The 144179-nt window shown below is 42.3% G+C and overlaps 1 non-coding gene across 1 annotated transcript; it reads right to left on the bottom strand.

Moving 5' to 3' along the window:
- Positions 1-14491: 14491 nt before the first annotated feature.
- Positions 14492-14566, bottom strand: Trnat-ugu. The gene has a single exon. It is a non-coding gene; the product is annotated as a tRNA-Thr (tRNA).
- Positions 14567-144179: the final 129613 nt, after the last annotated feature.

The following is a 144179-nucleotide window of genomic DNA, read 5'->3' as shown; positions in this document are numbered from 1 at the left end:
AGCGTCCGATCCCACACGTCTGCTTTGACCCATGATGTCACAAATATGGCGGAAACAAAAACAAACACACACACTTTCCACAAGAAGCCTAATGACACTAACAGGACAAGTGCGGGAAATGGGGTGTTTTGTGTGGGGGGCAAACTAAATATAAACAAATTTAGACGCCTTGCGTAGCTACGTGTAAGTGAAGACAGCCATGCATGAATACCCACCCACCTCCCCAGGGGTCGTAATCCCTGCAACCCATAGAAGATAAAGATGCTTCAGTAGCTGATTAGTGTCTTTTGTCTTTAAAAAAAAAAATCTCACGGGATAGAACGAACAGATCAGAAAGATAAATATAATAAACTAAAACAGATAATTAAAATAAGTAATAAGTGTTTTTAAATTTAAAAAAAATCTCACGAGATAGAACAAACAGATCAGAAAAGAAGTAAATAAAATAAGATAAAACAGAACTGGAGACAGCCACACTCAAACCAAACTCCGCGCCGTCATGACGTCACACACGACAACACCCTTACGTCACGGGTCAAAGCCGACGCGTGGGATCGGACGCTTCTGTCGACCCTTCTTTTCATTACATATAAATTCAATTATCTTCTTGTAGGTTTTAATGTTGGCTTCTGATAGCAAGAACTTCACCGTCATTTTTTTGCTCGAGTATCATGTCATTTTTGGAAACCCAGAATCTGCTATGTAGGAATCAACGTGGATTCCGGAAACAGCGATCGTGTGAGACCCAACTCGCTTTATTTGTTCATGAGACCCAGAAGATATTAGATACAGGCTCCCAGGTAGATGCTATTTTTCTTGACTTCCGGAAGGTGTTCGATACAGTTCCGCACTGTCGCCTGATAAACAAAGTAAGAGCCTACGGAATATCAGACCAGCTGTGTGGCTGGATTGAAGAGTTTTTAGCAAACAGAACACAGCATGTTGTTACCAATGGAGAGACATCTACAGACATTAAAGTAACTTCTGGCGTGCCACAGGGGAGTGTTATGGGACCATTGATTTTCACAATATATATAAATGACCTAGTAGATAGTGTCGGAAGTTCCATGCGGCTTTTCGCGGATGATGCAGCATTAGAAAATTGTAGCAAAATGCAGGAAGATCTGCAGCGGATAGGCACTTGGTGCAGGGAGTGGCAACTGACCCTTAACATAGACAAATGTAATGTATTGCGAATACATAGAAAGAAGGATCCTTTATTGTATGATAGCGGAACAAACACTGGTAGCGGTTACTTCTGTAAAATGTCTGGGAGTATGCGTGCGGAACGATTTGAAGTGGAATGATCATATAAAATTAATTGTTGGTAAGGCGGGTACCGGGTTGAGATTCATTGGGAGAGTCCTTAGAAAATGTAGTCCATCAACAAAGGAGGTGGCTTACAAAACACTCGTTCGACCTATACTTGAGTATTGCTCATCAGTGTGGGATCCGTACCAGATCGGGTTGACGGAGGAGATAGAGAAGATCCAAAGAAGAGCGGCGCGTTTCGTTACAGGGTTATTTGGTGACCGTGATAGCATTACGGAGATGTTTAACAAACTCAAGTGGCTGACTCTGCAAGAGAGGCGCTCTGCATCGCGGTGTAGCTTGCTCGCCAGGTTTCGAGAGGGTGCGTTTCTGGATGAGGTATCGAATATATTGCCTCCCCCTACTTATACCTCCCGAGGAGGTCACGAATGTAAAATTAGAGAGATTAGAGCACCCACAGAGGCTTTCAGACAGTCGTTCTTCCCGTGAACCATACACGACTGGAACAGGAATGGGAGGTAATGACAGTGGCACGTAAAGTGCCCTCCGCCACACAGCGTTGGGTGGCTTGCGGAGTATAAATGTAGATGTAGATGTAGTTGTGGAATTTTATTTTTGATAGCAAGTGCTGAAAATTTGTTACTCGCCTCACTATATTTTCTGCATTAAAATAATATACGCCTTGTGTCTCCCTGTGTAGTACTGTCACAGTCACAGGCTGGTGTTTGGTTTATATGCAGTCAGTATAAATGGCCCGGAAATGTCCCATGATTAAGCCTTATTCTACTCAATATGGCTGTTGATTGTTGGGGTCCACAAATGTATTCAAACCAAGGTCTTTTCTGAATCCATGGTTGTATTTGTGCATAGTCGCCTCCTTTGTATCATAAGCAGCTTGTCATTCTCAATGGAGAGAAGTCTTCCGAAGTAAGAGTGATTTCAGGTGTGCCGCAGGGGAGTGTCGTAGGACCGTTGCTATTCACAATACATATAAATGACCTTGTGGATAACATCGGAAGTTCACTGAGGCTTTTTGTGGATGATGCTGCAGTATATCGAGAGGTAAAATTGGAAAATTGTACTGAAATGCAGGAAGATCTGCAACGAATTGACGCATGGTGCAGGGAATGGCAATTGAATCTCTATGTTGACAAGTGTAATGTGCTGCGAATACATAGAAAGAAAGATCCCTTATCATTTAGCTACAATATAGCAGGTCAGCAACTCTAAGCAGTTAATTACATAAATTATCCGGGAGTACACATTAGGAGTGATTTAAAATGGAATGATCGTATAAAGTTGATTGTCGGTAAAGCAGATGCCAGACTGAGATTCATTGGAAGAATCTTAAGGAAATACAATCCGAAAATAAAGGAAGTAGGTTACAGTACACTTGTTCGCACACTGCGTGAATATTGCTCACCAGTGTGGGATCCGTACCAGGTAGGTGAAGAAAAGATCCAACGGAGAGCAGCGGGCTTCATTACAGGATCATTTAGTAATCGTGAAAGCGTTACGGAGATGATAGGTAAACTCCAGTGGAAGACTCTGCAGCAGAGACACTCAGTAGCTCCGTACGGGCTCTTGTTGAAGTTTCGAGAACATACCATCTTCGAGGAGTCAAGCAATATGAAACGTATATCTTGCGAAGAGACCATGAGGATAAAATCAGGGAGATTAGAGCCCACACAGAGGCATACCGACAATCTTTCTTTCCACAAACAATACAAGACTGGAATAGAAGGGAGAACCGATAGAGATACTCAAAGTACCCTCTTCCACACACCGTCAGGTGGCTTGCGGTGTATGGAAGAGATGTAGATAAGCCCTGCGTCCATTCTTCCTGCCAAGATTGGAATGCCCTTGTCCATATTCCATATAGGGAAGCTGTATGTCGAGTGCTATCCCATTGCTCATACCCTGCTTCGGTAATTTATCTGCTTTTTCATTGCCTGGGATTCCACAGTGGTCTTTCACACACTTAAAGGCAATTCGTTTCTGCCTTCTGAGACATTCACAATACCAATAACAAACTTGTAGTAGGTACTCATTGGTAGTTTTAGAGATTTCTGTATTTGATATTGCTTGAAATACACTTTTCGAGTCTGATAATATTACATAGGAAGTGTATTTCTCATTCACAGACTGCTGTATCGCCTTTAACACTGTGATTGTTTCAGCCAGATAGCTAGAAGTAATTAGTAGTAATTTAAATGTTTGGGCTCTCTGCAGATGTGGACTAAATATCACATATCCTGTGATGTTCTGTCCTGCTGTCTTTGATTTGTATATATATGGTTACCCATTGTCTTGTTTCCTCCCATTTGTCTTTGGAATGCTGTAATTGTCTGCAAGAAGTCAGACTTTGCCTTTATCATTTGGATTGAGATGCGAACCCTGATTACAAAATAGTCTTACTGGTAAAGAGGGCACTGTGTACTTGTGGCAAGAGCTTTTGACTAGTCTGCCAAATAATTATATGCCACAATGAAATCAAAAGGTTTTCTACCCCAGTTCCTGGAGAAGGATGATACAGTTGCAAAATCTGATGGATTGAATGCTGTGAGCATGATAATTTCTCTGCTATGTATCGTTCCATGATCATCTTCTTGCTTACATGGAGTGGCATCTCTTGCACTCTCACCAGGAGTGCATTTCTTGGTGTGGATTTCATTGCTCCTAACCATGTGCATACACAGTGGTACTGCAATCTATCCAGTTTCTCTAACAGTTTGCATGTCATGTACTTATAGTAGATACATCCATAATCCAATCTACATCTAATGAGGGAGCAATATAGGAGCAGCAGTACTGAAGGATGTGCTCCCCACCATGTTGTAAATGATAGACTAATATTAAGCATTTGCTCACGGGTTTCTATTAAGGTTTTAATGTGTCGTGCAAGTAGGCTTGCTGTCCAGTATCTTTCCTATGAACTGAACTGAATAAGTGCTTTAACTTGTATTACTTTATCGTCTATGTGTGTTAAACAGTTTCTTGGCATATTACCATTACTGGTGAATATGACTACTGAAGATTTCTCAGGTACCATCATCAGGCCATTTCCATAAAGCCACCAACTCAGGTTCTTTATCGATGATGGAAGGTCGTTCATTGCCTCCTGTAATACAACATCGGAAGTAAATACACATATGTCATCTGCAAACTGTATAATTCAAACAGGTCGAGTTATTGCCCTTTCCATATCCATTAAAATGGAAGGAACACATAGAAAATGTTGTTGGGAAGGCTAACCAAAGACTGCATTTTATTGGCAGGACACTTAGAAATTGTAACAGACCTACTAAGGAGACTGCCTACACTATGCTTGTCCATCCTTTTTTAGAATACTGCTGCACGGTGTGGGATACTTACCAGATAGGACTGACAGAGTACATCCACCAAGTTCAAAGAAAGGCATCACGTTTTGTATTATCGTGAAATATGGGAGAGAGTGTCACAGAAACGATACAGGAATTGGGCTGGAAATCATTAAAAGAAAGGCGTTTTTCGTTGTGACAGAATCTTCTCACGAAATTCCAATCACCAACTTTCTCCTCCGAATGCAAAAATATTTTGTTGACACTGACCTACAAAGGAACGATCACAATGATAAAATAAGGGAAATCAGAGCTTGTACGGAAAGATATAGGTGTTCATTCTTTCCGCATGGTATACGAGGTTGGAATAATAGAAAACTGTGAAGATGGTTTGATGAATCCTCTGCAAGGCACTTAAATGTGATTTGCAGAGTATCTATGTAGAAGTAGATAGGTATACGTTGCATATAGTAGTGGCCTGAATACCGATCCTTGTGGTAGCCATTGTCCGCCAAGAACAGGCCCTTGAATTAATTATCCTTTCTAACATATACAGTTCATTCACTTATTAATGATGACATACTTTCTACAAACTGATGGGGAGTTCCTAAAAGTGGTAACTTATCTAATAATATACTTGTCATATGTTTTGCACTAAAAATAGTGCTGCTGTATATTTGCTCTCACCAAAGGCAGCTAACAGGGAGGTGACAAATATTGGAATGTTGTCTGTGCAGCTTCTACCTTTACTGGAACCTGATTGTGATCCAGCTAGTAAGGATGAAGATTCTACCCACCATTCCAGTCGCCTTTTTATTAGTTTTTCCAATATTTTAGCAATATACGATAATACAATCTGTCTGTAGGAAGCAGCTTTTACTTTGTTTATGTATAGGGACGATGATGTATTGCTTCCATTCTGGAACCAATTCCTGATGCATCCAAATTCTATTATAGATTTGAAGAAGTAATTCTACAGTACTGTCAGGCATGTTTTGTGTCATGGAATATGTGATGTGATCCATTCCTGGGGTAGTGTTAGGGCTCTCTCTGATGACTGATGTCAACTCATCAATACAGAATTGTGTAGTTGGCACATTTTGAGTTGCTGCAGTTTCCCTTTGTATCCTGATCAGCATATTACGAAGACTTGGTGGGGCAATAAGATTACAGAATTCTTCTATCCACTCATATTACTGTATGTTATTGACTGCAGGGGTAATATGCCTAAATCTGGTGACCTTCTGCCATATCTCTGATGATTTAGTATTCTTGGTCAAACTACAACAATACTTTATCCAACTGTTCTTCTTAATGGATTTCAGTATTTTCTTGGTTCTAGCTGCTGTTTGTTTGTAGAACAAAAACCTGATCGCATTAGGCTGTTTAACATATTCACATAACGCTGCCTTCTGTTGAGATTTATTGTAGTCTTCAGTTCACCACAGATTACCCAGTTGCCTTGCTTTTGGTGATAAAGGTTGTTTTGGGATGAATTCATTTGCTGCAAAGTATATGCTGTTCTGCAGCTGCCTATAGGTTCTGTGTGCAGGTTGTTTTTTTTCTATTGATTTTACTACTAATTCAAGAATTTGGTGATATTTATACCAATCCGCTTTGTTCATGTTCCAAGTTAATTTGTTTGCAATATGTGCTCAATTACTTTCTCACACTATGTATTTATAGTTACAGAGAAATGATCTGATCCCATGGTATCCTGCAGAACTGACCATGCTGTGGCATGGTACATACAGGGAGAAGCTTATGTTATACCCACTCAACCATGGTTCTTGGCTTAATGTTACAGATCCATCATTGTATATGATCATGTTATAATGATCATTGCAAGGCATTATGTATTTCCTGCCTTATCATTCATGTGACACCCCCATGCTACACAATGTGATCAAAAGTATCCAGACACCTCCAAAAACATATGTTTTTCATATTAGGTGCGTTTTGCTGTCACCTACTACCAGGTACTCCATATCAGTGATCTCAGTAATCATAAGACATCGTGAGAGAGCAGAATGGGTCGCTCTGTGGAACTCAGACTTCGAACGTGGTCAGGTAATTGGGTGTCACTTGTGTCCTACATCTGTACATGAGATTTCCACACTCCTAAACATCCCTAGGTCCACTGTTTCAAATCTGATAGCGTAGTGGAAATGTGAAGGGACACATACAGCTCAAAAGCCTACAGGCGACCTCATCTGTTGACAGACAGAGACTGCCGACAGTCGAAGAGGTTCATAATGTGTAATAGGCAGACAGCTATCCAGAGCATCACACAGGAAATCTCCATCAGGGTCCACTGCAAGTACTATGACAGTTAGGTGGGAGGTGAGTAAACTTGGGTTTCATGGTTGAGCAGCTGCTTATATGCAACACATCATGCTGGTAAATGACAGACGCCCCCTCGCTTGGTGTAAGGAGTGTAAACGGGGACTACTGAACAGTGGAAAAACGTTGTGTGCAGTGATTAATCACGGTACAGAGTGTGGCGACCTGATGGCAAAGTTTGGGTATGGCAAGTGCCCGATGAACGTCATCTGCCAGCGTGTGTTGTGCCAACAGTAAAATTCGGAGGCAGTGGTGTTATGGTGTGGTGGTGTTTTACATGGAGGGGGCTTGCACCCCTCATTGTTCTGTGTTGCACTGTTACAGCACAAGCCTACAATGATGTTTTAAGCACCTTCTTGCTTCCCACTGTTGAAGAGCAATTCAGGGATGGTGATTGCATCTTTCAACACGATCGAGCACCTGTTCATAATGCACAGCCTGTGGCAGTGTGGTTGCACAACAATAACATCCCTGTAATGGACTGGCCTGCATAGACCCTGACTTGAATCCTACAGAACACCTTTGGGATGTTTTGGAATGCTGACTTCGTGCCAGGCCTCACCGACCAACATCGATACCTCTCTCCAGTGCAGCACTCTGTGAGGAATGGGCTGCCATTCCCCAAGAAACCTTCCAGCACCTGATTGAACATATGCCTGTGAGAGTGGAAGCTGTCATCAAGGCTAAGGGTGGGCCAACAACATATTGAATTCCAGCATTACCTATGGAGGGCGCCACACACTTGTAAGTCATTTTCAGACAGTTGTTCGGATATTTTTGATCACATAGTGTATGTGGTGGGCATTGAAGTTCCCACATATTAGGAAGGGTTTTGGCATATATTGCAACATTGTGTGCATGTGTTATTCAAAATTCCTACATGTTGGGGGATGTTATACAGATGCGATGGAGAATCGTCATTTCAAGAGTAGGTAGTGACATGGTGATGGGTTTATAGCTGAGTTTTGTACTAGTCAATATAGCTACTCCACCGTTTCCACCCTCTTGATCCAATGTTATTACTTGATATCGTCGATGTCTAGTAGTCATATTTAGTTTAATCCAAGTTTCACTTATAACAACAATAATTATAAAGCTCGTGCATGAACGACTCTCTATTAGCATATAAGGATCTGGCATTCCACTGGAGAACTTTAATATCCATTATTCTGTTTATATGAGTAGAGTGTAAGTATAACATGTTTCTTTCCTAATCCTTATTTTTTTTTTTTTTAATACTGTTGAAGCAACCTTATTGTATATATTAGCCTGATCCAGACTATCTTTGTTTAATGACATAAACTGTATTATTAGATTTGTTATACCAGCCACCAACTGTTAGATTATTGCTGTATTCTTATCGTTATCTCCTGATATAATTGTCTGTTGTGGTTCGGCAGTATGTGGTCGAGGTGCATATGGGTTTCTCTTTAATAGGAGATATTGGTAAATTTATATTTGCAAAAAGAGGACTTGAAGTTGATGTAGTTCTTATTTGTTTTGGTGTACTGTGATGAACAGTTGTTGTGAATCTCTGCTAAATACTTTGTGTGGGGGAAACTCTTTCTCCCAATCCAGTTTACTCCTACTAAGGTTCACCACCACAGCAGCATAAGATCTTTGGTTTAAATATTATTCAGCTTCCTTAAAGGATATATTGTATGTAGCTGATACTTTCTTAATTTCTTGTTCTTTGCGATATACTGGCCAAGACTTATCTCTCGATGTGTGGTTCCCTTTACTAAGCTGTTTCATGATGCCCTCCACACTGATTGCATTGAGTCTGTGACTGACATTGATTACTAGATGGCTACACTGAAGGCATTTAAAGCACTGCCTCCCTAGGGATACGTAGATCTAACATTACATTTCATGCCATATATCATCACATATTCTGGTAGGAACTGTGATGCAAATTTGACCACACATGTTCGTTGGGGTACTTAGTTTGTTATTTCTAAATTGCTTATTCTCTCAATCACTCAGCTTACATGGGTGACTGTAATTGTAGACTATTTTTCATCTCTAACTCTGTTAATTTGGGCTCTACGTTTCTCACAACTCCTTCATTATGTGTTCTGTAGTTTGGTATGTATGCTACCATCTGTGGTGCAGTGGGTTGTCCTCCACAAACTTATTTACAGCCTCTCTTGTTGATAAATCAATCCTAATTCTGCTTTTCCCCACAACCTTGAGATTTGTGATTTTCTGCTTTTACTCAGAATCTGATGTAAATATTATTTTCCCCAAGTCCATGGTTTGGTATTTACCCACGTTACCATCACATTCCTCAGCAAATAGATAAAATGGGCCTCCTGCATCACAGCAATCTCTATTACCTTTGTGTTGATCATATATTAGCTGTACATTTGTTTGTGAAAGATTTTCCCTCGGGTTATTACTCTTTTCTTGTTTAAGTTGAGTGCTAAATGGGCTACCACCCAGTGCCGTCCTCAAAGTCCCCTTGCAGGGAAGGGAATTTGATCCTTCATTTAAATTAAAATTATCAGACAGTTGTTGAGCACTGTCAGATTCTTTATCTCCTGCGTTATTTGTTGCCACAGTTGTTGAATGATGACTGCCTGTCTCCTGTCAGATTCTTTATCTCCTGCGTTATTTGTTGCCACAGTTGTTGAATGGTGACTGCCTGTCTCTTCTCTTTTAAGTTTTTTTTCTTTCCTTTAAATGTTATATAGGTAGTTCATATAGAGGGCACCATACAACCAATCGATGTGTTCTCCAACACATCCTACCTTCTTTATACAGTAGTATTCAAAGAACTGTGACTGACGTCCGAACAACGGAACTAACACGCATCGAGATTAAAAAAATAGTGGCATGTAATCTAATATACATGGTGTCCACAATGAGACTACAACATTTGAACTCATAAAATCTGAGAGGAAACACAATTTATTGATGAACAAATACAGGGAAATCATACAGCAGCTCATCAAGTTTTCATACACAGGTGAACGGTCCAGTGTTCAGTACACTTGAACATGGGTGCCACGGGTAGCGCAAGAATATCAAGTCTATAATCGATTTCGTGCCATGTGTTGCGGAGCATCTGTTCTGTGACAAGTTGATGACAATTCTTATGCGCTGTTTCAAGTCTTGCATGTCCTTTGCTGGTCTAGCGTATACCCGGTCTTTCACATAACCCCACAAGAAAAAAATCGAGGGGAGGTTATGTCGGGCGAACGTGGCGGCCAAGGAATTGGACCTCCACGGCCAATCCATTGTTGCAGGAATGTGTCATTTAAAAATTTTCTCGGACATCAAGGCTCCAATGGGGTGGTGCACCGTCGTGTTGAAGAATCACATTTGGCTGCAGGTCTGTTATCTGTGGCAAGGCAAATTGTTCCAACATGTCCAGGTAGATGGCTCCATCCACAGTCGGCTCCTGAAAGAAAAACTGCCCAACAATGCGATTTATAATCAAACCACACCACACATTAACTTTCGGACTGTTGCGCATGTCTTTCCTAGGTGCATGTGGTTTTTCGGCCCCCCATATGTGCACATTGTGACAATTGACAACCCCTGGCACGTGAAAGGTTGCCTCGTCAGTAAACATCACGCGTGATAAAAATGTCTCGTCCGCAGCAATGCGATCTAAAATAACACATGCAAATTCTTCTCGCTTTGGTCAATCATCAGACTCGATTTCTTGCACAACCTGCACTTCATATGCGTACAAACGTAATCGCTGATGAAGCACTTTGTGCACTGTTGACTGTTTCATACAAAGTTCTCGTGTTGCTTGTCTCACTGACTTCTGTGGACTTTGTTCGAATGACCGCCGCACTTGTTCCACATGATGTTCGCTGATCCCAGACTTACCACCACCGTGCCCTTTCGCAACACTCCCAGTAGCCAAAAACTGATCACACCACATCTTTATAGTCTTGAATGATGGGGGCGCTTTGTTGTAAACTCGACGAAAGTTTCTTTGCACTTGGGTCGCCGATTTTGTCTCCACATACCTCCAGACTACCTCCAGACCACTTGCGCACTATCCTTCATATCCTCCATTTTGCTCAAACAATTGATTGCAGCTCCACTATGGCCACTCGGTGTATCAAATTTGCACACCACAAACTTGTTGAGTTGCTCTGTCTGCCCCTTCAGAATTCACAGGTCCACCATCTGAAATGAGAAAGATATAGGATATTAAAATGTTGGAGTCTAATTGTGGACACCCTGTATAAGCCATAAAGGTTGCGCCATGAGCTGTAAATTTTTATTGTATCACCTGACCATGTACTTCTTGACGTTTTAGCATTGACTATGGCCAGGCACCAGCTGAAATCAGGGTTTGCATAGTTAAAAAAAAAAAAAAAAAAAAAAAAAAAAAGAGCTGATTGCTGCGCTCTATCATTTATATATAAAAAAAAAAAAAAAAAAAAAAAAAAAAAAAAAAAAAGCTGATTGCTGCGCTCTATCATTTATAAATGCTAGTCGAATGTTTGGGATCCGCACCAGGTCATATTAAAGGAAGACGTAGAAGAAATTCCGAGGTGGGCTACTAGATTTGTTACCAGTAAGTTTGAATAACATGCATGTGTTTTGGAGATGCTTCAGGAACTCAAAGGTGAATCCTTGGAGGGACGGCGACGTCCTTATCGACGAACACTAGTGAGACAAATCAGAGAACCGGCATTTGAAGCCAGCTGCAGTATGATCCCACTGGCACCAACATATATCCCGCATAGGGCCCGCGGAGCTAAGATACGAGAAATTGGAGCTCGTATGGAGGAATATGAACAGTCGTTTTTTGCTCGATCTGTTTGCGTGTGGAACAGGAAAGGAAAACACTATTAGTGGTACCTCCGCCACACACCATACACTGGCTTGCGATGTATGTATGTGTTGATACCTCAAACTTCCAGTGGTACTGCAGTTCATCATAAACAGATCAGTCACATTTTCCTAGATATTTCATTAACCCTTCGGTGAGCGCAGCTTTCATACTTCCACGAGTGGACACGTTGCGGTGTTTGCACCGCAATTAGTTTTACATTTTTAACCTAAGGAAAAATAATCATCCTATCAGTAATCAGTAATAAATAGGTAAAATGTATCAATTTCTTTTTCCGTAATTTCAGCACTTGCTTTTGGACCTGGCAGAACTTTTAGGGTGCCCTTGGCCTTGGTTTTAGGAGAAGGAAGCAGTCCACTTATCCAAATAGTTTCTTTATCTCTTCCTACGTAAAATCGGTAATCCTGTTTGTTGTCTCCCCTCTTGAAATGGTTCAAATGGCTCTAAGCACTATAGGACTTAACAGCAGAGGTCATCAGTCCCCTAGAACTTAGAACTTCTTAAACCTAACTAACCTAAGGACATCACACACATCCATGCCCGAGACAGGATTCGAACCTGCGACCGTAGCGGTTGCGCGGTTCCAGACTGAAGCGCTTAGGACCGCTCGGTCTCCCCTCGTCAAGTAGGTGGTCTTCTGTTTCCTCTGTTGATTGATTGGAGTCACTGCTGTGGTTTTCTTCTTCAATAACTTCCTCTTCCGACTGAGATTCACATGAATCTGACAACTCTTGTAATTCTTCTTCTGACAGGTCTCGCAGTGCTTTCTCATAGTCTTCACGACGTACAATTAGACGGTGCCTGTCAAATGCCTTCTTTTTCTCCATTTCCACGCTTTTATGGGACCTAATGAAACACATGTTTTTGTAAAAGTGGTATATTGTGCAAATCAATATCCAAGACTGTAAAAAGTAATGAAAATTGTATATGGGAACTTTGATTCGATTCGAATATTCATTATATACTAATATAAAAGAAAGATTGCCTTGAGGCGAAAGAAAAACACAAGTATAGAGAATACTTACATCACAAGGCGCATAGCGGCAAACACACCGCAAGCGCAACACTCACGTTTCAAACAACAATAACTGCTGAAAGCATGAATAGCGCAGTTGTAGTAAGTGGTGACATCTGTTCAGAACAACAAATACATATCTGGAAGTGGACGCAACTGTAACGCTATCTGTGATACTAAACTACGGCTATCTGCTTCAGTTGCGCCCACCGAAGGGTTAAGTAATGCCAAAGCCCGGCTCCACTAAGTACCCTCTCAGCCCACTCGGTTGGCCATGCGGTCTAATGCACGGCTTTCCGGGCGGGAAGGATCGCCTGGTCCCCGGCACGAATCTGCCAGGCGGATTTGTGTCGAGGTCTGCTGAACCGGCCAGTCTGTGGAGGGTTTTTAGGTGATTTTCCATCTGCCTCGGCGAATGTGGGCTGGTTCCCCTTATTCCGCCTCAGTTACACTATGTCGGTGATTGCTGCGCAAACAAGTTCTCCACGTACGCGTACACCACCATTACTCTATCACGCAAACATAGGGGTTACACTCGTCTGGTGTGAGACGTTCCCTAGGGGGGGGGGGGGGGGCGGGGGGGGGGGGGTGTCCACTGCGTGCCGAACCACACAATAACCTTGGGTTCGGTGTGGGGTGGTGGAGGGGTGAAGTGGATTGCGGTAGTCGTCGTGGGGTAGTGGACCACTGCGGCTGCGGCGGGGGCGGAGCCTCTCCGTCATTTCTACGTCCCATACATACAATACAATACAAGTGCCCTCTCGCTAGAGGGAGGTGTACGTAGAATTTTTCGGGACAGTTGCAATAGTCTGGGAATAAATTGTTGCTCTCGATTTCCACCACTCCGGAAGTGACTGCCCCTGTGCGGTCTTTTCACCATCAGCAGACAAAAGGAAACTTCGAAAGTTTCCTCCTCCTGCGGCCATGATGCAAAACACTCTTCGCACGTTTTAAAGGCTTATATGCGGAAGCTCCCCATGTATGACATACTGCAAATAACACCATGCCCGCGTGGAGTACACACAGGGTGTTTCTATATGTAACAAGTCATAGAGAATGCCCCACTGAACAATTTGAGGTAGAGAACTTTGGGTCGGAGAAACCAGCTTAAGGAGATATGGAAGTAAACTCGTTAATGCTTTACAATGAAATCAATACCATTACCAGCTGATGGGCGTTGATATACCGGGTGATCAAAAAGTCAGTATAAATTTGATAACTGAATAAATCACGGAGTAATGTAGTTAGAGAGGTACAAATTGACACACGTTTGGAATGACATGGGGTTTTATTAGAACCAAAAAAAGTACAAACGTTCAGAAAATGTCCGACAGATGGCACTTCATCTGATCAGAATAGCAATAATTAGCATAACAAAGTAAGACAAAGCAAAGATGATGTTCTTTACAGGACGTGCTCAATATGTCCACCATCATTCCTCAACAATAGCTGTAGTCGAGGAATAATGTTGTGAACGGCACTGTAAAGCATGTCCGGAGTTATGGAGGCCAACCATGATGAAAGTGGCGGCTGAGCACACGATCATCACCAAATGACGCGCGCAAGAGGTCTTTCACGCGTCTAGCAATACTTTTTTTTTTTTGTTCTAATAAAACCCCATGTCATTCCAAGCATGTGTGTCAATTTTTACCTCTATTCAAATTTATACTGACTTTTTGATCACACAGTCCATCAACGGGGACAGTTGAAAATGTGTGCCCCGACTGTGACTCGAACCCAGGATCTCCTGCTTACATGGCAGACGCTCTATCCATCTGAGCCACCGAGGGCACAGAGGATAGTGCGACTGCAGGGATTTATCGCCGGTACGCTCCCCGTGGGACCCACATTCTCCACTTATAGTCCACACACTACATTCGCAGTGCCCCTGTCATTATACCCAATACTCGCGGCAGACAATCCACCGAGTCGTCCCGTAAAAGTTCAGGCAAATCGTGTGCATCGGACATGTCGGAAAGAACAGATGCCATCTTCATATCGTTTAAGGGTAACAGGCTGATGACCTCCTACAGTGCAGATGCACACTATTTGCCTAAACCCTTACGGGACTCGGTGGATTGTCTGCCGCGAGTAACGGGTATAACAGCAGGGGCACTACGATTGTAGTGTGTGGACTAGAAGTTGAGAATGTGGGTCTCACGGGGTGCGTGCCGGTGATAAATCCCTGCAGTCGCTCTATCCTCTGTGCCCTGGATGGCTCAGTGATAGAGTGTCTACCATGTAAGCAGGAGATCCCGATGTATATCAACACCCATCAGCAGCTAATGATATTGATTTCATTGTAATTTCATTCTAGAGAGCTGCACGGTCACCAATGGTGACACATGCCTCCTTCGTATCGTTACCGCTTTGTCTAACATGTTTTCCAGTTCATTTACAGCATGCGTACAAGTTTACACGTGCTGTGCTCTTTATTTACGTGTACATCCTTTATTTCCTGCAAGGAAACGAGGACGAGCCCAATTACTAGGAAGACATGATGCAAGTTTTGCTTACTCCACTTTGTCCACAAGGTGGCTCTGTTGTATCATGTTTACATTAACCCAAGACACAACGTGCTATGACTCACGACAGACCCCTTCAGTACTCTGTGCTATTCAGAGACGTACAATACAATACGATGGAGCAGCATCGACACTGCTTCGCAGATCTCACTGACGTGCTCGTTGTGTATGGGGAAGTACGTGCTATGAATCAAGGACAGACCCATTCGTTACTCAGTGCTATTCAGAGACGCACAGTACAGCTTAATGGAGCAGTACCAGTACAGTTTCGCAGAACTCACTGATGTGTACCTTGTGATGGGGAAGTACGTTGCAATGCTCTCGCTGCTGAAAGGCTGTACAGGGAACGATTTCCTAACAGGCATCATCTGTCAAAGACGAGTATTTCTCTCGATTGACGAACGCGGGAGAGTGATTGACTGGAAAGAAGAAATGAGGCACCTCCTAACGTGAGGACCACACCAGGGTGCGTCACAATCATGTTTGCATTGAGGTTGACGGCCGCCAGTTTCAGCACTTTTTGTAAGATGCAGTACAAATTGTACGTTCATTGTGTCACTGATGGCATTTGCAGATATCCGTATAAAAAAAGAACACAGTAGTGCGATTTTATTCCTATTATCTCCGTAAGCTCTCTTCTTCGACCTGAGATTCCCTACCTCAAATTGTTCAGTGGAGCTTCTACATATACATTTCTACTCCGCAAGACACCCAACGGTGTGTGGCGGAGGGCACTTTACGTGCCACTGTCATTAACCTCCCTTTCCTGTTCCAGTCGCGTATGGTACGCGGGAAGAACGACTGCCGGAAAGCCTCCGTGCGCGCTCGAATCTCTCAGATTTTACATTCGTGATCTCCTCGAGAGGTATAAGTAGGGGGGAAGCAATATATTCAATACCTCATCCAGAAACACACCCTCTCAAAACCTGGACAGCAAGCTACACCGCGATACAGAGCGCCTCTCTTGCACAGTCTGCCATTCGAGTTTGCTAAACATCTCCGTAATGCTATCATGCTTACCAAATAACCCTGTGACAAAATGCGCCGCTCTTCTTTGGATCTTCTCTATCTCCTCTGTCAACCCGACCTGGTACGGATCCCACCCTGATGAGCAATATTCAAGTATAGGTCGAACGATTGTTTTGTAAGCCACCTCCTTTGTTGATGGACTACATTTTCTAAGGACTCTCCCAATCAATTTCAACCTGTCACCCGCATTACCAACAATTAATTTTATATGATCATTCCACTTCAAATCATTCCTTACGCATACTCCCAGATATTTTACAGAAGTAACTGCTACCAGTATTTGTTCTGCTATCATATAATCATACAATAAAGGATCCTTCTTTCTATGTATTCGCAACACATTACATTTGTCTATGTTAAGGGTCAGTTGCCACTCCCTGCACCAAGTGCCTATCCGCTGCAGGTCTTCCTGCATTTCGCTGCAACTTTCTAATGCTGCAACATATCTGTATACTACGGCATCATCCGCGAAAAGCCGCATGGAACTTCCGACACTATCTACTAGGTCATTTATATATATATATTGTGAAAAGCAATGGTCCCGTAACACTCCCCTGTGGCACACCAGAGGTTACTTTCACGTCTGTAGACGTCTCTCCATTGATAACAACATGCTGTGTTCTGTTTGCTAAAAACTCTTCAATCCAGCCACACAGCTGGTCTGATATTCCGTAGGAGCGTACTTTATCAGGCGACGGTGCGGAACTGTATCGAACGCCTTCCGGAAGTCAAGGAAAGTGCCATCTACCTGTGAGCCTGTATCTGATATTTTCTGGGCCTAATGAACAAATAAAGCGAGTTGGGTCTCGCACCATCACTGTTTCCGGAATCCATGTTGATTCCTACAGAGTAGATTCTGGGTTTCCAGAAATGACATGATACGCGAGCAAAAAACATGTTCTAAAATTCAACAACAGATCGGTGTCAGAGATTTGCGCATCCTCTATGTCCTGTAAAATGTTTGCACGCCCGTACGGAAACACCGTGTATACGTTATCTCGCGTAGCTACTAATAAATCTGGCGCACTCTTGCCATCAGTTTACGCCTTTCCACTATTTCAAACATTGAAAACGCCACAACATTTACTTAGCATACCTACATAACATCACATTTACATTGAAGTGCAGCGCATCTGGATCATGCTGCGGCATAAACTTCCTCCTCTGTTATCGAGAGTAGCCTGTGGTTCTAAAAATAACGCAAGCTTTATCTGCATATTTTCGCATTAGAGATTTGGAGCGCTTGTTTCCGTCATTGCTGCTTCCTGCAAATGTTAGACAATATTGAGGCGCACGTCTTGTTTAAATACGATCTCTTATCCAGTTTCGAGTATTTAAACTATTTAACTAAAAACTTAAATTTTATTTGTTTATGATTGTATAACTGCATTGTTTTACGAATATCTACATCTACATCCACACTCGGCAAGCCACCTGACGGTGTGTGGTGGAGGTTACCTTGAGTACCTCTATCAGTTCTCCCTTCTATTCCAGTCTCGTACTGTTCGTGGACAGAAAGATTGTCGGTATGCCTCTGTGTGGGCCATAATCTCTCCAATTTTATCCTCATAGTCTCTTCGCGAGATATACGTAGGAGGGAGCAATATACTGCTTGACTCCTCGGTGAAGGTATGTTCTCGAAACTTCAACAAAAGCTCGTACCGAGCTACTGAGCGTCTCTCTTGCAGAGTCTTCCACTGGAGTTTATCTATCACCTCCATAACGCTTTCACGATTATTAAATGATCCTGTAACGAAGCGTGCTGCTCTCCGTTGGATCCTCTCTCTCTCTCTTCTATCAACCCTATCTGGTACGGATCCCACACCGGTGAGCAGTATTCAAGCAGTGGGCGAACAAGTGTACTGTAACCTACTTCCTTTGTCTTCGGACTGCATTTCCTTAGGATTCTTCCAATGAATCTGTCTGGAATCTGCTTTACTGATGATTAATTTTATATGGTCATTCCATTTTAAATCACTCCCAATGCCTACTCCCAGATAATTTATGGAATTAACTGCGTCCAGTTGCTGACCTGCTATATTGTAGCTAAATGATAAGGTATCTTTCTTTCTATGTATCCGCAGCACATCATCACACTTGTCTAAATTGAGATTCAATTGCCATTTCCTGCACCATGCGTCAATTCGTTGCAGATGCTCTGCATTTCAGCTCAATTTTCCACTGTTACAACCTCTCGATATACTACAGCATCATTTGCAAAAAGCCTCAGTGATCTTGCGATGTCATCCACAAGGTCGTTTGTATATGTTGTGAATAGCAACGGTCCTACGACACTCCCCTGCGGCACACCTGAAATCACTCTTACTTCGGAAGACTTCTCTCCATTGAGAATGACATCCTGCATTCTGTTATCTAGTAACTCTTCAATCCAATCACACAATTGGTCTGATAGTCCATATGCTCTTACTTTGTTCATTAAACGACTGTGGGGAACTGTATAGAACACCTTGCGGAAGTCAAGAAACATGGCATCTACCTGGGAACCCGTGTCTATGGCCATCTGAGTATTGCGGACGAATAGCGTGAGCCAGGTTTCACATGATTGTCTTTTCGAAACCTATGCTGATTCCTGCAGAGTAGATTTCTAGTCTCCATAGCAGTCATTACACTCGAACATAATACGTGTTCCAAACTTCTACGGCTGATCGATGTTAGAGTATAGGTCTATAGCTCTCTAACATCTATCAGTTGTAGAGTAGTTGCCTCACTGCTGCAGTATAGGCACCATTTTCCTGTACCTGCTACACCTATGGAACAAGCAACTACAGTGTCGGACCACTGAAAGTTCCACAGCCTCAACAACTACTTGAAATACTCAGAGAAACTGAATTTATTTTTGAGCTACCCGGTAATCCCAGGTCCCAAACAAGTGCGTGTTCCTGAATTTACATAAAACTTCAGTAATGTGTTCACGTTGCAAAACACGGATATTATGAGGGTGAGTCAACTGAAAACTATAAATTTGTAATAACAAATTGAAATTTCGCGCCGTCATCCTGTAAGTTGGTAATCTTGCTACAAACAACGTGCAGAATGGCCTGTAGGTGGAAGCATAGTGCAGATACACAGATACCGCCGCAGTATCAGCATAAAGCTGGCCACCCCACTTGCGACTTGCACTAGGGAAGACGAATGAAGGTTCAGTGCGGTGATGCATGTTTGTCACACCAGCAAGTCTACGAATGGAGTAGGAAGTTCGCAAATAGTGTGACTTCAGTGGAAGATGCTCCTCATCCACGTCAGGCACAATGAGTTGTGACTCCACAGAACATTGCACCAGTTGAAGCCATAGCGAAGGAAAACCGCCAAGTGACAGCATATTTACAGATTAGTCATGGGTCAGCACACCACACTGTGCATGATGTGCTCCAGTTTCACAAATTGTCTGCAAGATGGGTGCCACGGCAGTTGACTCCTGAAATGAGAGAACGACGTGTTGATGCTTGTGAAGAACTTCTTCAGTGCTTTGAACGAGAAGGTGATGGCTTCCTTGCAAGAATCGTTACTGGGGACGAAACCAGGGTTTACTTCCACCAACCGCAAACGAAGAGAGCGAGCGAGGAATGGCGCCATTCCTCATCACCAAAACCAAAGAAGTTTTGACCAGAACCATCAGCAGAGAAGGTTATGCTGACACTCTTTTGGGACGAAAAAGCCGTCATTTTGGAGCATTACATGCCTAGAGAGACCACTGTCAAAAATGCATCATACGCAGATGTCCTAAAAAATCATATGCAGCCTGCAATCAAACCAAAGAGACGTGGATTGCTGTCAGCGGGTGTCCTTTTGCAACATGACAATGCAAGGCCCCACACTGCCAGTACAGCAGTTGCAACAATCACAGACCTGCATTTTGAGTGTCTGCCTCATCCACCATACTCACCAGACCTTGCCCCAAGCGATTTCTGTATGTTTGGGCCACTCAGACGCAATGGGAGGAAAGAAGTTCCGTTCTGATGGAGAGGTACGCCACGCGGTGCGTGAGTGGTTGCGCGGACTACCAAAAGAATTTTTTTCTTAAGAAATTTATGCACTTTGTAAGTGCTGGAGGACTTGTATTGAGCGTGGGGGGAGATTATGTTGAAAAGTGATACAGCTTTGTACCACTTCTGCACAATAAATAATATTGAAAAAAATATTTAAGGTTTTCACTTGACACACCCTCGTATGTTATGGCATGTTTTTGAGAATTATTGTCGCTGTTTGCGACATATTTTCTGTGCTGTGTAGATGTAGAAATGTGTGTTTCACATTTGCCCCGTGTTCGGTAAAGAATGTGACCCTCGACAGATAGCTCGTAAATATCCCTAACTTGCTCGTGTTAGCTTCAGATTGCTCCCGTTTTTTTGTAGCACCTTTCTCTATGTCAGACAGTAACTCCCAAAAGCAAAAAAAGAGGGGGCGATTTTTCAACTACAACACTAGCAAGATTGAATACTTTCTAAGGAGTCATATGATGGAATTTAGTGTACATGTTTGTCCACGTGTAAGTTGTGCCTGTGCGTGCACCATCCTCCATATCCTGCAGAGCTTGGGGGCAACAGTAACATTGTATTTGTCTATTTCCTTTTCATTGCGCGATATTGATGACAGGTGAGGAAATGCGTCACTTGCGATTGCAATAAGGTAGTGTGCTCATATTTCTGGCAGTGTGTGCTCAAGATCTTGAAAGCCTTCTCCAGTAACTGTGCCGAACGGTCGCAGATCTCTTAGATACTTGTTACACATTTCTCCGCAGCACTCGATTCTGCAGACGTCAGAAGGCTGACAGAACTATTGATCTATTAGCTTTGCAGATACTATTTTCATTACTGGATTACATCACGGGGTCCCGGGTTCGATTCCCACCTGGTTGTGGATTTTCTCTGGGGACTGGGTGTTTGTGTTGTCCTTATCATTTCATCATCATCATCTGTGACAGGGATGTGTAAAAACTGCACTGCGTAAAAATTGGGACTTTGTATGGGCGCTGATGACTGCACAGTCGAGCGCCCCACAAACCCGTTGTTGTCGTTACTGTTATACATGTCCCTGTGTGACTCCATTATTTTACACTGCGAGTCATTTTTCTTTATGAAGGATCCAGAATGCCGTGTTCCCAGAATAGCATGTCTTGACGATTCTGAAAGGAGTGCAGTCGGTTCAGAAAGCAAATTCACCCGCACACTGTGTTGCCGGTACTGGTGACATGTGAGCTCGACAGTCCGTGGTGCGGCCATCAGAACTGAACGGAGCGACAGCCACAGGCAGCTCGGGAGACAAGGTGCATGTCTCAGGCGTCTGCCCTGTTGGTGACGAACTACAGTATATGGTATAGCGTAAAATATCTGAGAATAACGGAAGTGTCCAATCCCACCCATATGCTTTGATCTACCATCTGAGCTACCAAAGCACGACTCATGACCCATCCTCACAGCTTCAATTCTGCCAGTACCTCGTCTCCTTTTTTCCAAACTTCACAGAAGCTCTTCTGTGAACTTTACAGAGCTCACACTCCTTGAAGAAAAGATATTGCGGACACATGGCTTAGCCACAGCCTGGGGGATATTTCCAGAATGAGATTTTCACTGTACAGTGGAGTGTACGTTTTCTTCCAAGAGTGCAAGGTCGCAGAAGAGCTTCTGTGAAGTTTGGAAAGTAGGAGATGAGGTACTGGCAGAATTGAAGCTGTAAGGACGGGTTGTGAGCCGTGCTTGGGTAGCTCAGATGGTAGAGCACTTGCCCGTGAAAGGCAAAGGTCCTGAGTTCAAGTAAAGGCAAAGGTACCGAGTTTGAGTCTCGGTCCAGCACACAGTTTTAATCTGCCAGGAAGTTTCATATCAGCACACACTCCACAGTGGAGTGAAAATCTTATTCAAGAAATGAGATTCTCGGCAGAATTGGTGGAAAACAATTACGAGAAGGGACAGGATGGTAGGACATCTCTTAAAACTTAACAGAATAACTACTATGGTACTAATGGGAGCTGTAGAGGGGCAAAACCTGTAGAGGAAGACAGAGATTGGAATACATCCAGCAAATAATTGAGCATGTAGATTTCATGTGTGAGTCTGAGTTGAAGAGTTTGGCACAGGATAGGAATTCGTGGTGGGCCGTATCAAACTGGTTAGAAGACTGATGACCCAAAAAAAGAAAAAAAGAAAAGAAAAAATGGATAAATATTAAAAAATGAGCATAGCCAAAAATGTGCACCTATTTACAAGACGCCAACACATGTGTGGAAAAAATTCAAAGCAATTGACACTTCAATTTGCAGACAAAGTGTGTGTGTGTGTGTGTGTGTGTGTTTACTCTGTAGTTGTGAAGAAGGAAATGTCCAAAAGCTAAGCAGAATTCCCAGTCTTGTTCGCGTTACCTCTATTCCTTAAGTTATTTACTAATGCCAATTACAGCTACAATTGTGAGTGGAAGTCACAGAGAAAAGTGTCTGTACGAAAGGGGTTGTGGATTTAAGAAGTTCGAGAAGCCCTGCTGTAGAGTATACTTTGTGATGTAATGTTTCAAACTTTCAGTGTTGCCCCATTATTGATAATAAGAAATCTGTGATTGGAAAGCACGAATAACTTTGATTTCAGCAGCCAGCAGCACCTTCCTCGAGCCACAGCAAATTGCACACCACTGTCGGAACAGCCGTGCCGTACTGCAGAATGGCAGAAATCAAATATGGACGGGTCAAACCTTTTGAAAGTCTTCCAGATGAAATAGTTATCAATATATTTTCCTACTTCAACACTAATGAACTAACAGACATTTTACAAAATGTCTGTAGGCGATGGAAGCGACTGGCACACGACCCGGCACTATGGCGCGACAAAGAGTACGTCATCATAGGAAGGTGAGCAGTGGTGGTTGTTGATTAGATTAGATTAGATTAGATTTACTTTCATTCCAATTGATCCATAGTGAGGAGGTCCTCTAGGATGTAGAACATATCAGAGAAACAACAATACATGACAACTATTTACAACTCAAATAAATAAGCTAATGTACCATTCCACAGGTCCCAAGTGGAATGATCGTCATTTTTTGATGAACACTATATGAAAGGATCATTTTACAAATACTAATGCACTGAATTTAAAATAAAAAAAGTTTATTTATTTATTTATGAGGTAATAAACGTGTAATACAACAACTATAATACTTATTTACAGTGACCACATTACTGCACTGAAATGGTGCGCGCGCGCGCACACACACACACACACACACACACACACACACACACACACACACACACACTTATTTACAATGAACACATTACTGCACTGAAATTGTGCAGAAGTTATAAATTCGTCAATGGAGTGGAAGGAGTTGGCAAAAAAAAAAAAAAAAAATAATCCGTTAGGCTTCTCTTAAACTGAATTTCATTGGTTGTTAAGCTTTTTATGGCTGCTGGCAAGTTATTGAAAATGTGCGTTCCTGAATAATGCACACCTTTTTGTACAAGACTAAGTGACTTTAAATCCTTGTGAAGATTATTCTTATTTCTAGTATTGATTCCATGAATTGAGCTGTTGGTTTGAAAAAGTTATATATTTTTAATGAAAAATTTCATTAAAGAATAAATATATTGGGAAGCAGTAGTTAGTGTCCCTAGTTCCCTAAACAGGTTTCTGCAGGGTGTTCCTGAGTTCACACCACATATAACTCTTACTGCACGTTTTTGTGCCCAGAAAACTTTAGCTTGGCTTGATGAATTACCCCAAAAAATTATCCCATATGACATTATGGAATGGAAATATTCAACTGATAAATGACTGGTTACACAGATAGCTTAATATGTTACTTAACTCAGAATCACATTCTTTAATTAGCTTTGTTGCCATTCCAATTGACTTTAGTCTAAATACTGAAAATTCTTTTATTTTACTTAATTTAAATTTTTTCTCTGATGACTGGACAACCAGTGCCTTTTTAACTGTGTCAAATCTTGTATTTCTTCAGTTTTCATTCTAACAATGGAAAATCCAGGATGGTTTAATGACAATATTATGCAGAAGAGAGTTGCTGCTCACCATACAGCAGAGATGCTGCATCGTAGACAGGCACAACAAATAGACTGTCAGACAAAAGCTTTCGGCCAAACAGGCCTTTGTCAGAATTAAACACGTGGCACGTGCACACGCACGCAACTCACACACGTGACCACAGTCTCTGGTTGCCGAGCCCTTGCCAGCCAGAGACTGTGGTCACATGTGTGAGTTGCATGTGTGCGCATGTGCCTGTACTTAATTCTGACGAAGGCCTGTGTGGCCGAAAGCTTTTGCCTGACAGTCTATTTGTTGTTCCTGTCTAAGACACGGCATCTCCACTATATGGTGAGCAGCAACTATCCTTTTCATAATAATGGTTGTTTCCTGTTTGTGTTGTAACTGTTACATGTAATATAGCGTGTTCAAAACGTCTCTCCACAGTGCCGTATGATTGTTAGCCATGCATGCTGTATGCCCCAGAGAGTGCACCGAAATGAAACTCACTGCAGTATCATTGTGCATTTATTGTTTCATTGAAAAATATGGGACCCACAATCCGATGTCTAGAAATTGAATTCCAAACTCCTATTTTTACAGAATGAAGTGGTTCCTCATGAATACAAAACAGATTTGCAGTATTCCACATACGAGAATTTTCTGAGTTCGTGTACCCGGATAAATGAAACCACATCTCATCAGTGACAAATGTTTCATTAAGAATATCCCTTCCATTTTGTTGAATGAAATTTTTGGACCATTGACAATAATGCAGTCTCTTTCCATGATCAGTATTTTTCGGTTCTTGCATGACAGTCACATTGTACGAGAAAAGTTCTAATTTTCTCCTTACAGCTGTGTGGGTTGTTCCGACACTATCATCAATTTCCTGGGCGAGTTTTCTTACTGACTTCTTCGGACACGTGGACATTTTATCGGAAATATAGAGTAGTTTATCCTCAGACTAAACGCTAAGACGACCACTTCTCGGTGCATCTGTCACTCAACCTGTACTTCGAAATTTGTTAATCAAATCTCGCACAGTATCATGATGTGGGAGTGTTGTCTCTGGGAAAACTGAATTAAATGTTTGGCGAACTGAAACTGTGTATTTACCACCAGCTTTGAACACTTGTTCGACTAAAAACACACGTTCTTTAATGGTTAGCATTTTAACAGTGACAAAAACTAAACAAAGGAATTAAACTTAACCATGCTCATGTCAACACGTAACGACACACACCAACACTACTACTCAAGCTGGCTGAGATAAACGAAACAGTGGAATGTTGGGAGAGTCCACTTGAAGGGAAGTAACCCAGGCAAGCGAACAGTCATACGGAACACGGGGCTAACAATCGTACGGGACTGCAGAGAGACTTTTTGAACACCCCGTATGTATACTGCTGGGCATTGAAATTGGAATAATAGGAAGGATAACTAGTAATAAAATTTTACTACTTGTGCAGACACTGAGGGGACAAAAGTCATGGGATACATCCTAATATTATGTCGGATCTCCTTTTGCACATCGTAGTGCAGCAACTCGATGTGGCACGAACTCGACAATCTTCTGAAAGTCCTCTGTGGAAATATTGAGGCACACTGCCTCTGTTGCCATCTATAATTGTGGAAGTGTCTCTGGTGGAGGATTTTGTGCACGAACTGAGTTCTCAGTTATGTCCCGTACGTGTTTGATTGGACTCATGTCGGCCGATCTGGTTGGCCAAATCGTTCTGTCGAGCTGTCCAGAATGTTCTTCAAACTAACTGTGAAAGATTGTTGTCCGGTGACATGGTGTGTTGTCATCCATAAAAAAAATCCACTGTTTGACAACACAAAGACCTCGAGTGGCTGCAAACCATCTTCAAGTGGGCGAACATAACCATTTCCAGTCAATGATCAGTTCGGCTGGACCATAGAGCCCACCCAGTGTAATCCATTTAAATACAGCCCCCACTATTATGGAGCCACCAGCAGCTTGTATCTACATCTACATCCAAACTCCGCAATCCCCCTGACAGTGTGTGACATCTACATCTACATCATCCATACTCCCCAAGCCACCTGACGGTGTGTGGCGGAGGGAACCTTGAGTACCTCTATCGGTTCTCCCTTCTATTCCAGTCTCGTATTGCTCATGGTATGCCTCTGTGTGGGCTATAATCTCTCTGATTCTATCCTCATGGTCTCTTCATGAGATATACGTAGGAGGGAGCAATATACTGCTTGACTCCTCGGTGAAGGTATGTTCTCGAAACTTCAACAAAAGCCGTACCAAGCTACTGAGCGTCTATCTTGCAGAGTCTTCCACTGGAGTTTATCTATCATCTACGTAACGCTTTTGTGATTACTAAATGATCCTGTAACGAAGCCTAATGCTCTCCATTGGATCTTCTGTACCTCTTCTATCAACCCTATCTGGTACGGATCCCCCACCGGTGAGGAGTATTCAAGCAGTGGGTGAACAAGTGTTCCGTAACCTACTTCCTTTGTTTTCGGACTGCATTTCCTTAGGATTCTTCCAAGGAATCTGTCTGGCATCTGCTTTACCCACGATTAATTTTATATGGTCATTCCATTTTTAATCATTCCTAATGCCTACTCCCGGAAAATTTATGGAATTAACTGCTTCCAGTTGCTGACCTTCTATATTGTAGCTAAATGATAAAGGATCTGTCTTTCTACGAGATCTCACATCCTGCCACCCTCCTGGACTTAATCTCTGTTAACAACCATCACCCTCTCCTTTTCTCCTTCCAGCCATTTACTGTTGTTACTTGTTTGCTCTGATTCTTTCCTCTCTTATTATCTCTTTGGGCTTTCCCCACACCCATTCCTCTTTCACCTTATTTCTTAATTGCACTATTCATTTAAGTTTTCAGTTTTCTTCCTCTTAATCCATCTTTGCTTCTTAATGTATGTATTCACAGCACATTACACTTGTCTACATTGAGATTCAATTGCCATTCCCTGCACCATGCATCAATTCGTTGCAGATCCTCCTGCATTTCAGCACAATTTTCCATTGTTACAACCTCTCGATACTTAGTACAGTACGTTGTTGACAGCTTGGATCCAAAGCTTCATGAGATCAGCACTGCACGCGAACCCTACCATCACCTCTTACCAGCTGAAATTGGGACTTATCTAGTCAAGTTGTGGTTTTCCAATCTAGGGTTCAAGCGATATGGTCACGATCTCACGAGAGGCGATGTCGTGCCATTGGCAAAGGCACCCGTATTGGTTGTCTGCCGCAATAATCCATTAAAGCCAAATTTTGTTGCACTGTCCTAACAGATGTGTTCGTCATATGTCCCAGATTGATTACTGTGGTTATTTCACACAGTGTTGCTCGTCTGTCAGTACCGATAACTCTCAGCAAACGCTGCTGCTCTCAATCGTCGAGTGAAGGCCGTCGGCCACTGTGTTATCCGCGGTGAGAAGTAATGCCTAAACTGTCAAATTCTAGCGTCCGCTCGAGGGTTAAATGATCTTCATCAAACCTCGAAAGTGTTCCTGAATGTGGAGAGTCACTAATGTCCAAACGATCCTCCTTGCAACGAGAAAACCATTTGCTTGCCGTACCCTGTCCAATGCCATTATCCCCGTGCACGGTGCAAATGATTGTGGCTGCTTCCGTTGCTGTCACCTCTCTATTGAAGTCAAAGAGAAGAATACGTCAGGAATGTTCTGAAGTCTCCACTTGGCACTCCATTTTCTAGCGCCCACAGCTCCACTCACTATCCCTAAATGACAAAATGATGATGTGTAAACTCAAGTAGCAACAGGAAACTACAAATAAAACATGACAATTGATACGAGGGTCACTCCAAAAGAAATCCACACTATTTTTTTATTCTACATGTTTGAAAGTTTTACAGTATGTAGATACATCCTTTAGGAACAATATTTTCATTTCTACACATAATTTCCATCCCTCTCAACTGCATTACACCATCTTGGAACCAGTGCCTGTATACTCGCGCGGTAAAATTCCGAACCAACCTGTTGGAGCCACTGTTTGGCAGCGTGCACAAGGGAGTCATCATCTTCAAACCTTGTTCCACAGAGAGAGTCTTTCAGTTTCCCAAAGAGATGATAGTCACACGGAGCCAGGTCAGGACTGTAAGGCAGGTGTTTCAGTGTTGTCCATCCGAATTTTGTGATCACTTCCACAGTTTTTTGACTGACATGTGGCCATGCATCGTAATGCAATAGCAAAACACCCTGCTTTTGCCGATGTGGTTGAACACGACTCAGTCGAGCTTGAAGTTTCTTCATTGTAGTCACATATGCATCAGAATTTATGGTGGTTCCACTAGACACGATGTCCACAAGTCAGAGTCCTTTGGAATCGAAAAACACCGTAGCCATAACTTTTACAGCAGAAGGTGTGGTTTTGAATTTATTTTCCTTGAGTGAATTTGCATGATGCCACTCTATTGATTGATTGCCTCTTCATCTCTGGTGAAAAATGATGGAGCCATGTTTCATCACCTGTCACAATTCTTGAAATTCATCTCCACCATTCTCGTACTGTTCCAGAAGTTCGCTGCATACCGTTTTTCTTGTTTCTTTGTAAGCCACTGTCAACATCCTGGGAACCCACCTGGCACAAACATTTTTTAACGCCAACACTTTCAGTATTCTGGAAACACTTTCTTCCCCTATCCCAACGTAGCGTAACAATTCGTTCACTGTGATGCCTCTGTCAGCAGTCACCAATTCGTTAACTCTCTGCACATTGTCTGGAGTATGTGCAGTACGAGGCCTGCCGCTGCGAGGACAATCCTCAATATTGCCGTGCCCGCTTTCATCACGTAACCTGCTGCCCACCGACTAACTGTACTGCGATAGGCAGCAGCATCTCCGTACACCTTTTTCAACCTCTTGTGGATGTTTCCCACTGTCTCATTTTCACAGCACAGGAATTGTATGACACCACGTTGCTTCTGACGAATGTCATATTCTCGACACATTCTTGACACTGTGGGTTTCAGAATTTTGACAATCCAGTAATCTCTGAAATGGAATGGCCCACACTCAAGCTTGCAAATTAATACGTTTGCTTTTAATGTACTGTGTCAAATATTTACATTTTTGGCATGCACTACACATTTTAAGTGACTAATGCAATATGGTGGCTTAAACCATTTTAACCCTTCATGCGTAAAGATGGTCTGAGACTGAAACCGGTAGATGTACAGGTGTAAAATAAAAACAGCTGATGGTTGAAATACCGTATTTACTCGAATCTAAGCCGCACTTTTTTTCTGGTTTTTGTAATCCAAGAAACCGCCTGTGTCTTAGAATTGAGTGCAAAGCGGAAGTTCTGAAAAATATTGGTAGGTGCCGCCACAACTAACTTCTGTCGTCGAATATATGTAGCGTTTCACAGGCACAAAGATAAATACTGGCACCAAAACCTCTGCGTCAGTAAATAAATTTTTAAAAAAGGTGGAAGACGAGCTTTTTTTCTCCGCCCTGAGTTTCGAACACTGCATTTTCATACATTATCCAACGAAGTAAATACAAATTCCGTATTGTTCACCTTCGAATGTAGCAGCATTTCAATGCACTATGAAAATCTGACTGGCAAGACTGTTTGGGATGTTTATCAATATGGCCAACTCTGTGTTCTGAATTTTTTCCTACCTGTGAGAAGAGATGGTTGCTAATAGGAACTTTTATGAATAGTGAATCACATGCAGTATTCTCTTCACCATAATTATAATAATACGAATATGCCATGTATTCTTTTGTGTTTGCTGCTATCTCATTTAAATCCTGTCTGCCTAATAAACTACAAAACTAGAGTGAGACAACAGCAAACGCGGAAGAATATACATATCTTGTCATGTTTATATTCGTATTATTCTTATGCTGAATAGTGATACAGTCAGAAATGAAGCACGGCAATTGATTAGATTTTTAAATTTAAGATGACTCTAATTTCTGTGCAGAATGTAATGTACTAAAGAGGCGTCTGCAAAGTTTTTCAAACGGAGAAAAATTTTCGCTAAACTCTCGTTCAGAACATCTTCTATCATATGCAGTCTATTATTTGGCAGTAGCGCGCACCAAAGCAAGCCATGCCGCGAGCGGCTACAGGTCGTAAACACTCATTATCAGAATGCGACAAACAATGCACAACACAGTACAGTAATGCATTTTCAGCTGTGAGTGACGTAAACACCTATAACAAAGAGAACGGCACTTATCAGATCAAAGAAAAATAAGCAATCAATTCAAACCAGACGAAGCACGTGCAAAAAGAAGGGTACCCGTATAAATACGGACGGAGCGCCTGATGCTTAGCAACGGCTACCTGGTAAAGGTTAACTGCTAAGCTTACAACTCGAACCAAACTACTATAGCTGTATCGTCATTCATTTGACCTAAATTGTGTCTCATATTACAATGGACCAACTTTGTTTCGATTTAGAGGTGCGGCCTAAAACTTTTCTCTCCCATTGAATTTCGAGTATCAGATTTCAGGTGCGGCTTAGATTCGGGAAAATTTTTTTCCTCGATTTCGAGTGTCATTTTTCAAGTGCGGCTTAGATTCGAGTGCGGCTTAAATTTGAGTAAATACGGCATGCATTTTATCTACTAATAAAGCTTGTTCATTTATATTCAGAATTAGTATGAGATTTCACTTCCATTCAATGAAATTACCTATTTCCAGAGTTTGGCTATGGAATATCTAGAAAATCTCTTATCCTTATAATATTTTCAATCTTTATGTAGTGGCTGCCTGTGCACCATTACGACTAACGAAAGGCAGGTGGCTGAGAGAATCTCTTTACCAAATGTCTCATACTGTTAGCTTCTTAATTACTTCAAACGAAGGGATAAGAAATAAGCAAGCACACAGTTAGATTTAATACATATACAGTGTGTCCCACATACACCCCGTACAACTCGTGCCTGAGACCGGGACCGGGACCGGGACCGGGACCTTGTGTGCCCCCACTTCACGGACTGTAATTTTGTCTCGCAATTGATGTGTTTCACGCAAGTCTCGTCACTGGTTATGATTTGGTCCAGTAATGAATCGCCATGTTTGTGGTAGGCCTCCAGAAATGTCAATGTTGCCTCCATTCACTGTTCTTTATGAAGCTCTGTAAGCATTTTGGGCACCCATCGTGCACAAAATTTGTGGTAGCCTAGCTTTTTATTGACAATTTCGAACAACAAAGTCCATGAGTCTTATGGAAAAGAAAGTAAAAGCTCCATTATTGTGAAGTGATGGTTTTCACAAATTGTTTCATCAACTTTAGTGACAAGATCGTCAGTCACAGTGCTCGGGAGCCCACTCTTCTCTTGATAGTGAAAGTTGGTTTGCCCATTTTTAAACCGAATACACCATTTCTGGACGGAACATTCACGCATTACATTGTTTCCATACTCTTCGCACAGTTCACGATAAATTTCTGTAGGTTTTAGGTCTTTTGCCAACAGAAACTGAACCACAAACCGCACCTCACAACTGGTGGCATTTTTGATTGCAGCGCACATTCGAATATTGATAAAACCAGACGCACAGAGACGTTCCCACTGTCACAGACGGATGCCGACTGAGCTGTGGAGCATGCACGTACCAAAATACACGCGATTGGGGTGTGCCTAGCGGCGTCAGACGGAAACGTTCCCTACTTTCTGAGTAGCCCTCGTTCATTAGTGGATAATCGGCATTTTGAGATTAATATGCAGTTTTTCTTTCTCTTTTGTTGTTTCACTCATTTCGTGGGACACAGTTTATATAGAATTTTTCCAGCTGACTGACCCTCGATACCTGCAGAATTTTTCCGGACCGGTTCTGCTGCTCTCGCAACAGGATGTCAACAATCTGTTGCGAGGGGACGCTGTGAGAGGTCTGCCACGGCCTCCCGGGCCTGCACGGCCACCAGACTCGTCTCTAGAGGAGCACCTGTCAGGGGATAACAGGACGACAGGTGATTCACGATGTCTGTCCGCCCACAACTCTTACACAGCTAAGCGAGCAGAGGGAACGCGTGTGGAATAACGTATCCGGATACGGTCTGTCACCTTTATGACCGAGCAAATGCCAGAGTTAAGTGTCTTTATTGCTGTCTGTGGAGGATATACTGCATACTAATGTCAGTATTGCAGCATTGATCTGTTCTGGGTACCACATAACCACTTGAGCTATTAATCTGTAAATTTAATAATTTCACCAATACTCCATATGTATTCTTTTTATTAGGTTGGTGCACAAGTTCATAGCAGTTTTATTTTGCATTTGAATATTCCAGTTGCTATGGGTTTATTTGTGAGGGTCACTCCAAAAGAAATGCACACTATTTTTGTAAAAATACAGTTTTCATTCTGCATGTGTGAAAGTCTTACAGTGTGTAGATACATCCTTCCAGCTTGTTTCAAACTTAGTTCAACCTGTTCCCGTGAGTGACACCGTCACAGCATGTCTTTGAGATGGCGGCTACACTTGACATTCGTGAGAAGCAACGTGGTGTCATAGAATTCCTGTGCTGTAAAAAGGAGACAGCGGGAAACATCCACAAGAGGTTGAAAAAGGTGTACGGAGATGCTGCTGTCGATCGCAGTACAGTTAGTAGGTGGGCAAGCAGGTTACGTGATGAAAGCAGGCACGGCAGTATTGAGGATTGTCCTTGCAGCAGCAGGCCTCGTACACACACTCCAGACAGTGTGCAGAGAGTTAATGAATTAGCGACTGCTGACAGATGCATCACAGTGAATGAATTGTCACACCACGTTGGGATAGGGGAAGGAAGTGTTTGCAGAATACTGAAAGTTTTGGTGTTAAAAAGGTTTGTGCCAGGTGGGTTCCCAGGATGTTGACAGTAGCTCATAAAGAAACAAGAAAAATGGTATGCAGCAAACTTTTGGAACAGTACAAGAATGGTGGAGATGAACTTCCTGGAAGAATTGTGACAGGTGATGAAACATGGCCCCACAATTTTTCACTAGAGACGAAGAGGCAATCAATGGAGTGGCATCGTGCAAATTCACCCAAGAAAAAAAAATTCAAAACCATACCTTCTGCTGGAAAAGTTATGGCTACAGTGTTTTTCGATTCCGAAGGACTCTTGCTTGTGGACATCGTGTCAAGTGGAACCACCGTAAATTCTGATGCATATGTGACGACACTGAAGATACTTAAAGCTCGACTGAGTCCTGTTCGACCACATCGGCAAAAGCAGGATGTTTTGCAGTTGCACGACAATGCACGGCCACATGTCAGTCAAAAAACCGTGGAAGAGATTACAAAACTTGGATGTCCTGTTGTGTTGGCAGAAGAGCCAACACCGTGTTACTAGTGGAGGCCGAAATGCACACGTTTTAGCTCACGCAGGCTGGCGTGAGGAGGAAAGGACTATACAGACGTGAGGTCTGGAACATGACAAGGAATTAGAATTCAGAAAGCGGACATAATTAGTTTCATACTTAACTTTAATCCATTATGATGAACGTCACTCTTGATGGTACATGATTCATAATATTATCTGTTCAGAAGACGTAGTAACTGAATATGGCGCCTTGCTAGGTCGTAGCAAATGACATAGCTGAAGGCTATGCTAAACTGTCATCTCTGCAAATGAGAGCGTATGTAGACAGTGAACCATCGCTAGCAAAGTCAGCTGTACAACAGGGACCAGTGCTAGGGAGTCTCTAGACTAGACCTGCCGTGTGGCAGCGCTCGGTCTGCAATCACTGATAGTGACGACACGCGGGTCCGACGTATACCAGCGGACCGCGGTCGATGTAAAGGCTACCACCTAGCACGTGTGGTGTCTTGCGGTAACACCACATGGACAACACTGAAACACCCACCTTACAGTCCTGACCTGGCTCCGTGTGACTGTCATGTCTTTGGGAAACTGAAAGACTCTCTCCATGGAACAAGGTTTGAAGATGATGACTCCCTTGTGCATGCTGCCAAACAGTGGCTCCAACAGGTTGGTCCAGAATTTTACCGTGCAAGTATACAGGCGGTGGTTCCAAGATGGCGTAAGACAGTTGGGAGGGATGGAAATTATGTGGAGAAATGAAAATATTGTTCCTAAAGGATGTATCTACACACTGTAATACTTTCAAACATGTAGAATGAAAGATGGATTTTGAAAAAAAGTTTACATTTCTTTTGGAGTGACCCTCTTATCAATTGTCATTTTTTATTTGTAGTTTACTGTTCTACTTGAGTTTACACATCGTCATTTTGTCATTTGGAGATTGTGAGTAGAGCGCTCTAGAAAATGGAGTGCCAAGTGAAGATATCAGAACATTCCTGACTTATTCTTTTGAGTTCAATAGATAGGTGACAGCTATGGAGGCAGCCACAACCATTTGCACCGTGAACGGGGATAATGCCATTGGACAGGGTACAGCAAGCAAATGGTTTTCTTGTCGCAAGGAGGATAGTTTAGACATTATTGACTCTCCACATTCAGGAAGACTTTCGAGGTTTGATGAAAATTGTTTAACCCTCGAGCGGGCGTACCTGTGTATAAAGTGCGCCAACCAAAAATAAAATGATTTTGTGCGGTTCCGTTTTTGTTTCACAACTGCAAACATATACCTATTCCTTCAGTACTGCATAAGGTAACACAGCAATAAATTGTGTTGTCGTATGTCCAAGTGAGCAGCAGTAATATAAAATACAAAGCGAGCTAAATGAGAAAAATTTACGATCAGTTCCAAAAAATGACCTCAGTTACGAACTAACAACATAATCCCACATTGAGGCAGTGGTCTACGAGATAATTAGTGATCGAATAAGCAGCTGGCTGAGATCCGATGCAACTGCACTGCTTAATGCTTCAATTGCATCATTACTGTCGCTTTAACACCTGTCCGTGGCAACGGAGAGTTATAGTGAAAATTTATTTTGTTATTGTTTAATAAAACAGTTGTTTAGCTCATATCATATAAATTTATTTTCTCCTTGTTTAAATAAACTAAGATTAAACTGTGATTTTGATCATACATGACTTACCTTGGTAACATAAGGAAAGCTATTCTTTTCTTGTGTACAAATTGCACCGTGCGCCCGCTCGTGTAACGAAAAACGGTGCGCCCGCTCGAGGGTTAAATGCATTAATGCTCAATGGTCCGTGTCAGTCTACTCGAGCACTGGCAAATGTGATGGACTGTATTCATTCCACTATCGTGCGACATCTGCTTGTAATGGGAAAGTTTCAAAAATAGGGTGTACGGATACCACACATTATAAACCCAAACCACAAAAATGAGTGAGTGGCCATACGTGCATCTCTGGTTGCTCGTCATCAACTGGCTCGTGAACAACACCGACTGTACTTCTCCTGTGTTCTTACTGGTGATGAGAAATGGTGTCTTTATGCTAACACGAGGGAAAGAAAGGAATCGTCGAGCCCAAACGCAGCAGCAACTCTCCATACAAAGACATGCGCTTATCCTCAAAAGATGTTACACACCTCGTGGAATGGCGACGGAGTGATGCACTACGAATTGCTTCCCTGAGTTACAACCATCACTGCTGACATTTATTGTCAACAAGTGAGACTACGAAGTCTTTCGTGATGGAGTCCTTGCGTAAAAAAGCTCTCGGTTTACTTGCCGCGACAAATTTGGACAAAATCCCAAGCTTTCGATGACTACCTCTGTCATCTTCATCGGGGGTAAAACTGACTGTCGTGGACTGGTGAGACTTCCGCTTTTATAAGCAGTGGACGGCTTCTCATTGGCTGGATGACGTCACGGTGAAAATGGTGCGTACGAAGGTGGCGGCCTCTGTGTCCATAGATTTTGTTTACGCACTTTATCCAGCGTTGCTTGCAGCGCCATCCATCGCAACAGACGGAGAACTGCGAGGAATGTGAGAAGTCTCCCTCTGCACTCTTTCTTTATCAACTGCGCGCTTCCATGCATTGCTGAGTGCATAACTGGAGTCTCTGTTGAAATATTTTCACAGAGTCTAAGTTCAACTGCTTCCCTGATGACAGAGTCCCAGTAAATTGAAGCGTTAGCAAATACTCTTGTTTCATCCAATAAAATCGTATGTTTATTTAACAAACTGTGATCAGCCACCACTGATTTTTCTAGATACCTGTATTTCAGGTGACGCTGATATTCCACACAGCGATCGGCTACAGTTCTTATAGACTGGCCCGCATAATTTTTGCCACACTAGCAAGGAATGCTGTAAATTCCCGGTACTCTCAGGCCGAGATTATCTTTCACGGGTCGCAACATTTCCTTAATCATCCTGCGTGGCTGGAAGACTGGTCTGATCGGCAGAGTCCTGAGCCGGAGGGAATCAGTCCAGTCTTCTGGCCACCCAGGAAGATTAAGGAAATGTTGTGACGCGTGAAAGATAATCTTGGCCTGAGAGTGCCGGGAATTTACAGCATTCCTTGCGAGTGTGGCAAAAATTATGTGGGCCAGTCTATAAGAACTGTTGCTGATCGCTGTGTGGAACATCAGCGTCACCTGAAATAGAGGTATCTAGAAAAATCTGCGGTAGCTGAGTGAGCACAGTTTGTTAAATAAACATAAGATTTTATTCGATGAAACAAGAATACTGGCTCATGCTTCAAAGGACTGGGACTCTGTCATCAGGGAAGCACTTGAAATTAGACTCTGTGAAAATAATTTCAACAGAGACTCCGGCTATGCACTCAGCAATGCATGGAAGCGCGCAGTTGATAAAGAAAGAGTGCAGAGGGAGACTTCTTACATTCCTCGCAGTTCTCCGCCTGTTGTGATGGATGGCGCTGCAAGCAATGCTGGATAAAGAGCGTAAACAAAATCTGTGGACATAGAGGCCGCCACCTTCGTACGTGCCGTTTTCACCGTGACGTCATCCAGCCAATGAGAAGCCGTCCACTGCTTATAAAAGCGGAAGTCTCACCGGTCCACGACAGTCAGTTTTACCCCCAATGAAGATGACGGAGGCAGTCATCGAAAGCTTGGGATTTTATCCAAATTTGACATGGCGAGTAAACAGAGAACTTTTTATGCAACAAGTGAGATGTCTCGCATATACAATCTGAGAAGGAAGACTTTGTGAAGTGATGCTATTCTGTGATAACACCAACCCACAATCTGGTAGACTCACAGAAAACACTGTACAGGAGTTGGGTTAGGAAGTCCCTCCACACCCATTGTCTTCACTAGATCTCGATCAAGGAACGACCTTTCTGGATGAAAGTGTACACCAAACATTGCTTGCTGAGTTCTTCGCCTCAACACCGAGAGATTTCTACAGTTGTGGAACCAAAAAATTACCCCAGTGTTGACACACTGCTGTAAATAGTGAAGGAGAATATATTATTGATGACTAAAGCCTCAGTTATATTCATCTGTTGTGATTATTAAACTTACTGAAAAATGCTGTGAACATGTGCACCAACCTAATAAAATGCAGCATAGATTTTTAGATTATTTTAGACACTTAGCTCTGTTGTATGCAAGCTTCATAGTTCTTAAGTGACTTTTTTTTTACCGGATAGATGCCATGAAGTGAATTTCTATTACTGTGGAAAGCAGAGTGCTGTGTCGGCTTGCCTAGTCAGTACTTGTCGTGACGATGTTGTAAGTTTGAACCTTAGACTTCAGATGCCAAATAAATTAAACTGAACTACAGACATGTTGGAAACCTCGTGCATTGATTTTAAATTAACATTAAAATCTCTCTGCCACAGAAGTCATAACTAAATGGGGCAAGCCCACTGATTGAGTTGACAGACTGCCACATTTGGTTTTTGCTCACGTGGTGACGTGGCGTCATTGGTATCTGATTCTGTACTGGGTGTATTTCTACATATGAAAGATGATGTCTATTAAAATTTCGTGCCAGTCAAGATTGTCTTTAAGTTGACAGATGCCATTATTGGCACGTCACGGAATTTCAACGATGTCATGTAATAGGGCTACGAGAAGCTGGATATTCCTCTTGTGATACTGCAGAAAGTCTTGGCAGGAACATACCCATCGTATGTGATAGCTGGCAGTGGTGGTGATGAGAACGTACGGGGGCAAGAAGACTGCGCTCCACACGGCACTACCGAGAGGGGAGACCGTCGTGTTTGGGGTACGTCTCCTGTTATATCCGCAGATTAACACACTTGTGTGAACAAAAAATTTTTATTAGGTGGAGCAAGGCCACCACTGAATTTTACAAAAAGATAAACTTCCTTCAAAAAACTGAAGGCTTCTTCTCCTACCAAAATTTTATAACAAGCCAAAGAACTATGCCACCTTATTGAATTGAAATATTAGCAACTGAACTGAATTTACGTTCCTTTGTCGGGTTTTCTCTCGCCGCTTTCCGACGGATGACAAGGAAGTAGATGGGCGCAGAGTTCGGGGTCGTTGGCTGGCGTAGCGAAGACTTGGCACCTGGACGTTCCGGCTGCATCGACGTATCTTTGGGGCGGTAGTCCGTGGCGGGTCGAAAGACGCCTGCTTCCCTTTCTTCCGGCTCCAGTCTTCCTTCGCTGATTCTGGAGTGACGATTGGCGGCCGTTGGAGATCTCTGATTGGTGGATGGTGATATCGTAGTGTGACCATCCACACCGGAAAAAGGCTCGTGCACGTGCGTAGTTCACGGCTGATTGACTGTTTGGTGGGAACGCCTCTAGCGTCAGCTGGTGGGACGCGCCAGTACTACGTTGCAGGCGACACTTAACTCTGCCGCGGTAGCCGACCGTTGCGTTTGTGTGGCTGTGCGCACCACGGCAGCTCCGGTGCACCCGTAGTGCATCTGCGGAAGGAATTTGAGCAACAGTCAGCACCACAGTGACTCGACGAACTATTACAAATCGGTTACTTTGAGGACCAGCTGTGAGGCAGAAGCCCTGTAGTGTGCGTTCCACTGACCCCAAACTTTGCAACTTCAGTGGTGTCAAGCGAGAGCTCGCTGGGAGGCAGGATGGAGGTCTGCTGTGTTTTCCGACAAAAGCTGGGTCCGCCTCGGTGCCAGCGATGGCCGTGTTTCGGTTACGAGGAGGCCACCCTAGGACCTGGAACCGACCTGTGTGCATGCTAGATGCAATGGGCGTACACCTGGAGCTACGGTCTGAGATGCGATTTTGTACGACTGCAGGGGACCTCTTATGGTTATCTCGTGCACTGTGACAGCAAATTTGTATGTCAGTTTGATGATTTGACCTGTGCTGCCGGTCGTAAACAGCATTTCAGGGGCATTTTCCGACAGGGTAATGCTCACCCACATACCACTGTTGTAATCCGACACACTCGTAGTGTGTCGGCGCGTCCCTCGGCCTGCCAGATCACCAGATCTGTCTCCGATCGAGCACTTGTGGGACATTATCAGGTGACAAGTCTATCCACAAACAGGATTAACTGACTGACAGACCAATTGCAACAGGCACGGAAATCCGTCGCCCAGACTGACACCCGGCACATGCACGACAATACAATTTCAATGTTTGCATTTGACAGTCTGACGTTTACACTGGTTATTAATGTACCAGCATTTCCCATTTGCAATGGCTTATCTCGCACTTGAATTAACCTGTGAGCTTGCAACGTTAATCACATACATATATTTGCTAGAAAAATGCATTCCCGAAATTTCATTGCTCTACAAGGCGTGTTTTTTAAGTAAGTTCCGTTTTGAAATTTAAAAAAGTCATGATAAGATATCTCAATAGTTTTAGTTTTACATGAAAGCCTGTACCTTAATCTATTTTTCTACATAATTTCCGTCAATATTGAGGCACGTGTCATAATGTTGTACCAGTTTTGAATACCCTCCTCATAGAAGTCTGCCTCCTGACCTGTGAAGCACTGCATCACCACTGTTTTGACTTCGTCATCGTCTTGAAGACGTTGACTGCCCAGGTGTTTCTTCAAGTGCAGGAGCAGATGGGAGTCACTGGGCGCAAGATCGGGGCGCTCGTGAAACGAAGACATGACGACTCGTCTTCATGTTTCGAGCGTCCGAGGTCATTTACCCAGCGGGGCCCACAGGGTCAGTGTGGCGGCGGTCCCTTTCTCGCTGAGATAATTTGTCCTTTTAGGACAATTATCTGAGCAAGCACCCACACCAGCAAAAGGTTGGCACGTGTGAAAGTTTTCGTTTTGGAGTGACAAACATATGAGTATTGATAACTGAAGTTAGTTAGCAACCACTCCAGTATATAAGGGGCATGGTATTGTCGTCTGTACATTATGTCCTCTGAATCGACTCCGAGAACTTCTATTGTCGCTAACGAGCTGCCATAAATAGTAAGTACACTTCTATTACAATGGAAACTTTGTACAAACTTGCACGAATTTCTGTTTGTGGAGACTGCAAAATGCCTTGGATGTTCTTCAATTAGATTTAATACAAACTATACAGGAACATATTCTGTTGGAATTTCATGTTTCGAAATTCAATTTCATGTTAAATTCCTATAGGTTGCCAGAATGTTATATATTTAATAAAAGTGAGAATGTTCCACTGATTTGTGAGATCGTAAATGATGCATTAAAAGCATGTGGAAAAATAAGAGCAGGAATTCCAGTTCCATGGGAAACACTTGGTTTAATCACAATGTCTTCTTTTGACATTTGTACATTCTGGCAAAGTAGATTCAAAATCAAAGTATTTTTTTACGAAGTAACTTACAAGCATTTTGTATATACTATTTGTGAAAACTGTTTATGTAAATTATCCGATTCGTGGCAAAACGTGCTACTGCAACCACTTCTTATTGAAATGAAAATTAATATGGTAACTAAGACACCATAATTTTCGTATGGGGTAACTTGTCCACCACATGTTAAACAATATAGCCTTTGGTGCATGTTTTGTGCAAATACTCCATTGTTCAGAAGTGTACGTTGTGGTGGCTCGTTAAGCAGTGTATCGGATTCAGAGGAAGACAACGCTGATATAGCTGATTTGTTGCTTGCAGATTTGTAATGGAGAATCTGTTGGAAGCCGTCTAGATGATCTTCACTCTCCTGGAAGCAGAAATACCAACACCGTCCTTGAAGACAATGATATACTTAATGACGAGATTGAATTGCAAGCTGGCACAGGGAGATGGACTCTTAGATGAATACATCTTTGCCATTTTGAACTATTTGACTCAATTCAAAAGTTCTTCATTAGTCTCATCCTTTGGTTTCCAGAGCTTCTCCGAATATCTGAGATCTCTGAAAGATGGTATTACACTGACGTTATTGTCCTCAGAGGAGAGGACAAAGGTGATGAATTCTGTAGACAAATTAATATCATTGCACAAACCTACCCTGGCCAGATTATCATGTGGAAACATGATGGGGACCACATCCACCTCATACACGACTGTATCTACTCATCAAGATGGTGCCGCTGTAGGTTTCGAACTGATGGATTTATTGCCAGTCAAATTAAGAAAACATCAAGACGCGCTAGAGCAATCGCAGCCATGTCAGACATCGACTGGCTCAATGTTCTTTTATATCTCTACTTGCAAAAACCCCCAAGTAGGGGACAAGTTCGGCTTAGAGGAACCGATAAGCGATTGCCTGGTGAGCTTCAAATTATACAATGGAACAGTTTTGTCGAGCAATCCCTCACAGTATTGGAGGGGCAAGACACTGGAAATGTTAATCAATGTGGAAGCGAACTCGCCAGTGATGCAGCATGTAAATGGCCTCATAGCAAGCACCAGCCAATCGTTACAGGGAAAGGGTGCAATGCTGAAAAAACAGCGAAAAAGGTACTATCCCTTTTATTAAGTTATAATTGTATCCCTCCGGAAAATATAGTCAATGTAATACTATCTGCTCATCCATATTATATTAATTTGATTGACCCTAAGTTCAAACGATTTTTTGATATGGGCTTAGAATTGTATAAAAAAACTATAAATGAAATGGATTTACATGGTATAGAAAATTTATTGTGCTCTGGTTCTGAAGATAATATTTTTTATTCTCATTCGACATGTTTGGGAATATTATTATACTCTTCAAGATTCTCTTTCTTGGCTAAATAAAATTTTATTATTTCAATGTGAAGATGATACTGACGAAGCTACGAAATTTTTAACAAATCTTGTATCTTGGCTTAATAAGAAAGGATTGTATCAATGGCAAGAATTTGAAGGTAAAAATATATATGTACCAAATAAAAAGTTAAACACACTATGTTTTGTTGGTCCACCAAATAGTGGCAAAAATTGTTTTTTTTATTGTATAATTTCACTTGGTTTAAATGTTGGGCACATTGGGTGTTGTAATAATAGAATGAATCAGTTTGCATTGCAAGATGCTGTTAACAGACGTGTGATTGTTGGAAATGAAATTTCTTTAGAGGAGGGTGCAATTGAGGATTTTAAAAAAGTGTGTGAAGGAATTGCATGTAACATCAGAGTGAAGTACAAAGGAGACGCTATATTAAGACGTACTCCATTATTGTTAATTTCTAATTCACAACCAGTTATTTGTTCTCACCCAGATTTTAAAGATATTCGTGTACGTACAATTAGGTGGAGAAAGTTTGATGAATTAAAAAATGCTTGTAAAAAGCCGTATCCTTTGGTTTTCTTTCAATTACTTCAAATGTATAATATTGATTATTGAAATGAAACACTGTTCCAATGTAATAATTCATTTATTTAAAATTTGTACAATACAAATGTATTTTACAATAAATACAAGATATTATATTCAAGCTTGTTTAATTTCATATTGTCCCTTGTACACTGATGATTCCTGATTCCTTCTCACATTTGACATATAAATCATATCAGATACCTGAACATTTGGTACATTTGCTCTGGGATAATGAGTTTCCAAACCATCTGAATAAACAGAACATTCAGCAATAACTTCAAACAACATTTGAGTATCAGTATATTTAACAATATCATTATTTAAACTGCCAGTGCTTAAAGCATATGTAGGGTTTATGCCTACATGAAGACTAGGTTGGACATTTGTATCATGGAGTCTAATATTGTACCCAGCAGAAGCAATATCTGCCTTTTCTATTAAATCATCATATCCAGAGAAATCATCATTCGTTACTGGAGTACTTGTACTTGTACTAATTGTTCCTGAATTTGAGCTGGTTCCAAAGGTGTTTTTGAAAAATTGTCACATGCTATAAATGGATTACAGTGCTTATCACCAGTTATTGTATACCGTCAAGGTACTCCTGGTGCAGTAGCTGTAATAGGGAATATATCAACATTTGCAACTTTTGGTATTTTGATAAAACCTAATGTTGGTTTATAGTCATAGGTAACAATAACACTGCCAGTACGAGAATCTGCATCTACCTCAGAAACACACGGTTGAACACATTTCCATCCCCAATTATGCAGCCCTTTTGCATTTGTACTAGACACACAGGCATAATAATATTTCAAATTAATGGGTTGTCTGAATTGATGGGCAGGTACTGTAGTTAAAAACGATTCTTCATTGTTCTTATACCCATACCACGATTTCCAAATTGGATTAAAATTACGTTTATGACCTATACTACTTGTTTCCATAGGAGCTGATGAGCCAAATGCAGTAGGCGTAACATTAACACCAGGTATTTTTAAATTAATACCCACATAATCATACCCCATAATCATATTCTTATTTTGATTTAAAGTTGCAAGTTCAGAGTCACTTGAATTTGTTGGGAAAGCAATCCTGGGATTACGTGCAATCACTTGTGCAGAGCAATGAACAATTCTACTACCATGTGGTAAATCAAATTCAGAGGGGGTCATGTACAAAAATGGCCGATCAACAGGAATTTCTGCCAAAGGGGTAATCATAAATACAGCACTTTCATGCGTGAGTACTTTATATGCTAGACCATACGTAAAAAATCTGTGTACTTTTCTATACCTGGTAATGTTACCCGTATCTAATATTGACGGTGCAGGTAATGGCACATCACGTGTGTTGGCAGAATCACCCATTCCATTAGCTGAGGGAGCTGCTGTGCCAGGAAGTGTTTTTTTAGCCTCCTATGCACCCTGTGCTTCTTGGGCCGATGCTGTACGTTTAGCTGTTTCTTCGTTCAATGCACTGTTTTCTGTGTCAGAGTCAGAATAAGGAACTAATGGGGTTTGGATCCTCTCCGTTGTCGTCAGAATCTTCAACGTCCTCTTCAGAGTCGATTTCAGGAACACTTTCTGAGCTCGGTGCTAATGATGTACTGCCAGATGTTGATGGACGTTCGTGATCTATGGGCAAACCACGACGTACACGTGACATTAGCCACTGTTCATATGCATAATGTTTCTGGCCTTCATGCATTTCATTCCAATTTGGGTGTTCCCAAGGAGGCCAATCGTACTTCTGCTGAAGGTGAGAAATGTTATTATTAACATCAACATATAATTTATAATCAATTATTGAATATTCATATGCACGTAAATATACATACCTTCTGGTTTGGCATCTGGTTTTACTGGATATAAAACTTTTCCAATCTTCTGTTCGACAAACGATTTCAGTCCGTATTTTCCTGCAAACGAATGCCAAATGCGTGTATGGCTGCACTAGAGTTTCCCACCGAAAAGATGTGATGAGATCTTTGGTCTGGTTCGCCACATGCGGACGGGCATTGTCTTGCAGCAAAACAGTGCCCTTGCTCAACTTGCCACATCTTTTGTTCTGAATTGAATGGCGCAGATTGTCAATGTCTTACAGTAAGCTGTTGCATTGATTGTCTCATTATGAGGCAGAAATTCCACAAGCAATACTCCTTTCCTGTCCCAAAAAACTGTGCACATGATTTTCCGGGCAGAAATTGTTTGCTTAAACTTCACTTTTATTTGTGAATCTGAATACCGCCATTCCATAGACTATTGCTTTGATTCTGGTGTGACGTAGGCCATCCATGTTACATCGCCCATAACAATTTGGCTTAAGAAATGATCACCGCCTTTTTGGTACCGCTCAAGGAAAGTCGATGCACTGTCTAAACGTATGGTTTTGTGCACATCTGTCAACATTTTCGGTACCCAACGTGTGCACAATTTTCAGTAATTCAAGTGCTCGGTCACAATGCCATTCAAAACACTACGAGAAACATTAGGAAAGTCATCCCGCACGGAGGAAATCATAAAGCGTCTGTTTCCTCTCACCTTATTGTCCACTTCCTGCACCAAACTTTCATTAACTACCGAAGGACGCCCACTCCATTGTTCATCGTGCACATTTGTGCGGCCATCTTTAAATGCTCTCATCCACTTTCTTACCATTCCATCACTCGTAATGTTTTCTCCATAAACTGCACAGATCTCATGATGAATATCTATTGCTTTTAGGCCATTGTTGTTGTTGTTGTGGTCTTCAGTCCTGAGACTGGTTTGATGCAGCTCTCCATGCTACTCTATCCTGTGCAAGCTTTTTCATCTCCCAGTACCTACTGCAACCTACATCCTTCTGAATCTGCTTAGTGTATTCATCTCTTGGTCTCCCCCTACGATTTTTACCCTCCACGCTGCCCTCCAATACTAAATTGGTGATCCCTTGATGCCTCAGAACATGTCCTACCAACCGATCCCTTCTTCTGGTCAAGGCCATTAGCACTAAGAAATCTTATAACAGCCCATACTTCACAGTTGGCGAGACTCACGATTATCGGAGGCATCTTAAACACTCGGTACACAACATAAACAAGGAAAAATCAGACTGTAATGGCATCAGTGCGTAGACAACAGATGTAGGTACCCAGTGCGCATGCGCAGAACGCCGACCGCAGCGCTGCGGCCGTGGCGTGGCAAAACAGTACTTACTTAAAAAACACGCCTTGTACATTAATGATCTTTTGGTGTTGCAATTTTTTTTTCTATCTGTGTAATTAAAAGTATATGACTTCCCACTCTATAGCTTGTGAGAGTCATTACGTACAGAGAATTTATGAGAGTGGACCCATAAGTACACGGCCTGACCAAGAGATGGCAATTGTTATTGAAAAATATCTCTGGATTAGAAAGTAAACGATCTGTGAAGCATATGTTTCAAGTTGGAAGACACCACATTGTTTAGTATTTGTGTGGAAGCCATCAATACTGAATGTTATGAGTGAAATTGTGAAAATGGAGAAAATTGGTCATCCTTATGTGATACAACATTTTTTTTTTTTTTTTTTTTTTTTTTTGAAAGGCCTCAGTGCAACCAATATTAAAGCTGAGCTAGATTTTACTTTGGGAGCGTCTGCTCCTTCATTGGCAACAGTAAATATTGGGTAGTTCAGTATAAACAAGGCTGTACGAGCTGCCAAGACTTGCATCGCAACATTGACCAAATGAGGTGACAACTCCAGAAATGATCAAGAAAATCCACAAAGTGGTACTGGATAATCACCGACTGAAAGTGCGGGAGCTAGCAACATAGTAGGCATTTCAAAAAGTGCGGTACATCAGATATTATCTGAAAAACTGGACACAAGAAAACTGTGTGCAAGGTTTGTGCCGCGTTTGCTCACACTCAAGCAAAAACAGCATCGTGAAGGTATTTCAGTTGAGCATTTAGTGAAGTTTTGCAGCAACAGAGGTGATTTTTTTTTTTTTGCACCGTTTCATAACTATGAATGAAACATGGGACCACCACTTCACTCCCAAGACAAAAGAACAATCGAAGCAATGGATACAAATTGGAGAACTGACTCCAAAGAAGGTGAACACCGTTTCATCTGCAGGCAATGTCATGGCATCCGTTTTTTTGGGATGCGTGTGGGATAGTTTTCATTGACTACCTCAAAAAAGGAAAAACTGTAACACTGAGTATTATGCAAACTTATTGCAACATTTTGGTGAAGAAATCGAGCAAAAATGGCCACATTTGACCAAGAAGAAAACAAGTAGAAAATGTTGTTTCTTCAGGACAATGCACCAGCTCACAAATCCAAATTGCAATGGACAAAATTAATTAATTAAAGTTTGAATTGCTACCTCATGCACCCTATTCGCCAGATTTAGGCCCGTCAGAATATTTTCTGTTCTCAAACTTGAAAAAATGGCTCGATGGTTGAAGATTTTCAACAAATGAACACACGATGTTGGCAGTTAATGGCTATTTTGATAAGTTAGACAGTTGTCATTATAAAAAGGGTATCGAACTTATTGAACATCACTGAGAAGGAGATTTTGTTGAAAAACAAATACATCTTTTTCCAAACTTTTTGTGATTCCTTTGTTGGGTCAGGTACTTACGGGACCTCCCTCATATATCTCAGTATGAGAGTTTGAATAGTTATCAATTTTTTTCATTGCCTCTCTCTCACAGACGCGTGATGGAGCGAGGGAGGAACTGCTGCGGGGTCCATTTCTCAGAGTGCGTCCACTGCAGGTGCCAGCAAACGGATGAAGAGGTCCTGCGGTCAGTGGGCACGATGCCGCAGCTGCGCAGACTGACGATTATGCGTCCCATCAGAGGCCGTGTACTGCGCAAGCTCTGCATAAGCTGTCCAAACCTCACAAGACTACAGATTGAATCTAATCAGAATGTGAACTTTTTAGTAAGTTCAACTTTCCTTTAAAGTTTGATTGCAGTTGCTTCAGTGTACATCATGTGTTTTTAATAACTGCTCGCAACTGACGTGTACAGCCTATAAAAATCGGTGACATAATTTTTTGTTCGTTAAGCTATAGTTATTAGACAGAAGCTTACATTCTAATGAGAGACAGGTGGATTTGGCCTCTTTTGAGTGGTCAGCATATACACCTGTCAACTGATACGTATGTAATTTGGACCTGACATGCACTTTCTTGAATTATGTTCTGTTACTGTGCACCTGAAAATGGTCAGAAACCTTGAAGCCAACTGACTGTGAGATTTATGGACTTCACCCAACAATTACACCCTAGTAAAGGAAAATAATATGAGAGAAGGAAAGTTGCTACTCTCCATGTAGCACAGATGCCGAGCCGCGGTAGGTACAATAAAAAGATTCACACAATTGTAGCTTTCGGCCATTAAGGCCTTTGCCAGCAGTCGACACACACACACACACACACACACACACACACACACACACACACACACACACACACGCGCGCGCGCGCAAGCACAACTTGCACACACGTCTGCAGTCTCAGAGAGCTGAAACTACACTGCGAGCGGCAGCACCAGTGCATGATGGGAGTGGCGACTGGATGGGGGTAAGGAGGAGGCTGTGGCGGGGAGGGGAAGGGATAGTATGGTGGGAGTGGCGGACAGTGAAGTGTTGCAGTTTAGACGGAGCGTAGGAGAGAAGTTGCGGAGGGGGTAAGTAGCAGAAAGGAGAGAAATAAAAATAAAAGAAATTGAAAGACTGGGTGTGGTGGTGAAATGACAGCTGTGTAGTGCTGGAATGGGAACAGGGAGGGGGCTGGATGGGTGAGGACAGTGACTAACGAAGTTTGAGGACAGGAGGGTTACGGGAATGCAGGATGTATTGCAGGGAAAGTTCCCACCTGCGCAATTCAGAAAAGCTGGTGTCGGTGGGAAGGATCCAAATGGCACAGGCTGTGAAGCAGTCATTGAAATGAGGGGTATCATGTGTGGCAGCGTGTTCAACTACAGGGTGGTCCACTTGTTTTTTGGTCACAGTTTGTCAATGGCCGTTCATGTGGACAGACAGCTTGTTGGTTGTCATGTCTACATACAATGCAGCACAGTGGTTGCAGCTTAGCTTGTAGATCACATGACTGGTTTCACAGGTAGCCCTGCCTTCGATGGGATAGGTGATGTTAGTGACCGGACTGGAGTAGGTGGTGGTAGGAGGATGTATGGGACAGGTCTTGCATCAAGGTCTATTACAGGGGTATGAGCCATGAGGTAAGGGACTGGGAGCAGGGCTTGTGTAAGGGAGGACGAGTATATTGCGTAGGTTCGGTGGACGGCGGAATACCATGGTAGGAGTGGTGGGAAGGATAGTGGGTAGGACATTTCTCATCTCAGGGTATGACTAGAGGTAATTGAAACCCCGGGCGGAGAATTTAATTCAGTTGCTCCAGTCCCGAGTGGTACCGAGTTACAAGGGGAATGCTCCTCTGTGGCCAGACTGTTCGACTTTGGGAGGTGGTGAGAAACTGGCAAGATAAGGCATAAGAGATTTGTTTTTACACAAGGGTGGGAGGACAATTATGGTCAATATATGGTATATTTAGAGAGGGTCTGCTCGCCACTGCAGATGCGACGACCACGGGTGGCTACACTGTACGGAAGGGACTTCTTGGTATGAAACAGATGGCAGCTGTTGAAGTGGAGGTATTGCTGGTGGTTAGCAGGTTTGATATGGACGGAGGTACTGATGTAGCCATCTCTGAGGCAGAGGTCAACATCTAGGAAGGTGGCTTGTTGAGTTGAGTAGGACCAGGTCAAGCATATGGGGGAGAAGTTGTTGAGGTTTGCTTCCCTTCCTAGTAACACAGGCAACTTGAATAGTGGCAACTATTTATTTACGCCTGGTACAAAATATGTACATGTTTCAAAGTTTTACTGACCTTCAAAGTGCTGACCAGCATTGTGTATAACCCGTTGCCAGTGATGTGGAAGTTGTAGGATACTCTTGGCAGTGCCAGTTGTGTTGACAGTTTGTGCAGCGCGGCCTATTGCCCGACGAATTTGTAGCAGTTCCGAAGCAAATGCCATGAAGTGTTTCTTTCAGTTTAGAAATTGAGTTGAACTTAGAAAGGCTTAAGCCAGGTGAGTGAAGTAGGTGGTATAGCACTTAGCAGCCCCATCAGTCAAACAAGTCAGTAACAGCTTGCACTGTACTTGCTTGAGCATTGTCCTGCAGAAAGTGTCATCAAAATGTTCAGATGTGTGTGAATTCTTAAGGGACCAAACTGCTGAGGTCATCAGTCCCTAGACTTACACACTACTTAAACTAACTTAAGAAAAACACACACACCCATGCCCAATGGAGGACTGGAACCTCTGGTGGGAGGGGCCGTGCAATCTGTGACAGAAGTGTCATCACTTCTGTCCATATGCTGTTCATTTTTGGAACACAACCTATGACCAGCTTAGAGACAGAAGTGATGACACTCTTTGCAGGACCTGACCATCATTTTGCAGAACAATGCTCAAACACGTACAGTGCAAGCTGTTACTGATTTGTTTGACTGATGGGGCTGCTAAGTGCTATATCACCTACTACACTCCCCTGACTTAAGCCCTTGCGAGTTTAACTCGGCGTTATTTCTTGGTCTATCAGATCGGCGATCGAGGAACCTGTAGATTGTGTGCTGACCTCTCAGTGCTCCTGGGTCTTTCGATTGGACGGGTACCTTCAGGTCTTCCCATAAGTACGGCTTTTGCCCGAGAGGTGTCTGGTCTAGCAATGTGGCGCTTTCAGTTTTTGAACGATGTTCGGTTGCCTCATCAGCTCGTACAATTCTTGGTTTTTTCTACGTCTCCGTGAGCTCCTTCCTGGACTGATCCAAAGATCCTTCTCATAATTTTTCTTTTGAAGACCAACAATACTGGCACTATCATGGCATTGTATGCTTTAAGTTTGGTCTTAATTCACAGATTCTTGGATGACATTATCTACTTTAGACTGAAATATGTTTTACACCCTTCCACAATATGCTGGTTTCTTTCCTGTTTTAATTATTTTGCCTGTTGAACCATGAACCAAGGCATTTACAGTTTTCCGCTTTAGCAAATTTCTATATCCCTACCGGTAATGGGATGTCATTAGGGGTTTTCTTAGTACCTCCATCAACTCGGTCTTTCCCGCATTAGTCCGTAACCCGATCTTTCTTGCATTTTGTGCTAGGTCCTCTACAGTTCCTGCCATCTCTTCCTCTGATTCTGCTAGAACTGCAATGTCATCTGTGTAATCCAATAAATCTGTCCTACAGTTCAGCATCACCCCTTTGTTTTCTCTTTTCATTTCTTGGTTTGCTTTCTCTAGGACCAGATTTAATAACAGTGGTGAAATAATATCACCTTGTCTCACACCCATTCTGATATTTACATAAGTTAATTAAATTTGCATATTAAGTGCCTAATTTTCTCTCAAGCTTATCAACTTCTATAAATATGACAAGTGTAGGACTATACAATTACAAGTTTTAGACATATAAAATATTGCGTATTAGTATCACAATGTCCAAAATAACTGGCATCCGTCTGTTCATTATCAGCCTCGTAACCTGAGAGAACGGGGTGCTGACCAAATGCCCCTCCATATATGCATCCAGTGACACCTGTGGGCTGAGGGGGTCAGTACCATTGGGCATTCATGGCCTGTTCGGGCTGAGTTAGATTTTATCTGTTCATCATGTAATGCCCCATTTTGCTTTACATCCTTATGTTCCAACAATATATGTAACTGATAGAGTCTCTGAACCCAGAGAATCTGAAACTGATAGTAACGTTCAGAATTAGTACCAAAATCAGATCAGAAACTCTTGGGGGGGGGGGGGGGGTGAGTGACAAGGGATTTTTTTTGGGGGGGGGGGGAGAGGGCAGTAAAGCTGCCAGGTAATCATTCTTAGACCTACGGTAGTGTTTATCTCGGTGGTGACACTGCAGAAAGCATTCCTGAAATATTGAATACAGGTTGAGGCAGGTACCCCTGGCACAGGCAAAAACCCAAGTGTGTGCTTTTTAATGCAGGTAGATGCCGTGATAAAATTGTTCTGTGGTCCACCTTTGCTGTTAAGGAAAGAACACAATATCCTCACTCAGTTTATATCCCAAACCAATAAAACTTCCCGTCTGCATCTGTAATACAGATATCATTGGAGTAACTTTCACACGTTGTTTTGTTCGTTGTTGTGGTCTTCAGTCCTGAGACTGGTTTGATGCAGCTCTCCATGCTACTCTATCCTGTGCAAGCTTCTTCATCTCCCAGTACCTACTGCAGCCTACATCCTGCTGAATCTGCTTAGTGTATTCATCTTGGTCTCCCTCTACGATTTTTACCCTCCACGCTGCCATCCAATGCTAAATTGGTGATCCTTTGATGCCTCAGAACATGTCCTACCAACCTGTCCCTTCTTCTAGTCAAGTTGTGCCACAAACTCCTCTTCTCCCCAATTCTGTTCAATACCTCTGTAGCACCACATTTCAAAAGCTTCTATTCTTTTCTCGTCTAAACTATTTATCATCCATGTTTCACTTCGATACATGGCTACACTCCATACAAATACTTTCAGAAACGACTTCCTGACACTTAAATCTATACTCAATATTAACAAATTTCTCTTCTTCAGAAACGCTTTCCTTGCCATTGCCAGTCTACATTTTATATCCTCTCTACTTCGACCATCATCAGTTATTTTGCTCCCCAAATAGCAAAACTCATTTACTACTTTAAGCATCTCATTTCCTAATCTAGTTCCCTCAGCATCACCCGACTTAATTCGACTACATTCCATTATCCTCGTTTTGCTTTTGCTGATGCTCATCTTATATCCTCATTTCAAGACACTGTCCATTCCGTTCAACTGCTCTTCCAAGTCCTTTGCTGTCTCTGACAGAATTACAATGTCATTGGTGAACCTCAAAGTTTTTATTTATTCTCCATGGATTTAATACCTACTCCGAATTTTTCTTTTGTTTCCTTTACTGCTTGCTCAATATACAAATTGAATAACATCGGGGAGAGTCTACAACCCTGTCTCACTCCCTTGCCACCCACTGCTTCCCTTTCATGTCCCTCAACTCATAACTGCCATCTGTTTTCTGTACAAATTGTAAATAGCCTTTCACTCCCTGTATTTTATCCCTGCCACATTTAGAATTTGAAGGAGAGTATTCCAGTCAACATTGTCGAAAGCTTTCTCCGAGTCTACAAATGCTAGAAATGTAGGTTTGCCTTTCCTTAATCTTTCTTCTAAGATAAGTTGTAGGGTCAATATTGCCTCACATGTTCCGATATTTCTACGGAATCCAAACTGATCTTCCCCGAGGATGGCTTCTACCAGTTTTTCCATTCGTCTGTAAAGAATTCGTATTAGTATTTTGCAGCTGTGACTTATTAAACTGATAGTTCGGTAATTTTCACATCTGTCAACACCTGCTTTCTTTGGGACTGGAATTATTATATTCTTCTTGAAGGCTGAGGGTATTTTGCCTGTCTCGTACATCTTGCTCACCAGATGGTAGAGTTTTGTCAGGACTGGCTCTCTCAAGGCTGTCAGTAGTTCTAATGGAATGTTGTCTATTACAGGGGCCTCAATATAAAATGCTTCTCTAAAATTTATTTTCCCTCAAATGCTGTATTTTCAAACTTGTCATACGTTTTGTGTATTAGTGTAACTTGATATATTGGTTATTGTTGTTATGATCACTGTTATCAGTATTGATACTGATTATTGAAACAATTTTAAATACTGAATTAAAATTAACATGTAACTGTAGATACTGCTTGAGAAGAAAATTATAGTTGAAACAGTAGGAATAAGAGACAGGTGCAGCAGCCTCAGGGTTAACAGTTACATTACATAATGAGATTTAATCTGTGGAATGTGCGACTAGCTTCCTAACAGATGTCCTGCAATTTGTTCTTCCCGCAGACTATGAAGCATATATTTCAGAAGTGCCCAAAGATACAGAAGCTGAAACTACCAGCGAGCATGCTGCATAACTGGCTACTTGCGGGACTCTTGTCCACCTTGGAACATTTGACCTGTCTGGTGGTGTTCGAGGACCTGTGGAGTATGACGTCCATAAGGCTTCGTGATCTGATGGATGCCTGTCCGCAGCTAGAGGAGATACACACCAACTGCTCCTATTACAGTACACGGGACATGGAATATGTCCTGAAGGCAAAAAAGCACAGCTTAACTTCTGCCACGTTGCGCTGGATGTCGGAAGCGTGGCAAAACTGGTGAGTACATTAGCATTTTGGTTTCTAGTAGTCTGGTGTGTGAATGAATTCCTGTCCCCCCTCACACACACACACACACACACACACACACACACACACACACACACATTAGTGTGAGTGAGTGTGTGTGTGTGTGTGTGTTTGTTTGTTTGTTTGTTTGTTTGTTTTCCTACAGTGATAACTTGAGTCCTGTTTTGAGCATATGCTCGTACGTAGAGGAGCATGTAGTTTAGCTGTGTTGACTGAACTGCTATAATAATAGAGATGTTGAAGCAGCTATGTTTTTTAGTGGAATTATACACACTTTTAATGACACTCGAAACATCTCGAAAATATGAGTACGGCGATATAATGTTTGTTGATGTTGGGATTTAAACTTTTCACCAAAGTACCTGAGAAATGTGCTGCAGTTGATAAGTGAGGCAGTTGGAATCGACTACGGCAATGTAAACTTCGAGTGGGGCTCTCGTGCCAGTCTCCATTCTTATATGCAACACAAAAGTAGGCCTATGCTACTGAGAATAAATGTAATTCCTGTTGGCCCTATTTTACACAACGCAGATACAGGGTAAGGGCATTTATATGCCAGCTGGCTTATCAATAGCAGGATCTAGCCACCTTGCATTTCATTTATGACTCATTTCTTGAGTGTCTTACTGGAAAGTTTCGATGCCAATATTAACAACCGTTACACCACTCTACTTTCAATTTTTTGAGAGCTTTTGAGTGCCATTACAATAAGTATCATTCCATTAAGAAAAATCATAGTTTGTTCAGTTTCCTCAGTTCGTGCATGAACTAAGAGAGGCAATTTTAGCTTTATAAGTAGTATTCAACTTCTACGTATCTTAAATCGAGTTTCACGACCATTGTCAGTAAATGTATTGTATAAAATACTTCAAAACCCACTGCAATAAATAACAGAAAACAGTGCAGTGTTTACTAACACTATGGCCTTTACTAATCTTTTTGGTACAATTTTAGGCTTCCAACACATTTTATAAAGATGTGATACAAGGTTATCTAAATGTTATTCCATATACTCTCATAAGCTTGTCTTTTTCCCATAGTTGAAGGGTGTCATCAACTCTTCGAAGCTATATCATTTACGAATTTTTATCGTTTTCTAAATTTTTTCTATTCCTCAGACTCTCCGTTCATACTAAGGTTTTAAAAGAATTGTTTTATTTTCTTGTGATTTATTCATTATTCTGTGACATTATTTAAATGAATGATATTTTGCTGTGGAATGTTTATAGGGCTACATATATTCTATCATTACGTGTCAAAAACCGTTGTCTAAGTCTTCACTTTGGAGATTTGTTAGATGCAACTTCCCACGGTAGTGAATTCTGTGAGTGTCTGTTCATCTCTGCTTAATTACTGACAAGAGGGGGGCACCACATTGGATCATAGATTTACTTCAAACTTTGTACGCCTTTAGTAGGCCATTAAAACAACATGATTTGCAAGTAGTAAGGTGCAATACTCTGGCAGTTCGGAAAAAGTCATAACAGGAGTTTTACATGTCCATTATGTAATGTGTGTATCTGTGCTAGGCACAGAATGTTGCAGTTTGTGGCGATCAAGTGATTAGCATTTGAGCTTTGTAAGATGAATGTATGTCGGGTGACGGTTGGACTCCCGCTCAAATTTAATTTGTAATCTATATTTTTTTCATCACTGGTCATATTGTAATTGAATTTTCCGCAAGACATTTAAGTCTACTCTATGATAATGATGGAAGCGGAAGAAATCAATTAAAATTTTTTCTACAGCCGGGACTCGAACCCAGGTCTTCTTGCTTACTAGGCAGAAATTTTAACAAATTTTAATTCATTTATTCTGCTTCCATCATTAATGTAGAAAAAGATGAGAGTTAAATGTCTCAGGGAAAATTTAATTATAAGATCTATAAGATCATCTACGGTACAGGGCTTCCCTGTTACGTCCAACGCTGGAGTGCTATTCCAGTGCCGGAGAGGTCTGGCAATAGTGACAATGTAGGAGGAAAATAAGCTGAAGATAGGAACTGAAGTTTGTATTGGGGAGGGCATTTGACTTGGGTAGTTTGTACAACAATATTGACCATAGTGCTGCGGTGTGTAGTGGTTAGCATTTCTGTCTAGTAAGCAAGAAGACATGGGTTCAAGTCCCAGCTGTTGCACAAATTTTAATTCATTTCTTCTGCTGCCATCATTACTGGCCATATTATTTAGTTTAACATTTGAGAGGTAATATAAATAAAAAAAAACTACGTTTATTTGCATGAAACTTTAGTGACTTTCATGTTATTTGACTACTTGCTAATTTCAATTAAATTTAATTATTAGAACAAACATATTTACAATTGTCAACATGTAAATGAAGAAACACATAGTTTTCCTGAAAACTTATGCCTGTCGTGATTTGCAAAATCCTTTATGGGTGCAATCTGGTAAGGTACTCGGAACTACTTTGCACCTCAGTGCTTCGATCTGCAGATACTCAGGAAGCCCCCATTTGAGACTTACCAGTGAGACGTTGCTAACATAGAAAGAATGAATAGTGTAAATGCAAATTTTTGTATTGTCACAGAATTTACACTTGTACTACAGAAATGAAGGTTTGAGTGGGAGTCGAAGCATCACCTCGTACATGTTCGTCTTACGAGACTCTGACTGTAACCAGCTGATCACTGTTAGCGCTAATGCTGGCACCTACACACAGCTTCATAAACCACGTAGTAGATGTGTAAAACTTCTCTCATGATTGTCTCACATCTTACAACTTGTACATCATTTTGTTTTAATGGCCTACTAAAGGTTTACAAAGTTTGAAGTAAATCTGCGATCGCAATGTGGTGGTCCACGTGTGTTGAATCCACTTACAATAGTTGAGTGTTGGTCAACCTCCATAATTTTCACCCTCAGTGCTTTCCTTCATTACCAAATTCACTATTCTCGATATCAAACACAGTTCACTGGTCACCTTCAGAAGGCGAAAGGTGTTGGACTGTTGATACACACATAAACATAAAAGAAACACACTGGAAATACTTTGGAAGTAATAGAAGATAGAGTATATGTCAGGAAGATCGGGAAGGGTTCATTCGGACCCCATTGATGGAAAGCCAACACGGATACAGACAATCTCATTCTTGTGAAATACAACTAGCTCTTTATTCCGGGGATGTTCCATATTTTTTTAAATTTCCTCACAAGTGACTTCTAATCAAATTGTGCGCCTAAGGAGTGTCATCTCAATTATGTGACTAGATTGATGATTTCCTTTCAGAAATGTTACAGTTCATCGTAATTGGCTGAAAGTTACAGACTAAAACAGAAGTAATATCTGGAATTTCCCAAGGAAGTCTTTTCGCCCTCTGTTGTTCCTGTGCGATCTGTTTGCAGGTGGTGCTGTCATTTACCATCTTGTAAAGTCCTCATGTGATCAAAACAAAATGCAAAATGATTTAGGCAAGATACGTATATGGTGCGAGAAGTGACAGTTGACTATGAATAATGAAAAGTGTGAAATGAATTCACTGAATTTGTTATATGATAATCACTCAAATCTATAGGCTGTAAATTTAACTAAATACATAGTGATTACAATCACGAATAATTTAAATTGTAATGATGACATTATAATGTTGAGGGGAAAGAAAACCAAAGACTGTGATTTACTGGTTGAACACTTAGGCCGTGCGCTATGTGAGCAATAAAAGCGACCGACAACGAGCGATGTCTGGATACGTGACACTCCAGTGACAAGCAGCAGTATCGAGGCGAACAGCTTGGGTGTCCTGCGTGCGAGTGACCTTGTCGCGCTACGAGATGGCTGCTTAGAGCCAACCAGCTGTTTCTATAAAACGGCATCCCTAACCTATAGAATACTGTAGCTCGAGAGTAAGGCTATAGAATTAGGTCTGCTTAAGAAAATAAAGCAAAAAGGAATGCTGTGTAGGATATTTACAAAGGGAAGAATCTCCATGGAGAATTTCATAAATATCATCAACTACAAAGATTACCAGGCAAATTCTTCGAATACACGTGAATGAGCAGGAGAGTGTTCAACTATCTTATCAATAAATTAAATATGAATGTTTTTTACATCATCAAGAACTTTTAACAGCCAATAAATGCAGAAGAATGACTGACTACATCACTAACTACCCTAAATGCATAAATAAATGCACTGATTGCTAATTGGAATCAATAGATAGCTGTGGTGTAGTGGTAGCATTATGGTTTGTGATTACATGCTTTGGAAAGGTCCCAGGTTTTAACTGACTCAGTTACAATTCTGTATACAAAGTTTTCAAAATGTGTGTGAATGCCTAAGAGACCAAACTGCCAATATCATCGGTCCCTACAAAGTTTTATGTTTACTATTTACACTGCTTTGCTAAGTATATTTTTGAGGTCTTGCCAAAGAATTTGATCTTTAAGTGTATACACACTTATCCCAGTATATCAAACAAATTTAATTCCTAATAAATTACAATGAACCATTAAATTTTACAGATATTTTATGTTTCAAACATAATTCATCAGCAGTCGGTGTTAAGGCCAAGCGTCTCTATTCATCTAAATAGTGTGTAAAAGTAAAGCATACACAATTTTTGAAAATAAAAGCAAACGTTTGTTTAAATGTATGAAATAAAAAATATTAGGGAAATGTTTGGTGCACCTCGTTTTCTGTTCATGGTTTTGAGTATCATTCAAAGATACATAGAATGTTTCTCTGATCTACTTATTTCTTTTACACAAATCATTTCATAAAATATTTGACACTTTCTTTCAATTTTTTAGTTTCAAGTTTTGTCCAGTCCTACTGACTCCTCATTTGCCTTCCTAATGTACTGATTCGAAGGAAGCCTTTTTGACATTTAAATACCACACCAATGTATCCTTTTATGTGCAAAATAGCTAGGCCTTGAACAGATAAAATTTTTGACATTTCATTTACATAGCTTGGCAACAGCTTTTCGTAAAATGTTTCTGTTTTTCATCAACTCACTAATTAAGGTTTTGTTAATTATCCTGATTACTTTGAAGCAGTTAAATTATTTTCATGGAAAACTAGACCTCACGCTGGTAACTTTGATACCTTGTTTATTTCTCTTTGTTTGGTTATGAAAATTCAGACAAAACCTCATGTTGTAATTTACAGGGAGTCTTGTTTTCACTCCGCTCATGCATTTGCAAAAATGTATCAAGTGTTAATCTTATGATAAAGTAGTCCTTTCTGTGTGCTGTCATTTCCACAATTGTCGTTTTGATATCTTGAACTGTTTATGAGATACGACGATTTTTACGACCACTCGATTTACGAAGCGGAGGAACGGTATTGACGCGCTGCGTGTGACTCATCCTCAGGTATAACAACCGATACTTCAAGAACGAAAAGAGATACCATTCCAGTCTCAACAATTTAGATATATTGGCTACATTTCATATGCAATAATGTATGGCCTTAAGTGAACTGTACAGAAAGTCTACCCAATGTGATTTTACCTCTGCAAATTCTTAAACATTTCGTGCAGCACAGTAACTATGACAAAAACAAATTCAGACCTTTATCGTCTAAAGATATCGAGCTATAAGATGCAGAAGAGTCAAATTTTTTCACCAAATACTTTTCTTAAAATCGGATGATAAGTATTTCATAGCTGCAATCGCATCTGCTCCACTGCTTTGCTGAGAAGATACGTGGCTGTCGCTCTGTGTCACACGTGATGCAGCAACAAGATTCAAACATGTTTGAATTCAAACATCGCCAGTTGCAGCAGGATTCAGGCAGAGACACAGATGCCGCCCATGTAGGACACTTCCGCAACGAAACCTGCGGTTGGGTTTTGTCAGCTGAAGCTGTCGCGCGCTGTTGGCCACTTTTGTCGCTTACGTACAACGCTGCCGTAGAGAATTAGCAGGTCAAATAAAGTGAATGTTTACACAATGCTTGTCTCCCCGCTTCTGGAGTGTTGATCCATGGTGTGGAATCGGCATCAGATAGGATTGACGGAGGATGTCAAAAAAGTTCAGTGAAGGGCAGCTTGTTTTGTATTACTGCAAAATAGGGGAGAAAGTGCCACAGACATGAGATGCGAACTGGGGTGGCAATAATTAAAGCAGAGATGATTTTTGATTTCATGAAATTTGAATCACCAAAATATTTTGTTGGCGCCCACATATATAGGGAGGAATTATAATAATAAAGTGACTGAAATCGGAGCTCACACATAAAGATTTAAGTGTTTATTTGTTCCATGGTCTGTTTGAGAGTGGCACAGTAGAGCATTGTCATGAAGGTGGTTTGCTGAACCCTATCCCAGGCACTTAATTGTGAATTGCAGAGTAATCATGTACATGCAGATGAATACATGTAAATAAAATTTAAAAAATGAAATAACATTATGAAAATAGTTGCTACACACCATATAGCGGAGATGCTGAGTCGCAGATAGGCACAGCAAAAAGACTGTCACAAAATGAGCTTTCAGCCAACAAGGCCTTTGTCAAAAATAGACAACAGACAGAAAAACACACACACACACACACACACACACACACACACACACACGCGCGCGCAACAAACCACTCACGCAAAGATAACTCTCACACACATGAGCACAGTCTCTGGCAACTGAAGCTAGTGTGTGTGTGTGTGTGTGTGTGTGTGTGTGTGTGTGTGTGTGTGTGTGTGGTGAGTAGCAACTATCCTTTACATAATATTGTTACATTCAATTATGGATTTTCCATTGTTTAAAAAATAAAATGTCATTTGCTAACAGGTGTGTTGTGACTCTGCTGTTTCAGTCAGAAAACTGCGGCTACTCCATTACAACGTGCCACCCGAGATGGAGGCTGAAGTGTTCGAAGCTCTCGGTGAGCTACACAATCTTCAAGAGCTGCGTGCTGAACGGGTGTCTCCACATGCACCTCAAGTGATGTCTCTTGCATTTAAGTAAGCTACTTGTCATTAATACTATTTTAAGCATAAATCTTTTTAAGTATTTTGCACTGTTGCAGTATATATTCACAGAATTACACGCCCAGAATGACCAGAGGTGGATGCAAGGAGTGTTTCCTATGTATGTATCATATGCCAAAAAGCATTTGAGTCTGTATCGTGCCTACACTTGTTAATGAAGGTACTATCACGTGGAGTATCAACAGAATTTGTGACCAGATTGAGGTTGCAACATGTTAGCTTAGGCAGATAAGCATTGAGAGAGATAGAAGTAACTTCAGGCATGGCACGGTAGTGTGTTGGGACAGTTGCTGTTCATATTGTGTATTAATGACTTCATAGACAATATTAATAGTAATCTCAGACATTTTGCAGATAATGCAGTTATCAGCACTGAAGTGACAAAAGTCACAGGATAGTGATATGCACATTCTAGCGAGATCCTCTCCTGGGAATGGAGAATCTGTGGTAGAAATAAGTTGATAGAGGAGCAGGAGCATAAGATCTGTGCACTTCAGGTGCAGTTACAATGGGCAAAGGAGTAACCAGATAGGTCGAGGAGGGTAAATGGTGGTGGGGAATGGGAACTGGCAGTTGGCAAGAAGGTAGCTAGGAAGAGGAGGTATTCAGACAATTATACTTTATGTATATGCAATAGATTTTTCCAACTGTCAGAGTTGAGTGGAGAGGAGCCTCTTGTAGCTGTAATGTAGGGAACATGCAGCAGTTCTCAGCAATTAGGAGGCCTAGATCAGTTGCAAACCCTAACAGAAAGGAGAAGGTTCTGCCGCTAGGTAGTTCACTTGATAGATGTGTGGGCTAACAGTTGCAGGAAGTGTTGGGAGTGAGTACCAGGTCACCTGCATTGTGACGCCTAGTGCAGGATTGAGTCAGGCGACTGACAGCATAGGGGAGTTATGTAGGAATTTAATTTTACAGAGGAGGATCAGGTAGTGATAGTGGGTGGAGCAGGGAACAGTCTCGATAGGGACGGGGAATGTGATGTAGGTGTGACCTGGTAAAGATAGCTACTCAAACTGGTGGGACTAATGTGCATTTCGTGCAACTGTTTCAGTGTCATTATCAGCATCGTTTTAATGCGGCTGTTAGGCACTTAGACATGGGGCTGGGGAGGGCGCTGATGGCAGAGGGCAAGGGTCACATTGCGGTGGTGCCAGTTGGGTCTATCAGTAGATTGGGTTTCACTAGGCATGGCTTGCACCTCAGTAGATGTGGGAAGGGGAGGCTGGCAAAGCTTATAGGTGACAGTGTAGTGGATGTGGTGGGATCACTCATGGAAAAATTCCTGTAGTAGTTGATGTTAGAACTGCACCTTTTTTAGATTGAAGTCAGCTGATAGGTATACCTGCTTAAAGGAAGTCCCTCTAACTAAGAGCTCATCTTCAGAGGATGTAATGTTTCCAAGCAGTAAAGTAATTGGCATATTTCATCAAAATAAAAGAGATATTAGACATAAAGTTAGTGAACTGCTTATAGATATTGACTGAAATTATTCGTACATCAGAGCATCTCTTAAATAATTTGCCAATTCAGAGGCTTCCTTTACCAGGATACAGATTAGCTGCCTGTTTTTCAAGGAGTTTCTTGCAGGGTGGGGGAGTGGCTATGTACGTAAAAAACAGTATTCCATTTGAGTCCATAGACGCATCACGGCACTGCACTGAACAGATATTCGAATGTTGTGCAGGGGCAGTTGAATTTAGTGAAACTAAACTTCTAATTGTTGTTGTTTATAAGTCTCCTAACTCTGATTTCAGAGCATTTATGCTCAAGCTAGAGGGGGTTCTTGATTCACTTTGTAGGAAGTACCAGAAATTAGTTATATGTGGTGAGTTCAATATTAATTTTGTATATGATAGTGCAAGAAAAAGGATGTCGGTAGATCTCCTAAATTCATATGATCTGATGCAGACTGTGTTTTTTCCAACTAGGATGCAGGGGAACAGTAGCACAGCCATAGACAATATTTTTATTCATTCTTCATTAATAGGAGGATACTTTGTTAGTAAATGGGTGAATGGTCTTTCAGACCATGAGGCACGAATTTTAACACTAAAAGGCTTTTGTGCTAAAACAAATGTCACATATAATTGCAAACTATGTAGGAAAGTTAATCCAACAGCAATAGAGAGTTTTTTGAACCTCGTCAAGGAACAAGAGTGGCAGGATGTTTATAGTACCGATAACATAGATGACAAATATAATGCTTTCCTTAACACATTTCTCATCCTCTTTAAGAGTTGCTTTCCATTTGAACGTTCTAAATGGGGTACGTGCAGTAAAAGGCAGCCTGGGTGGCTGACTAGTGGGATAAGGATATCATGTAGAACAAAGTGGGAATTCTGTCAAAATATTAGAAGTGTCGCAACCAAACTACAGTAACCCATTACAAACAGTAATGTAAGGTGCTTACAAATGTTATTAGGAAGGCAAAGAGTATGTGGTATGCAAATAGTATAGTTAATTCACAGGATAAAATTAAAGCCATATGGTCAGTTGTGAAGGAAGTGTCTGGTCAGCAGCACAAGGTTGATGATATAAACTCAGTTGGCAGTAAAAATAATTCTGTTACTGATAAATCAGATATATGTACAGTATTTAACAACCATTTTCTGAGCATTGCTGGTGAATTAAATAAAAATTTAGTTTCTACAGGAAATCATATACATTTCTTAGCAAATGCCTTTCCGAGATTGAAGTCTGAAATACTCCTCTGTGATACAGACAAGAGGGAGATTGAGACAATAATCAAATCACTGAAGACTAAGGACTCTCATGGATTTGATGGAGTGCCTAGCAGAATATTAAAGTACTGTGCTGCACATGTTAGCTTTGTATTTAGCCATATTTGTAACTTTTCCTTTAGGAATGGTCAGTTTCCTGAACAATTAGAGTAGTCAGTAGTAAAGTAGCTTCATAAAAAGGGAAAAAGGGATAATGTAGACAATTTTAGACCTATTTCTATGCCATCAGTGTTTGCTAAAGCTATTGAAAAGGCTGTGTATGTAAGAATAATTGATCATTTTTATCACATGATATGCTATCAAATGAACATTTCGCCTTTAGAAATTGTTTAACAACTGAAAATGCTATATTCTCTTTCTTCTGTGAGATATTGGATGGGTTAAACAAAATGTTTTGAATGCTAGACATATTTTTTGATTTAACTAAGGCATTTGATTGTGTTGAACACATAATATTGAACCATAAGTTGGACCATTATGGAATACGAGGAGTAGCTCACAATCGCTTCACCTCTTACTTTCACAACAGACAGCAAAAGGTCATTATTCACAATGTTGAGAATGGCTGTAATGTGGGGTCTGAGTGGGGTATGGTCAAATGGAGGAGGTGCGCCAGGGATCAGTTTTGGGGCCACTCTTGCTACGGTCGCAGGTTCGAATCCTGCCTCGGGCATGGATGTGTGTGATGTCCTTAGGTTAGTTAGGTTTAAGTAGTTCTAAGTTCTAGGGGACTGATGACCACAGATGTTAAGTCCCATAGTGCTCAGAGCCATTTGAACCATTTTTTTTTGGGGCCACTCTTGTTCCTTATTTATATAAATGACATGTCCTCTGGTATTATGGTAACTCTAAAATATTTCTGTTTGCTGATGACACTAGCTTGGTAGTAAATGATGTTGTGTGCAACATTGGCTAGGTTTCAAATAGTGCAGTTCATAACATAAGTTCATGGCTTGTAGAAAATAAACTAACACTAAAGCACAGTAAGACTCAGTTTTTATAGTTTTTAACACATAATTAAACACAACCTGACATTTTACTTTCACAGAATGGGCATATGATTAGTGAAACTGACCAGTTCAAATTTCTAGATATTCATATAATAGAGGGAAACATTCCACGTGGGGAAAAATATATGTAAAAACAAAGATGATGTGACTTACCAAACGAAAGTGCTGGCAGGTCGAGAGACACACAAACAAACACAAACATACACACAAAATTCAAGCTTTCGCAACAAACGGTTGCTTCATCAGGAAAGAGGGAAGGAGAGGGAAAGACGAAAGAATGTGGGTTTTAAGAGAGAGGGTAAGGAGTCATTCCAATCCCGGGAGCGGAAAGACTTACCTTAGGGGGAAAAAAGGACAGGTAAACACTTGCGCGCGCGCACACACACACACACACACACACACACACACACACACACACACACACACACACACATCCATCCGCACATACACAGACACAAGCAGACTGCTTGTGTCTGTGTATGTGCGGATGGATGTGTGTGTGTGCGAGTGTATACCTGTCCTTTTTTCCCCCTAAGGTAAGTCTTTCCGCTCCCGGGATTGGAATGACGCCTTACCCTCTCCCTTAAAACCCACATCCTTTCATCTTTCCCTCTCCTTCCCTTATTCCTGATGAAGCAACCGTTTGTTGCAAAAGCTTGAATTTTGTGTGTATGTTTGTGTTTGCTTGTGTGTCTATCGACCAGCCAGCACTTTCGTTTGGTAAGTCACATCATCTTTGTTTTTCGATATATTTCTAGATATTCAGATAGATCCAGAATGAGATTTTCACTCTGCAGCAGAGTGTGCGCTGATATGAAACTTCGTGGCAGATTAAAACTGTGTGCTGGACTGAGGCTCGAACTCGGGACCTTTGCCTTTTGCGGGCAAGTGGTTCATCATCTGAGCTACCCAAGCACGACTCGCACCCCGTACTCACAGCTTTACTTCTGCCAGTGCCTTGTCTCCTACCTTCCAAACTTAACAGAAGCTCTCCTGCGCAGCTCTCCTCTCACAGGAGAGCTTCTGTAAAGTTTGGAAGGTAGGAGACAAGGCACTGGCAGAAGTAAAGCTGGGAGGATGGGGCGTGAGTTGTGCTTGGGTAGCTCAGATGGTAGAGCACTTGCCCGCAAAAGGCGAAGGTCCTGAGTTCGAGTCTCGGTCCGGCACACAGTTTTAATGTGCCAGGAAGTTACATTCAGATAGATAGTAAACTATCATGGAAAGCCCACGTTCAGGATCTTGTTCAAAGACTTATTGCAGCCATTTTTACTATTTGAACGGTATCTGAAGTGAGTGATGGTCCGACACGAAAATTAGTCTACTTTGCTTATTTTCATTCACTTATGTCATATGGTATTATATTTTGGGCTAACTCTTCCCATTCTAAAATGATATTTTTTGGCTCTGAAATGGGTGGTTCGAGCAATAAGTGGTGTAAGTTTGCGAACCTCTTGTCGATGTCTGTTGATGAGTCTGGGTATTTTCATTCCCAAGAATAGCAGCTTTCACTCAGTTAATACTCGACAGAAATCAAACCTGCATTTGGATCGGACATCCTTAACTCTTGAGCAGAAAGGTGTGCAGTATACTGCTGCATCCATTTTCAATAAGCTATCACTCGAATTCTATAATCTTAGCAGTAATCCACGCATTTTCAAATCAAAACTGAAGAGTTTCCTCATGGGTCACTCCTTCTATGCTGTCGAGGAGTTCCTTGAAAAATGGAGCTGATTCTTGTTTTATGGTTGATTGCGTTTACTTAAACTTATGGACTGACTTTTTTGGGGCTGATAAACATTTTATTCTTCTATGTTATTATTTTTATGTTGTAATTTTGTGTACTGACACGTTCCATGACCTTGGAGATTTGCTCCTCAATTTGGTCCTACGGAACTTGATGGTGGCAGTTGTTGTGACAGTGCCACGACATTCAAAAGTGCCGCTACGTTGGTACGCGAACACGGCGATAGAGGCGCTCCGCAGCTCGGCCGAGCGCGGGAGCGCCACCTGGTTATGAACGGCGCCGGCCGCATGTCACGGCCCGGCAGTCGAATGACAGATACGGAGTTAGTAACATGTAACCCGCTAGTGTTTCTACTTTTGTATCTCCATGCACTTTATTAGTGATTAAAGGTTATAACACTTTTTGGCGACAAGGATGGGATATTTTTTTTCCTGCGTTGTGGACTTGTGTGTTCGTGTCGGGGCAGACATGGAACAGCTTATGCAAGCGCTTATTGAACAACAAACACAGCTGACGGCTGCTATTCAGGCGTTGTCGACGTCGCTTACTCATCGTCTGTCTTCCTCTTCTCCGCCTCCGTTCCCTCCTTATGACGAGGCCGCTGAAGACTGGGAGGATTATGAGAAGCGTTTGCGGCAACACTTCTTGGCTTTCGGCGTTGTCGACGCTCCTATGTGTAAGTCGTTATTTCTATCTTGGATTTCCCCACGGATCTATCAGCTGCTATCTCAGTTAGCCCCTCTGCGGGAACCTGCCTCTCTGTCCTTCCAAGAAATGTGTGACTTATTGTCTAACTATTACCGAAAAAACACCCATGTCGTTGCCGCCCGCGTGGCTTTTTACCGGTGTCGTAAACAGCCCCATCAATCTTACTGGGCTTGGGCGGCGGAACTACACGGTCTGAGTCGGAAATGTCAGTTTGTCACGGACACTCATCATGAGTCTTACGCTGATTCAATGGTTCGGGACGCTATTTTACGGCTTGCTCCTGATAAAGAAGTTCGGCAACGTGCCTTACAATTGCCAAACCCGTCGTTGTCGGAAGTTCTCAGCATCGCTCAATCGTTTGAAGTGTCTCACGCTGCTGGTGCGCAAATAGACGCGTGGTGTGATGTAGGCGCTGTCCAGACCACTTTTGACGCAGACAATGTGCCTGTTTCACAGGGAAACGACGATGTGGCGGCGGTGCACTCGCGTCAACAACGTCGCGTTGGGCCGCCACGCTCGCAGTGAAAACAGCAACCACAGAAGCAGGTTCGTTCCGCACTTCCTTCTTGTCCACGTTGTTTCGTACAGCATGACAGAGCCACGTGTCCAAAACGTTGGGCCACGTGTAATTCCTGTAGGAAAAAAGGCCACATTGCTTCTGTGTGTCAGTCCCCTAAAGTTCCTGTCGACGAGGATGAGGCATCGGACATGGATGTTAACTGTGTGCTTTCTCAAATGAATAAGTTGTTTGTTACTGTTCGTGTTCTGGATAAAGACATTCGCATGCAAGTGGACACTGCCTCTGCAGTAACTCTCATTAATTCTCGCCCGTATTTGGAGTTGGGCTCCCCTCCCTTGTCTCCCGTTACGCGAAATCTACGAACTTATAATAAGCAGAAAATTCCTATCGTTGGCCAGTTTGATGCTTCCACTGCCTACAAGTCTGTTGTTAGGTCCCTCAAGTTTTATGTGGTGGACCATGCGGGCACTGAAAACCTGTTCGGTTATGATGCTTTCCAGTTGTTCGGGTTTTCCATTGATGATGATGTGCACCTCATATCTGAGGACATTCCGTATCAACAGCTGGATGGCTTGTGTTCTGAATTCTCGTCCGTGTTCTCTGCTGGTCTGAGTCGTGCCAAGGATTTTGAAGCCCACATTACTCTTAAACCTACGGCTCGCCCTAAGTTTTTCCGGCACGCCCTATTCCGATGGCGTTGCGTGCGCCTGTCAAAGCTGAGATAGACAGGTTAACGGCTTCGGGGATTCTCCTTCCTGTTACCTCCAGCGAATGGGCATCGCCCATCATGGTGGTTTCTAAACCAAACGGGAGTCTGCGATTGTGTGGTGATTTTAAAGCCACTGTCAACACTCAAAGCCTCATTGACACTTATCCTCTTCCCCGTCCTGAGGAGTTATTTACCAAGCTCGCTGGGGGCCAGTTCTTTTCCAAACTTGACTTATCGGAGGCGTACCATCAGTTGCCGTTGGATGCATCTTCCAAGGAATTTCTCGTCATCAACACTCCTTGTGGGTTGTATCAGTACCAGCGGTTACCATTTGGCGTCGCTAGCGCGCCGGCCTTTTTTCAGCGATTTTTGGAACAGCTCACGGCTTCCGTTCCTGGCTGCATCAACTACCTGGATGACATTGTTGTCACGGGGGCCTCCACTGAGGAGCACCTTCGCAATTTGCGTTCACTGTTTCGGGTTCTGCATTCAGCAGGGTTGAAGTGCAATCTGGACAAGTCTCAGTTCTTCCAACCCTCCATTGTGTATCTTGGTTTCCACTTGTCCCGTGAGGGTATACGCCCTCTATGACAGCACATTGCGGCCATTACCACTCTACCCCGGCCGTCTACGGTCAAAGAACTTCAGGCGTTTCTAGGCAAGGTTGCTTATTATCACAAATTCATTCCCTCCGCGGCGGCGGTGGCTCATCCTCTGCATCAGCTGTTACGCAAAAACGTTCCTTTCTGTTGGTCCGCCGAGTGTGAGCAGGCTTTTGTCCGCCTGAAGGCTCATTTGCAGTCGGCGCCTTGTCTTGCCACATTCCGTCCGGGTCAGCAGTTGGTTCTGGGGACTGACGCGTCACAGTATGGCCTAGGGGCTGTTCTCGCCCATCGGTATGAGGATGGGTCAGAACGACCCATCGCCTACGCTTCCAAGACCCTCAACGATGCCCAACGGCGTTACTCTCAAATAGAAAAGGAGGCGCTCGCTATCATTTATGCTCTGAAAAAGTTCAGCGTTTTTTTGTATGGTTCTAAGTTTCACCTCATCACCGACCACAAGCCGCTGGTATCTCTGTTCAGCCCCTCGGCGTCGCTTCTGGATAAGGCAGCTCACCGCCTGCAACGTTGGGCCTTATACTTGTCTCGTTTTCACTATGAGATTCACTATCGCCCCACGGCCCAGCACGCCAACGCTGACGCGTTGTCGCGTTTGCCGATGGGCCCCGACCCGGTTTTCGATCGCGATGAACTCCTCTGTTTCCACATTGATGAGGAAGAACGTCGTGCGGTCGAGGGTTTTCCACTTACAGGTTCGCAGGTCGCGTCGGCTACTGCGCGGGATCCGGTCCTGCGTCAGGTGATCGGTTTTGTTCAGCGGGGTTGGCCGGACAGGACCAAGGGCCGGGCGTCGGATCCCCTTCGCAACTACCATGCCTTGCGCCTTCGTCTGTCTGTTCGTGAGGGTGTTGTTCTTCTGGCCACGGATGGCGCATCTCCACGGGTTGTGGTGCCCGCCTCTCTTCGCAAAGCTGTTCTCAAACTATTGCATGAGGGCCATTGGGGGATTTCTCGGACTAAGTCCCTGGCCCGCAGGCACGTTTATTGGCCCGGTATTGATTCGGACATCGCCCACATGGTCGCTGCGTGTGATCAGTGTGTTCAACAACTGGCTGCGCCTCGTACTCTGCCCTCTCCATGGCCTGATCCGGCGCAGCCGTGGGAACGGGTGCACGCTGACTTTGCCGGCCCCTTCCTCGGCACTTATTGGCTACTGTTGATTGACGCCTTCTCGAAGTTTCCGTTTGTTGTTCGCTGTCCGTCGCCCACCACTGCGGCGACGACGCTGGCTTTGTCAAAAATCTTTGCGCTAGAAGGTCTTCCATCCACGATTGTCACGGACAATGGCCCTCAGTTCTCTTCGCAGGCCTTCCGTGATTTTTGTACTGGACAAGGGATTCATCATGTTACAGCACCGCCCTTCCATCCGCAATCGAATGGGGAGGTCGAGCGCCTAGTCCACACTTTCAAAAGCCAAATGAAAAAATTCCTTAGTGATTTTTCCACAGATGACGCTCTGTTGCAATTTCTGAGTTCTTATCGCTTCACGCCTCTGGGTGATTGCAGCCCTGCTGAACTCTTGCATGGCCGCCAACCGCGCACCCTACTGCATCTGCTTCACCCTGTCAGGCCTTGTACTGTGTCCCCTAGTGCGGGAAAATACCCGTTGGGCGCCGACGTGTGGACACGGGGGTATGGATCTCGCCCTAAATGGATTCCAGGGGTGGTCCAGGCTCTTCGCGGCCGCCGGCTTTGTGAAATACATACGGACGACGGCATGGTTGTTCGCCATTACGACCAGAGTGGTGGCCACGCCGGTACCACCGCCCCTTTTTTCGTCTCCACCAGCCCGAGAAGCCAGTCCTGTCGCTGCTGCCGATCTTCCGGGCGTGTTGCTGCCGCCGCCGTCGCTACCGCTTCCGAGTACGCCGGAACCGGCCCCAGTCGCGACGCCGCCTTCTCCGGGACCCATCTCGCTGGAGCACACCCCCAGGTCCACGACACCTATGGATGCTGCTCCGGAGTTTTCACCCATCATCTCGTCCAGGAGGCACGTTCCACGCGCCAGCTTCCGTCCTGGACATTTTCGACCATACTCTCGTGTTTCTCCGCGGGATCTTCTCGGGACCTCCCAAGAGGCCATGGATGTCTCCACACTGTCTGTGTCTCCACGAAAGTGAGCGTTTTTTTTTTCAAGGGGGGAAAAGTGTTGTGACAGTGCCACGACATTCAAAAGTGCCGCTACGTTAGTACGCGAACACGGCGATAGAGGCGCTCCGCAGCTCGGCCGAGCGCGGGAGCGCCACCTGGTTATGAACGGCGCTGGCTGCATGTCACAGCCCGGCAGTCGAATGACAGATACGGAGTTAGTAACATGTAACCCGCTAGTGTTTCTACTTTTGTATCTCCACGCACTTTATTAGTGATTAAAGGTTATAACAGCAGTATCTCATACACAAGATATAAAAGGGCAGTGCATTGGTGGAGCTGTCATATGTACTCAGGTGATTTGTGTGAAATCTGATGTGACTACGGTCGCACGATGGGAATTGAGACTTTCAGTGCAGAATGGTAGTTGGAGTTAGACTTGTGGGACATTTCTGTTTAGAAATTGTTAGGGAATTCAATATTCCGCGATCCACAGTGTCGAGAATGTGCTGAGAATACCAAATTTCAGACATCACTTTATTATGGAACAGCCTCCCCAAAGATCATTATGAATTGTCCGATACCACCTTTTTTATACGCATCCGTGTGTTTATTGTACAATTCAGTGCTTCCTAGAGCCTTTTATTTGTATTTTTATATGTATCGTTCAGTTCTGTTTGCCCAAAAACCTATTCTTCTTTGTAAATACATATAGAATATTCCGGAATGACGGACATTCTCGTGATTGTTAATAGGTTGTTGTCATTAACAAAAAACTGTCAGAGACAGCAAAGGACCTGGAAGGGCAGCTTAACAGAACGGATGGTGTCTTGAAAGGAGGATATAAGATGAACAACAAAAAAAGCAAAACGAGAATAATGGAATGTAGTCGAATTGAATCGGGTGATGCTGACGGTATTAGATTAGAAAATGAGACGTTTAAATTAGTAAATGAGTTTTTCTATTTGGGGAGCAAAATAACTGATAATGGTCGAAGTAGAGAGGATGTAAAATGTAGACTGGCAATGGCAAGGAAAGCGTTTCTGAAGAAGAGAAATTTGTTAACATCGAGTATAGATTTAAGTGTCAAGAAGTCGTTTCTGAAAGTATTTGTATGGAGTGTAGCCATGTATGGAAGTGAAATGTGGACGATAAATAGTTTAGACAAGAAGAGAATAGAAGCTTTCAAAATGTGGTGCTACAGAAGAATGCTGAAGATTAGATGGGTAGATTACATAACTAATGAGAAGGTATTGAATAGAATTAGGGAGAAGAGAAATTTGTGGCGTACCTTGACTAGAAGAAGGCATTGGTTGGTAGGACATATTCTGAGGCATCAAGGGATCACCAATTTAGTATTGGAGGGCAGCGTGGAGGGTAAAAATCGTAGAGGGAGACCAAGAGATGAATACACTAAGCATATTCAGAAGAATGTAGGCTGCAGTAGGTACTGGGAGATGAAGAGGCTTGCACAGGATAGAGTAGCATGGAGAGCTGCATCAAACCAGTCTCTGGACTGAAGACCACAACAACAAAAATATGTACATATGCCAAATTAAATACCAGATCGTGAAATTGAAGTAATAAGTATTTAGCAACAAATATTAAGATGCTGTGGAAATGTTAGCATAAATAACTAGCGCCTCTAATTACCACAATTGCAATTTGTAAATTCACTAACACAAAAACCTCATTACGATTCAAATGAAAATAACAGTCATTATCCATTTCATTTGTTATTCATTTTTATGTAATTAATTGAAATTAATGATGCTTGTAACTTATGCAGATATTTACCTCTTGTTAGTTATACCCAAATTTACGAAATTCCAGTATTTGAGAAAATGTGTGTATTTAATTTACGTAATCTGGTGAAGCACAATGTGTATACTTTGAACAAATGTCAGCAATAAAATCCATACAGTCACTAATTATGAAATTAAAGTAAAATCAAAGTAATTGTTGACATCAGATTGTGAATTAATTTTCACACATAAAACCAAGATGATGATAAAAATATTATGGTATTTGACATTATATTTTATAACCTGTACAAATGTAACAGCAGTTAGTTTAGATGAAATTGTTTTTAATTGTAAGTTACATTTTGTAATAAATTAACAATGGTAGCGATTGTTGAAATTGTATTTAAAGTGACGCAGCAATGCTGTGTGGGCAATGGCAGTCAGTCAAGCTTTGTTTACTTCAGGAGTCAGTGCAGTTCAGTTCAGTTTAGCTCAGTTTCGTCAGTTGCTTTGCACTTATGTCAGTTCTGTTGATCAGCTGATGTCGATAAATAATTTGTCGAGCTTGAAATTTTCGTGATGTTCTCATTATTCGCAGCATCCACAACATCGATGAACCACAGGCCGATGCAAGTTAAGTAGTAAGATTGTTACAACCTCTCACCATATGAAGTGCAGTGGCTGATGGCCTTCACTTTACAATCGAGAGTGGTAGCATTTGTGTAAAGTTGTCAGTGCGAAATAACCCTAGATATCAGTTTCAAACATACGACACACATATCAATTAGGACAAAATGGCAAAAGCTGGTGTTAATCGGTTACATGGCCAACACAAGTGAGTTTTCCTAACAACACAACATTGCCTGCCGTTCTCGTTAGCGTACCAGTTGGACGGTAGATGACTGAAAAACAGTGGGCTGTGCAGATGTGTCCAATTTCAGTTGTTAAAAGCTGATGGTAGGGTTAGAGTGTGGCGCAGACCCCTCAAAGCTGTGGCTCCAAGTTGTCAATAGGGCACTGTGAAAGGTGGTGGTGGGTCCATAATGGTGTGGGCTATGTTTATGTGGAATGTGCTGTGTCCTCTGGTCCAGCTGAACTGATCATTGAATGTGAAATGGTTATGTTTGGCTATTTGGAGATGATTTGCAGCTGTTCATGTGCTTCAAAATGCCAAACACTGATGGAATTTTTATGGATGATAATGTGCCATGTCATCGGACCACAGTTATTCACGATTGATTTGAGGTACATTCTGGACAGTTAGAGTGAACGATTTTGCCACCCATATTGCCCGACACGAATGCCATCGAACATTTATGGGACATAATTGAGAGGTCAGTGTGTGCACAAAATCCTGTACCGGCAACTCTTTTGCAGTTAGGGATGGCTATAGAGGTAGCACGGCTCAGTAGTTACACGAGGGACTTCTAACAGCTTGTCGAGTCCGTGCACGTCAAGATGCTGTACTACGCCAGGCGAAAGGAGATCTGACACGGAATTAGGAGGTATCCTACGGCTTTTTTCACCTCAGTGCTTAACAAAGTATTGCGTGATAAAATCTGCACAAATATCCGGTCAGATTTTAGTAAGATTTCAAAAAGACTGGCAGTTTCCTTCAAATGTTCATAAATGTAAAATTTTGCATTTCACAAAACAAAAAAGTGCACTATGCTATGACTATAACAGCAACGAGGCAAAACTTGACTCGAACTCATTTAAATATCTGGACAGAACAATTTGTAGGAATATGAAATGGATTGATCACTTAGGATGAGTCATAGTTAAAGCAAGTGGCAGAATTCTATTCATGGATCGGATACTGGACAAATGCAAGAAGCCTAAAAAGCAGATTGGTTATAAAATACTGGTGTGACCCATCCTACAATATTGCTTAATTGTGTGAGAGCTATACTGGATAGTATTATCATGGGAATTTGAATTTATACAGTGCAGGGCAGCACACGTGTTCGTAGGTTTGTTTGGCTTGTGAGAAATTGCAATGGAAAGATGCCAGCTATGACACACAAGTTTCTAGAACTGGTGCGAAATGAGGAGTATGGGAGCATACTACAACCACCTATATATTGTTTTTATGAAGACAAAACAGACTAATTACTGTGTGCACAGAGATATTTAAGCAGTCTTCTATACGTGAATGGAACAGAAAGAAGCCCTAATAAGTGGTAAAATGAAAGTATCCTCTGGCATATACTTCTGTTCTTTCCTGAGTATAGATGTAAGTGGAATTGTAAATTTAGATATGACAGTTAAAGTGCTGTGTCGGTGATCCACGGGTACATTCTGATACCTCGCACTGGCTACTACTGGCAGTGATGTGATGAAAGCATTTGTCAGTGTCTAGCTTTCTTTATGATTATTAAAAATGCCTCTTGTTAATTGAAAACCCCACCAAATATGAGATATGGACAGTGATTCACTTTCTGTGAGCAAAAGGCATGAAAAGTCTCAAAATTGATTGACAGATTATTGTTCTTTATGGAGAAAATCCATGGAGAAGAAATAAAAACTTTGAGGTTCGCTGATGACGTTGTAATTCTGTCAGAGGCAGCAAATGACCTGAAAGAGCAGCTGAATGGAATGGACAGTGTCTTGAAAGGAGGATATAAGATGAACATCAACAAAAGCAAAACGAGGATAATGGAATGTAATTGAATGAAATCAGGTGATGCTGAGGGTATTAGATTAGGTAATGAGACGCTCAAAGTAGCAAATGAGTTTTTCTATTTGTGGAGCAATATAACTGATGATGCTCAAAGTAGAGAGGATATAAAATGTAGACCGGCAATGGCAAGGAAATCGTTTCTGAAGAAGAGCAATTTGTTAACATCGAGTATAGATATAAGTGTCAGGGAGACGTTTCTGAAAGTATTTGTGTGGAGTGTGGCCATGTATGGAAGTGAAACATGGACGATAAATAGTTTGGACAAGAAGAGAATAGAAGCTTTCAAAATGTGGTGCTACAGAAGAAAGCTGAAGATTAGATGGGTAGATCATATAACTAATGAGGAGGTATTGAATAGAATTGGGGAGAAGAGGAGTTTGTGGCACAACTTGACAAGAAGGGACCGGTTGGTAGGACATGTTCTGAGGCATCAACGGATCACAAATTTAGCATTGGAGGGCAGCGTGGAGGGTAAAAATCGTAGAGGGAGACCAAGAAATGAATACACTAAGCAGATTCAGAAGGATGTAGGTTGCAGTAGGTACTGGGAGATGAAGGAGCTTGCACAGGATAAATTAGCATGGAGAGCTGCATCAAGCCAGTCTTTGGGCTGAAGACAACAACAACAACAACGACAAAAACTATCACCATTAAAGTTCCTGCCTTCATACATGGACTGCTAACTGGATTCTCTTCCTTCTCTTTTCTTCCTTTTGTTTTCTTTGTACTTAATGTATGAGGCCTGTTCAAAAAATTCCAGGACACTTGTAATTGTGTTACGTGATCTACCCACCTAATCTTCAACATTCTTCTGTAGCACCACATTTCAAAAGCTTCTATTCTCTTCTTTCCAAACTATTTATTGTCCACATTTCACTTCCATACATGACTACACTCCATACAAATACTTTCATGAACGACTTCCTGACATTTAAATCTATACTCGATGTTAACAAATTTCTCTTGCTCAGAAACGCTTTCCTTGCCATTGCCAGTCTACATTTTATATCCTCTCTACTTCTACCATCATCAGTTATTTTGCTCCCCAAATAGTAAAACTCCTTTACTACTTTAAGTGTCTCATTTCCTAATCTAATTCCCTCAGCATCACCTGACTTAATTCGACTACAGTCCATTATCCTTGTTTTGCTTTTGTTGATGTTCATCTTGTATCCTCCTTTCAAGACACTATCCATTCCGTTCAACTGCTCTTACATGTCCTTTGCTGTCTCTGACTGAATTACAATGTCATCGGCGAACGTCAAAGTTTTTATTTCTTCTCCATGGATTATAATACCTGCTCCGAATTTTTCTTTTGTTTCCTTTACTGCTTGCTCAATATACAGATTGAATAACATCGGGGAGAGGCTACAACCCTGTCTCACTCCCTTCCCAACCACTGCTTCCCTTTCATGCCCCTCGACTCTTATAACTGCCCTCTGGTTTCTGTACAAATTGTAAATAGCCTTTCGCTCCATGTATTTTACCCCTCCCACCTTAGAATTTGAAAGAGAGTATTCCAGTCATCATTGTCAAAAGCTTTCTCTAAGTCTACAAATGCTAGAAACGTAGGTTTGCCTTTCCTTAATCTTTCTTCTAAGGTAGTCGTAGGGTCAGTATTGCCTCATGTGTTCCAACATTTCTACGGAATCCAAACTGATCTTCCCCGAGGTTGGCTTATACCAGTTTTTCCATTCGTCTGTAAATAATTCGCGTTAGTATTTTGCAGCTGTGACTTATTAAACTGATAGTTTGGTAATTTTCACATCTGTCAACACCTGCTTTCTTTGGGATTGGAATTATTATATTCTTCTTGAAGTCTGAGGGTATTTTGCCTGTCTCGAACATCTTCCTTACCAGGTGGAAGAGTTTTGTCAGGACTGGCTCTCCCAAGGCCGTCAGTAGTTCTAATGGAATATTGTCTACTCCCGGGGCCTTGTTTCGACTCAGGTCTTTCAGTGCTCTATCAAACTCTTCACACAGTATCGTATCTCCCATTTCATCTTCATCTACATCCTCTTCCATTTCCATAATATTGTCCTCAAGTACATCGCCCTTGTATAGACCCTCTATATACTCCTTCCACCTTTCTGCTTTCCCCTCTTTGCTTAGAACTGGGTTTCTATCTGAATTCTTGATATTCTTACAAGTGGCTCTCTTTTCTCCAAAGGTCTCTTTAATTTTCCTGTAGGCTGTATCTAACTTACCCCTAGTGAGATAAGCCTCTACAGCCTTACATTTGTCCTCTTGCCATGCCTGCTTAGCCATTTTGCACTTCCTGTCGATCTCATTTTTGAGACGTTTGTATTCCTTTTTGCCTGCTTCATTTACTGCATTTTTATATTTTCTGCTTTTATCAATTAAATTCAATATTTCTTCTGTTACCCAAGGATTTCTACTAGCCCTCGTCTTTTTACCTACTTGATCCTCTGCTGCCTTCACTACTTCGTCCCTCAGAGCTACCCATTCTTCTTCTACTGTGTTTCTTTCCCCCATTCCTGTCAATTGTTCCCCTATGCTGTCCCTGAAACTCTGTACAGTCTCTGGTTTAGTCAGTTTATCCAGGTCCCATCTCCTCAAATTCCCACCTTTTTGCAGTTTCTTCAGTTTTAATCTTCAGTTCATAATCAATAGATTGTGGTCATCTGTCTTACCATTATATAATCTATCTGATACCTTTTAGTATCTCCAGGATTCTTCCATGTATACAACCTTCTTTTATGATTCTTGAACCAAGTGTTAGCTACAATTAAGTTATGCTCTGTGCAAAATTCTAACAGACAGCTTCCTCTTTCATTTCTGTCCCCCAATCCATATTCACCTACTATGTTTCCTTCTCTCCCTTTTCCTACCGTCGAATTCCAGTCACCCATGACTATTAAATTTTCGTCTCCCTTCACTACCTGAATAATTTCTTTTATCTCATCATACATTTCTTCAATTTCTTTCTGCAGAGCTAGTTGGCATATAAACTTGTACTACTGTAGTAGGCATGGGCTTCGTGTCTATCTTGGCCACTATAATACGTTCACTATGCTGTTTGTAGTACCTTACCCGCACTCCTATCTTTTTTATTCATTATTAAACCTACTCCTGCATTACCCCTATTTGATTTTGTATTTATAACCCTGTTTTCACCTGACCAGAAGTCTTGTTCCTCCTGCCACCGAACTTCACTAATTCCCACTATATCTAACTTTAACCCATCCATTTCCCTTTTTAAATTTTCTAACCTACCTGCCCGATTAAGGGATCTGACATTCCATGCTCTGATCCGTTGAATGCCAGTTTTCTTTCTCCTGATAACGACGTCCTCTTGAGTAGTCCCTGCCCGGAGATCCAAATGGGGGACTATTTTACCTTCGGAATATTTTACCCAAGAGGACGCCATCATCATTTAACCATACAGGAAAGCTGCATGCCCTCGGGAAAAATTATGGCTGTAGTTTCCCCTTGCTTTCAGCCATTCACAGTACCACAACAGCAAGGCCGTTTTGGTTAGTGTTACAAGGCCAGATCAGTCAATCATCCAGACTGTTGCCCCTGCAACTACTGAAAAGGCTACTGCCCCTCTTCAGGAACCACACATTTGTCTGGCCTCTCAACAGATACCCCTCTGTTGTGGCTGCACCTACGGTACGGCTATCTGTATCGTTGAGGCACGCAAGCCTCCCCACCAATGGCAAGGTGCATGGTTCATGGGGGGATGAGTGCAATGATAGGAAGTAAGAAAGCCTCACCTTTATGAAACTTCCAGGCAGATTAAAACTGTGTGCTGGACCGAAACTCGAACTCAGGACCTTTGCATTTCGCGGGCAAGTGCTCTGCCAACTAAGCTACCCAAGCACGACTCATGACCTGCATCCTCACAGCTTTAATTCTGCCTGTACCTTGTCTCCTACGTTCCAAACTTCACAGAAGCTCTTCTGCGAACGTTGTGAAAGGCAAAGGTCCTGAGTTCGAGTCTAGGTTCGGCACACAGTTTTAATCTGCTAGGAAGTTTCATATCAGCACACGCTCTGCTGCAGAGAGAAAATCTCATTCTGGGACCTCTCCTTCATGTTTGTAGCATTCCAGGAGGATATAAGCAGCATCTCTTCACAGCTTTCACATCCAGACACTGTAGCAAGGATGGTGCACAATCCCCGAGGACTGCCACAGTTGCAGTTATGTACACAGTTATTAACAGCATGTGTAGTTCTGTATAAAAACCTGAAGACCATCCGCTGTCATTAAGAAAAGCATAAACAAATCCGCTAATGTGTAACCAGTTCCCAGTGCATATCTGAGCAATGTGTGTAGTTCAACACATTCTGCCACGTCGGGCTCTGTGTGGTGCGACGACTGGCATTATGGTGCCATGGTGCCAAGATGGCATGACGAGAAGGTGGTGCAGTGGAGACAGAATAGTGGGGTGAGTCATCTGTAGGGCAGTAAGGGATGATATGTCGAGCTCGCAGCTCAGTGGAGTGAGTCATGTTACGTTGTCTTAATGTGCAGACGCCAATGCATGGAGAGGTCTAGATGAAATGGGAGGTCTAGATGACTCGATGCAGAGACGAAGTGGTGCAAAAACAGAATGGTGCGGAGGCTGCGAGGCACGGAGTCAGCACAGTGAGGTGATAGCTCGAAGTGGAAGCACCGCAGCATAGAGACGGCTCGATGTCGGGGTACGGCTCGATGTCGGGGTACAGCTCGATGTCGGGGGATGGCTCGATGTCGGGGGACGGCTCGATGTCGGGGGACGGCTCGATGTCGGGGGACGGCTCGATGTCGGGGGACGGCACGATGTCGGGGTACGGCTCGATGTCGGGGACGGCTCGAAGGCAGATGGCACCATTCGGAGGGAGCTCGAAGGGGAGATGGCACCATTCGGAGGAAGCTCGACACGGAGGGGCACGCTGCAGTGACAGCTCAGTATGGTGACGGCTCGATACGGAGTCATGTCGGTACAGAATGGCAATGTAGGTGTGAGTGTCTGGGCCAGTCTTGGTGAAGTTCCAACTGGTGGGCTGTGAAGTGCAGCCATTTTCTGGCTCAGAACTGAGCACAGTGTACTGCTGCCTGCTGGAGGATTTCTGTATGCCAAGTACAGGATACCCGTGGGAGAATGGCGATCACTTGACCCGCTGAGCAGACTGGTCCCACAGTAGCAGTGCCACTGTTTTTCAAGGTGCACGCTTCTTGGAAATGTGGTTGGTGGCACCTGCAACGATTTTTGTGCAAGCAGATTGTTTGTAAGGGATACCGCATCTATGACACAGTATGCCGCATGAATTTGTAAATACTCAACAGAGGAATGCTTGAGAACTGAGGGTAAGCAAGCCCCTAGGATGCAGGCATTGTGCCAGAAGTAGCCCTTGGCTGGCTAAATATAACAGCAGCTATTTCTGAATTTCTGTCAAATCGTGTGGGATCCACTGTGATCGAACTTTTCTCATGCCTAGGCACTCTTTCAGAATGTGAAATGTTGTCGTATGTGTTAATCCTATCTCTCGGGCCATCTCACAAATTCTCGGTGTCAGTTACTGATGAGCAACGCAGTAAGAGTAGACAGTACTTCACTTATACACGTACAACCTGGTCGACGACTGTCTGCCACGTTTTTGGCCTACCCCATTGGAACCTTTCACCCCGACTTCTGTAAAGGGATGCGGATGCCTCGCAAGACTCTGGATTACTTCAGTGGAACTGCCTTGCTGTACAATCAGTTTGTGTCCAGTTCAGTTGTTTTTGTTTTGAAAAGATAGTGACACCACTACATCAAACCGTCCACTAAATGAGGCTCCATCATTCTTGTAACTAAACACGTGCATGGTGGTGATCGGATGATTCCCTTTGTGCTGAGGTGAGGTTGGTGTACGTAACTATCGTGTGGTATTTGCAACATAATTTGATTTGTCGTGTCTTGTCTCTGCTGGACATTTAGAATATTATTGAAAGGTGTAATTGTGTTCTCACAGAAGACTTCTTAAGGACTGAGCGAGGTGGCTGTCAGTAATTCTAATGGAATCTTGTCGACTCCTGGAACCTTGTTTCCACTTAGGTCTTTCAGTGCTCTGTCAAACTCTTCACACAGTTTCATATCTCCAATTTCATCTTCATCTACATCCTCTTTCATTTCCATAATATTGTGCTCAAGTACATCGCCCTTGTATAGCCCCCCTTCCACCTTTCTGCTTTCCCTTCTTTGCTTAGAACTGGGTTTCCATCTGAACTCTTGATATTCATACAAGTGGTTCTCTTTTCTCCAAAGGTCTCTTTAATTTTCCTGTAGGCAGTATCTATCTTACCCCTAGTGAGATATGCCTCTACATCCTTACGTTTGTCCTCTAGCCATCCCTGCTTAGCCATTTTGCAATTCTTGTCAGTCTTATTTTTGTGACGTTTGTATTCCTTTTTGCCTGCTTCTTTTACTACATTTTTATATTTTCTCCTTTCATCAATTAAATTCAGTATATCTTCTGTTACCCAAGGATTTCTACTAGCCCTCATGTTTTTACCTACTTGATCCTCTGCTGCCTTTACTATTTCATCTCTCAAAGCTACCCATTCTTCTTGTACTGTATTTCTTTCCTCCATTCTTGTCAATCGTTCCGTAATGCTCTCCCTGCAACTCTCTACAACCTCTGGTTCTTTCAGTTTATCCAGGTCTCATCTCCTTAAATTACCACCTTTTTGCAGTCTCTTCAGTTTTAATCTATAGTTCATAACCAATAGATTGAGGTCAGAGTCCACATCTGCCCCTGGAAATGTCTTACAATTTAAAACCTGGTTCCTAAATCTCTGTCTTACCATTATATAATCTATCTGATACCTTCTGGTATCTCCAGGCCTCTTCCATGTATACAATCTTCTTTTATGATTCTTGAACCAAGTGTTAGCTATGCTCTGTGCAAAATTCTACCAGGCGGCTTCCTCTTTTATTTCTTCCCCCCAATCCATATTCACCTACTACGTTTCCTTCTCTTCCTTTTCCTACTATTGAATTCCAGTCACCCATGACTATTAAATTTTTGTCTCCCTTCACTATGTGAATAATTTCTTTTATATCATCATACATTTCATCAGTCTCTTCATTTGCGGAGCTAGTTGGCATATAAACTTGTACTACTGTGGTAAGCATGGGCTTTGTGTCTATCTTGGCCACAATAATGCGTTCACCATATTTACCCAAATTTGCAACCACTTCAGTATCAGAGTCAATTTTTTTGAATTATGAAATGCTTCTTGAAGCAAAGGTAGTCTCTCCTTCCTGCTTCACTAAACATTTCACCCACAGGTCCACTTGGCACATATTATTCAGATCATCATCAGCTACTGCAGTAGTGTTTGAAACTATGCAAATACAAGCTACGTCATATGCATCAGTCTGTCTTCCGAATTCTGAATCTTCTGCATGTTCTCATGTAGCCTTTTCTGAGTAGTATATTATACAATACGCCAGAACTTGACCTACCATAAAAGTATGACATCTCCTTGAAATCATTCATATAGATCTAAAAAAAATATTCATGAATGTCAGTACGATGCTTCTAACTATAGGCTAACATTTTCAAGTTAATGTGTGGAACAATATTATATGCTTACATGTACGGCATGGAAAAAATAGCTGTCAATATGGTTAATAAGGACTCCCATATTAATTTTTTTAGTTTGTAATGTAGGTAATGTTACTGTCAGCTGAACTTACTGTTCATTTATAGCAGCAGATTTCACTGGAGTAAATGCACAATCAACAAATGCTAGCTAAACACAAAACCAGCTCTGAAGATAAATACCTTGAAGGACATTGGCAAATATTCATACCATTACTCACTTGTCCACTCGTATGTCAAGCCTACCAACTTAGAAACCAATGTCACTTAGAAGGTTAATCAGTTATTAACAAACAGTTGTGGCAGTTTAGTTTCTTGCATTAGCTATTAAGTCTACACGATATTAATTCCTCACCCATGTGACAGCAGCTGTCTGTCATGTGGTCAGATTTAATGGTACTTCTGTCAACTTGTGAATTTTCAGGGAAACAGAACACACCGCTGCGGCAGTTTATTCAGATGTGCCAACTGCCATAAGCAACAGTGGAGAAGGCAGAAGAAAAATAAAAAAAATTACAGGAATATACACACAGGATGCTGAGTTTTATTTGGTGGAGGATTTTGCTCCTTCTCATGTAACAGCAAGAGAAGAAGCTGCAGTTCAGATCATAAAGGATAATGACATGATTTGAGACATTGGTCCAGCATATAAAATCTAGCCAGAAACTTCTCCGGGAGTTCTAGAAGAGACTGTTACAAGAGTGCAAATGCACGTGCCCATTTCTGACTTCCATCCTCTGCCAAAATTGTCATCAGTTGATAGAAGGAAGTGGAGGACCAAAAAGTCTGATGATATCTTCTCGTCACCGGTGAAGAACGGTCTCTAACAGGAACAGACGGATAAGTAGCAGACGGAAAATAAAAAGGAAAGAGAGAAAATTCTTCTAGACCAGAAAAACTGTCTCTGAAAAGCGGACATTGCTCATTACTCTTCAGAAAACTGATTAAAAAAAATTGCATTTGCCCAGGGTGGGGATTAATTTTGATCGTGACTGTGTAAGAATCCTATATTACTTACTATTTGATGTCATTTTTTAAAAGTATTCTACAATATGGGCATATATTCATGCAACAACTGGTGTAGCTATATCCAGCACTGCAAATAATTTTTTGCCTGCTGACAATGTTTTGTGAATTATAATTGTTCACATTCTGTGCATGATGAGCATAATATTTGAATGAGTTCCAGTTGATCTGCAGTACTCTTGATGGTAAAAGATGTGTGTTTTGATATTACTGGGATGAAATGACACATATTTCAAAATTATATTCGGTTTAAGTACTTGCTACTTGGTTGCAGAATACCTACTATTTCAGTGTGAAGAAATTTATTATGTGTTGTGGCATACGGGATTTTTCTGAGTTAAAGTGCAGCTCGAATTGGTTTTTGTAGAAGGAACAATTTCAGTAATGAACAATGCATTTCATGATCCACAATTAATTGTTGTCAGTTGAATTGTTTTTTGTACATATTGTAATATGCTACAGAAACATCACAAGTGGTTGGCCAATTGAAGAAAAGAATATGTAAAGTGGTAATGTAACACTGTTGCTAATTTTATCGTGACACATAGTGACACTGGTTTTAGGATGAGGATTATGTGAGAAATCTTCGGAGGTGTGGTTCAGATGCAAACAGGAAGAAATGATTAGTGTGGATTAAAATTTTGAGCTGCGTTTCACTATGTCATCTGTTTCATTGGTTGAAAAAGTGTGAACTGTGAACTTCAGTTACATGAACGGAAATGGCTATAATATTTCTGCAATTTTGTACATTCCTGTGCGTGAAACTGCACTCTCAAAAATGACTGCTGGATGTGTTAACAGTGACATAATTGTTCAAAGGGAAGAAATAATCAAAAAAGTACTGGAGATTGTAAACAAAAATTAAAATGTGTTGAATTCAGATACTAATGAAAGATCTTGTTGTTAGTTGATGTAAAGAATGGTGGCACAAGGACTGTATGTTTTATGGAACTGTGGTATGTTATCTCTGTGGTCACTGATGGAGACCTTCATGTGCGAACACTTGCACGACTAAATGTGTACTGTTATGTATCTGTGCTGGTAAAAGTATGCAGTTAATACTCTCATTCTTCATGTCCGTCTGTCTTAAGAGTACAAATACATCTATTTTCACAGTGATTAAAATGTAGAAGCTCAAGTGACAGATTGGCATCTAAATAATCAGATTTCTATAAATGATTACATAGGCACATCTGTTTACTTAATTATACACTCTTAACTAAAGCTCTGTTACATACCTTTCTTCTTTATAATTGCAGGCCCGGATGTCTAACACAGCTCCGACGGCTGCAGTTGCAAGGTGCCGCCAACCTCCAGAATGAGACAGTGCTTACCATTTCACAGGGCTGTCCTAATCTGTGTGAACTGAGGTTAAGTAAGTCAGCACTTATTACCGACGAAGCTCTCAGCGAGATCTACCTTCTGAAACATTTAGAAATGTGAGTAATCATCATTCACTGAATGCCTGAATGCGTGCGTGTAACATTTTAGAGAAAAATATATCTAAAAATAGATGCTGTAACTTACCAAACGAAAGCATTGGTATGTTGATAGGAGACAATAAAATACACACAAACACACACACACACAAATTTTGAGCTTTCGCAACCCAAAGGTTGCTTCATCAGGAAAGAGGGAAGGATAGGGAAAGACAAAAGGATGTGGGTTTTAAGGGAGAGGGTAAGGAGTCATTCCAATCCCGGGAGTGGAAAGACTTACCTTAGGGGGAAAAAAGGACAGGTATACACTCTCGCACACACACATATCCATCCTGTGTGTGTGTGTGTGTGTGTGTGTGTGTGTGTGTGCACGCACGTGCACGTGCGAGTGTATAAGGTATGTCTTTCCTCTCCCGGGATTGGAATGACTCTTTACCCTCTCCCTTAAAACTCACATCCTTTCGTCTTTCCCTCTCCTTCCCTCTTTCCTGATGAAGCAACCTTGGGTTGCGAAAGCTCGAAATTTGCGTGTGTTTGTGTGTGTTTTTTATTGTCTCCTATCAACATACCAACACTTTCGTTTGGTAAGTTACAGCATCTTTATTTTTAGTTATATTTTTCCCATGTGGAATGTTTCCCTCTATTATATTCATAACATTTTAGAGACTTTGATTTATTAAGGAGTAGATGTAAATTTACTAGTATTGACAATTGAACAGCGTTTGTTTATGGTCTAGTTCATAATCATTTCAAGAGGGCAGGTATTATCTATGAAATCAGTTTGCCACATACATCAGAACAGAATGGTGAAGCTGAACGTGAAATCAGGGGTATAGTAGAAAGTTCTTACACAGTGCTTCTCAGTTCTGGCTTTACTGAGATACTGTGGGCAGTGGCTGTCAACACGGTAGTCTGTAAATTAAATCATTGTCTGTGTAATCCTAATTGGAGTAGGATTATGACAAAGTTTGGAGCAGAATGCCTCATGCATACTCCCACACAATTTCAAGGTGAAGTATCGAACTATCGAGGTGTGCGGGCTATGCTGTTTTAACTTCATTACAGTCTACCCATTTTATCGCCTCTGCCACTGCTTGCCAACACACTGCTTTTTTACTCTATTCAACACAATTTTTCATATAACCAGTGTCAATTGAAAGTGTTCTGTGTCTTTGTGTTTCAGTGCCTTTTTATTGAAGAAATGAAGCTAGTGCATCATAAAAATTTACATGAAAGGTACTAAAACGTTCTATACATTCACACAGCCATTGAATGATAATCAGCAAAACAACCTCCACCATAGAACAAACCTTTCCTTTCGTACTCGACAGTCCTTGCATCGTGGGGTCTTACAGGCCAGCCTTTCCTCTGTAACCTCTACCAACCTACCAATATCTCATCTCTGACAAAGGAACTGTTAGTTCCAAAATGTAGCAAGTCTCTCAGTCTTTCTTTTACATATGTCTGTTAGCAGTACTACTCATTTCACTTCTTAAAGGTAGATACTAGCTGGTAATTCTGTCCTGTAATTTGTTGATATGTGATCAAAATCATATGAGTTACTACACTTAATTTTTGCCTCAATATCTTTCCTGTGTCCCTCCATTAGCACTGTCATTCATCGATTCTACTGCAAATCACACTCTGTAAACCTGAGTGGTGTAGGATAACATTGACAGGTGTGGAAAGAGTAAAGTTATGCAGTAATGAGGCACAAGCAGCTGTGGAAGACACCTTCTGTAGAATATCCCAAGAATGATCTGCTCACAGTCATCATCATCATCATTATCGTCATTTTGGACAGTTTCCAGCCTCTGGCTGGGTCTGTATAGAACATAGGCCTCTCCATCGTCTTCTGTTTTGCCACCATCTCTCTGTCTTCATCTTGGTCCAGTCTTCTCCTTTCTTCTGGATGCATTCCTCTACTCCTTTCAGCCACCTGTCTCTCCATCTTCCTCTTGGTCCCAGGAGCAGAAAGACTTACCTTGGGGGGGGGGGAAGGGGGGAAAGGACAGGTATACACTCTTGCTTGCTCGCTGGCGCGCGCGCGCCCACACACACACACACACACACACACACACACACACACACACACACACACAGATATATACAGACACAAGCAGACATGTGTAAAGGCAAAGAGCTTGGGCAGAGATGTCAGTCGAGGCGGAAGTACAGAGGCAAAGATGTTGTTGAATGACAGGTGATGTACGAGGGGCGGCAACTTGAAATTAGTGGAGGTTGAGGCATAGTGGGTGACGGGAAGAGAGAATATATTGAAGGGCAAGTTCCCATCTCCGGAGTTCGGATAGGTTGGTGTTAGTGGGAAGTATCCAGATAACCCCGACAGTGTAACACTGTGCCAAGATGTGCTGGCCGTGCACCGAGGCGTGTTTAGCCACAGGGTGATCCTCATTACCAACAAACACTGTCTGCCTGTGTCCATTCATGCGAATGGACAGTTTGTTGCTGGTCATTCCCACATAGAAAGCTTCACAGTGTAGGCAGGTCAGTTGGTAAATCACGTGGGTGCTTTCACACGTGGCTCTGCCTTTGATTGTGTACACCTTCCGGGTTGCAGGACTGGAGTAGGTGGTGGTGGGGGGGTGCATAGGATAGGTTTTACACTGAGGGCGGTTACAAGGGTAGGAACCAGAGGGTAGGGAAGGTGGTTTCGGGATTTCATAGGGACGAACTATAAGGTTACGAAGGTTAAATGGATGGCGGAAAGACACTCTTGGTGGAGTGGGGAGGATTTCATGAAGGATGGATCTCATTTCAGGGCAGGATTTGAGGAAGTCGTATCCCTGCTGGAGAGCCACATTCAGTGTCTGATCCAGTCCTGGAAAGTACCCTGTCTCAAGTGGGGCGCTTTTGGGGTTCTTCTGTGGGAGGTTCTGGGTTTTAGGGGATGAGGAAGTAGCTCTGGTTATTTGCTTCTGTACCAGGTCAGGAGGGTAGTCGCGGGATGTGAAAGCTGTTTCCAGGTTATTGGTGTAATGGTTCAGGGATTCAGGACTGGAGCAGATTCGTTTGCCATGAAGACCTAAGCTGTAGGGAAGGGACCGTTTGATATGGAATGGGTGGCAGCTGTCATAATGGAGGTACTGTTGCTTTTTGGTGGGTTTGATGTGGACGGATGTGTGAAGCTGGCCATTGCACAGATGGAGGACAACTTCGAGGAAAGTGGCATGGGATTTGGAGTAGGATCAGTTGAATCTGATGGAACCAAAGGAGGTTGGAGAGGAAATTCTAGAGTTGTTCTTCACTGTGAGCCCAGATCATGGAGATGTCATCAGTAAATCTGTACCAAACTTTGGGTTGGCAGGCTTGGGTAATCAAGAAGGCTTCTTCTAAGCGACCCGTAAATAGGTTGGCATACGAGGGGGCCATATCCTGGTACCCATGGCTGTTCCCTTTAATTGTTGGTATGTCTGGCCTTCAAAAGTGAAGAAGTTGTGGGTTAGGATGAAGCTGGCTAAGGTAATGAGGAAAGAGGTTTTAGGTAGGGTAGCAGGTGATGGGCGTGAAAGGAAGTGCTCCATCGCAGCGAGGCCCTGGACGTGTGGGATATTTGTGTATAAGGAAGTGGCATCAACGGTTACAAGGATGGTTTCTGCGGCAACAGATTGGGTAAGGATTCCAGGCGTTCGAGAAAGTGGTTGGTGTCTTTGATGAAGGATGGGAGACTACATGTAATGGGTTGAAGTTGTTGATCTACGTAGGCAGAGATTTGTTCTGTGGGTGCTTGGTAACCAGCTACAATGGAGCAGCCGGGATGTTTGGGTTGCGAATTTTAGGAAGTAGGTAGAAGGTAGGGGTACAGGGTGTCGGTCTGGTCAGGAGGTTGATGGAGTCAGGTGATAGGTATTGTAGGGGGCCTAAGGTTCTGAGCATTCCTTGAAGCTCTGCCTGGCCATCAGGAATGGGATTACCTTGGCAAACTTTGTATGTAGTGTTGTCTGAAAGCTGACGCAGTCCCTCAGCCACTTACTCCCGACGATCAAGTACCACGGTTGTGGAACCCTTGTCAGTCGGAAGAATGACGATGGATCGGTGAGCCTTCAGATCACGGATAGCCTGGGCTTCAGCTGTGGTGATGTTGGGAGTAGGATTAAGGTTTTTCAAGAAAGATTGAGAGGCAAGGCTGGAAGTGAGAAAATAGTATAAGGTTTGGAGAGGGTGATTTTGAGGGAGAGGAGGTGGGTCCCACTGTGACGGAGGACGGAACTGTTCCAGGCAGGGTTCAGGTTGGATAGTGTCTTGGGGAGTTGGATCATTAGGAGTAGGATTAGGATTATTTTTTTTCGTGTCAGAGTGATATTTCCAGCAGAGACTAAGAGTGTAGGACAGTAAATCTTTGACGAGGGCTGTTTGGTTGAATCTGGGAGTGGGGCTGAAGGTGAGGCCTTTGGATAGGACAGAGGTTTCAGATTGGGAGAGAGTTTTGAAGGAAAGGTTAACTGCTGAATTGGGGTGTTGTGGTTCCAGACTGTGTTGTTTAGAATTTTGAGGTTTTGGTGGAAGTGGAGCTGGAAGTGGGAGATTGAGTAGTTGGGAGAGACTGGGTTTGTGTGCAATGAGAGGAAGTTGAGGTTTGTTGGAAAGGTTGTGGAGAGTGAGTGAGTTGCCTCTCCAGAGGTGGGAAACCAGGAGACGATAGTTTTTTGAGATGGAGGGTGGCATGCTGTTCCAATTTGCGTCTGGCCTGTAGGAGGATGCTCTCAACCGCCAGTGTGGATGTGGGAGAGGAAAGATTGAGGACTTTGATTAGGGATAGGAGTTGACGGGTGTGTTCATTGGCTGAGTTGATGTGTAGGTGAAGGAGTAGGCGGGTGAGGGCTTTGGATTGTTCAGTTTGGAACTGGTATAGTGACTGATGGAAAGAAGGGTTACAGCCAGAGATGGGAACTTTTAGTGTGAGGCCTTTGGAGGTAATGCCAAATGTCAGACAAGCCTGAGTAAATAAAATATGGGAGCGTAATCTGGCTAGGGCGAAGGAATGTTTGCAGAGGGAATGTAAATAAAACTTAATGGGGTCATTGTGGCGATGTTGTGAGGGTGACATGGTATTAGAAGGTGGAAAGTGTAACATGAGGATAAAGTGAAAATAAAAATATATGGGAAGAGATAAAGGTGAACTAGAAAGCAACTGGAGTTCTGGTGTGAAAAGAGTCGAAAAAGTGTTGGTTAAAGCTGAGCTATGTTGATCCTGTGGTGAACTTAGGTTGGTAAACAATGATGTGCACAAAGGTTAGGTAGTTGTGTTGCCTCCAAAACACGTTAAAGGGTGGAGAAATTCAGGAAAATTAAAAAAAAAACTGCGTGTAAATGTATTAAAAGGACTGGTTATTGTAAATGTATTAAAAGGACTGGTTATGTGGTGGCAGATTATGAAAATGAGGCTAACAGTTGTCTGACGTAGAAATAATAATGTTAAAACCTGTGGGAAGCTGCTAAAAAAATGATCGATTATGTGGGAAAAACGGGAATGGAAATAAAGCGAAAGTTGTTAGAACTAGCCGAAATGGTTGTTTAATAGGTGAATGGAACTGAAGCTGTGAAATAGTATTCATGAGGTTACACAAGAAATGTTTGTAAACTGGGAACAGTGGATTTTATAGCAGCGGTAGTCTTGAAAGTGGTAAAAAATTTTTTTGGTTATGGTTTGGAAGTAAGTTACGTATTATTGAGTATATATAGGCAGGATAAAATAGTATGGTAAATTACAGTAAAAAGGGAAGGTGAATACAAAGTGAATGCACAAACAAAAAACTTTGAACCCTACAATTACATTTGTTATTGTCACTGTTGCATTTCGAAATCTTATCTGTCGTCTTACATTCTCTTTACTCTTTACTCACTCCTCTGATCACCTAGTGTTACCGGCCTCGAAAAGCTTGACTGCATCCTCTGTCATGGCTTCGACTACCTCTCATTGTGCTTTGAGATGAAGGATATCTTTCACTATATCCTACCCACATAGCCCTGAGTAATGTTCCATTGCCCACTATCTCTACAGAATATATGTGTCCATCCCTCCTCAAATCCTCCTCCAAATGCTACACCCCACAGAGCATTTGTGTGTGGTAGGCCCAGATGCAAGACCTGTCCCATACATGGACCTACCACCTACGATCACAATCCAATCACAGGCATCTCCTACCCAGTAAAAGGCAGGGCCACTTGTGAAAGTTGCCACGTTACATATCAGCTATGCCGCAATTTGTGTACAGTGTTTTATGTGGTCATGACAACTAACCATTTGTCTACTTGCGTGAATGGTCACCACCAAACTGTGGCAAACCACAAACTAGACCATCCAAGACTCCAACTCGTGATCTTTGCCTTTCGCGGGCAGGTGGTGGAGCACTTGCCCGCAAAAGGCAAAGGTCCTGGAGTTCGAATCTCGGTCCGGCACACAGTTTTAATCTACCAGGAAGTTTCATATCAGCACACACTCCGTTGCAAAGGAGTGAAAATCTCATTCTAGACCATCCAGTTTCCAAACACACTGCACGCCACACCACAAATCACTTTGACAGCTGCTTTACTGTGTGGGTCATTTGGATACTCCCTTCCAGCACAAGTTTATGTGAACGGCACAGATGGGAATTGTCTCTCTGATACATTCTACACTATCGCGATCGCCCTGGCCTTAGCCTCTGCTAACCTCTACCCACTACCTCAGCTTGCCTTGCCTATTCCATTCTCTGTTGTGCCCTCACCTTTCCTCTGTCCAGATCATCCACTGCATTCTCCCACCACTTCGTGCCCCCCTCCATGTGAGCATTCTCTCTCTCTCTGTCTCTCTCACATATATCCCCACCTCCCGCTTCTCTTTCTCCCTCTTTATTATTCATTTTCACCTCTCTGTCTACCCCTCCCCTTTTCCTTCTTCCCTCCCCCCTTTTCCTTTGCCTTCCTTCACCTCTGTTTGCTGCACCCTCTGTACTATTTTCATCTTCTTGTGTAGCTGTGTGGAGTCATCTGTCCAAAGACCAGCCTCTTTCCCCCTAATCCATCCTTGTGTCCTTCCATATCCTCCCCCCGTCCACAGCCTCCATTGCCACCATCAGCTCAGACACCTGCTTTCAATAGTCAGTCTTGCTGTGGCAATGGGAATGTACGTTTGGATGTCTGTGTCCATGAATGTGTGTACTATTGCTAGAAAGAGAGCAAGTGCTCAAAAGCTGGTGTGAATGCTGTTTTGTGATTCATGTTTCTGTGCTGCACACATCAATATATAAGGGCATTTCAAAAAGTAAAGATACAATGGCTCGCAGTCCTTAAATAGAACATTTATTTAGAAAATGTCAGTTACATCTTATTAATTGGATTGTTTGTCATTTTTCGACATAATCACCCCCGTTATCCAAACATTTGTTAAGTCGGTGCACAAGCTTTTGTATCCCACAGTCATAGAAGGTTGTTGCCTGTTGTCGGAACCACATTTCAACTTCATCTTTGATCTCTTCATCATCGCGGAATGATTTTCCACCAAGCTGTGGCTTTAGGTAACGGAAGACATGGAAGTCGGTGGGCGCAAGGTCTGGACTGTATGGCGGAGCGCTGTGTGAGGCCGAGCGTTGTCATGAAGCAAGCAGACTCCATTTGTCAGCATTCTACATCTACATCTACATACATACTCTGCAATCCACCATACGGTGCGTGGCAGAGGGTACCTCATACCACAACTAGCATCTTCTCTCCCTGTTCCACTCCCAAACAGAACGAGGGAAAAATGACTGCCTATATGCCTCTGTACGAGCCCTAATCTCTCTTATCTTTGTGGTATTTCTTTGATGGTAATGGGAAAACTGCTGTTGCTGAATATCACCGTTGGTATCCTAATTGTAGGATTCTGAGTGCCAAAACATTTACTGGAACATATCAAACATTGCTAGAGACTGGTACTCTTCACAGTATTCGTATTCACTCTGAAAGACATTGTGATGTTCAAGAAGAGGAAAACATCCTTAATTCAGTAGAGCGCAGTCCTCGTTCAAGTACAAGACGCCTAGCTACCCTACTAAACATTTCACAATCTAAGGTGTGTTGGATTCTTCACGAGAATGGACTGTATCCTTTTCATGTGCAGAACATTCGCCATTTAGAGCCATGATTATGCCAACTGTTTGCACATTTGTCACTGGTTAGATGGAAATCAGCAGCTCTATCACTTCATAATCTTCAGTCGACATTTACAGGAGATGGCATCAACAATATGCATAACATGCATGTCTGGGCAGACGAAAATTCCCATGCCACGGTAGTATCTCAGTTTCAGTGCAGATTCTGTGTCATTTTCTGGTGTGGTTTTGTGTGTAACCAGTTACTGGGGCCGTTTATTCTCCTGGGAAATTTAAATGGTAAGATGTGCGGTAACTTTACGAGAAGACTTGCTGCAGCTTCGTGAAGATGTTCCTCTGTAAACATGACGCCACATGTACGTCCAACATGACGGGGCACCTGCACATTTCCACCATGTGGTAACATCTTAATCAGCAATTCCCACATCGATGGACAGGTCGCAGGGCCCCTATCAACTGGCCTGCCAGATCCCCAGATTTAACACCCCTACATTACTGCATCTGGGGGTGGATGAAAGACATCGTGTACGAAGTTAAGGTGCAAACACGAGAAGAATTGATACAACGTATTTTCGATGCAGCAACGTCAATAAGGAACAAGCATGTGAAATAATGAAATGCCACTCGAATGGTTCACTCCATTACAAATCTTTGTCTTCAAATGCAGGGAGGAAATTTTGAACACTTGCTTTAAATCCACTCTGAATGCAAGAGACTGCTACAGAATTGTTTAAATTAATTATTATGTGTATTTTTGTTAGTGAAATCCTACAATAAAAGTTTTCTGCCATTTTCCCGAGTTTTTCAATTACTGTAACTCCGTAATTATGGATCTGATCCCATTACTTTGTTTACAGTTTTTGTTTCAAATAACCTAAGGAATACCCTCCGGAAAACCTCCTGACTCACCCTGTATGGTAATGATTATCTGGAATTTAAGAAATGTCAGTCTCCCTAACATCAAGCAATATCCTCTCAACGTTCTTGTCAAATGTGGCAGTGACATGCCTTGAAAACATAAGACAATAGTGCATAAACAGTCAATGTGGAGGTCTACTGGATCGATTGGAAGAGGAGCAAGAAATAATAGGGTGACATTAGGAGATGAGCTGGAAGGAAGAAAATGGAAATAGAAAAGAATGATAAAAGCACAGATTGTTTACAGTGTGTCAGAGATAGTAGTTCCCTGTTGCACAAGGAAAAAAATTTAAAAAGGCCATGAGGGTGTACCAAGAAGGAAGCTCTGTTACACTGATAGGTAGTGGGAGCAATAAAATGAGTGATTAATGCACAGAATGCCCTGTTAACATATATTACCTTAATATCGCAAATCCTGACGACCAATATTTAGGGACAGGTGAATTTAGTAAAAACAATAATGCAAATTTGGGAAATGTCATGAAATTTTTAATTTTTCTGTTTATAAAAATGTTATAAATCTGAGGATAACAATTCACCAATATTCACAACTCAAAATTATTGAATGTTGAAATCGCATTTTGCCTTCTTTTTATCCTCAAGTTTGAGCTTTGTGTATAGCCTTGAAATGATCGTTAATGTTATGTGTAACAAAGTATGATGTGACATCAAAAATAGCACTGAAATTGGCAAAAAGAAAAAGTGATATTGGCAAAAAGAAAAAGTGATATTGGCAAAAAACACCAAATTTGACCCAAACATTGCACCTAATTTATGAAAAGAAACACTTGATCTTGCAAAAAATAGTACTGAATTTGGCACAAAAGACACCAAAATCCACAAAAGATGACACCAAAATCGGAAAAAAACATGGACGAGGCAAAAAACATGGAAATTGGCAAAAAAGACAACAGTGCAAGTAACAAGAAAATAAATTTGGCAGAAAAAGAGCGTCGAATTTGCCAAAAAGTCACTATGAATTTGGCAAAAAGTAGCACAGAGAATGGCAAACAATGCAACCGGACTCTGGAAAGAGCAACACCAAATGTGGCAAAAATTAAAATGATTTTTTTCGTGTCCCTGCCAATATTTGACATTTCATGACACAGGAAAATATTCATACATAAATTACACAGACTGCCACAGCTGTTTTCATTAATACAATAAATTAGCAGCTGTCTTCACTCCTTCCTAATAAAGTTGCTTCTGATACATATATCTATGTGCACTCATCTGTAGTTAACCGGCCATCTGTTACATAGAGAGCTTCTTCACCATCATATTGAGTAATGTGTAATATTGGTCATCTCAAAAACTGCCATTAATATCTAGCAAAGATATCAATAATGACAGTATGTGTAAGTAACATTTTCTGAAGGGGATGTGCACATTAAATCACTACATCTGTAGATACATCTATACTGTGCAACCAACTGTGAAGTTCGTAGCAGAGAGTACAACCCATTGTACCAGTTATTGCGATTTTTTTCCCATTCCATTCGCGAATGGAGTGTGGAAAGAATGATTGTTTGCATGCCTCTGTGCTTGCAGTAATTATTCTAATCTTATCCTCACTATTCACTGTGTAAGCGATACATAGGGGATTGTGGTATATTCCGTGAATCATCGTTTAAAGCCACTTCTTGAAACTTTGTTAGTACTATGTGGTACGGGTCCCACAAGCTTGAGCAGTATTCTGGAACTGGTCGTGCATGTGATTCTTAAGCAACCTCCATTGTTGACTGATTGCACTTCCCCCGTATTCTACCAGTAAACTGAATTCTATGACCATTGTTAGTCACAACTGACCCTATGTGATCATTTCATTTCATATCCCTATGAAGTGTTAAAGAGTTGGCCAATTCCACCAGTGACTCATTGATATTATAGTCATAGTATACTAAGTTTGTTTCATTTTGCAAAGTGAAAAATTTTACATTGCTGATCATTTAAAGCAAGTTGCTAATCTCTGCACCACTTTGAAATTACATTGAGATCTGACTGAATATTTATGCAGGTTCTTTCAGACTATACTTAGTTATAGGTAACTGCATCATCTCCACACAGGGCAACAAATACAAAGTAATAACTTCTTTTTAACCCTCCAGCAGGCGCGTCAACTTTCATGACGCCACTAGTCGCGATGTATCTCGTGGATACATGCGACAATTTTTGTGGTTTTTTGTTTGTTTACAGGTTATTATTCTTTTGTTTTTGTTATAAATTGGAGTTACCTTTATTGTTACAGATTTTACAAATACAGAAATGAACATCAGGCTCATTACACTTTCAAATTAACAGAAATATTTGACATTTTGTAATGGAGAAGTACATGAAATTCTTTTAAAAATTGATTTTATTATAGATACAAATAAATTATTAAACCAATCAAAGCATGTCTCTTTTTACTGATTGTCCTCTATAGAAAGACATTGTTCACAAATTATTTTCGCGTGCTTTTGCAAACAAAGATGTGTACCGCATTTTTCACATGTATACTTGCTGAGACAAGTCTTTTTTGTCTCCCTGTAGCATGACTGGCACCTTTTTCTTTTCTTGTTTTCTGATTCCAAGAATTGTTCAGCGTTTTCTTGCTCTTTTCCTTTAGGTTTGTACTTTACTAGCATTGACTTTATCATCAGGTAGAGTCATAATAAGAGCTCTTCTTTTGAGATGATCTCGCAGTAGAGTCAGAGCCAAAGTTTTGAGGTACTCGCGCCGATTTGAGTATTTTTTATTCTTGTTGCCCAAGAAAATTACTCTTGAGTTGATGCCTGCAGTGTTCAACGGGTGGAAAAAAATCACCATAGGCCATCTTCTTGTTGACCTAGCTACATTGTAGGTAGCACGGAGTTTGTCAACTACATCAACTCCAGATTTGGTGTCATTATAGTGTAGAATAATTGCTGGTTTTTTCTCTAAACCTTCTGAAACCTCACTTGACGATACATGTATACTTGAAAGGAGGACTACAGTTTTCCCTTTTATCGGGACATACGACACAAGGGTTTCATTCTTGCTGTAGCCAAATATGCTATCATATTGCTGTCTACTTTTTGGTGCTACAAAATTCGATGGCAGTTCCTACTTGTTTTTGCTAATTGTGCCTACAAATGACAGTCTCCTTTTATGCAGTTCTCTTACTAACTCCAAACTAGTGAACCAGTTATCTGCTGTAATGTTTCTACCCGTCCCATATATTGGTTCGGCAAGTCTCAGAACTACTTATTTGGCGGAGTTGCTATTCTGAAAGGGTCCTTCTTGTTGTAATCCACAATATATTTCCATGTTGTAAGTATAATAAAGCTTGACATCACATAGGCAGAAAATTTTGATGCCATATTTAGATGGTTTGGATGGTATGAACTGGCGAAATCCACACCGGCCTCGAAATGCTGGTAGCTGCTCATCAACTGTGACGTTCTGACCGAGGGAGTAATGTATCTTGCAGTTATTCAAACACATGGCTGCTAATTTGTCTGTCTTGCGCCGTTCTTGTCTTGTGGCTCCATCATCAAAACAAACACATCTTATTAGGAACAGGAAACATTTTTCAGACATGGTCATTCTAAAAATATTCAGACCAAGGTCATGTGCTGTACAGAAGTCGTGAACATTCTGTCGCCCACCACGGAACACACCAGCAGGGTATAACAAGGCAAGAAAGGCTTTTATTTCTATTGCGTCTGTGTCCTTGCAGTCACTCTCGCGAGCAACGTTTCCCTTTAGATCAGCTATACGCCTGTTAGTGTTGACCACAATAAGATCTAGGATATCATTACTGATGAATAGGCTCCAGCAGTCAATTTCAGTTACCATTTTCTTTGCGTCTCCAACTACCCAAGGCAGTTTGGTTAGTATATTATGAGGCCGTGTCTGTGTTGCTTTCCAAGGAACTTTCCTCCATTTAGTTCCATCCTTACCTAAAATAAAAAAATAAGTACATTACACCATTATTAGATACTGTTATTACATCTGAAAGCATATTTATTGTCTTTTCTACTCACCAAAATAGTAATGTTCATCAGTTTCCTGCGCTTCGTTATTTTCCTCTTCATCAAATTCATGATCTGTGTCTGAGTCTACAGATCATGTTTCGAGTATATCTTCGGTTTCTAAATCAGTTTCTGCAAGATCATCTTCATCTTCAACGGATACCTCGTTGTCGAGAAGAAGGCAATGTACTTCTTCCAAATCCTTAGGATTTTCTAGATCATATCGTTTACTCATTTTGAAAGACAGTACACGTAGCTACAACGAAACGTTGCTTCATTTAGAAGACAACAACGCAACTGGCGACTTGCGTACGCTGCAAACAATGCAACAGCTGCAGTCATTAGCGGCGACAAAGCGTTACCCGAGTAGGCGCGCTGTATCTGAGGGTACACGTTCCCACACCTGACTCATTTATGACATTGTCAGTATCGGGATAAGACTGAAATTCCTGTGAAGCAATAAGAAAGGTATGACACAAGATGTCGTGGGCCAGCAAACCGTTACCACTGTTCATTGCGGTAATATTAGAGAAAAAGTAGGTCATGTATCTCACAGATACATGCGCCACTGTCGGAGGGTTGAAAAAGAAGTGTGCATAACCCATAAGCAGTATAAACACAACTATTTCCAAGTAACATATGGAATGGAATGGCATGGCATGGCATGGCATGGCATGGGAAACACTAACACCCAATGCACGTGATGGCTGTAGTAAAATGTGATGTATGCAGTAGCAACCAAATTAGACTGATTACCCTGTAGTGATCTTAAACTAAACTTTGATTGCTTGAGTGAAACCAAGTAACCCAGTGAGGTGCTGTCTGCAAGCATTGTTCAAAGTCAAGGAAATCTGTAGGGAGCCATCTCTTGGATCACCCTGATAGGTCAAAACAAATTATAGTATCTGAAAGTGTGGTACACAGGTCATTAAACTCAAACCATTTTATGTGCCACAAAACATCTCTGGCTAGAGTCCAATCCTAATGTAATATAATCTTCTTCTGTAGTAGTTTTGGCATAGTCACCAGCTGGGGTATGTGAGAAGAGGGACAAGCCAAATTCACAGTCTGCAATTAGCAAATACTTAGTGAACAAGACAGAGCCTCCCACTTCCAATCGGCAAGTTGTGCAAGTGAATTGCATCCCTCTTCGTACACGTTCCATCCTGGTAATTCATTTACTATCGAACAGGTACCCAGAATTTTAGACGACAGTGGGTCGGTCTAGTCCACCTGCAGTGCATTGTGCTACACGGGAGTTTACCGGGACAGCCGATGACGAATGTCGCATTGCAAATATTGACACAACTATGAGGGTAAATCCAAAAGTAAGGTCTCCTACTTTTTTATAAGTACAGAACTCTGTTTGTGTGGCAGTTGGTCACACTGTTATGAAGAGTGCTTCACGCTCTGTGTGTAAACATGTGCACACCGCTCTGAGGTGCTCAGTCTTGGCTTGGCAGTCATTGAGAATGGAGCTCCCGTTGGATGTTACCACCAAGTGCGAATTGCGCACAGTTATTCGGTTTGAGGGCACTGCGCCGATTGAAATCTATTGCCAATTGACGGAAGTGTATGGTGAGTTGTGCATGGATGTCAAAAATGTTCCTAAGTGCTGTAGAGAGTTTGCAGCTGGTCGGACTGAAATTCATGACGAACAAAGGAGTGGGAGACCATAAATTTCTGAGGAGACAATGTTGAAGGTTGAGCAAAGCATGCGTGAAGATCGGCGGATCACCCTGGACGATCTCTGCACGTTGGTTCCTGAGGTTTACCGAAGCACCGCTCACAGAATTTTATCAGAAACATTGAACCACCGGAAGGTGTGCACAAGATGGGTGCCACGCGTGCTGAGGACCACATGCGGCAACAAATTGATGCTTCCCATGCATTTCTTCACTGCCTTGCAGCCAAACAGGAAAACTTTCTGGACTCAGTTGTCACGGGTGACGAAACTTGGGTGGTGACGAGGTGAAAGAAGAGGTTCGTAACTTTCTGAACAGCATGGAGGTGAGCTTGTATGACACGGGCATACAAAAACTGCCACAGTGTCTACAAAAATGCATGGACAGAAATGGTGATTATGTCAAAAAATAGCTAAATGTTCATTGTTCATTGTAGAAATAAACAGGTCTATGTACTTATAAAAAAAAAATAGGAGACCTTACTTTTGGGATTACCCTCGTAATAAGCCAGGTTACCAGTGACACTATGATATGTAATCCCTTTTACAGTGCCGTGCAGTGGTACTTTGTGTTTTCATATTCTAGTCACTTGTGAAACTGTGGCCTTCTCCGAAAGGAGAAGCTTCCCATTCAGATACCAACACAAGATGGCCATCCCCTTCCTTTTCCCTACCCCACCTGTAGCCTCTCGCTCCTGGTTCAGAATATCCTACAGCACAGAACCACCATTAAGTTATGCTACTGTAGAATGATATGGAACAGAAAGTTTACTCATGTGATTGTGGCCTTTAGCAGTGAAGCTGAAGTTGTCATGATTACAACTGTCCAAAATAAATCCCATAAAGTCCAACATAAATCATTGATATGAACAAGGTAAAAATATCTACTGGAATAACAAATGACTGTAACTATAAATTTACTACACCAAAAGGGAATGGCATTGGACATGAATTGATTTAAAGATCTTAGATTACATCCAAGTTATTGTATAATTAAATAAATTGTGTGTAATGACATATGGCTATCAAACCCGGAGAGTGCGTGGAAAATTAACTCCAATTCCGTCATTAATTATACTACTACAATCTGTCTGAAACTAATTCATTGACAGTGATTGTCAACTACAAAGCTGGAAGGTAACACGAAATGCAAATTGGATGGTGACTGCTGCCATTGGAAAGCACTTGCTGCGGACACAGAAAATCTACATTAACAATCCCTTCTGTGCCAGAGCTGTGGAATGTTCACCAGCTGGAACCAGCAGTGAGGTGATCGGGGCAGAATCCTTGCGCTAATCCGTACTGTGGCCGTTGGCCGACAACTCGATCTGACACCTTCCGCAGCCTAGGTCCTGACTGTCACGTAGTGTACTTCCACCCGAATTTTCACTCCATCTCTTCAACTATGATTTTCTGAGAACACTGTGTGTGTAGTATTTTCAAAAAGCTAAAGTGATGGCCTTCATCTACATCTACATCTACATCTACATTTATACTCCGCAAGCCACCCAACGGTGTGTGGCGGAGGGCACTTTACGTGCCACTGTCATTACCTCCCTTTGCTGTTCCAGTCGCGTATGGTTCACGGGAAGAATGACTGTCTGAAAGCCTCCGTGCGCGCTCTAATCTCTCTAATTTTACATTCGTGATCTCCTCGGGAGGTATAAGTAGGGGGAAGCAATATATTCGATACTTCATCCAGAAATGCACCCTCTCGAAACCTGGCAAGCAAGCTACACCGCGATGCAGAGCGCCTCTCTTGTAGAGTCTGCCACTTGAGTTTGTTAAACATCTCCGTAACGCTATCACGGTTACCAAATAACCCTGTGACGAAACGCGTCGCTCTTCTTTGGATCTTCTCTATCTCCTCCGTCAACCCGACCTGGCACGGATCGCACACCGATGAGCAATACTCAAGTATAGGTCGAACGAGTGTTTTGTAAGCCACCTCCTTTGTTGATGGACTACATTTTCTAAGCACTCTCCCAATGAATCTCAACCTGGTACCCGCCTTACCAACAATTAATTTTATATGATCATTCCACTTCAAATCGTTCCGCAGCATACTCCCAGATATTTTACAGAAGTAACTGCTACCAGTGTTTGTTCCGCTATCATATAATCATACAATAAAGGATCCTCCTTTCTATGTATTCGCAACACGTTACATTTGCCTATGTTAAGGGTCAGTTGCCACTCCCTGCACCAAGTGTCTATCCGCTGCAGATCTTCCTGCATTTCGCTACAATTTTCTAATGCTGCAACTTCTCTGTATACTACAGCATCATCCGCGAAAAGCCACATGGGACTTCCGACACTATCTACTAGGTCATTTATATATATTGTGAACCTTCACTTAACAACCTCACTTCACTTAACTTCACCTTCACCTTCACTTAACAACCGAGGGCAGCGACATTTGCATAGAATTTTTTAAAATAGTTTTAGGGCACAAAACTGCTCTGGTCATAAGCGCCCATTCTGTGGCTTCTTCTTCTTCATGTGCCGTCTCCTCTAAGAAGGTTGGCTGTCATCATGGCAATTTCTGATCTTGATTTGGCTGATCTAAGGAGTTCTGACGTTGAACAGTTGTACCAATTTTTTAAATTGTCAATCCAGGATGTCCGTCTTCTACCCCTCGTTCTCTTCCCACAAGTTTTCCCTTCTAGTATTATTTGCAATATTTTGTAATTTACTCCCCTAATAACATGGCCTAAATATTGTAGCTTCCTTACTTTAATAATTTTAATTAATTCTTTTTCCTTTCCCATTCTTCTTAGGACATCTTGATTAGTAATCCTCGACACCCAACTAATTCTAAGTATTCTTCTATATGCCCACATTTCAAAAGCTTCTAAACTGTTCATGTCCTTCTTTTTCAATGTCCACGCTTCCATTCCGTATAATAATTTTGAGAATACATAGCATCTTAGCAACCTCATTTTTGTGTTTAAACAAATGTCTCTCGAACAGAATGCATTTTTCATCTTATTAAAGATACTTCTGGCCTGTCCTATTCTCGATTTAATTTCTTCTGAGCTTTCAATCTCCTCATTTACAATTGTTCCGAGATATTTAAATTTACGTACTTGATCGACTCTTTCCCTATTGATTGTAAGATTTTCTTGTTGGTGTATTTTAGATATCACCATGAACTTAGTCTTGCTTACGTTAAGAGTCAAGCCAAATTCTTCACTTTTTTCTGCGACTTTGTCAAGAAGTAATTGTAGATCTTTGAGGTTTCCAGCTAGTAGTGCAGTGTCATCAGCAAACCTAACATTGTTAATGTTTAGCCCATTCACTTTAATGCCAGCTATTTCATCTGATAGAGCTGCCTGGATTATGTCTTCTGAATACATATTAAACAATAAGGGTGAGAGAACGCAACCTTGTCTCACACCCCTCTTTATTTCTATATCATTCGATAACTCATTTTCTACCTTCACGGTTGCGGTTTGATTGTAGTAGAGGTTATATATAATGCGGATGTCTTTCTTATCAAGTGTTTTCTTTTCTAACAATTCTATGAGATGATCATGACGAACTTTGTCAAATGCTTTATTGTAATCCAGGAAGCGCACATATAGTGGCTGGTTAACCTCCATACATCGTTGCGCTAATATGTTAAAAGCAAACAATGCTTCTCTTGTACCGAGGGAACTTCTAAAACCGAATTGTGTTTCACTTATACCTTCTTCTACTTTTTTGTATATTCGTTTGTGTATAACTTTTAGAAATATCTTTAAGGTGTGACTCATTAAGCTTATTGTACGGTGATCATTACAAGTTTTGGCATTAGCCTTTTTGGGTAATGTAACAAAGGTAGATGTCAACCAATCCCTAGGAATAATTCCCGAATTATAAATATCATTAAACAATTGTACAAATATATCTATATGGTCTATTCCTATGAGTTTCAGGATGTCATTTGGTATCTTATCCGGTCCAGGGGCTTTTCCTGTCTTTGATTTGTTGATAACATGTAATATTTCTTCTTTCGATATGCTTGGTCCTCGTTCTCCGATCATGTTGTTATAAAATTTTTGATCTTTTCTTGTATCTTCAAATAGTTCTTTGACATATTCTGTCCACCTGTCCAGTTTACCTTTAACATCAGGAATTATTTTGTCATTTTTATCTAACAATAAACTTGTACTTTTCTTTTTATTAAGTCCAGCTAAATCTTTAACTTTTTTGTGTAAGTTGAAACTATCATGTCTTGTTTCATAACTCTCAATTTCAGAGCATTGTTCCTTGTACCATTCTTCTTTTGCTCGCCGTGTTTCTTTTCGTATTTCTGCATGTAATCTTTTATACTCACTTTCATCTCTATTTTTAAGTATTCTTCTTTGTTCCATCAATTGTAATATCTTCTCTGTCATCCACTTCTTTTTCATGTTGTCGTGTTTGGTCGCCATTGTGTTTTTACATGCATTATTTAATGTGTCTTTTATAAGTTCCCATTTGCCATCAATGTCTTCTGTTTGATTATTCTTTATCCTAACTAATTCCTTATTAATCTCTTCAGAAGTCTTTTGTTTAGTCAAGGGGTCTCTTAGAATAGTTGTATTTATATAGTCCTTCTTTTGTTTCTTTTGTATGGCTTTCAGTTTCACATGGAACTTTGCTACTAAAAGGTTATGATCAGAAAATATATCAGCTCCTGGATATGTTTTCACACCATGAATAGAATTTTTGTACCTCTTGTTTATAAGTATGAAATCAATTTGATTTCTGCAAACTTCTTCATTACAGTCTCTTGGTGATTTCCAAGTATAAAGTCTTCGTTTAGGGAGTTTAAAAAATGTGTTTGTAATAGACAGATTGTTTTCCTGGCAAAATTGTGACAGCAAATCTCCTCTTTCATTTCTTGTTCCTAAACCAAAAGGTCCAATAAGATCACCTTCACTTCCTTCACCTATTTTGGCATTAAAATCTCCCATGATGATAATAATGTCTCTGCTTTTTGAGGTTCCTATTGCTTGTGTCAATTCTTCATAAAATTTTCCTATTTCTTCTTGGTCTTTGTCGGCTGTTGGAGCATAGATTTGGATTAAATTAATATTTGTTTGTTTCGTTTGTAAATGTAGACTGATTACTCTATCTGAGATTGGTAAAATGCTTTTGACAGATTTACTAGCATACTCATCTAAAATTATTCCTACCCCATTCCTGTGCTGGCTATCAGAATTTCCCGAGTAATATACTTTCATATTGTCAATGGTCATTTCTCCTGAGTCAGGCCATCTTGTTTCACTTACACCCAAAATGTTAATTTTTAGGCGTTTCATTTCTTGTATAACATTATTTACTTTGCCTGGTTGGTATAATGATCTTACATTCCAAGTTGCTATTGTTGCATTATTTTTGTATTTACTTGTGGCATTGTTCAAGGCTCTCCCCCCCGGAGATCCGAGTGGGGGAGTTGAAACTCCGGATAATTTGACATTGAACCCTGCCATGATGAGTTTTCCTGGGGATATCCATTGGATCTTTAATGCTGTGGTTTCCCGTTGCCTTCAGCATCCTATGCCGTTGACCACCCTTGGTGATTTTTCCGTCTTTAGGAGTGATTTCTCACTCCAAGGACAAGAGGGTGCCCTTGCTCTACCAGCTCATCCGCCCTCTAGAAGGTCGTTGGCTTAGTAGAGGGTTCTCCTTATCCCGGGAGAAACTTAGGCTTAGGGAAGGGTAAAAAAACCGAATGTTAAATCAACAGCAATAGGAGCGAAACTCGTAAAGGAAGGAAACTAAAAACAGAATGAAATCTTAGAAAACTACCATTGGAGAGGGTTTGTTTTCCCAAAAAAGAGCTTCAAATGATGGATGTCATCTCACTGACACTGATAAACTTGAGGATGCGATCGACTGAGCTCGTGTCATCTGCTGAAAGGGAAGATATATCGGGCGACAGCTGTAAATGGGCACGTAGCGGATTAAAATAAGGGCACTCAAGTACAAGGTGCCTCACTGTACAGTCAGTGATAACAGATGTGCGACACAGTGTGAAGTAACCACAGAAATCAATGTGGGACGTAAGGTGAATGTATCCGTTAGGACAGTGTGGCAAAATTTGGCATTAATGGGCTGAGGCAGTGGATGACCGACACAAGTGTATGGACAGCTGGAAAGCTCTGGCCCGGTCAGATGAGTCTCGGTTTCAATTGGTAAAAACTGATGGTAGGGCTTGAATGTGGTGCAGGCACTAAAAAGCCGTGGATCCAAATTCTCAAAAAGGCACTTTGCAAGCCAGTGGTGGCTCCATAATCGTGTGTTACTGGAACGGGTTTGGTCCTCTGATTCAACTGAACCGTTCATTTGAGTAAAACAGAAGTAATAACTGGCATTCCCCAAGGAAGTGTTATGGGCCCTCTATTGTTCCAGATCTATATTAATGACATAGGAGACAATCTGAGTAGCCATCATAGATTGTTTGCAGATGATGCTGTCATTTACCATCTTGTAAAGTCATCAGATGATCAAAACGACTTGCAGAATTATTTATATAAGATATCTGAATGATGCAAAAAGTGGCAATTGACCCTGAATAAAGAAAAGTGTGAAGTTATTCACGTGAGTACTAAAAGAAATCAGCTAAATTTTGACTACGCGATAAGTCACACAGATCTGAGGGCTATAAATTCAACTAAATACTTAGGAATTACAATTACAAATAACGTATATTGGAACGATCACATAGATAATATTGTGGGTAGAGCAAAGCAAAGACTGCGATTCATTGGCAGAACACTTAGAAGGTGCAGCAGGTTTACCAAAGAGACTGCTTACACTACACTTGTCCGTCCTATTCTGGAGTACTGCTGTGCGGTGTGGGATCCGCATCAGGTGGGACTGACGGATGACATCGAAAAAGTACAAAGAAGGGCAGCTCGTTTTGTACTATTGCGAAATAGGGGAGATAGTGTCACAGACAGGATACGTGAATTGGAGTGGCAATCATTAAAACAAAGGCATTTTTCGGGGTCTTCTCACGAAATTTGAATCACCAGTTTTCTCCTCCGATTGCAAAAACATTCTGTTGGCACCCACCTACATAGGTAGAAATAATCATCATGATAAAATAAGAGAAATCAGAGCTCGCCCGGAAAAATTTAAGTGTTCGTTTTTCCTGCGTGCCATTCGAGAGTGGAACGGTAGAGAGACAGCATGAAGGTGGTTGATTGAACCTTCTGCTAGGCATTTTATTGTGAATAGCAGAGTAATAACGTAGATGTAGATTGACTGGAAATGGTTATGTTCAGCTAGTTGGAGACAGTTGCAGCCATTCGTGGACTTCACATCCCCAAACGACAGTGGAATTTATGCAGAAGACGGGGCGCTGTGTCACCGGGCCACAGTGGTTAGAGATCAGTTTGAAGAACATTTTGGACAATTTGAGTGAATGGTTCGGCCACCCAGATCACCTGACACGAATCCCGTCAATCATTTATGAGACACAATTGAGAGGTCAGTTCATGCACAACATCGTGCACCGGCAACACTTTTGCTAACATGGATGACTATAGAGGGAGCATAGCTCAGTGTTTCGGCTGCAGACTTTCAGTGACTTGAGTCCATGCCACAATGAGCTGCTGCACCATGCTGGGCAAAAGGTGGTTGGTTGGTTGATTTGGGGGAGGGGACCAAACAGCAACACCAGTGATCCTGTCAGGTTAGGGAAAGATGGGGAAGGTAGTTCACTGTGCCGTTTCGAAGGAAGCATCCCAGCATTTACCTGAAGCGATTTAGGGGAATCACAGGAAACCTAAAGTGGGATGGTCGGATGTGGTTTTGAACTGTCGTCCTCCAGAATGCGAGTCCAGTGTGCGAACCAGTCCACCACCTCACTCGGTAAAAGCTGGTCTGATATTACGTTAGGAATTACCCCACAACTTTTGTCGCCTCAGTGTAGTACTGAATTAATGGCACTTAGATGAAAACACAATTCACAGGTGCATTTGATGGGGATACGTGTGTAATTAGTATGGATGACTTATTAGTAGTAATTAACAAAACCCAGACCCTGTAAATCATATGTGTAGTGTAGGTAAGTTGTGTTGTTTGGTAAAGTTGTGTATTGTGCTTCTATAAAATGAGCTTCTGAGATTGTCTAATTTCATTACAAACTTGCCTTGCAAATAATAATAATTATTATAAAAATAATAATATAAAAGGGCATTCAAAAAGTTTTGCATAGTCGTCTCTATTTTTTAATTTTTTGGAGGAGGAGAATGAAATGTTTTGTGAACATGCTTGGAACATTTAGCTATACTTGAGCCCACTCATTGTAGCCTCTGTCAACTGTGATGCACTTTGGTAAAATTCGGGGGACTGACTTTTACATCATCACTTGACACAGAAAAAAGGTCTTTCTCACTATAAAATGTTTTACCGTGCAGATGGGTCTTCAGACGATCAAAGAGGTAAAAAGCAGGCGGAGCCAAGTCCGGACTGTAGGGAGGATGTGGAACAATTTTCCAACCCATTTTCCAGATTTTCTCCTGCGTCATAAGGGCTGTATGGGGTTTGCCATTGTCATGGTGTAGCCTGATGAGCTGACCCTGAAGCTGTGGTCTGTGGATCTTGATGGCACGTTGCAGCTTGTCCAATGAGAAACAGTAATGGTCCCGACTAATTGTGGAGCCAGGCTCCAAAAAGTCAATGAAAATGACACCACACTGATCCCAGAAGAAGAAGAAGAAGGCCATCACCTTTCAGCCTGCTGTTCTTGAAAGTCTTGGTTTCTTCTTCAGAGGGGAACCCGGATAACACCACTCCATGGATTGGGTTTTACTCTCAGGTTCGGACAAAAACAATCATGTTTCATTCTGGGTAATGGCGCCGTCAAAACACTTTCCACTCTTCAATAAAGGTCTTCATGAGACCCTCGTACGCATCTTTCCTCATAGTTTTCATTTCTCTTGTCAATAATCTAGGCACCCAACGTGCACAGATTTTGCTGTATTCTAGTGACTGTACCGGTGATACCACACTACCCAAGGACAAACGAGTCATTTCAGCAAGCTGTTGTGTTGTCACACATCTGTCATTTTGTATGGCTTGATCAATGGTCTCCTTATTCACATCACTCACTGCTGTCTATGGTCTACTGCATCGTGGATTGTCCAGTAGAGAGAAATCACCTTCTTTAAACCTCTGCAACCACCACTGGATACTGCTGCGATCCACTGTGTCCTCCCCATAAACAGGGAGCAACTTCCTGTGAATCGATGTGGCAGAGTTATCGTTGGTCTTGAAGAGGAACTCCATCACCGACCATTGTCGCAACCTGACATCTACTTCACAGTCCATTATGGCTCACCTGTAAATACAAGAAAATACTTTATATATCTAAAAACAAAGATGATATATAAAAACAAAGATGAGGTGACTTACCGAACGAAAGCGCTGGCAGGTCGATAGACACACAAACAAACACAAACATACACACAAAATTCAAGCTTTCGCAACACACTGTTGCCTCATCAGGAAAGAGGGAAGGAGAGGGGAAGACGAAAGGAAGTGGGTTTTAAGGGAGAGGGTAAGGAGTCATTCCAATCCCGGGAGCGGAAAGACTTACCTTTGGGGGAAAAAAGGACAGGTATACACTCGCACACACGCACATATCCAGCCACACATACAGATGGATATGTGCGTGTGTGCGAGTGTATACCTGTCCTTTTTTCCCCCAAAGGTAAGTCTTTCCGCTCCCGGGATTGGAATGACTCCTTACCCTCTCCCTTAAAACCCACTTCCTTTCGTCTTCCCCTCTCCTTCCCTCTTTCCTGATGAGGCAACAGTGTGTTGCGAAAGCTTGAATTTTGTGTGTATGTTTGTGTTTGTTTGTGTGTCTATCAACCTGCCAGCGCTTTCGTTTGGTAAGTCACATCATCTTTGTTTTTAGATATATTTTTCCCACGTGGAATGTTTTCCTCTATTATATTAAAGAAAATACTTTTATATACCAACTTATAGCTAAATGTTCCAAGTAAGTCCATAAAAAATTTCATTTTTCTCCTGCAAAAACGAAACAAAATTAGAGATGACTGTGCAAACCTTTTTGAATGCCCTTTGTAATTGTTGTTACTACTACTACTACTACTACTACTACTACTGTTTTCCACTAGTCCAGCCATCAGGTATGTACCAACTGACAGGGTGTGCAGTCTGCCTATCAGAGTTTAGAGAATTCCACTGTTCTGAACTGGACATTGATGACTCTTACAATATGTAGAGATCTGTTTTGTAGCTTCATATGTGTTATGCAGATTGGAGCTTTCCGGGTGCAACGGGCTGGGTGGAACTGCCATCGCTCACATAGCAGAGCTGCCAGCTCTACACACATTGGTTCTTCAGCACATGAGAGACCTGAAAAAGCTACTGCCGAGCCTCCGGGACATTGTTGACGTGGGGGAGTTGCGATTGCTCGATATCTTGCAGAGCGACAACATCGAAGCTGTGCCATTCAGTGAGTTTCCTGGCAAGCTATTGAAGCTCAGGTGGGTGGTACTGTTCTGTCTGTTCTCTGTTCCACTGTGAATTTGTATAGTTGGTGCATGATCCTATATTGAAATGTGGTGGCATCTTATCTCAAAAACCTTAAAAAATTGAATTTTAAAAGAACTGAATTTTAGCAAAATTGATTCAGAAAATATGAAATACAACAGTCTCACTGTCTATGCTTGACATTGTCAAGTTAGGGGGCAATCTAGATTACTGAATACGTGACATGGTATAATATGCATTTGATCAAGAGTCAGTGAAAAGTACTGCAGAAGATGGCAACATAAATTGCTGGAACCGGGTATCAGAATAAATGCTGTACAATAGCAGTCTTGGCTGTTTGACATCGGGCTTCTGTTTCTGTGACTCTCCCTCTTAGTTCAAGTGAAGTAATGAGTGCTATCGACAGGATCTCAGGTTGATTCCATACTTCTAGAATTTCGTAATACTCGACACAGCTCCTCACGAGTGGCTTCTAATCGAATTGTGTGTCTGTGGATTATCGACTCAGTTCTGTAACTGGATTATCTGTCGGGAAGGTCACAGTAGTAATTGACAGGACATCATTGCGTGAACAGAAGTGATATGTGTTGTTCCCCAAAGAAGTGGTCTCTGCTGCTGCTGATTTATACAGACAATTTAGAAAACATCTGGTAACCATCGTCCCCCACCCCCACCGCCACACTTTATTTTTTTTAAAGAATCAAACTTCCGTGTATCAAATTGGTTTGTAAATGTGCTAACGTGTGAAGTATGTGGCATAAGGATGTAAAACTTGAAAAGGCTCCATTTTATGAGACAATAGTTTTCCACAAATCTCAGCATTTATGATGACATATCTCATGAATTGTGCATCCTACAGTGATATAATTTTCAAGGCACGTGGACTGGCATATGTGGGTTGTTGTTGTTGTTGTTTTTGTTGTTGCTCTGGCCTTCAGTCCATGCTACTCCATCCTGTGCAAGCCCCTTCATCTCCTAATAACTGCTGAAACCTACATTCTTCTGAATCTGCTTACAGTATTTATCTCTTGATCTCCCTCCATGATTTTTACCCCTACGTTTCCTTCAAATACTAAACTGATGATCTCCTGATGTCTTAGAATGTATCCTATCAACCGATCCCTTCTTCTAGTCAGTTTGTGCCACAATTTTCTTTCCTCTCAAATTCTGTTCAGTACCTTGTTACTAGCTACGTGATCTGCCCATCTAATCTTCAGCATCCTTCTGTTGCACCACATTTCAAAAGCTTCTACTTTCTTCTTGTCTAAACTATTTATTGTCCATGTTTCACATCCATACATGGCTACACTCCATACAAATACTTTCAGAAAAGACTTCCTCACACTTAAATCTATACTTGATGTTAGCAAATTTCTCTTCTTCAGAAATGTTTTTCTTACCATTGCCAGTCTACATTTTATATCCTCTGTACTTCGGCCATCATCAGTTATTTTGATCACCCAAATAGCAAAACTCATCTATTACTTTAACTGCCTCATTTCCTAATCTATACTCATGCTCATAAATTAAGGATTATTGCAGGATGTGGTGCCACTAATGGCTTAAGGAACACAAATGACACAGATCTGTAAGTCCACGGTATTGGTGATAAGTTTAGAAAACCGTCCCAAAACACATGTGCTACAAAACGCCACTGTTTCCTGTGCATGTACCCCGACATCAATACGGGATACGATCACCATGCACACGTACACAGGCCGCACAACGGGTTGGCATACTCTGGATCAGGTGGTCGAGCAGCTGCTGGGGTATAGCCTCCCATTCTTGCACCAGTGGCTGTCAGAGCTCCTAAAGTGTTGTATGGGTTTGAAGACGTGCAGTGATTCGTCAGCCGAGAGCATCCCAGACGTGCTCAATGGAGTTTAGGTCTGGAGAACAGGCAAGCCACTCCATTCGCCTGATACCTTCTGCTTCAAGGTACTCCTCCATGATGGCAGCTCGGTGGGGCCGTGCGTTATCATCCATTAGGAGGAAGGTGGGACTCATGCACCCCTGAAAAGGTGGACATACTGGTGCAAAATGACGTCCCGACACACCCGACCTGTTACAGTTCCTCTGTCAAAGACATGCAGGGGTGTACGTGCACCAATCATAATCCCACCCCACACCATCAAACCATGACCTCCATCCAGGTCCCTTTCAAGGACATTAAGGGGCTGGTATCTGGTTCCTGGTTCACACCAGATGAAAACGTGGCGAGAATCACTGTTTAGACTATACCTGGACTCGTTCGTGAACATAACCTGGGACCACTGTTCCAACGACCATGTACTGATTTCTTCACACCAGGCTTCACAGGCTCTCCTGTGACCAGGAGTCAGTGGAATGCAAGTTGCAGGTCTCCGGGTGAAGAAACCATGTCTGTTCAGTCGTCTGTAGACTGTGTGTCTGGAGACAACCGTTCCAGTGGCTGCGGTAAGGTCCTGAGCAAGACTACCTGCAGTACTCGGTGGCCGTCTGCAGGCACTGATGGTGAGATATCTGTCTTCTTGTGAGGTTGTACACTGTGGAAATCCCATACTGTAGTGCGTGGACATATTTCCTGTCTGCTGGAATCGTTGCCATAATACTGAGATCACACTTTGTGGCACACGAAGGGCCCGTGCTACGACCTGCTGTGTTTGACCAGCCTCCAGTTGCCCTAGTATTCTACCCCTCATAACGTCATCAATATGTGTTCTTTGAGTCATTTTCAACACACAGTCACCATTAGTACATCTGAAAACGTCTGCACACTCACTCGCTTCACCATACTCTGACATGCACCAACAAACACCTGCGTGTGTGGACTTCTGCCAGCGCCACCATGCGATGACCGCAGGTCAAATGCTCCACATGGTCATACCCTGAGATGATTTAAACCTGCAAACTGCCCACCAGAGCATTGTTTCACCATGTATCAGCATTATCCTTAATTTATGAGCATGAGTGTAATTCCATTAGCAGCACTTGATTTAATTCCACTACATTATATTACCCTTGTTTTGCTCTTGTTGATGTTCATCTTATATCATTCTTTCAAGACACTGTCCTTTCCATTCAGCTGTTCCTCGAATCCCTTTGCTGTCTCTGACAAAATTTAACAATGTCATCGGCAAACCTCAAAGTTTTTATTTCTTCTTCCTGGACTTTAATTTCGACACCAAATTTTTCTTTTGTTTCCTCTACCGCTTGCTCAGTGGAAAAAGTCAATGACATCAGAGATAGGCTACAACCTTGTCTCACTCCCTTCTCGACCACTGCTTCTCTTTGCCACCAAAATGTATTGTGAATTAAGTTAATAGTAAACACGAAATAAATTAAAATATTGTGCCTGGTGGTGAATTTTTATTGCATAAGCAGTGAAAATGTAGCAGGCAATGAAGTTTCTTCCTTTCATTATTTTGTGGAGGTAGCATCAATGAAAAGAGGTTTTAAAATGGTTTAAAATTATGTGTAAAGTTTGTTGAAAGTCACTAAACTGGGCGAACATAGTCAGAGCAATTTGCATGCCACAAGTTACGCTGTCTTAATGCTTTCATATTTGGCTTATTGTGTTAAACATTTGATGTGAGATTACACCACCTAGTAATTTATGACAGCAATTTAAATTTTTAAGTTCAGACAATAATTTTATATAGTGTGAAAATCAAATTTTGGTTGCCCCTGGGAGTCATTAGATAGGCAGCCTGCAACTGGACAGAGTTGCAGTTCTAGCCATTTACTAACACGGACATCAGCAGCCCTCTGAGGTTATTTTCAGATGGCACTATTGTGTAACACCTATTGAAGTCATCAGAAGATCAAAGCAAACTGCGAAATCATTTCGACAAGAACATTGCAATGAAGAATAATATCCAGTATGTCAGACTAGTCATTAATCTAACTTTATGAAGCACTGTTTCTCTAACTTTATGCAGAACCATTTACATAACTTTATGTAGAACAGTATTGTCTGTTTGTGTGCCTGAAAATTTCAAACCTGTTCAATTCAAATATTAGTGTTAAGGAGAATTTACTTTTGCCCAATTCCAAATATCCTGATTATTTTCTTGACGGCCGGCCGAAGTGGCCGTGCGGTTAAAGGCGCTGCAGTCTGGAACCGCAAGACCGCTACGGTCGCAGGTTCGAATCCTGCCTCGGGCATGGATGTTTGTGATGTCCTTAGGTTAGTTAGGTTTAACTAGTTCTAAGTTCTAGGGGACTAATGCCCTCAGCAGTTGTCCCGTAGTGCTCAGAGCCATTTTCTTGACATCCCATTTCTAACAGAGCAGCAAATAGTTCATAAATGTACTTGGCAGTGATGTTATAAGGAACAATGTGTAACAAATTACAGAAATTACCAGACAAGGAAAGCTGCTACACACCATATAACGAAGATGCTGAGTCGATAGGGACAACAAAAAGAGTCGCACAATTGTAGCTTTCGGCCATAAAGACCTTTGTCAGCAGTAGACACACACACACACACACACACACACACACACACACACACACACACACACACACAAAAAAAACGCGCGCAAAAGCAACTTGCACACACGTCTGCAGTCTCAGAGAACTGAAACCACACAGTTCTCTGAGACTGCAGACGTGTGTGTGCGGGGGTGCGTGAGTGCGTGCGCGCGCGTTTGTGTGTGCACATGCGTGCGTGCTTGTGCCTACTGCTGACAAAGGCCTTTATGGCTGAAAGCTACAATTGTGTGACTCTTTTTGTTGTGCCTATCGCGACTCAGCATTTCCACTACATGGTGAGTAGCAACTTTCCTTCTCTGGTACTGTTACATTCCATCCTGGATTTTCCATTGTTTGAAATTACAGAAATACATGTGTCATTCCAATAAACTTTTTTTTTCTGCATCCCCAGGGAGCTACGTGTGACATATGACAGTCAAGGTGAAAATGTTGTCACTGAACTGCAACATAAAATGCCTCATCTCAAGGTCTTCGAAACTTTCCGATATACAGAGGAAGATCTCTCAGGTGACATAGATAGAGGTGGTGTTGATGAGTATTACGCTGGTGGTGATTATTATTATGGTAATGGTGGCGATGATGATGACGATGATGATGACTATAATGGATGATGATGATGATGATTATGATTATGATGGTTATCATGATGATGATGATGATGATGATGATGATGGCGGTAAAATGAGGGATGAATTATAACTTTTGTTCACAAGTTGCAGATAGCAACATTGGGGCTATTGCACTGATGAAAATGAAATGACAGACAGAATATGCATTTATGATAATATTCTGTATGGAGTGCCTACTAGGTGTTGCCAAAAATAAAAAGTCAAGTTTTTTTCACTCATACTTTCCTTATAATTGTTTATAGTGATCCAAAACTGGAATTTCTGTTCCCATATTTCCTTGTATGGTGGAGTCCACTGTTCCATTGGTGACTTCTCTTACTTTAATCCAATCTGGTAAGTTTTATAGACTGACAAGTAATGCCACAGAAGTTGATGACAGAGTGTTTAATAAGTGACTTCTTTCAGGTGTTATGTACATTGACTTTAAGATTCTTCTAAAGAATCTCGGCCTTTGCACCAATTAGCTCTATGTGGTCATTGCACTTTGTCATTCTGGACAGCTACTCCTAGGTATTATGTGGTTATTAGTGTTTCTAGTTATGTATCACTAATAGCATAATCAAACCCTAATATATCTCTTCTTACACTCATGTGCAATATCTTACAATTATTTAGTTTTGGTGTCAACCAGAGATGTGGCAGTATGTTGTCATAACAATGTGCACACTCAGTCTGATAATTAACAATTTAAACAACTGAGAATAATAATTCAGAAATTTAAGCTGGCGAAATACTAGTTTAGGCATGATTTTATTATAATAAGAACAGTGAAAACAGCATAATGATCGGAGCACGTAGAATGAACATATTGAAGTTGTAATTAAGTGACGTCATAAGCGCGTGACTGCATGTGAGATCGCTCTCTAAGTTTTTATATATTTTTAGGTTTCAGATACATATTTTAATGGTTTTTGTGATTATATTTACCATATAAGTGACTTATTAGTGGTTTCTTCATTCACCTCTGCCTTTCTTGTGTTGTGACCTGACATTTGTGAGTGTTTTGTATCGAGCAACTTAACTTCTTACCTGTGTTTACATTCCGCGCTGACCAGTTGCAGCTGTAGCGACGCATCGAAAGCTAAGTACTAAGTAATTGTTTGTGTATAGTGGTTTATTTAGGAACTTAGTAGTCTTCAGCCGGTGTTCTTGGTGTTTTTTGGTGAAATAATTTTGGAAGAACTTTTTGGGAATTGTTTTCAGTTTCGTTACTGTGTCATTAGACGTTTGATTTTCTTTCTGTGTTAGTCTTTTGTTATATTCTCATTTGTTGTTGATTAATACTGTTAATAATAGTAGTTACTTCCCTTGTAGAGTAAGTTTGTGATTATTGCAGTCAGTTTTTTAACATCATCTTATTGTAGTAGTGGAACTTAGATAAAGTAGTTTTCTTGTTTCAATAACTGTAAAATTTTGCCACGAGTGAGAAGTGTGGGCTTTGCCGTAGGTTCGTGAGTAGTGGATTGCGGTGTGAGACTTGTTCGAAGTATTTTCACTGGTGGGAACGCAGTGGGGAAGCCAGTGGGCATTCTGGTGAGATCCTCTCCCAGAACTGTAGGTTATGTAACAAGAGTAAGTTGATGGAGGAGCAGGAGCGTAAGATCTGTGCCCTTCAGGTGCAGTTGAAAAACACACAGGAGGAGCTAGATAGGATGAGGAGGGAGAAGGGGGTTAGGGAATGGGAGCTGGCTGTTGGCAAAAGATCTGCTATGAGAAGGAGATTTTCAGATAGTTTTACTATTGGTGTTTGCAATAGATATGACCAACTGTCAGAGTCTAGTGGAAAGGAATCTCCAGTAGCTGTAGATGTAGGAAGTATGCAGCAGACCTCAGCAGTTACGGTGGCTAGGAAAGTTGCAAAGTCGAAGGGAAAGAAGGAGGTTCTGCTGTTAGGTAGTGCTCATGGCAGAGGTGTAGACCAGCAGTTGCAGGAAGTGTTGGGGAGTGAGTACCAGGTCAGCAGCATTGTGAAGCCTAATGCAGGATTGGCTCAGGTGACTGTTAACGTAGGGTGCTTATGTAGGGATTTTACTAAAGAGGATCAGATAGTGATTGTGGGTGGGGCTGGTAATAGTATTGATAGGGATGGGGAGTATGACATAGATGGTGACCTGGAAAAGATAGCCACTCAGACTGGCAACACGAATGTGCATTTCGTGGAACTGTTTCAGCGTCACGATCGGCCTCATCTTAATACAGCAGTCAGGCGTAATAACATGAGACTTCGGGGTGCACTGATGACAGAAAGCATGACTCACATTTCAGTGGTGTCGGTGGAGTCTATCAGCAGGACAGGTTTCACTAGACATGGCCTGCACCTCAATAGGTATGGGAAGGGGAGGTTGGCAAAGCTTATAGGTGACGGCATAGGTGGGGGTGGTGGGATCACTCATGGGAAAATTCCTGTAGTAGTGGGTGTTAGAGCTGCACCTTTTTTATACTGAGGTCGGCTGATAGGTATTCCTGCTACAGCGAAGTCTCTCTCCCAAAGGAACCACTTTTGACAAAGCTTAGGTATCCGAGTAATGAGGGAATTAGTATATTTCATCAAAATATACAAGGTATTAGAGACAAAGTTAAGTGAACTGCTTATAGATGTTGACTCTGAAATTATTGTTATATCTGAACACTTCTTAAATAAGGAAATAATTCAGAGGCTTCCTTTACTAGGATACAGGTTGGCTGGCAGCTTTTCTAGGAGCTCTTTGTGGTGTGGGGGAGTAGCCATGTATGTGAAAAATGGCATCCCATTTGAGTCAGTTGATGTTTCAAAGTACTGCACTGAGAAGATGTTTGAAGGTTGTGCAGGTGTGGTTAAATTTAGTGGAGCTAAACTTCAAACTGTTGTTATTTATAGATCCCCAGACACCGATTTCACAACATTTTTGCTAAAGCTAGAGGAGGTTCTTGGTTCACTTTATAGGAAATACAAAAAGTTATATGTGGTGACTTCAATATTAATTGTATAAGCGATTGAGCAAGGAAAAGGGTGCTGGTAGACCTCCTTAATTCATATAATCTTATGCAAACTGTATTCTTTCTAACGAGAGTGCAAGGGAACAGTAGAACAACCATAGACAACATTTTTGTTCATTCCTCATTACTAGAAGGGCATTCTGTTAGCAAAAAGGTGAATGGCCTTTCAGATCATGATGCACTAATTTTAACTCTAAAAGATTTTTGTGCTGCAACACATGTTAAATATAGTTATCGACTGTTTAGGAAAGCTGATCCAGTTGCTGTAGAGACCTTTGTAAACCTTATCAAGGAACAAGAGTGGCAAGATGTTTATAGTGCTGATACAGTAGATGATAAATATAATGCTTTCATCAAGACTTTTCTCGTGCTCTTTGAAAGTTGCTTTCCATTAGAACATTCAAAACAGGGTAATAGCACAAACAGGCAGCCTGGGTGGCTGACTAGAGAGATAAGAATATCTTGTAGAACAAAGTGGCAACTATATCAAAACGTTAGAAACAGTCAAAATCTAAATATAGCAGCCCATTACAAACAGTATTGTAAGGTGCTTAAAAATGGTATTAGGAAGGCAAATAGTATGCAGTATACAGATAGAATAGCTAAGTCTCAGAATAAAATTAAAACCATGTGGTCAGTCGTAAAGGAAGTGGCTGGTCTGCAGAGACAGGTAGAGGATATAGAATCAGTGCGTAGTGGGAATGTCCGTGTTACTGATAAGTCACATATATGTACAGTATTTAATAATCACTTTCTGAATATATCAGGTGAACTAAATAGAAACTTAGTCTCAACAGGGAATCATATAACGCTCTTAGAAAAAAGTGTTCTGAGACTGTTACCTGAAATGCTCCTCCATGATACTGACAAGAGGGAGATTGAGTTAATAATTAAATCACTAAAGACCAAGAACTCTCATGGATATGATGGGGTATCTAGCAGAATACTGAAGTATTGTTCTATGTATGTTAGCCCAGTACTTAGCCATATCTGTAACTTTTCCTTTAGGAGTGGTCGGTTTCCTGACCGATTAAAGTACTCGGTAGTGAAGCCACTTTATAAAAAGGGAGACAGGGATGTTGTTGTTGTGGTCTTCAGTCCTAAGACTGGTTTGATTCAGCTCTCCACGCTACTCTATCCTATGCAAGCTTCTTCATTTCCCAGTACCTACTGCAGCCTACATCCTTCTGAATCTGCTTAGTGTATTCATCTCTTGGTCTCCTTCTGCGATTTTTACCCTCCACGCTGCCCTCCAGTACTAAATTGGTGATCCCTTGATGACTCAGAACATGTCCTACCAACCGATTCCTTCTTATAGTCAAGTTGTGCCAAAAAACTCCTCCTCTCCCCGATTCTATTCAATACCTCCTCATTAGTTATGTGATTTACCCATCTAATCTTCAGCATTCCTCTGTAGCACCTTATTTCGAAAGCTTCTATTCTCTTCTTGTCTAAACTATTTATCGTCCACGTTTCACTTCCATACATGGCTACACTCCATACAAATACTTTCAGAAACGACTTCCTGACACTTAAATCAATACTCAATGTTAACAAATTTCTCTTCTTCAGAAATGCTTTCCTTGCCATTGCCAGTCTACATTTTAAATCCTCTCTACTTCGAGCATCATCAGTTATTTTGCTCCCCAAATAGCAAAACTCCTTTGAAGTCTGAGGGAATTTCACCTGTCTCATACATCTTGCTCACCAGATGGCAGAGTTTTGTAAGGACTGGCTCTCCCAAGGCTGTCAGTAGTTCTAATGGAATGTTGTCTACTCCCAACTTAGGTCTTTCAGTGCTCTGTCAAACTCTTCATGCAGTATCATATCTCCCATTTCATCTTCATCTATATCCTATCCATTTCCGTAATATTGTCGTCAAGAACATTGCCCCTGTATAGACCCTCTATATATTCCTCCCACCTTTCTGCTTTCCCTTCTTTGCTGAGATCTGGGTTTCCATCTGAGCTCTTGATATTCATACAAGTGGTTCTTTTTTCTCCAAATGTCTCTTTAATTTTCCTGTAGGCAGTATCTATCTTACCCCTTGTGAGATAAGCCTCTACATCCTTACATTTGTCCTCTAGCCATCCCTGCTGAGCCATTTTGAACTTCCTGTCGATATTTTTGAGACGTATGTATTCCTTTTTGCCTGCTTCTTTTACTACATTTTTATATTTTCTCCTTTCATCAATTAAATTCAATATATCTTCTGTTCCCCAAGGATTTCTACTAGCCCTCATCTTTTTACCTACTTCATCCTCTGCTGCCTTCACTATTTCATCTCTCAAAGCTACCCATTCTTCTTCTACTGTATTTCTTTCCCCCATTCCTGTCAATTGTTTCCTTATGCTCTCCCTGAAACTCTGTACAACCTCTGGTTCTTTCAGTTTATCCAGGTCCCATCTCCTCAAATTCCCACCTTTTTGCGTTTCTTCAGTTTTAATCTACAGTTCATAATAAATAGATTGTGGTCATCTGTCTTACCATTATATAATCTATCTGAAACCTTCTAGTATCTCCAGGGTTCTTCCATGTATACAGCCTTCTTTCGATTCTTGAACTGAGTGTTAGCTATGATTAAGTTATGCTCTGTGCAAAATTCTACCAGGCGGCTTCCTCTTTCATTTCTTAGCCCCAATCCATATTCACCTACTACGTTTCCTTCTCTTCCTTTTCCTACTGTCGAATTCCAGTCACCCATGACTATTAAATTTTCGTCTCCCTTCACTACTTGAATAATTTCGTTTATCTTATCATACATTTCATTACTTTCTTCATCTGCAGAGCTAGTTGGCATATAAACTTGTACTACTGTAGTAGGCATGGGCTTCGTGTCTATCTTGGCCACAACAATGCGTTCACTAAGCTGTTTGTAGTAGCTTACCCACACTCCTATTTTTTTATGCATTATTAAACCTACTCCTGCATTACCCCTATTTGATTTTGTATTTATAACCCTGTATTCACCCAACCAAAAGTCTTCACTAATTCCCACTATATCTAACTTTAACCTATGCATTTCCCTTTTTAAATTTTCTAACCTACCTGTCCGATTAAGGGATCTGACATTCCATGCTCCGATCGATAGAATGCCAGTTTTCTTTCTCCTGATAACAACTACGTCCTGAGTAATCCCCGCCCGGAGATCCAAATGGGGGGATAATGTTGACAATTTTAGACCTATTTCTATGCCATTGGTGTTTGCTAAAGTTATTGAGAAGGTTGTATAGACAAGGTTACTGGAGCATTTAAATTCATGTAATTTGCTGTCAAATATACAGTTTGGTTTTAGAAATGGTTTAACAACTGAAAATGCTATATTCTCTTTTCTCTTTGAGGTTTTGGACGGATTAAATAAAAGGTTGCGAATGCTAGGTGTTTTCTTTGATTTAACGAAGGCTTTTGACTGTGTTGACCACAAAATATTACTGCAGATGTTGGACCACTATGGAGTAAGGGGAGTAGCGTACAATTGGTTTGCCTCTTACGTTAAGAACAGAAAGCAGAAGGTAATTCTCTGCAATACTGAGAGTGGTAGTGATGTTCAGTCCCAATGGGGCACTGTTAAGTGGGGCATTCCCCAAGGGTCGGTGCTGGGGCCACTGCTGTTTCTTATTTATATAAATGATATGCCTTCTAGTATTACAGGTGATTCAAAAATATTTCTTTTTGCTGATGACACCAGCTTGGTAGTGAAGGATCTTGTGTGTAATATTGAAACAGTATCAAATAATGTAGTTCATGAAATAAGTTCGTGGCTTGTGGAAAATAATTTGATGCTAAATTACAGTAAGACTCAGTTTTTACAGTTTCTAACTCACAATTCAACAAGAACCGATATTTTGATCAGACAGAATGGGCATATTATAAGCGAGATGGAACAGTTAAAGTTCCTAGGCATTCGGATAGATAGTAAGCTGTTGTGGAAAGACCATATTCAGGATCTTGTTCAGAAACTAAATGCTGCTTTATTTACCATTAGGACAGTGTCTGAAATAAGTGGCAGTTCAACACAGAAAGTAGTCTACTTCATACGCTTATGATATTATTTTTTGGGGTAATTCTTCTGATTCAAAAAGGGTATTTTTGGCTCAAAAACGGGCTGTTCGAGCTATATGTGGTGTAAGTTCGAGAACTTCTTGTCGACCCCTATTCAATAGTCTGGGAATTCTGACATTGCCCTCACAATATATATTTTCTTTAATGTCGTTTGTTGTTAGCAATATTAGCTTATTCCCAAGAGTTAGCAGCTCTCACTCAGTTAATACTAGGCAGAAATCAAATCTGCATGTGGAATGCACTTCCTTGACTCTTGTGCAGAAGGGAGTGCAGTATTCTGCTGCATCCATTTTCAATAAGCTACCACAAGAACTCAAAAATCTTAGCAGTAGTCCAAACACTTTTAAGTCTAAACTGAAGAATTTCCTCATGGCTCACTCCTTCTATTCTGTCGAGGAGCTCCTGGAAGAGCTGTAAAATTAAGCAAATTCCAGTGTTACATTGTTGATTTTCTTTATTTAAACTTATGACTTGTCACCTGAATATGTTTCTTATATTTGATTTTATCTGTTTCTACTATCGTGTTATAATTTCATGTATTGACTCGTTCCATGACCATGGAGACTTCTCCTTAATTTGGTCCCACAGAACAATAAATAAATAAATAAATAAAAATAAATAAATAAAAATAAATAAATAAAAATAAATAAATAACTAAAAATAAATAAATAAATTCTTTAATGAAACTTCCTGGCAGATTAAAACTGTGTGCCCGACCGAGACTCGAACTCGGGACCTTTGCCTTTCGCGGGCAAGTGCTCTACCAACTGAGCTACCGAAGCACGACTCACGCCCGTGAAGGCAAAGTTCCCGAGTTCGAGTCTCGGTCGGGCACACAGTTTTAATCTGCCAGGAAGTTTCATATCAGCGCACACTCCGCTGCAGAGTGAAAATCTCATTCTGGAAATTCTTTAATGTTGGCAGATGACATATGGACAGGTGAACTGTTGTTAAGTTTGCTCCAAAAATGTAGTTCATATTCAGCAGCCAAACATTTTCAAACTGGTCTCGGAGGGGAGTGTGTGGGGTCGGGATTCCCCCCTCCCACCCTATCCTCCATACACTGCGTCCAGCGGGCGCTGGGTCCTGCCTCCTCTGCCACCTACTCAGGGCATCCCATCCCTCTTTTATCTCTATTTTAAGCTACTTTTAAATGTGGTTACCCCTGTACCACATTTCAATTTTCGAGGAATACCCCTTCAGATTGACTTGGGTGAAGGCAAGACATTAAGAACTCCTTATCCTTGATGCTATCAAATGCTGACAGTTCAGTTGAACAGGTTTTTATGCTTCCTCAAAGGGGGTGTCTTACATTCCCACATTAAACCCTCGGATGCGTGAGTGGCTGGACTATCAAAAACCCGTGAGAGGGGTCTGTGAGAGAGTATTATGACACGGAATGAATAAGAAAGCATTTATTTTGATGCTGTGACCTTTATTTTAGTATAATATGAAATACAATATTATAAATTATGATTTACCAATGTTCAGTGATGTAAGTGTCACCTTTACTGATCCACACCAGAATATTTGCTAATTAAAAATTGTACTCTTCACAAATAATTTCACTGTATTCTTTGCATACATTTTTTTCTGCACTTGCAGAATAGTTGACCACTTTTGTTTCTAACTGGTGTAAATGCATGAAGCTTCTTCTTTACAGTACCTTCCTGTTTCCTCAATCTTTGTCTGTCGGTGAATAATTCTACAGTGTGTTGTGGTTTGCAGAACTTCAGTTTGGTGGTGTGGCTTCTTGGTTCTCCCCTGCATGTCAGAGAAGGTTTGATTTATGCAGATCTGTCTTCCATGTAATAGGAATATCACTATGAAAATAATCAGAAAATATTAACTGTTACTACATTCAATACATTTGTGTGGAAGACTAAATACTGTCTTCGTGACTGTCCCTTCTAAGTTTATTTAAGTCCCCTCTGGTCAGGAGAACAAACCCACGATTTATGTTCATTATACAGGGTGATTCAAAAAGAATACCACAACTTTAGGAATTTAAAACTCTGCAACGACAAAAGGCAGAGCTAAGCACTATCTGTCGGCGAATTAAGGGAGCTATAAAGTTGCATTTAGTTGTACATTTGTTCGCTTGAGGCGCTGTTGACTAGGCGTCAGCGTCAGTTGATGCTAAGATGGCGACCGCTCAACAGAAAGCTTTTTGTGTTATTGAGTACGGCAGAAGTGAATCGACGACAGTTGTTCAGCGTACATTTTGAACGAAGTATGGTGTTAAACCTCCTGATAGGTGGTGTATTAAACGTGGGTATAAATAGTTTACAGAGAATGGGTGTTTGTGCAAAGGGAAAAGTTCTGGACGCATCCAGCAAGCATTTGGTCGCAGCCCAGGAAAATCGACTCGCAGAGCTAGCAGAGAGCTGTAAATTCCACAATCAACTGTATGGAGAGTCCACATTGGCACTTATCTGTCCGTAACTACCTGAACGTCAACTACCCGAGGCGATGGATCGGCCGCCAGGCAGCCCGTGACAGAGCACTTCATCACTGGCCTCCAAGAAGCCCTGATCTTACCCCCTGCGATTTTTTCTTATGGGGGTATGTTAAGGATATGGTGTTTCGGCCACCTCTCCCAGCCACCATTGATGATTTGAAACGAGAAATAACAGCAGCTATCCAAACTGTTGCGCCTGATATGCTACAGAGAGTGTGGAACGAGTTGGAGTATCGGGTTGATATTGCTCGAGTGTCTGGAGGGGGCCATATTGAACATCTCTGAACTTGTTTTTGAGTGAAAAAAAACCTTTTTAAATAATATTTGTAATGATGTATAACAGAAGGTTATATTATGTTTCTTTCATTAAATACACATTTTTAAAGTTGTGGTATTCTTTTTGAATCACCCTGTAGAATAATACTTCCTCTTGCTCGTCTTTACATCTTTCATCTACAGTGGTGCTCTGGTGCAGAGGCTTAGCAATATCACGCATTTGTTTTGTTTGACCACAGAACATACCACTGCCAAATTGTCTTTCAGATGGAAATGATGATTATGTGAAAGTCCTCTGGACATGGAATTCGTCTTAAGCGGATTTTCCTTTTTATTCAGTTGCACTACCTTTTACTGAACCTGGGGGTATTTTCGTGATGCACTCGGATTTTCCTCATTAGTGACAGTGATTTCTTCTATTGAGATCCACCGTGGCCCGTAAGGAAATCGGCAATTCTATAAGGAAATCGGCAATTCTATATTGACAAGGGAAGGCCACGATGTTGGGATTACAGATTTACTTCAAAATTTGTACGCCTTTAGTAGGCCATTAAAACAATGTAATTTGCAAGTAGTAAAGTGCACTATTCTGACAATTCTGAGAAAAATGCAAGAGCAGTTTTATGCTTCTATTATGTAACTGATGTATCTGTGCACAGGTTGTGGACTTGAGAGTTCCATGGTAATGAAGAGCAAACTTTAGCAGCTATATAACATTATGTAATTTACTCTGTCACATATGTATAACAATTGATATATTTTGCACATATTGAATACTACATCTGTTGCATTATTACTTGGTTACCTAATAAATGTTAAAACTATTAATACATTATATAAAATAGAGTACTTCATTTGTGAACTTCACATCTGTTGTAATGGAGATATGTGGTTCCTGGGCAACCTGAATGTAGATTAGAGTGTGCTTTATGTTCATTCCCATTTAATTGCTCTGTTTTGAAAGTATTTACATTTTGATTTTATTATGAAATGTATACAGATGCAAATGAGAAATAATCTGCACTTGTCTACATTAGTTTCAATACACCTGAAATATTGGATGTTACAGTTCTAAGGGCAATCCAGATAACCCAATGTGTACACAAGGGTTAATCAGATAACAATTAAAGAACCTTACATTTTATGAGGTAAATCACTGTTCAGTTAAACAATAACAAAATAAACTTTCATTCTGTCACTCTGTTGTCATGTACAAGTGTTATTGCACAGTAAAGAACCTTCAAAGCATTAAACAGCACAGTTGCATCATATCCCAGCCAACCTTTTATTTGATTGCTATTTCATAGACAACTGCCTCTTTGTCCTCTTTGTGGGAGTGTGCTGCTAGCTTGGAATCTGGCACGTGTTTCTTGCACTGATTGTAATTTGTTTCTTGTCTAGCTTGTTGTTTCTTTTATATTATTACTGCTCACTTGGACATATGACAACACAACTTATCAATGTGTTACCTGACGCAATAATTAAGGTACAGATACAGCCTCACAACTGTGAAACAACAATGGATTGGTGCAAGACAAAGTGAATTGTGGGTGGTGCACTTTATACCTACATGTGCTCACTTGAGGGTAAAAATAATAATACATTGTCATGTGGGGCATGATACACTATTTCGGTCCAAAGTGTGCGTAACCTTCATGAACATTACATGGTAGTTACATCATATTTTCTGTAGGTATACACAGTAACCATTAATTTAATTTGCTATTCTTATTTAAAAAAATGCCTTTGTGTATCTTCCAAGTTCCTTTGTTGGTGGTGTTAATGACCTGCAAATAGTGATTGTGAACATATAGATTAACAGTTTGATCTTTCAGGAATTCTAAATTGTAATAGACTTTAATAATTTCTTTTCTGATTTTTATTAACTTTTAAAAAATGTGTGTTATGTGAACAACTACAAATCGCCAAAGAAACGCCAGATGATAAAACAGAATGTGTACATCCGATAAAATCTGAACAAGACAATTTAATTCAGAGTTCAGATTTTAGAGAAAGAATTATAAGAAACTAAAACCATACTACACAAGTTTACAGGTACGGATATAGGTGCAATTTCGGCAATCAGTGACGAAGTAAAACCTAGCTTCCAGAAACTTGAATTAGAATGGAATCTTCGAAACAAGATAAACATCAAACCTAACGACCCTTCTGAGACTGAAGAGACAGTATACAGAGTCAGTTACCATACTCACAGGTGATAGATCAACAACTAGACTTAATCATAAATTTCCAAAATTACAGCATCAGGAGATATGCATCTTGTTTTATTTCTAAAATCTTTCACAAATGTGGAACAGACTGCAATAAAATAAAATTTTTGATAACTCACACACCACAGTGGGGATTTTCAAAAGTATGAAGAGTTCGAAAGGGCTTTTAAATCAAAATACTGGGGCGATGGGGCTCAAAAGAAGCTACGTCCAGAACTTTTATGTTCCGAGCCTTACAGCAATAATTATTGGTAGGGCTACAGAAACTTCATAGAGTGGCATATTAATAAAGTAACAGACTTTGACAGGCCAAAACAGAGGAACATTTGTTACAAGTGGTTCTCAGTTGCTGATCATGGAGGGCAAGAGACAGAGACTGGAGTAAAATTAATAGTTTATTAGAATATTTGGAACACATAGACACCATGGAGCAATAATCAGAAAGGTTGGCTAATAGTAATAGAAAAAGTGACCAAGACAGTACCACATATAGCCATCACAATAGAGGAAATGATGGTCAGGATCGTAATAGATTAGGACGAAGATATAATAATAGGAATAATAAGAGAGGACATCAAAATAGGGCATTCAACATCATCATTTGTAATTTAATTAGATTGGTGATGGAATAAGTTTAAGAGTGGGGCTATTATAGGGAAATATACAGTCCATCAAAGATTGTATCAAACAGATGCAAGTATGGGTAATTTTAGAATCTGGCTGTTTCAGTATTAGATTGCAAATTCATAGATCAAAACAACATGTTTCATCTTTTTCCATGACTTCCAGCAACCAGAGTCAAGGTCATAGAAACAACAGGATCTACAAGTAAACTGGTAAGTAAAAAACTATTCATTGCATTTTTGATAAACAAATATAACATTCAGTACCAAATCTTTGTTGTTGTAGGTTTCTATGTACCTGTGATTTTAGGAATAGATTGGTTAGCAGAGCACAAAGTAACATCAGATTTTCAAAATGCTTCAGTGAGATTTCCATATAGAGCAGATGAAAACATACACTACTGGCCATTAAAATTGCTACACAACGAATATGACGTGCTACAGACGCGAAATTTTACCGACAGGGGGAAGATGTGATATGCAAATGATTAGCTTTTCAGAGCATTCACACAAAGTTGGCGCCGGTGGCGACACCTCCAACGTGCTGACATGAGGAAAGTTTACAACCGATTTCTCATACATAAATAGCAGTTGACCGGCGTTGTATGGTGAAATGTTGTTGTGATGCCTCGTGTAAGGAGGAAAAATGCGTACCGTCATGTTTCCGACTTTGATAAAGGTCGGATTGTAGCCTATCACGATTGCGGTTTAGCGTATCATGACATTGCTGCTCGCATTGGTCTTGATCCAATGACTGATAGCAGAATATGGAATCGGTGGGTTCAGGAGGGTAATACAGAATGCTGTGCTGGATCCCAACAGCCTCGTATCACTAGCAGTCGAGATGACAGGCATCTTATCCCCTTGGCTCTAACGGATTGTGCAGCCATGTCTCGATCCCTGAGTCAACAGATGGGGACGTTTGCAAGACAACCATCTGCACGAACAGCTCGACGACGTTTGCAGCAGCATGGACTATCAGCTCAGAGACCATGGCTGCCGTTACACTTGATGCTGCATTACAGGCAGGAGTGCCTGCAATGGTGTACTCAATGACTACGAATGCACGAATGGCAAAATGTCATTTTTTTGGATGAATCCAGGTTCTGTTTACAGCATCATGATGGTCGCATCAGTGTTTGGCGACATCGCGGTGAACGCACATTGGAAGCGTGTATTCGTCATCACCATACTGGCGTATCATCCGGCATGATGGTATGGGGTGCCATTGGTTACATGTCTCGGTCACCTCTTGTTCGCATTGACGGCACTTTCACCAGTGGACGTTACATTGCAGATGTGTTAAGACCCATGGCTCTAGCCTTCATTTGATCCCTGCGAAACCCTACATTTCAGCAGGTTAATGCACGACCGCATGTTGTAGGTCCTGTACGGGCCGTTCTGGATACAGAAAATGTTCGACTGCTGCCTTGGCCAGCACATTCTCCAGATCTCTCATGAATTGAAAACGTCTGGTCAATGGTGGCCGAGCAACTGGCTTGTCACAATACGCCAGTCACTACTCTTGATGAACTGTGGTATCATGTTGAAGCTGTATGGGCAGCTGTACCTGTATATTTCATTCAAGCTCTGTTTGACTCAATGCCCAGGTGTATCAAGGCCATCATTACAGGCAGAGGTGGTTGTTCTGGGTACTGATTTCTCAGGATCTATGCACTCAAATTGCGTGAAAATGTAATCACATGTCAGTTCTAGTATAATATATTTGTCCAATGAACACCAGTTTATTATCTGCATTTCTTCTTGGTGTAGCAATTTTAATGGCCAGTAGTGTAGTTAACGTATGTTCTGAATTGTTACCTACACAAAAATTGGGCGTAATGCTTACAACAGAAGTTGACCATGTGAGTACAATTAAAGGATTTCATGATAATGATTTACAAATAACCTAAGATGATGTAGTTAGTAATATCACTAAATCAAATAATCTTAACACAGAAGAAAAGTTTTAATTTATGTTGATGGCATTGTAGTTGTATCTACATTGCAGAGTGAACACATTCAATCTCTGGACGAATTTATTCATAGACTAAATTTGCAAGGTATTACAATTAAACTATGAAAATCACAATTTGGTAGAAATGAAGTGAAAATTTTGGGTTGTTGTTGTTGTGGTCTTCAGTCCTGAGACTGGTTTGATGCAGCTCTCCATGCTGCTCTATCCTGTGCAAGCTTCTTCATCTCCCAGTACCTACTGCAACCTACATCCTTCTGAATCTGCTTAGTGTATTCATCTCTTGGTCTCCCTCTACGATTTTTAACCCTCCACATTGCCCTCCAATACTAAATTGGTGATCCCTCGGTGCCTCAGAACATGTCCTACCAACCGATCCCTTCTTCTAGAGTTGTGCCACAAACTCCTATTCTCCCCAATTCTATTCAGTACCTCCTCATTAGTTATGTGATCTACCCATCTAATCTTCAACATTCTTCTGTAGCACCACATTTTGAAAGCTTCTATTCTCTTCTTGTCTAAACTATTTATCGTCCATGTTTCACTTCCATACAAGGCTACACTCCATACAAATACTTTCAGAAATGATTCCTGACACTTAAATCTATACTTGATGTTAACAAATTTCTCTTCTTCAGAAACGCTTTCCTTGCCATTGCCAGTCTACTTTTTATATCCTCTCTACTTCGGCCATCATCAGTTATTTTGCTCCCCAAACAGCAAAACTCTTTTACTACTTTAAGTGTCTCATTTCCAAATCTAATTCCATAAACATCACCTGACTTAATTTGACTACATTCCATTATCCTCATTTTGCTTTTGTTGATGTTCATCTTATACCCTCCTTTCAAGACACTGTCCATTCCGTTCAACTGCTGTTCCAGGTCCTTTGCTGTCTCTGACAAAATTACAATGTCATCGGCGAACCTCAAAGTTTTTATTTCTTCTCCATGGATTTTAATACCTACTCCGAACTTTTCTTTTGTTTCCTTTACTGCTTGCTCAATATACAGATTGAATAGCATTGGGGAGAGGCTACAACCCTGTCTCACTCCCTTCCCAACCACTGCTTCCCTTTCATGTCCCTCGACTCTTATAAATGCCATCTGCTTTCTGTACAGATTGTAAATAGTCTTTCACTCCCTGTATTTTACCCCTGCCACCTTCAGAATCTGAAAGAGAGTATTCCAGTCAGCATTGTCAAAAGCTTTCTCTAACTCTACAAATGCCAGAAACGTAGGTTTTCCTTTCCTTAATCTTTCTTCTAAGATAGTCGTAGGGTCAGTATTGCCTCACGTGTTCCAACATTTCTACGGATTCCAAACTGATCTTCCCCGAGTTTGGCTTCTACCAGTTTTTCTATGTGTCTGTAAAGAATTCGCATTAGTATCTTGCAGCTGTGAGTTATTAAACTGATAGTTTGGTAATTTTCACATCTGTCAACACCTGCTTTCTTTGGCATTGGAATTATTATATCCTTCTTGAAGTCTGACAGAATTTCGCCTGTCTCATACATCTTGCTCACCAGATGGTAGAGTTTTGTCAGGAGTGGCTCTCCCAAGGCTATCAGTAGTTCTAATGGAATGTTGTCTATTCCCGGGGCCTTGTTTTGACTTAGGTCTTTTAGTGCTCTGTCTAACTCTTCACGCAATATCATACCTCCCATTTCATCGTCATCTACATCTTCTTCCATTTCTATAATATTGTCCTCAAGAACATCGCCCCTGTATAGACCCTCTATATACTCCTTCCACCTTTCTGCCTTCCCTTCTTTGCTTAGGACTGGGATGCCATCTGAGCTCTTGATATTCATGCAAGTAGTTCTCTTTTCTCAAAAGGTCTCTTTAATTTTCCTGTAGGCAGTATCTATCTTACGCCTTGTGAGATAAGCCTCTACATCCTTACATTTGTTCTCTAGCCATCCCTGCTGAGCCATTTTGCACTTCCTGTCGATCTCATTTTTGAGATGTTTGTATTACTTTTTGCTTGCTTCACTTACTGCATTTTTGTATTTTCTCCTTTCATCAATTAAATTCAGTATCTCTTCTGTCTCCCAAGGATTTCTAGTAGCCCTCGTCTTTTTACCTACTTGATCCTCTGCTGCCTTCACTATTTCATTCCTCAAAGCTACCCATTCTTCTTCTACTGTATTTCTTTTCCCCATTCTTGTCAATTGTTCCCGTATGCTTTCCCTGAAACTCTGTACAACCTCTGGTTCTTTCAGTTTATCCAGGTCCCATCTCCTCAAATTCTCACCTTTTTGCAGTTTCTTCATTTTTAATCTACAGTTGATAACCAATAGATTGTGGTCAGAGTCCACATTCGCCCCTGGAAATGTCTTACAATTTAAAACCTGGTTCCTAAATCTCTGTCTGATCATTATATAACCTATCTGAAACCTTCTAGTATCTCCAGGGTTCTTCCATGTATACAACCTTCTTTCATGATTCTTAAACGAAGTGTTAGCTATGATTAAGTTATGCTCTGTGCAAAATGCTACCAGGCGACTTCCTCTTTCATTTCTTAGCCCCAATCCATATTCCATACACTACACTATGAGACAACAGATTTACCAGCTCATTTTAACTTTGACAGCACTGGCCGGTCAGCTGGTACAGCTAGCCTGCAGTGACGTGGCCAGCTGCAGTTTACACGTAAAAAGAGACAAGCAATACAGCTTTGAATGTCATTTAATTTTTAAGCAGAATGAAATAATACACCCCAGAATGAGATTATCACTCTGCAGTGGAGTATGTGCTGATATGAAACTTCCTGGCAGATGAAAACTGTGTGCCCGACCGAGACTCGAACTTGGGACCTTTGCCTTTCGCGGGCAAGTGCTCTACCGTCTGAGCTACCGAAGCACGACTCACGCCCGGTCCTCACAGCTTTACTTCTGCCAGTATCTCGTCTCCTACCTTCCAAACTTTACAGAAGCTCTCCTGTGAACCTTGCAAACAAAGTTTGGAAGGTAGGAGATGAGATACTGGCAGAAGTAAAGCTGTGAGGACCGGGCGTGAGTCGTGCTTCGGTAGCTCAGATGGTAGAGCACTTGCCCGCGAAAGGCAAAGGTCCCGAGTTCGAGTCTCGGTCGGGCACACAGTTTTAATCTGCCAGGAAGTTTCAAATAATACACTGCCGTGCTTTGTGTCCTGAAAGAGTTTATCATCTTCGAAGTAATATGGTAGCTGGTGTTTCATTACAGACTCCATAACTTTAGCTAGGGTAGGGATTATGGTGTCTGTGTGTGTGTGTGTGTGTGTGTGTGTGTGTGTGTGTGTGTGTGTGTGTCGGTGTGTGTGTGTGTTTTGTTGACGAAGGCCTTAATGTCTGGTAACTATAATTGGGAGAGTCTTTTTGTTGTGCCTATCTGCGACTCGGCGTCTCTGCTATATGGTCAATAAAGGATAAACATTTATTGATTACTGCGGCTAGTGGTTCAGCAAGCCACAGAGTAATCTTCTTCAGGACTGTGCAGGACATGTCACAGGTATCTACACTCTCTGAACGTTTGTATGTATTCACTATTTGTCCAGTGTGCTTAGGGTGCAAGCCCTTCTAGTTTTTAATAGTGCAACAGCTTACATTTTTTATATGAGCTGAGGAATCTAAGCTTGAGTCTGGAATTTCATTTAAAATATTTCTTACTATCCTTACAAAGTACTGATAGAAGGCACCAGGACTATAGGAATTTATGACTGAAGTAGGCTTCTTCCAGTGCTCATTTACCAGATTACAAGCTGTTTTGCACGGACTGTGAGCCTGTTTAATATCCTCAACACCGTTTTTGTCAATCTTCTTGTCTCTTAAGTAGTTACAATGAAGCAGATCTCTAGTTGGAAAATCTAAATCTGTCTTCATATGGTCCCTGAACATTAATATGGCACCTTTTAATTTGTATAGCTTAGGGTGTGTACTGCATCTTCCCTGTAATAGGTTTTTCTCTTCCTTGTCATTTGCCTGTAGGATACTTCTTGATGATTTTTGGGAACCCGTCATCAAATTTTGTTTTCAAGGTTTGGAACAGACATTCAGATGTGGCACTGGCTCCTGTTACTGAAATTTTTGCTGCCAATTCACACCAGACAGCACTTCTTTGAGATCTTAATAACCCTTTTACTGAATGTGTAGCTTGATCATTATGCGCTTGATTGCAATTTACTCTCTCTCTTCGTGCTAAGGTCTATTACTAACACACTGTGATCTGCAATCATTGGTTCAACCACGTTCATATTGTAATCCCAAATATTAAGGTTGTTGATAACTGTGTCTAGACGGGCATCACCCTTAGTTGAGAATTTGTTTGCTGCAAACAGCCCACAATACAGGTTTAGATTTAAGGTGTGTAAGGTAAGATATACAATTCTCCATCCGTGCAATGAAGTTTTCAAAGCTACCATCTGGTGAATAGTACAAAGAGATAACAATAACATCAATATTTGCTGACACTAGTGAAACCAGATTGAGATCCAGGTCTGTACATTTTTTGTTTTTAAATCGGTGTACTTTATACTAACAAGGGAACCTCCCCATCGCACCACCCTCAGATTTAGTTATAAGTTGGCAAAGTAGATAGGCCTTGAAAAACTGAACACAGATCAATCGAGAAAACAGGAAGAAGTTGTGTGGAACTATGAAAAAAAAGCAAAATATACAAACTGAGTAGTCCATGCGCAAGATAGGTAACATCAAGGACACTCTTAGCTCGGGAGTGCCGTGGTCCCGTGGTCAGCATGAGTAGATGCGGAACGAGAGGTGCATGATTCAAGTCTTCCCTCGAGTGAAAATTTTAATTTCTTTATTTTCGCAAAGTTATGATCTGTCCGTTCGTTCATTGTTGTTCCTGTTCACTGTAATAAGTTTAGTGTCTGTGTTTTGCGACCGCACCGCAAAACCGTGCGATTAGTAGACAAAAGGACGTGCCTCTCCAATAGGAACTCCCCCTGCGGGTTCGGGGGTAAGAATAGGCCTGCAGTATTCCTGCCTGTCGTAAGAGGCGACTAAAAGGAGTCTCAAACGTTTCGGCCTTCTGTGATGGTCCCCTCTTGGGTTTGACCTCCTTTTTTTTTTTCCAAATTTCCGTTGTTAGTGCGTGCCATTTGGGGAAGGACACCTTACGTGGTGTTTTTCTATTGGTCCATCATGCTCCACCATCTTGCATGTTACCTATTGTCGTGTGGGGGGGGACTACGCCCAACATCTTCTGGGTTATCTCCTTCTCGCCTTGTGCGCACTCTTCTTCTTAGCGCCCACGACAACTGTGGACCCTTTCAACACCTAAAATCCAGCACGGTAGCCATTCCGTTGTGGTGGGGTCGTCATGTACCCTCTTGGTGGTAGCCCCCTGACCACGCAGGGATTGCACTACAGATGTCAGAGCTGTTTCCTCCCCATGCATGCCAAGGAGTATGTGCCCATCTTGTTTGGGCACGGGGACTCCGGGCAACGGGATATCGGCCAGGTACCCGTTGCTTTGGCTGGGTGGCGCTCTTGGGGAGAGCCCTCGTTCGGAGTAGGTGGCATGTGGGCGGATGTGGCGCAATGAAGCGCAATAAATCACACCAAGCTGGTGGTCGCACGGCCACCAGCGTCTCTAAGCGAGGTAGAGTAGACTTTGATGCTGCGCAATATGACCCTCAGACGTTCCCCTCGTTGGCTGCGCCATGGGAGGGACGCCGATCTAGTGCCAAGCGGGAGCCTTACTTACCGCAATACCTTGTCTGCAGCAGGACTGATGGTGACTCCTTTCTTACGACGAAGCCTCTGTTTTTTGTGGAACACCTGGAGGATAAGTTTGGGGAAGTGGCGGGGTTGTCTAAAATGAGGAATGCGTCCATCCTCCTCAAGACGTCCTCCCCAGCCCAGTCATGAGCGTTGCTCTTGTGTGATAAGCTGGGGGACGTCCCTGTTACCGTCACTCCCCACAGTAGCTTAAATATGGTCCAGGGGATTATTTACCATCGTGACCTCTTGTTACAATCCGATGACGAGCTGAGAGCCGACTTGGAACAACGTGGTGCACATTTTGTCCGTCGTGTACATAGAGGACCCAAGACTAACAGGGTGGCCACCGGTGCCTTTATCTTGACCTTCGAGGGTGATGTCTTGCCCGAGAAGGTCAAGGTGATGGTTTACCGTTGCGACATCAAGCCATACGTCCCTCCCCCGATGCGGTGCTTCCAGTGCTGGAAGTTTGGGCATATGTCCTCCCGTTGCCCATCCAGCGCTACATGTCGAGATTGCGGACGCCCCTCTCATCCTGATTCTCCATGTGCGCCTCCGCCTGTATGTGTCAACTGTGGGGAGCACCACTCTCCATGCTCGCCGGATTGCCCCGTTCTTCATAAGGAGCGGAAGATCATGGAATTTAAGACTCTGGACCGGCTTACTTATCGAGAGGCAAAACTGAAATATGAAAGGTTGTATCCTGCTTCCATTCGAACGTCTTATGCTGCAGCCACGTTATCGTCGCCCACGCGAGCGACGGTTGTCGCTTCATCTGTGCCGCCTTCAGTGGGCCCTCGAGGCCATGTATCTCTGTCTGCCCCCCTCGTGCCTGGGTGCAAGCCTTCCTCTGTTGCCCCCTTAGCAGTTGGGGGCAAACCCTCTTCTGTCGCTCCCCCCACGCTTACTTCGGGAGTGACATCTCCTCCAAAACCGGGGGGGCTCGATCCCTCCCCCTCCTCCGCCGGCGTTGCCTCTGCCGGTTCCTGTCTCGCGGAAGGGGTCCCTCGGGGCTCTCCCTTCCTCCGTTTCTTCTCCTACCCAGCCGGATGTCAGCCAGTGGCTGAAGGTTCCGCCACCTGCTGGTCGTAGGGCTTCTGCGTCGTCGTCAGCCTCCGACGCTCCTTCAGAGAAGCTCTCCCAGCCCTCTCACCCTAAGGGCCGACGTGAGAGGAAGGAACGGAATGTGTCCAAGAAGAAGGACGTTCCGGCGGTTTCAGTACCGCCTGCTGTACATAGTCCTGGCTCCGGGGATGAGGTGGAGATCCTCGCCTCTGCCGCGGATCTCACCCTCACGGAACCCTTGGGGGCCTCTCCTATGGACTCAGCTGACTCTCCCCCCAGTGGCGGCAGTTGGCTCTGAGGCGCTGTCTGCCTCTTAGTCGCATTCACGCCCTCCCAGTCCCTTCCTGCTTCCATTCTCCAGTGGAACTGCGGCGGTTATTTCCGCCACCTGCCTGAGCTCCGGATGCTTCTGAGTGTTTCCCCTGTTCTCTGCATTGCTCTGCAGGAAACTTGGTTTCCGGCAATGCGGACCCCCGCCCTTCGCGGTTATCGGGGATACTATAAGATCCGCGTTGCCTGTCAACGAGCGTCAGGTGGGGTTTGCCTCTTTGTTCACCACTCTGTTTGTAGCTCGCCAGTACCCCTTCTGACACCTTTAGAGGCAGTCGCTGCCAGGGTTGAGCTCTCGCCGGCTATTACCGTTTGCTCTGTTTACATTCCTCTGGATGGGGAGCTCCCCCTCCATGTCTTGGCTGCGCTGCTGGCTCAACTCCCGCCACCTTTGCTGCTTCTGGGCGATTTCAATGCCCACAACCCTCTCTGGGGTGGGACTGTTTCCGATGACCGCGGTCGGGTCGTGGAGCATGTGTTGGCTCAGCTCGACCTTAGCCTCTTGAACACCGGTGCTCCCACGCATTTCAGTGTGGCCCATGGCTCGTTCTCGGCCATCGATCTCTCTATTTGCAGCCCTGGACTTGTCCCATCCCTCCACTGGAGAGTGCAACCTGACCTGTGTGGTAGTGACCATTTTCCCATCTATTTGTCACTGCCCCAGTGTCATTCTTCTGGGCGCCTGCCCTGCTGGGCTCTCCACAGGGCTGACTGGCCGGATTTTACTTCCGCTGCAACCGTTGAGTCTCCCCCACAGGGTGACATTGACGAGGTGGTCCGTGTTTTAACCACGTCCATCATTTCAGCGGCTGAGGCTGCCATCCCCCGTTCTTCTGGTCTCCCTCGGAGGAAGGCTGTACCCTGGTGGTCGCTGGAGATTGCTGAGGCTATTCGCGACCGTCGGCAGGCTCTCCAGCATCATAGGCGGCACCCGCCTCTCGAGACCCTCATCGCCTTTAAGAGGCTCCGTGCCTTGGCCCGTCGTCTTATTGCACGGCATAAGCAGGAGTGCTGGGAGAGGTATGTCTCATCCTTGGGTTCCCATGTCTCCCCCTCGCTCGTGTGGTCCCGGATCCGGCGGATTTATGGATACCAGACCCCTATGGGTGTCCCTGGGCTCTCCTTGGACGGCGATGTCTGCACGGACGCTGCCGCCATTGCTGAACGGCTTGCCGCGCACTTTGCTCAGAGCTCTGCAACTGCATCTTATCCCCCCACCTTTCGCTCTCTCAAGGAGCGAGACGAGCAGACGCCGTTATCATTCCGCACGCGTCGTTCTGAAAAATACAATGCTCCTTTCAGCGAGAGGGAATTCCTCGCTGCCCTCGCCGATTGCCCTGATACAGCACCAGGATCGGACTGCATCCACGCACAGATGCTGAAGCATCTCTCCAGGGACTGGCAGACACACATCCTCACCATCTTTAACCGCAATGGCGAGAGGGTCTTATTGTCCCCATCTTGAAGCCCGGTGCGGACCCACTGGCGGTGGACAGCTATCGTCCCATTACCCTCACCAACGTTTTGTGCAAATTGCTCGAACATATGGTGGGGCGGCGTTTGTGTTGGGTCCTTGAGTCGCGCGGTCTCCTCGCTCCATCCCAGGGTGGCTTCCGTCGGGGCCGGTCTGCCATGGACAATTTGGTGCGGCTGGAATCTGCTATTCGTACGGCCTTTGCCTGACGTCAGCATCTCGTTGCTGTATTTTTCGATCTGCGGAAGGCGTATGACACCACATGGAGGCATCACATCCTCGCCACGTTGCATGAGTGGGGTCTTCGTGGTCAGCTCCCGGCTTTTCTTCAAACCTTTTTATTGCGCCGCTCTTTCCAGGTGCAAGTCGGTGCCGCCTCTAGTTCATCTTATATACAGGAAAATGGGGTCCCGCAGGGCTCGGTGTTGAGCGTCTCCTTATTTCTAGTGGCCATTAATGGTCTGGCTGCAGCTGTGGGGTCGTCGGTGTCTCCTTCTTTGTATGCCGACGACTTCTGCATCTCATTTAGCTCCACGACTACGGGAGTCGCCGAACGCCGGCTGCAAGTCGCTGTTTGCAAGGCAGCATCATGGGCTCTGACTCATGGTTTTCAGTTCTCTGCAGCCAAGACTCGAGTTATGCACTTCTGCAGGCGTCGGGCGGTCCACCCTCATCCTGAACTTTACCTTGACGGCCACCTGCTTGGCATGGTGGACACTTGCCGCTTCTTGAGACTCGTGTTTGATGCCCGGCTCATATGGGTTCCTCATATTACTCAGCTGAAGCAAAAGTGCTGGCGGCACCTCAACGCCCTCCGCTGCCTTAGCCACACGTCTTGGAGTGCAGATCGCTGCACGCTGCTGCGATTGTACAGAGCCCTTGTGCAGTCCCGGCTTGATTATGGGAGCCTGGCCTATGGGTCTGCATCACCCTCAGTGTTGAAGTTGTTGGACCCCATACACCACTGTGGGGTTCGGCTTGCAACTGGCGCTTTCCGTACGAGCCCCGTGGATAGTCTACTGGTGGAGGCCGGGATTCCCCCGCTGCGGATTCGCCGCCATCGACTGCTCGCCGACTATGCTGTCCACGTGCATTGCTCGCCTGGCCATCCCAATCATCGCCTGCTCTTCCCTGCCATGGGCCTCCATCTGCCCGAACGGCGACCTAGGTCTGGGCTTTCCATAGCTGTCCGCGTCCAGTCCCTGCTGTCGGAACTGGGCTCATTCCCTCTTCTGCCTCCCTTCCGGGTCCGTGCACCTACACCTCCCTGGTGTTTGTCCCGGCCATCCGTCCGTCTGGACTTGGCACAGGGACCCAAGGACTCGGTTCCGCCTGTGGCCCTCCGTCGCCGTTTTCTTGCGCTCCTCGCCTCATTTTTGGACTGTGAGACTGTCTACACTGATGGTTCCCTGGTTGATGGTCGCACTGCCTACGCTTTTGCTCACGCTGCCCATGTTGAGCAGCGCTCCTTGCCGGCTGGCTGCAGTATTTTTACTGCAGAGCTGGTGGCCATATTGCGCGCTCTTGAGCATATGCGTTTCTGCTCAGGTAGGTCCATCGTCATCTGCAGTGACTCCCTGAGCAGCCTTCAGGCCATCGACCGCTGCTATCCTTCTTCTCCTCTGGTGTCCTCTATTCAGGAGTCTGTTTCCACCATTGCCCGTTCTGGTCATTCAGTGGTCTTGGTTTGGACGCCAGGTCATGTTGGCATCCCGGGGAACGAACGTGTTGACAGGCTGGCCAAAGGGGCGATCGACGCCCCAGCTTTGGAGATCGGCCTCACGGCTCACGATCAGCAGCTGGTGTTGCACCGTAAGGTGCTTGGGATGTGGTCTGCTGAGTGGCGAGGCATGACAGCGCCTAATAAACTGCGGGCTGTCAAGGAGACGACCGATGTATGGCGCTCCTCCCTGCGGTCTTCTCGCAGGGACTCTGTTATCCTGTGTCGGCTCCGCATCGGCCATACATACCTGACGCACGGCCATCTTTTGCGTCAGGAGGATCCCCCCCTGTGTTGGTGTGGGTCCAGGCTGACGGTCGCCCACATTTTATTGGAGTGTCCCCGACTGCGCCCCCACCGGCAGTCTTTTAATCTCCCGGGCACCTTGCCTTTGATTTTATGCGACGATGCCTCCATGGCTGACAATGTTTTACATTTTATCCGTGCTAGTCCTTTTTATGGATCCATTTAGGGGGGGTCCTGCGCCTTTCCCTTTCTGTGTCTTTTGTCCTCGCGTGTCTCCATATTTGTTGCTGTTTTGGTGTGTCGTCGGATGGTTGACTCTTTCCCTTTTTTTTGTTCTTGTGGTCAGTCAACCAGTCTCCGGCCATCTTCTTTTCTTCTGCTTCTTTCTGTCTGGTGTTCGTCTGTACTCTTCTTTTCTGTAGTGTTTGTTGCCTAATTTGTGTTCTTTAGTGCCTGGGGGGGGGGTGGGCGTCTCCTTCCCCTTGGGGTTTTATCTGCTCCGCGCCTTAATGTCTCGCCTGTTTTTGGAATGGGGAACTGATGACCTTAGCTGTTTAGTCCCCCTTAAACATCCCAACAACCACCACCAGCAATAGGATCCGAAAACATTTGATCGCAAGGTCATAGGTCAACCGATTCCTCCACAGGAAAACACGTCTGATATATTCTATACGACACTGGTGACGGCATGTGCGTCACATGACAGGAATATGTTGTTGACCCACCTAACTTGCACACTTGGCGAATGGGTAAAAAGATTCTTCTGCCTTGCACGATTTAGGTTTTCTTGTGGTTGTGATAGTCACTCCCAAAAAAGTGATGAAAACATAAGAGTTTGTCACACAAACTGCAACAAATGAATGCAACAGTTTCACAGTCGTATAGTTTTCCCTGTGCTCTGTCAAAACATACGTTTTTAACATTTTCAAATTTTTCCTTGTGTAGACTGTCAAATCCTGCGTGTGTCCAAGCAAATCTGAACATGTCCTGGAATTTTGGAGAGCGAAATTGATGTGTGAGTGCCTGAACCTTAATAATTGTCTGAAAACAAAAGATTAAACTTTTCACTCGAGGGTAGAGTTGAACCGAGGACCTCTCGTTCCACAGGTGCTCACGCTAACCACGAGACCACGGTGCTCCTGAAGTCACATCATCCTTGTTGTTGCCTATCGTCTGCATGGACTACTCAGTTTCTATATTTTGCTTATTTTTTCATAGTTCCACACAACTTCTTCCTGTTTTCTCGATTGACCTGTGTTCAGTTTTTCAAGGCCTATCCACCGTGCCCACTTATAACTAAATCTGAGGGGGGTGCGATGGGGAGGTTCCCTTGTAAGATTTTTGTTTGTACTCACAGATATGCCATCACAAATTGTAGTGGATCAATACCGTGTATTTACAGTATCTAAATATTAGCATAATGAGAAATGAGAAAATCGGTAAGTGCTTATGAAAGACTTATAACAATACTGAGGTAATCAGCAACAGCCGGAAGCTATGCTAATCTTAAATTTTGTTCTGTTTTGTTACCTTCATTGTAGATCCACATAGTTAGGGAAACAAGTCGAGCCATACAGTGAGGTGCCAAGTGTCACGGACTCGCAGTATGCACAAATACACATGGCAGTTGTATCACGTACACGAGGTTTATAAAAGAGCCGTGAATTGAAGGGATGTCACTTGTACTCAAGTGATCACGAGCGAAAGGTTTCTGACGTGATTATGACTCCACAGTGGGAATTAACAGACTCTGAATGCATAATTGTAGTTGGAGCTAGACTCTTGGGACACTGCATTTTGAAAATTGTTAGGGAATTTAATATTCTGAGATTCACGGCATCAAGAGTGTGATGAGAACACCAAATTTTAGGCATTACTTCTCGCAATGGACAACACAGTGCCAAACAGCTTTCACCGAGAGCAGTGGCGTTTGTGTAGAGTTGTAACTATTAACGGATGAGCAACACTGCATGAAATAATCACAGAAATCAATGTGGGACCTGTAACGAACATACCTGTCAGGACAGTGTGGCAAAATTTAGTGTTGTTGGGGTAATGGCCGCAGACATCTAATGTGAGTGCCTTTGCTAACAGCACATCATCACCTGCAATGCTTCTCCAGGCTTCATGCCCGTATTGGTTGGACCCAAGACTACTGAAAAATTGTGCCCTTTTCAGATGTGTCCCAATTTCAGTTGGACAGAGCTGACAGTAGGGTTAAAGTGTGGCACAGACCCCACAAAGCCATGGACCCAAACTGTCAACAAGGCACAGAGCAAGCTGGTCATGGCTCCATAACAGTGTGGGCTGTGTTTACATGGAATGGACTGGATCCCTGGTCCAGCTGAACAGATCATTGGCTGGAAATGATTATGATTCATTACTTCATTTGCTCAGATCACTTGACATGAATGCCTACTAATGTTTATGGAACATAATCGAGAGGTCAGTTTGTGCGCAACACCCTGCAACAGCAACACTGATGCAATTATGGATGACTGAGGAGGCAGCATGCCTCAATATTTCTGCAGGGGACTTCTAACGACTTGCTGAGTCCACACCACATGGAGTTGCTGCACTATGCTGGACAAAAGTAGATTTGACATGATATTACGAGGTACTCCATGACTTTTGTTACCTCAGTGTGTATGAAGTACTGAAGCATTTCAACTGGTCTGCACATGTGGTCTGTGTCAATTCAAGGGCCACCATGCTTCGCACAGGCCGAACACTGACAAATTTTTCAATTATCGATTCATTCACATGCAACTATTTGTCTGGGCAAACACTGCCTGCATAGACAAGTCGGCGCAAGTATCTCAGTGTGTAAGAGGCCCTTAATGCTCTCGTGCCGATTGAACAATCCCGTGATGAAGCGTTGCCCCTCTTTGTTCGATCTGCCCTATCTCTTCTGTTAAATCAACATGGTAAGAGACCTAGACTAATGAGCAATACTGCAGAGTTGGTTGAACATGTGCCTTGTAGGCCACTTCTT

This window comes from Schistocerca americana, chromosome 10 (genome assembly GCF_021461395.2).
Source record: "Schistocerca americana isolate TAMUIC-IGC-003095 chromosome 10, iqSchAmer2.1, whole genome shotgun sequence".
Taxonomy (NCBI): domain Eukaryota; kingdom Metazoa; phylum Arthropoda; class Insecta; order Orthoptera; family Acrididae; genus Schistocerca; species Schistocerca americana.
This window is presented reverse-complemented; position numbering and strand designations above follow the sequence as displayed.